Here is a 135,132-nt window from a genome sequence, read left to right on the forward strand (position 1 = left end):
TTTGCATAATTAAATGGTAACTTTTTAAGTGCTTCTAATTTTCCCTTCACTTGCCTGTTGAGTTATACCTCAGGTACATCCGAGACATGAAAGAAAAGGGAGGAACTGGAAAGATTTTTCAGTTTGGGTTTGGGTGGGTTTTTTAGGTGGGAGGAAGGTGTTTGTGGGTGTGCAGGATTTTGGTTTTTTTAATTTTGTGTTTTTATTTTTTTTAGTTCAGTGATGTCAACCCATACTGAGAAAGTGCCATTGCTGACAACTTAGAATTATCTGGAAATAATTTTTTCCCCTGTGGGGCATTGTTCACTTGTGTCTCTTGGGTACATTTGTACAGATTGTTGTCTTTTGTTGCCCGTTCTCATTCTTTATATTTCCCCTTCAGGGAAGAAAACTTTTCTTCAAGGGAAGAGTCTTGTCTTATCAAAACAGAAATGAAAGGGAGTGGACTACTTATTTTAGAAAAAAGCATATAGTCTTAAAAGTAACTTGCTTTGTCTGTTCCTGTTACTCATGTTAGACCTATTTACTTCACCTGCAGGAGTAATTTGATTTCAATCATTTCCATGCTTTGGGCTGAATTGTATCAAAAGACAAAAGCACAGATGTGTCTACTACAGCTTGCACCTCAAGCTTTGTAATAGGCTCACTAAAGCAGTGTTTGGACACATTCAGCATTTTGAAAGTAAATGCTTACCTCTTTGAGGACAAATGAATCAAATAATAATACCTTAGGGAGAATTCAGTCATAAAATAACTGATTAAAACGAAATAAACTCATAAACATTTATTTTAAGGATGAGGATTGATTATTTCTATTCTGATAGATTGTAATGACATAGTTATAATTTTGGCGTTTTTATCCCCAAGTAAAGTAAAACATTCTCCTATTTTTCACTTCCATTAGAAACTTTCTCCCTTAATGTAAAGTACAAAGTTACTTTCTCATCACAATACCTTAAATATAAGATAACCTGATCAAAGAATTGCTCTAAATAATATTTTTGTTACTGAGACACATTTCCCTGACATGTCTTCTTTAGTACTATGTGCATGGAATTTACACTTTAATTACTTGCACTGAAAAAAAAAATCTGTAATATTTTGAATGACTATATGGATAGCTCTCATTTCTTACAGTTCTAGAGACTCTGCAGGCAAATTACTAGCCTTTCCTCTTTCTGCTAGAGGGGAAAAAATAGCCACAGGAAAAAAAGTTTAGTAAAAACGTGGGTAATAGAGTTGGAATGTGAGACAAAAAGTTAACAATTTCAGGAAAAAAAAGATAAAGGATAAAATAGAACGGTACGGTGAGAAGATAAGTTACATCTTCTCTTACTTCTACCTTTAAAATTTCTGATACTTTTAAAAATCTTTGGTTTGTAATTTTATAAAATGTACTCTTTATTAAAATATGAATATTTTACTTTGAGAAAAGAAGCTTCTAATGGATAAGCAAAATTTAAGGAAGAGTTTTAATTTGGCTAGTGTAGAGAGAAGGGAACATGCTGATCTGTTTTTCCTTTCTTTTGAAGAAGTGTTAGGAAGTAATGCTCAAGTAAATTAGAGAAGTATGAAAACATCACATAGGATCTAGTTCCTCTTCCTTGAAACAAACAGCATTAGCCTTATCAGACAAGATTATATATGGAATTTTATAATAAAATGGAGCAGAATCTGCCTGATTCATACTTAAAAGAGGATCTGGGAACTTTATTTTACTTCATCCGTTTCAGGGGCTGCTATATATTAAATATGTAGTTTTTAACCTAAATGTTTCCTGACACTTAGCTTCAGTTATCCATGTTTGCTCACAGGGCCTGTCTTGGAGACAGAAACATTGATCTGCTATCCAGCGTTCAGTGGGAGCCAGATGAAGGTGAAATGCTGCTTCATCCAAGTCTTGCAGATAAACCTCAAGAAGTTAGGTGTGCTCAGATACACAGTTAAACATGATGGAGGCTGATAGTGCCCTGAGAAGTGGGTAATACTGGTCTCTTACCTCAGCTCAAACTAAGAGAACTGAACCCGCAGTCTAACATATGGGTCCTCACTACAAGACTTGGTAGTAGTTTAAGACCACGCTCTGTTGATTGCAGCTGATTCTTCTGTGCTCCAAGAAAGGGAGAGTCATGGTGCTAAAAGAAAAACAGGTAAAAGCTGAGTCTTGTGGCCCTCTGCTCAGGGACATGGCAGAGCTTCCCAGTCCAGGAATATATATGCATTTGCATTAGATCAACATTGAATAAAATCAGAAATAGTCCTGAAAGTAGGGCCTACAATGCCAACGTTTTGTTGAAGCTAAATCTGAAAGAAGCATTTGAATTAGATACAATGGCTTTCATCACTATCACTTTCTTAGCAGCTGTGTTATTTGAAACTTTAAAAAGTAATGTTATACATACATACATATATTATTTATATATGTATACAGTCATAATTTTATAAAAGTGTCGTCTACTGAATCATTACAGCTTCATTCGATAAGACAGTAAAAACTCTGTCTAATCCTTCTATGATTGGTATTCCTGTGACTCATCCAAAATTTTGTGATGAAATGCTCACCAGAATCCCGTGGTTTGCTTATATCGCAGAATTATAGTGCTATGTAACTGTATTATTTATTTTAAGTTTCATTTTGATTGTGAGGTATCAGATTCCATCCCTTCTATGACTGTCTTTTAATAAAACAAATCATCAACCTGCTAAATGTTGCTTGAACTCATTTGCCTGAAATATCAAAAAATTCAATTCTACAATATTACAGAACTTCATGAATTTGCTTTCTTCAAATACTATGTCCTGAAGTTCCTTTAATGCTGTTCCCAGACAGTGACTCATGACTCTTTATTAATTATGAAAGATGTTAACTTAATGACTGCACTAAAAATGTTTTTCTCTTCCCTCCATAGCTTGAAGGAAATATCACTGCCAAGGCACTATCTCTAACATTGATCTTGTACTAGTAGTACATGTAACCTTTTCATGACTGATTCTTTAAACCTGGCCAAATTAGGTTTTTACATGTTAATGCAGATTTCATTTTCAATGGACTGCATCTTTAATTACATGAATAATTGTACGTACTTAAGAATAAATACAAATTTCATGAAAATTAGGACAAAACTCTTTCTGGCTGTAAGGTAATCACAATTTTGCTCTGTTGGAGCAATTTTCTTGCTAATTTGCACATTTTTTTTAATTATTATTCTTTTTTTGCGCTATAATAATCTGAATGATACTACACTGGAAGTAGCCTTTTTCGTCAGCTTGGGTTGGGTTATCCCAGTGTCAGGAGGTGACTTGGAATATTCCAGTGTTAGTTTCAGATACACCCTCCTGGCATCATCAGGGGCATGTCTAAAGAGAAATTTTCTGTTTGTGTAGTGACGGTAAGTGGAGCAGTTCATATTCTTAGTTATGTTGTGCCCTGTGGCAAGCCTGCCAGCAGAGCACTGTGCTTGTAATTTTGTGCAGAGAACCTCCTCCACATTCCAGCTTGAGCATATCTGTTGTTTTCAGACACAAACAGATGTGTTCCTTACCTAAGGGAAGCTCTCAAAAATATGGAAGTAAAACAGAAGAAACTGATGTGAAACCACAACAGTATTAGACCTGTCTGCCTGCATCAGTGATCCCAACTTTAGCTGAAGGCAGAGGTCTGTTTCATTCAGTTTTATTTATTTGCTTGGGTCTTGCCCTGCAACATGTTAGAACAATAAAGGATACATGTTTTAACTTCATTTTTTTTAATTTAAATTAGGATTTTTGTTAAACATGTACATGCTTATTAACTCATTCCTAATTGTTATATGCTGGGTAGTTCATATTTGTTGAACAAGGGCTGGTGAAAGGAGGGTAAACATATATATTCTTTGCTCTGCCAAACCGCCTTGTATTCCACAGGCCAAAGTCTCAAGATTTGTAATCAGAATAAACTACAGACGCAGAGCAGAGCTTTTTCTAGGCTCTGATAGGATTGGCTTGAATGCATTTTTGTTCGGATGCGTTTCTGCTGAATGTTAACAACAACAACAGCAACAAGTATTTATCAACATTTAGTATTACTTCTGTAGCTTTTGCTTCTACCTTGTAGAAGAAGGTAGACCAGATGTCCGTGTAGCTGCTGGGTGTACACCTTCTCCCAGTGTGTGTGTGTGTGTGTGTGTGTGTGTGTGTCTCCCTCTCTCTCCCTTCTCTCTCATCACCCATCTGCACCACAGTTCTAACATAGTTCCTCTGATGAAATCATAAAATAGCAACCACAATCAGAAGAGTATTGAGTGCTGGAGGACAGTAGGACAAGGGTATTGGGAAAGAGTTAAACGCAATGAGAGTAAGAAGGAGGGAAAACGATGGAGTGAGGTGCAGTGCCTCAGCGTAGCACGATGCTTGAGCTAGCTCTAGGTAAGTTGGTAAAGCAACGCGGCATTGGCAGACCTGGCAGCTCTACTGCCCTAAGCCTGATGCTGCCTTTGGTGTCTGCGTTGTTCTGCAGAGCAGATATAACTGACCTGGATTAGAAACCTCCCTGCAAGGTTACATCCATCCCACAGCCATTTGCAGAATTAGCAGCTTGGAAGTAACAAACTTCATTTGAAGGCAAAGCTGCCTCAGGCATAAGAGAACTGCAAATTCTTGCAAAAAAAAATTTCTAAAGTGAAAGTTTTAACAGGCTGCTACTAGTGACTTTCATGTTAATGCTCAGAACTGATTGGTTGAATATTTAGACTTTAACAGGAAATAGTTATGAAGTTCTTTATTTCTAAATTTTCTCAAAAATGTTGGTTTACTTAAGGAAAGGACCCTGTGAGCAGAAAAATTCTCAGAAGGGCAGCTTAAGGCAGCCATTGGCTTGTTGTCTCCAAGGCCTAGTTTTTGAAACCAAAATAATACTCCTATGTATTCTCTGCATGGTAATGACCTTCTTATTCTTATTAATGTCCTCTTTGACTTCTTTTCCTTTCTTACCTGTAGCTAGGCCCTGACCTACCACTGCATGACAGAAGGGGGCTGTACAGAGAAAAATCTTTGGACTCTGATCTCTAGATGGTCTCTGCTTGGTGAAAAATAAAGGGAGGGGAAATCAGGAATTTCTACCATGTGAGGTCTACATCAAGAAGTCATCTCTGGGACACTTCATGTCTACCCATTTCCAGAAAAGCAGCCAGTGTCAACTGTATGAGCTACTGGGCCTGGCCCTGCTTGCCTAAGCACATGCTTTTATTCAGAACTATTGACAAAATATGCTGTCATTTCCCTGATGTAGGCAGTAAGCTACATTAATATAATTCAAAACCAAAATTGAATAATACTATGTTAGTTCTTTCTACTTACGTTTTCCAAATGACCCTGAGGAATATTTGTGTAGTGGCTTATACTATATTGGGTTTTGTCAAGATGACAGTTAACCCTAGTGCAAGGGAGATCCCATACGCAAAACTCTCTCTGCTACTTATGATGTGGAAATATTGGCTAAAGAAAAGGTATTTATAGCAGAATGCTGTGATTTAAACCTTTACTAAAGCCTTCATGCCAACAGCTCAGTTATCTGGCCTGGGCATAAATCACACATATGATATAAGACTGTATAGAATCTCAGAATTTTTGCTGTTTTTTAATCCACAAACATCAAACTGTCATAATAGCTGCTTGTTTTTAGCTTCTCAGTCCGGGCATGAGGAAACTAGAGCCACAAGAAAAAGACACGAAACTAGAACATGGTATGGCAGAAAGTGGTGGAAGGATGCAAAGAAATATATGCTTAAAACATGTGAATTAGCATTATTTATAAATCTTCTAAATTCCAAAAAATGCATTTTTAAAATTTAAATATGGTAAGTTCTCAGTGCCATAAAACCCAAAGAGATATAATGAGACTAAATATGGACTAGAACTACCTGCAAAAAAGATAATTAGTGGTTCAAACCCTTTTACTGAGAGAAGAATTTAATCTGCCTCATTCATAAGTAAAACTGCAAAGTTTAATTTGTTCATAGAGTAGCCAAGATTTCCTATAGAAATTCTCAAGAATTAGTTATCATGATAGACTGCTATCTCTGTTCTTTATTTGTTATTTCCGAATGTGCCTCATATTAGAACCTTGGTTTCCATGCTGCTGAAGTGTGATTCATATCTTGTGGTTAAAAACGCTGGCTTTTATTTCCAAAGTTTCTGCTGTGAGAAAACATCTGCTAAAATGCAGATAGTTTGTGGTGTGTGGATGAAATATGTATTCTTTATAATCTCCAGTAAGAACAGAGTCATCGCAAGACATGTGACAACACTATTCACACAATTGCAGTAGAGTTGGCACATCGCTTACTAATTGTGCGATCACAAACATTTTTTCTTCCATTTAGAAAGAAAGCGCTCACGTGATATTTGCACGTGCTAATGGTTTGCATAATTTCCAGATTGCAGATGGATGCGTTACTCTTGTTGCAAGAGATACTATTTCTATCACTTACAAATATATAATCATTACTATTATTCCATAAAATATAATTATTTCCATTATGTAGAATGAAGCCTTCTTATAATAGCAGGAAACACAGTTCAACTGAAAATCCAGATTTAAGTCTTTAAAAGCAGGATGTTTTCCATATTCAGATGTAGTTTATTTGGCTTTAATAGGAATGATCTAATATGTTACAGTGAGAGTTCTCATTGACAGGACCTACCTATTGCTGTTGGCATCCCCCAAGTATCCAAATAGCATGCATATATCTTCTGACTATCTAGATGAGCAAACCAGGCTTTTGCCTCCTCTAGGCTTCCCTATCCCTTTTCTCAACTGAGGACAGCTCCCTGAAAGAGCGGAAGTAGAAGGTCCCATACGCTCTACAGTACCTACCAAGTCACCACCTTACCCTCCTCAGACCTTCATGGCTTGAGGAATTCTATTAAATAAGAAATGCAACAAACTGGAGCCCCACCTTACATTTCTAACCGCAAAATAGCCCAGCCTTGCTTCACTGTCCTGAGTGAGAAGTACAAGATCACCTGCAGTTTTCCTGGAAGTGCACCCGCGCTGAGTGGAGAGGAGGCAGGAACAGCTGTTCCGGACTCTGTACGTGTGTAAAATTGAATTGTTTCATTTGCTGCTAGTAAAATTAGTATCCCAGTTGAAAACTATCTTTCTGGAGGAGTGGGTGGGTGTTACTGTTTGTACTACTGAGAGGTGGATGCAGCTGGGCTTCCTGGCATCTTTCTGTGGCTGACAGAATGCAATAATTGCATTTTGCTATGCAGACAAAACCTGGAGTTCCACAAAGTTTTGGGTATGAGAATTTTCATGTGCAAAAACTTTTCATTTGTCATCATTTTCAAATCCAAGCTGCCTTAAACAGATGATATGCAGCAACTTCAAGATGTTTGCATTTAACACAAACGTAGCTTAAGCAGGTACTGATATACTGTTTTCTACCAATTTTTAGGGTTCATATAAGAAAGAAGTTAAGAAAGACACATCTTGTGGCGTTTTTGTCATAGTAGATGATACCTTCAGCTCCACAAACAGCTGCTGTTACTTTCTCAGTTAAGGGCTTTGCCAGGCTTTTGGATGAATCAGAACTACCTTCAAAATATTTTTATTTTGCTTCAGTTCTGATTTTTAGTTACCGGAAAAATTTTACCTGACAATTGCTATCACACAAGATACAGGTTACATTTCACTTCTGTTTCCAGTGCACAGATAGTGCGGTAAACCACTGATAAAATTGGTGATGAAATTATTCCTGCAATGATTTTCTTAGATGTCATGTCAGCAGGCAAATGTGGAGGGGCAGGGAAGAATGAGCTATCTTTTCACCCACTAAAAGTGCAACAGATCACTCTGCAGGAGCCTGTAGTCCTGCTTTCTGTGTAACACCTGTTTTACAGAAAAAGATAAGGCTCCAGTTTTTAGCGTTGTCAAGACAGTACCGCTGGAGAATATTACAGTGCGCTCATATGCTGTTAAAAAACCTGTTTGCAGCGGTGCGCCAGAGAGAGTTGTTAATCTTGGCAAAGAATAAAATTAGAAACTCACTACAGAATGTCAGTGTGAATATGATACTTCACAGCGAAAGGTTTCTTCTTTTACACACATATATACACATGTATATGAGGAAACACATTGTTTTTCTCTAAATTATTTGATACTTCCTTTCAATGGCATGAGGATGACACAAATTGATTGCCTGGCTATCACATGGGAGGGTAGAAAGCATAAGGAATTGCTGTAAGGTTACAATTTGTCCCGGTGAAATTTGAGTGCTGCTGCTGTGATGACATGTTTAACTGCAGTGAGGAAAGCACCAGGGACCCAGACTAGTAGCGGAGAGAGGGGAGAGGTTTGCTTTACTGGAGTGCTTACAGCCTGTGAAAATCTGACAAAGTCTTCCAGTACTATACAGCTTTACTGGCTTTAGCTATTGAAGCTGTTTTAGCTACGTAGTTTTTTTTTTTTTTAAATCAAAAGACGTGTAATGAACATTAACTGTGCCTCTTTCATAGTGAAAGTTAAAAGAAAGGGCGAGGGGGGAGCAAAAGGGAGGCAGAGCAAAAATTGGTATTTAGAGGCCATTATCTTCCTGCTACAAACCTTTCATTAGAAAACCAGCTGGCAGGTGCTTAACCATTTCCTAGCCATCTCTAAAAGTAAAATATATCTTCTCTGCAGCCTTGTGTAAAGACAATAACAACATAAGCTATTTACAGGAGATTGTGGTAAATCTGGTCAGTAACAATAACTGCTGTTTAAATCAGTCCTGCTGCAGTGTCTTTGCATTTTCTAAATCTAAACAACACAAAGGCAAATCTCTGTGAAATCCATCTTTGTATTTCAAATGGTCCACTTGAAAGTCTTCATATGATCTAGTCTGAGTGAATTCTTAGAATAAAATACATGGTGTGCTAGCTCCTAGCACAGTTAGAAATTACACTGTTTATAAGTATCTCTCAGTAGTCACGAGGGCTGAAATTCAGCTGCTCTGTGAGGTATCCCAAGCAACTGCACTACATTTGTCAAGAGCAGATGGAGAATGCCTCCCTGTTTGCAACAGACTTCACTCTAGATATTTACCCAGTCATCCAGGCAATATGCATACATAATTTCACACTGATCTGCCTCTCTTTCCTGTTTCTTCAGGCAGCCCCACTCCTTTAACAGAAATGTCACCACTCCTCTTTGAAAAAATATATATATATGTATACGTATATATAAATAAAATCGTTGGATGCACATGCTCTGCCTGTTCCACATGCTATATAAAATAGAATAGAAAAGTATAAAAAGTACAAAAGAAATTTTGCCAAAAATACCGATAAAGTTTTGCAACAGGTAAGACAAAATTTCATTTCTTTCACAAGAAGAAAAAAAAGCAAATGAATGACAGAAGAGAGAAAAAGAGTGGCAGAAAATGTCATTTTATCCATATTTAAATAACTTTTTTATTCACAGTACACATAAATGTAATAAATAGTATGCAAGCTTGTCCACAAGAAAGCTCAGTTTCATTTCTTAATTCTTGAAAATTAAATACAAACTGCATTCTACATTTTAGAGAATATGGGAAAGAAAATATATGCTGACATAGCCTGGCTGGTTCTTTAAAACACTAATCTGACCAAGTAGTCCCACAGCTAAGTAGTTTATATGACAGATGTCTTATGTTCTTCTAGACTGATACTTTGTTTGGCTACTTCCTACCACTGAAAAGCAGAAATGTGTATTTTGTTTGGTAAGCAATATAATGTTCAAAGACTGAATGTGCACCTGAGATAGAGTATTTCATCATTGCTTACAGCTTTCCTCATTGTTTTTATGCCATGTTTTTCTTTATTTTTCTTTAGACTTCTTTCTTTTTTACAATTTGAAATGGAGCTCAGTTTCAGACAGTTTGAAGGATTCTCATACAGGTTCTCTTAATATTAGCCAGCGCTACAGGATCAGTTTTGGTCTGAGATGCTCGAAGAGAGTGAGCATTTCCCTATTCTCTGACATTTTAATAGGCTGAGCTAAACTTTGTAATCATATATGCCTGTTACCTCAGTGGGACTGCTCTTGTATGGAAGCGATCAGATGCTGTTAAGAGGGAACCTCCCTTGGAAAGGGAACTGACAGTCTGATCAATACAAAGTACACAGTGCCTTTACATGCAGCTGTGACCTCAGCCAAAACCCTTTATGGAACTTATGACATTGGTGACATTTTGAGAAGTCATGTTTCCTTGATTGTCTCTCTTATTTATTACACGTATGACTGGCAGCACTCTTCAGTTATTCAATTTTCAAAGACTTGTATTTTTAATCTTGGTAGACACGGGGGAAGTCGCGGAGGAAAATGATTCATTTAGTTGCTTTGTGTGGGTGTGTGAGCCTATGGATTTAACAAGCCGCAAGAGTACAGAAAGATATAGTGGGAGGAGAAATTGCACTGAAGATTTGGTCATCTTCAGAAGCAATGGGTGTACTTTCAGATCTATATTTCTCTATTTCATTGTATCAGTGAGAATGAAAACATGATTTTTCAGTCTTGGCTGGATTTCTGTTATTTTATCTGATTAACAAATATAGTAACATCTTGTCTATCAAGTCGTTGAAGATCTCTGTGGTATAAATGCCAAGAAATAGCAGAAATTTCAGAGTTTTCACTTCTGAGCTGATATGTGTGAATACTCACTCTGCCAAAAATGGCAAATGTACAATCCCTGTCTTAATTAGATAGCTGAACAGATCAGGAGAATAAGCCTTAAAGCACTACTAGCCTATTTTGGTTTGAAATACACCCAGGCAAAGGCACACCGTGCAATGGCAGTGGTTGTGCAAAAGAGGGGCAGGGGGAGAGGGAGTCAGTCACCTTTTTAGAGCCAGCCTTCCCTTTTCTGTGATATGCCCCTTAATGAAGGGCAGATTTAAAGTCTTAGCACCCAGGTAGAGAATGGGAGGAATTAAGTGCAAGTCAAATAGCATTTTCTGACTGGGATAAAACCAACGGCTATGAGATAAGCCTGGGGATGGGGAGCTCTGTGAGCTCTTGCAGGAAGGTGAGTGTGCAGTGGCTGGGGGTGGAGGAGGAGGCGAGTGGGTGCTCAGAGGCTCCTGGCCCATGGAGCAGCACCTGGAGGGGTGAGGCTGTGGGAGCAGGAGACAGCTGGGGAGGCTGAAATATGGGAGCTAGTAGCAGTTGAGCTAATTAGTTTCCTTATTAGTGGAAAGGTGTCAGGAAGGATGGGGTTATAAGCCTGACATTGTCAAGCATGAAGCTAACAGGAGGTCTGAGTAAGCATCCTGGAGTTTCTTTCACCAACAAACCTGACTGCACACCAGGAAGGAATCAGCCTAAGCTGAATTTCTGGGAGAAGGGTACTGGCCGGCTTATGAAGCTATGCTCCAACATGAGAGGACAGTTTCTTAGGAAGGGCTCTCTGCCTTTATCAGTAAAAGCAGACTTCACCATCCTCCATAGCTTATGAAGCAGGGGACTGCCCCAAGAGGAAGCTCTTTCTTCATCAAGTCACAGAGGAGATTCCTCTCTCCTCTGCTTTTTTTTTTTTTTTTTAAACAGAGTTTACAGTGGGTGCCAAAATACCAAAATGAGTTAAAGCTGTGCTGAAGTATAGCAGAGCTGAAGGTTATCAGCACAGCACTGGCTTCAAATCTGCCTTGAAAGACCACTTTTTTCAGTTCAGGATACTAGCTGTATACATTTTAAACTAAAAATAATAATTACCCTGCCCCCTCCCCCCCAAAACCCACTGCAGCACATACTTTTTAAACAGAGCTTTAAAGAGGTAAAATTTAAGAGACGTATGCTGTTCTTTCATGCCAAGCCTGGATAAATGGAGTTATTGAGGCTATTCCTGATCCCTCTCTCTCTTTCAAAGGATGAGGTAAGAAGTCCCTCAATGTAGGGACTGATGTAGGGTTATGGCTTACGCACCTAGATCTAAACTTCTCCTTGATGAAACACGAGGTCCCCAGTAGAGGGAGCCTGCCTGGGTGATGGGCGAGTAAATCAAGGTTGGTACTATGAAGGATGCTGCCTGCAAGAATAGCTCACAAATATTGGTTAAGCATAGTTTCTTCTTTCTCTTAGGCAAGAACAGCCTCTTAACTTTCACCAGGGACCATAGCAGCTTTTGGTGCAAGCTAAATCTGACAATCTGAAAGTATGATCAAGTTTTCTCTCTGAATTCCTTGTCCTGACCCTCACACTATGATCTTCTAAGGAGAAATTTAATATTTCTGTGTGTTTGCTCTGAATGATCAGTAGAAGCTTACAGTTTTAAGGGTGGCTTGGGGGCTGTTCAGCTCATAGGGATGCTGTGGATTACAGACTGGCTGAAGCTGACTGCCCCCCCACAGCTGCTTTTTGTTCCGATTTTTATGTTTCTGGTATTAGTGAAGCCATTGACTCTTAGTCTGGCAATATAAAAATATTGCCTTATCTTTTTGGCCAGCAGGATGGACCTTTGAGAGAAACAACCAGTTAACACCTATTCAGTATACACATGCAAGGGAATGCTAATGTGCCTGCTGATGAATGAACTAGAAGTTTCTATGAGAAGCTGACCAGTTAAAGAAATCAAAGTGATTATGTGCTTAAAATGCAGCTAAAATCTGAGACTAAGCTGAAGAAAAAGCAGGAAGGCAAGATAGAAGAGAACTTGTCCTTACCAAAGGCCAAATGAGCCCTGCAGACTCATTTGGTGGGCCTTAGCTACATATATATTTCCCTGTAATGCGTGGGTGGTGGTGGGGGAACCCAACAACAATGTGGCCACAGGATTTACAAAAGGAAATTGCAGACCTAATCTGGGGCCTCAAGCTAAAGGTTCCCTAACACAGATTTAGGAGCTCAAAATTAATAGCAGGTCAGGCTCTCTAAATTTTCAGTGCCTGCAATTAAGGAAAACATAAGGTCATGTTTTCAATTTACAATTTGTTCCTTGCAGTTTGGCATTGCTGATGATACTTAAGTAATGGTTCTTAGAATAATTTACTCATCATGCTCGGATTTGGCTCAAGGCTTCTTCTGTATTTGTATACATTAAGAGTCGCCCATGTCTAGAGTTTATTAATTAGATCTTTTGAGTCTCTTTTCCTCAGCACTACAGAGATCCTTTTATTTAAAATAATAGTAGGAACATAATAAACAAAGAGAGGAAAATAATCAAACTCAACTGCCTTTAAACTAATCCATATCATGTTATATGGAATGTCCCACAAAAATAAAAAACACTTAGAAAAAGAGTGATTTTTTTATGGTAGTTAAAACCAAATGGGTTCATCTTCTTATTAGAAATCAAATCAAATTGCATCACGTTGCTACCTTAATCCCATTAAATTTCAATAACATTAGTTTATTCACAGCCTCTTTCATCTAACACTAGACAAAGCCCAATAGTACAGGAAGCTTTCAGAATCCCTTCAATACAGTAGATCCTAATTCCATGGTTCTCACTTGCAATGTAAATGGCTCATTTTTAGAACGGTCTGATTAACATTCATATTTGTAGCCAATTAAGACTCTAATTTTTCCTTCTTTTCATATAGTTAATACTGAATTGATAATCTCAGTTGTTGCCTTTACCAAGTGAGATTTTTTTTCATCTTATTTTCACAGTAAGGCTTTGGAAAAAGGTTCTTGGTTCTCTTCAGTCATATTTCTAGTGACTCCTCTTTTGTGTTTTTTTTCTCAGGAGCCTAATATTTTAGCTTTTCCATGTTGTTATCAAAACAGGATCTTTCTCAGTGCCCAGAAGACTTTGTTTTAAATCGCTGGTTTCCAGTTTGTTTCAAATATTTTCCCTATAATTCCTTGCCATAGAGAGTAGCTATTTGCCAGATGTACAAAATATTCTTCAGTTGGCTTCTTTCCTCAAAATTATTAATTTCTATGCCAAATTAATTCCTAATTTTTGGACTGATAGCTGCTGATTGTAGTGTTTCCTCAGGGCAATTGTTACTGGAAATAGTCCCAGATATCAGTGATCAGTGTCACAAAACTTTTGAAAAAGACTTACTATATTCTTTTTCTCATGTACTTTTCCTATAAATTTTTTTTATTCATAAAGGTAATCAACCAAATCTTGGTATAAACAGGTAATTGTGGAAACCAAAACTTGCTGCAGAGCTGAAGTGCTACCATCGTAATCTACTAAAGCTACATCTCAACGGTTGGTTTTAATGTTCTTCTAGCATTGTTTTCGCAGACATGATTTATATATGTATGAGTGTATATATTTATTCTTTGAGAATTAATTTTGCTTGCATAATATGTTAGACTTCTTTTTTTTCTTAGAAGAAAGTAAAAACATATATGAAACTACATCACAGCTGCAAAGTTGCTCCATAGCTGAGGTGCCTTACAGCTGACAGTTTGAGGGCTATACCAAGTTTTATGAACTCCAGAATTGAAACGTATAAAGACAAGACTGCTTAGTGTAAAATGCTACACCCTATCCAGTCTAGAAGACATGTTTCACAGTGAAGGAAGAGATACAGGTGGTTTTATGCCCCATGGATATATATTTGTTACAGCACTGTCTTTAATCATGTGATTACATGTGGTCTTGTTCCATAGCACTCTAATTTATTCCTAGCTCTCAAGAATTACATAAGGAGACAGATTTAAGATTTCTCAGACTACAGTAAATCCTCTAATTTTGATTCCAGTAAGCTAAATTTTACTTTATTATATTTTTGTATGTAATAATGGTATACCAATGGGAGAGTTACAAAAATATCTTTGTATGTTAATAGTGATTATCCACTTTTTTTCAAGATTCCTCTTCTTCTCCATTCTTATTTAGGGCTATCAAAAGCCTTTTTTTCTAACTACAACAGATGTTTTCCTGATCCTTTTCTCAAAAGACGAGCACACACAAGCAACTACTCCCCAGGAGTGCAGTGCTGATCCCTTTAAGGGCTTACTTAAAGTCTCCCATCTGAAGGATTTTATGAGAAAGCACCTGAGCAGAGAAAACGCTTCTGACTTGCAGGGAGCTCCTTTCTCTGGAGAAGTGATAATTGCAGGGCTGTAGAGAGGCCTGACCTCAGTCTGTGTAACACAGATTCGTCTGTCGTCCCTCTCTGTGCCTATGACAGCAACACTACAGAAGCACAACGTAAAGGCCAGAATATCGTATCTGACAGTATTCATGTAGTGAAGAGCACACATGCAAGCCCCATACATGACTTACATGCACACTTGTGTTGCGTAAGTCATTGAACAATCCCTAAAATAAGGATTAAAGCACAGTTTATCAAATACAAACATTGAACACTCCCCTTTTTATATTTAAGTTATTTTAAACTTAAATATAGTTGTTTAAATTATTATTAGTGTATTCAAATGTTGTAAATAGCTATTTACAATAGCTATAGCTATAGTCTAAATAGCTATATTTAGACTATCTCAGATATCTTTATTCTATGATACAACATCTGTCTGATGACAGTACCACGTAATAGCATATGATTGGATTCTCTAATCCAGAATCAGCTGTTTCTGTTTCTAAATACTGTAATCAAATTCAGATCCTTTAGCTGGTGTTGGCTATTCTGTTTACGGGTCTAACTTTTTAGATGTTAATGGCAAGGTTACAAGTGCTCAGTCTTCTCAGCCCTGAGAGATTAACTACATCCAATCTTTCTGGGACATAGATGATGAGGAAGAGAATTTAGCTTCCTCTTTTTTTTTTTTTTTTCCTTACCAAAAGACAGAGAATATCTCTTGTATGATGATTAAAGAAATAATGCTTTTTCGCTTGGCACATTCCCTGACATGATGGACAAGTTAAATGGCACATTAATCAAGACACTTGATTCACTGAAGAACCTCCTGGGAGTCTTCTGAAATCCATCCCTGTTTAGGAGAGTATAGGCCTCAGTGTAACTTTTTCAAAGGTAAATGATCACTCCTGCTGAGTGGAATTGCTCTCCTGATTCAGAGCTTTAGACGGGTCTCCTGTAAAACAAGAAAGGTAATGTTTTAGATTCTTGAAACTATAATAAAGTTATTAAGTATATGGAGGCCAGATGAGTTTTTGTCTGCAAAGAAGAGCCAGAGTTTTGGTTAGGGTCAGTAGACATACAGAGATTTTCATACCTGGATTCGAATATGCACTGGTACTGGGAGTATTTGAATAGTAGGTTTGGATCTGAGTCTTTTATCTTTTCCCTCTTTCTAAATAGTTTTCTGTTTAAGCTGCTGCACAAAAAGGCCTTTTTGAATCAGTTAACACTTTGAAGTTATAGTAGAAATCTTTTTATAGTTAGAAAAAGACTGACTGCAATTTAATATATATCACTCATTTTGTGTCTAAGCATCACTTTTTTCTAGATCTTAGTTTACAGTCCAAAGACTTTCTACACTTTTTATTTTTTACACATGAGCCACAGACATTCATCAAATGTCTTGTGAAACTAGTTGACTGGGATATCCTAATAATTTTTGTTAGCATTGTTATTATGCTGAAGGAAAAAGGGAAATGAACCTGCACTAAGTGGACTTGTCAATGCTGCCAGTGTTTCTGAAGTTTTTCGGTGTGGATTCTGGGGGGGAAAAAAGACAAAAATTCTAAGGATAAAGAAATCTGACTGTCTAGGAAACAATTTAACTCACTCTTCTTCCTCTTTCTTTCTTTCTTTTCTTTTTTGTTTGTTTGTTTGTTTTTCCTTTTACCTTTGATCGGTTTCCCTTATTTCTGTAAAAATAATAAAACGAGCTAGCATATCAAGCTGAATGAAGGAATGACTCAGCTATAAAGAGTCATACCCCTGTATTTTTTTTCACGCTCTATTGCTAAGTAAAACAGAAAAGAGAACTGAAGTCTTACAACTAGCGGCATTTGGTGCCATTTTGACATTACAGTCTTTTTAGATGAAATACAGAAGTGTTATGATTGGAGTGGGATGGCAAAAACTGTCATTTTGAAGCAGAGGTAATTCTCCAGCATGATGGAAGCCTCTGCTTCCCTTTGGTTTAAGCCTTGAGAGCTGGCAGCCTTACCCATTGCATCACCCTTACACCCTCATGTCAGCCTTCAGACTGTACTGTTTCATGCATTCATTCAATATCTTTCCATCTGTCTAATACAAAGAAGTAGCCATCTCTCAGCTAATCTGTTTGGAACAAGCTTTAAGCTCAATATTTCCCCTATATGTTGTTCTTAGTGTCCAGTTACTATGAAAGCTGTAAAGGCAGAGATGACGGGTGTCTCGGTTTGAGGAAGGAAGTGGTCAAACTCAGTTACACGGCCTAGTCAACTCACAAGGTCTTCTCTTGCAAGCTGTGAGGCTCCAAACGCTTCCCCCAAAATGTGTGGGACTATGAGTCAAAGATCTTTTGCAAATGTTAGTTTATCAAGGAGTGTAACCATAAACAGATAAGATCTTTGAAAAATATTAATCCAGTACCATACAAATAGGTAGTTTTGTTTTTCTGCAGAATAATTGACAAACACAAAAACTATACAATTACATCAACATAAAAAATCATAAAATGTTCAGTTCTGTTCACAGCTCTAGTATTTTCTACAAAAAAAACCCCAAACCCTAAAGAAAGCAAATACAGCAGAAGATACACTGAAATACAAAATATACCTTCCTTTCTAATAATCCAAAGTACTACGGCTAGCATAGAAAGCAAATTTTATTATTAGCATTTGAAATAGTCCTAGTGGAGCACGCGCTCTTATAATAGGAGAAGAGACAGGTTTCTCAATTTAAGTAAATTTAATAAAAATTTTTAAGAAAAAAAATCATATTGCAAAGATATTGTGAATGTATCTTAATAGAATGACAGCAGCTGTACTCCAAAAGCACAAATGGATAATTTTAAATGTATGTTAATAATCCAAATATCGATCATTACGATTCTACTAGGATTTTAAAAATATGTTTATATATTTGCAGTCTTTCTATCTTTTAAAAGAAAGGTTGGGTGCTTATTCACAGGAGTTTCGTCAACATATTCAGAAGTTACCATGGATTAAAAAAAAAGATAAACAGACCTACTGATTTCATCTTTTTATCTACTGCATAACAGTTACAGACGTTGTCTTGGGCCTTATATCAAAATTATCTATGAGCTGTCTTCATTTTTTGCTCTGGAAAGCGCTATTACTGTTAGTGCTTATAAGAGTTTCACAGATGGGAAGAGAATAAGAAAATTTTTTTATTTGGAAGTCATTGGTTCGTAATTTTAATTGAAATATTTTTGAAATTGCGCCTGAGTTTTACAGTCCGTGTGTGTAGAGTATAGTACATACTGTGCTATACTGTGGAGTCTTGCAAAGGAAAAAAGTGCATCTGTGCTTTGTAAATATATTTTTAGTGCCTGGAAAGTTCTCCTGGAAAAATAGTCTCATGTTATGCCATTTGCTGACCCTTTTGAAATCTACCTGAAATATTTTATAGACTTTTCTAAATTGGAGAATTTGCACATTATGGTCTGTATAATGACGACTTGCGTACAGGACTATGCACAGTTGTTAAGTTTAGCACTGCTATATAAAGTATTAAGCTCATTATGCCCCAAAAAATTATATTATGCTAAGGCAATTTGATAAGTTGTATCCAAAGGAAGATACAATCGTAATGAGCTAAAAGCTTGAAGTGAACATTGTTAACAGTAACACAACGTAATTAAAAAATATATTTGCTTAAGTAACTGTTTTCATTAACCCTATTTTCCCATTTGTTTGGCCCCTTTGCTGTTCTCATACTGTGTTCATTGACTTCCAGATGATTCAAAGCATGAAATGTGATGAAGCTTTCCAACCTAAACAATTCCCATTGTTTATACACATTATATAATCCCTGATCTTGTGCTCACACTCTCTATCAGAAATTCTGGATTTGTTGGATTTCCTAAAATCTTACATTAAATTATAGGCATCTTAACTTCCATTTTTTGAAGCATCCAAGTCTACATATGAATTATGACCTGAAAAATAAATGACATCCCCTCATTTCAGCCTGGCAGACTTAGATAGCACCAGTCATGAATGGAAGCTCGTTTACATTTAAGGCATTATTTTTACTTGAAGCAAATGGAAAGCCTAAGTGCCTCCTGGTGGTCTGCTAAATGCTGAAGATGAGAAAAATACTGAAGCACTAAGAGAACACGGGGGAAAATCAATAGATTCCCGCAAAAGCAGATTAACAAAAATCAGCACCTTGACTCCTGTAATAGAGGCGGCGATGTCTCATGGGCAGACTTGACAGCACAGCTATTTTCAGCATACTGAAGAAAAAGAAAATAAAGATTTGATAAGCATTTTAATCTCTACTCAATTTAGCCTATTTACTCCATCATAATTTTTAATACCTCCTTAGAGGAATGATCCTATGAACATAAAGGCTCATAAAGGATTGCTGCATGATCAGATTAACCTCTCTTCTTTTCTACTCTGTTGCCTCCAGTGCTTGAAACAGTTCTACTTGATTTTCAAAATGCAGTTTGTGTACTCTTTCAAGGCTACTCTTTCTATTTTATTGTGATGATACTATATTTAATTTGTTACTACTTTGTGTATTATATTAATATTATAATTTATATTAATATTTATTGGACCATTTCTACCCTATAGCCTGATTCTGTGGGCATTATGTAACCGTTCTAAATGTTAGGAGTTTTCTTTCCGTTCATTTTTTAAACTTTTTTGCAGGAGTGCAACTTTATAGTTCATACATAGGGTTATGATGATATTAATAATAATCTCTTTCCTTCTGTACAAACTGAGATCAATGACCACCTGTTAATAATAGGGCTGTTTGCAGTATTTATTTTAAAATCTCAAAGCCAGCTAAATTTCCCCTTAAGCTTAAGGTTGGAAGGATTTATGAATCTTAGCACACACTTATAAAAGTTTTGAAATGTCTGTTAATGTGGCTGACGGGAAAGATGTGGATTTTATACTGGAATTGCTCTTTCAAGTTCCTTCCCATAACCGCTAAGATCCTAAGCTTTCTCACTGCCTCTGTGGATGTTCCAAAGGATTTAAACGTCTGATCCTTGGAGGTTCTATGGAGTGAATTGAGAGGGGAAATAGATTTTCACCCTTTGGGGTGACAATATGCAACTATAGCAAACTTACATGACTTAGAGTTTTGCCTAGTCAGGGTTTGGGCAGTTTGTTTGTTGTTCAGGAACTATTTATTAGTTATATAAGTTAGTATTATTGCTATCCATTTGCTTGCTTGAGGCAAAACCACTTAAGAGTGATAATTCCTTGGAAGCAACACTCTTCTTCCTTTTAAAGAACCCTTCTTCTATTTTGCATTATTATCCACCAAGTCACAACAGCTCTTTAGGAGTAATTTAACACGAATGCATCAATATGTTGCTACTGGATTTGGTTGTTGCTTGTGTTATTATCTGTATTATGTGTTAATTGTCTTGTTTGTATTTGTAATACAGTACCATTTAAGGTATTCACTATTTGTTAAATTTCATGCAGGATGTTCAATTAAATTCTAACTCTCCAAGATCCAACTTCTTAGGATAATTCAAATCTATTTATTAATTATTATACAAAATATGAATTGATGCTTATTTACTTCAGCTTGATAGCTTCAAATAGAATAGGCAATACCTGGAAAGCGTGCTCCGAGCATGGATACAAAATCTGAGCCTATAGTGTGTCGGATTCATTGGGCAAGGTAAGGTACAAATACACAGCAAAAGGCAAGTTTGCACCCATTTTGAGGAGAACTGGATCCAGGTAGATAATTTATGATGCTTGCAAGTTTTACTCATTTTAACTATTTCAAATAATACTTTTGCTTAAAAATTGCAGTGCTTTTTAAGTTTTTGCTCTAACTGTTGAAAAACTTTACCCTGAAGGAATTTTCTTTTGGAAAATAAATTTGGAGAGAAGGTAGTCTTCATTTTGGTGGCAAGTCTGTATGATTGCTATCTCAATTCAACCCAAATTAATTATTTTTCTGATTCTCTTCCATTTCAGGCAGTTTTAGCCAGCCACCATTTCTCAGCCTATCTGTCAATAGAGAAGGGAGGATCTGGAAATTTTAAGGGAAAAAAAAGGATAGTTATTTTTATTGCTCCCAGGACTGACTTTCAAAATAGTAGAAATCTGGAGAACTTTGAAAAGAAACTCTCATGTGAAATACATGTGAATGTGAATGAACAGTGAATGCATTTTAAGAGCAGTTCTTTAAATGACACTATTCTTACATTTGCACTTCAACTTTCAAAATACTTTGTATCACAACAGAATTAAAAATGAAATTGCTTTACTTTGGTATGTACGCTCATTAAGTATTCACAGTTCATGTTTTGGCCAAGCTTACCTTTGCTTCTTTGTACTTCACTGTGTTAGCACATTACAGTGAATATATATGGGCATCATTTTCATTATCCGAGGACTTTTTTTCCCCTCCAGAAATACAAACATTTGAGTCTGCATTGTAATAATAGCTCTCAATTTACATGCTACACCTTTAAGTTTACAAGTCATCCTACCGATATCTTCAAATTTCAGCCTTATTTGTTTACTTAGAGGCATCACAATATGTAAAAGTGCACATAAGTGTTCCCATAAGAACACTATTCAAAAATAAATATATTTATTTTAATTGCATCTAATAGCACTTTCTGTGCATTAACTTTAGATGTTACATTTTCATTCTTGAAGAATATAGTTTAATTTCAGTAAGAAAGCAATTAATGAGGACATTTGTATTCTCCAGAATTTTTTGTTTTCTCTTGTTGCTTGTTTTCCTCATGCCTTCAAAATATTGATAATTGTATGTATTTTCATGAATGTGTCTTTGTGTAGTAAACAGCTACAGAAAAAACACAACTCGTTGTGATGAAAGGGTAATATAAGTACTTTCAGTGATGGCTGCATTTAGCTTTGTATTGCTGCTTGCCTGCCCAAAAGCAAAGACTTAGATAAAAGAAAGCAATAAAGGAAGCGTTAAAGAAAGAAGTGAGAATGAAGCGTAAAATAATGGTATTGGTAAGACAACCTCCTCATACTTCTCCAAAGCTATAAAGAAAAATGCTTGAACATTGGGTGCACTGGGATAACAATGCTTGGGAGGAGCGTAATGTATAAGTTAGCAAGCCTGAGATGAAAGGAAACTGAAAATTTCACGAACCTTTGAAATAAAAGGAATTTTGGCAAAAGAAAGGAGAAGCTATCAAAGAACTGTCACTGATATCAGCTCATAAGCACAAGGTGACTGTTTTTACCTATTCATTAGTGAGATTTACTGGCAAAGGGGAATTTTCAAGGATGTAGGTTGAACCTATGTGTACAGAACTGGTTTTTTAACTTTCTTTTTTCCCTAAATGCAATTTACCTTGCAACAAGTAATATATATTCCTTTACTTTTTATGTCCTCCATCAGGGCAAACATACCATAACAAGTTCCCAGAAGGAAAGCACAGTAAAATTTCAGAGTGAGCCATGCTTAATATTTGCAATGGTTACCTGATTGCTGGTCTGCGTGACTGAACTGCAGAATGCTGACTCAGAAGATACAAAGGCCTGAGGATCCTTACAGGCAATACAAGCAGATGGTAGGACCAAACCAATTACCAAAATTGCTCTTTTTTTCTGAATCCTACCAGCTAGGACTCAGAAAAATATGACAAAGTCGCAAAAGTACTCCTAACTGCTTAGCTTCTGCAAAGCTTACATTCAGTAATATCTCATCTTTGATTGCATTTAGACTGCAGAGCAGGAGTACTCTGCACTTAATCCTGCCTTTTAGCTACCTGGATGCACGGTTCACATTGCTCTCCTTCCTATCAGCACATCCGCTTTTTCTTCTAGTAGAAACTTGAGTGTTGAGAGTGAGGGAAGAGGGAGAGAGAAAGAAGTTGAGTAAAACAACAAGCTCAAAAGGGACTGATTTGTTTCCATCTGTGTGTGTCTGTACATCTGTTAAGCTAAATAGATTGAAGGGATTGGGAAATACTACCAGACTAAACATAAGTGATTTCTGAGCTGTTTATAGATGGAAATGACCTAGCTGCTCAAAAAGTAATGTTTTATTTCATAAAGCAGACAACGAAGAATTGGAATAAGGAGTACTGTTCCAAGCTTATCCTAGAAGTTAGATCACTTACATCAAGTAGTTCTGAAAATATGGAATATGTGTATCTCTAGTGTTTAGATACATATAAATATATTAACATTGTCGAAGAGGCTCAATTAAAGGAGTACAACATATCAAATATTGCTAATATTGGCTGTTCTTCTAGCCTAGTGTTAATAATAATAATTCAATAGCAATGAGTATATTGCTTCCTTTTTTCCTCCCTTGAAACTCTGTGGCATAAACTAGAAGAGCTTGCTCATTTGTAGCAAACTCTGCTGCAAGTCTGAATACAGTTTGATGTTAGAAATTATTTTTTTCTGACTGAATGTCGGCATATAAAAATCTTTCTAGAATGGTTTGTTGCATATATGTCATGGAGCTTTCACTGATTATGGGCAGCAGTTTTAATAAACGCGGCGAGGATCAGAAAAGGTTCTTCCAGCTACCACCCTAAGCAATCTATAGCATCATCATCAAGATTAATGTCATTAATCATGTCTGTGTGAAATTGTTACTATAGCAACTATTCATCTTCTTATTGCTAAATTGTACTTAGATGCTGAAGGAATGAACCCAGGAATATAAGAGCATCAGTAACAATACCAGGAACAGAATGAGGCAGACGCACCTGAAATTCTTGGACTTAATATTATTCTCATCTAATAAAAGCAGTTCAGGTGACCCACAGCCATAATGTTGAGGTAACCATATTTCCAACCATCAGGCACTGGAACATTCTAGGACAAAAGTCATACACTGGCAGTTTTCTTTATTCTGCTCCACCTGTAGTAGAAAAGTTTGAGATGAATTATCAAGGCAAAGAAAACACCGAGCTCAGTTTCTTCTACCTGTGTAGCTACAAAGAGAAGGAAAGTAAGGGGAAAGCATACACAAGGTAACCACCAGGTTCTGCCCTGATTAAGATAACTGGCTCTTTATGTCCATTATAAATGTTGTCATGACTTTATGACAAGCTTTGACCTTAAACAGTGGAGTCCATAAAATACATACTTGCTACTTGTTGAGAGTGTTATGGAAATGACTTAAGTATTTTATACAAAGGTGGAAATACATCTTGAACAAACATTATTTAGCCATAACATTCTGGAATGTGAACTGCTGAAATAGTTGTGGCTGGGGAGAGAGGTTCCTACAGGAAGACTAATATCCCAAAGTCAATTTGTTTCCAGGCGTCCATTTTTAGACGGGCTTCTTTTCCCCCAATTATTGCAGAACGATTTGTGTAGTAAGGGGGCAAAGGCTTCCCTGTGTACGCCTTTCCCTGAGGGCTTCAGAATTATTTTAAATTCACAGGATGCTCCACACAGCCAAAAGGCCAACGAAAGACTCTTAAAGGGAACAAGCTGAATGTTGTTCCCTTTCTTTGTCCATTTTTTGGACTGGTTAATTCTAGAAAGTGGGAGTGAAAGGGCTACATCTACCTCATAAATTAAATAGTGCCTAGATGCAGGCAAGGATTCATCTGCTGTAGCTCAGTCATACATATACTGTTAAATTTCTAGAGTGATCCGGTGGGTTTGGTCTGGAATCACCAGCTGGTACTGTGCCAGGAACTGCAGGCAGTTTCGATGCAACAAACCTGTTTTGGAGAATGAGAGCTGAACAGAACGGTTACAACTAGATTATGCCAACTGGTTTCCTGGCCATGGGTTGTTTCTGTCAATACTTAGTTACTGGTATAGATGCAGAGTAGGTGTGGGCGGACCACTTATACAAGTTGTATTGGATAATGATAGCATTATATCCAAGAAATTTATTAATTTCAGCCTCTTTCTGTCTCTGCCACTGTTAACTACTGCCATGAACAACTCTAAGAAAGGTCTTTTTAATGTTGTTAATGTTATAATGTTTTTGCTATAATGTTGTTAATGTTTTCAATGTTTAGTATTGATCACTAGATTTTACAGTGAATTCCTAAATGAATCGTTAGGAAATAATAGCTTCCACAGTTCTATGGGCTGCTAATAGAATTCTGTGATTTTTCTCTTCTAACTCCTTTTTTCAGATTTTTTTATGTCTTCTTAGTCAAACCAGGAAACAAGTTTCTCCAGGTCCACAGCCGTTGCCAGTTTTCTTCTCAATAATTACCTCTTTCAAATATTGGCTTCTTATTCTTTCCAGATTTTTTTTGTCTACTGTGCTTATTTTCTTTCCTTTTCTCCAATTTTATCTTGCTGTTAAACTCCAGTTGTTTTCTTAGGAATGTACTGTAGGATTCCCACTTTCAGAGGGCAAGACTTTAAGGGTCTGTTACTCTCGACATTGATAAAATTCTAGAAGACTTCTTTGTTATGAAATCTCTCAAGATTGTACACAGAAGCATAATTACCTTTAGCAGAAAATGAACGTACACCTTGCACCAAGTACAATGTTGCGCTTTCTTATTATTTAGCATGCATACTACTATCTGCTAGATTTTTTGATATGATGGAATTAGGAAACTAGATACAACATGGACTGAAATTGATGAATATTTTTAGTAAAAATAGTTGGGATAGTAGGAATACTTAGTAGAAAAAAGAAAAATGAACATCTAAAGGAGTAGTTGCTTTCTATGTAATAAAGTAGTAACTTTCAGTTTTAAGACGTGATTCTTTTAAGGTCGAGGTAGCAACAAGATCAGAAATTATTTCTTCCATCTTTGGAAACATGCTTAAACCAACTCACAGTGATCTTGGAACATTATGCAGACAACAGGCCACCTTAAGCCAAGCCTGAAGGCTCAGAGGAAGGTTCAGATGGACCAGCAAATCACTTGTTTTCTACTTAGCACGGATGAGTCCACCTCACCCAATTTATGTGCTCATTGTTTGGTTTCTTTGCAAATTCCTGTCCATTTCAAAATATGGTAGTCTTTTCCTTGGAAGGATTATCAGCTGCATTTGAAGGACAGAACTTTCTAATTCTTCATCGGTACTAGTACAAATGTAAAAATGTTTAAAGAATATTCTGAATTGAAAAACACTCTAGACACATTGTTCTGCTTTTTTTGTTCATGTCTAGATGGACATGTCTATATTACCATAAGCATTTAAGAGAGAGCTTATGCATGGTTAAGATTGTCAGAATTTTACTTTTCACATAGCGCTTGAGGCTCTATTTTGAAGCTGAAGCTATATAACTAGTGGTGAAAAATAACAGGGAAGTCACAATAATCAGGGAACTAAACATTTTTCTTGCATATAGAGCACATTGATTAGAATGTTTTCAGAACAGGCTTTACTAGCAAGTGTTAAATACTACATGCTACTCTGTGGGCCAGACTGAATCCAGAACTGGAGATAAAGGGACTATAAAGATGATATGTAGCTAGGAACAGTTGTAGATTGCTTAGGAATCCATGTAAACACAGTGTAGTTAGGATACTTAACAGGATAAACGTGAGGAAAAGAAAAGGATAAAGTAAACAATACATCAGCTGGCTTGTGGGCAGTTTTCTGTACATGCACATTCTGCAGTGCTAAGAAGGAAAAACATACCTTGGCTACTATTTGTAGAAGAAAAGATAGCCACTCCTCTACCCCTTTTCCAGTGTTACTGTTTGCTATATGTAATGTGGTGGCTCTCTGGTTTCATGATGGATTTAATTTTCCAGAGACAGGAGTTTCTCTATATTCCTGTCCTAACAGACTCACTGTTCTCTGCCATCATGTTTTCTCTTCTTGACTTCCTCAAGTGTTTCAGTTACAGCTGAAATCACAGAAAATGTTCTGTAGGAATAACAGAAAGCAGCATTCACTCTGGACAGCGAAAGATATTATGGGTCTAAATTACAAAAATGACAAAAATTACAATTGTTCATTAGGAGACACTTTCCAAAAGTAAGCCCTGGAGTAGTTTCCCCACAGAGGCCAAGGAAGCGTTATCACGGAGAGCTTTTAGGGACTGGTAGGGAAATTAGTTGTCAGATACGACACAGGTACAGATCATTATGTTTTTGAGAAATACAGATTCAATGCATGACTAGTTTTCTACCATGTCAGAGAAAATAGTTTGAAAGGAGCTAACACATACCACGTTTTTGTTCTCAGGTAAGCTATTTCCTGAGTAGGTATTAAAATCACTACCTTTTGGCTTTCTTGTTTTTGTTCTCTTTTGTAATTCATTACTCAGTATGTCCATGGAAATCTCTCTGTGATTATATAGAAAGCGTATTGTTTTCAGCCTTGGCCTTTGGTATTCAGACATCTGTGTATTTTTACATTTTTTTTCATATTCTTCTGTACATAAGCCTATTAGATTTGATAGGAAGTTTCACGAAAAAGAGAGAGAATACAATTGTCTTCAATAGCTTGTATGTAACATAGCCGTAGCTTGTGCTACTCTGTGCAATGGAAAGGTTTTATAAGGCTAAACTAAAATTCATGACAACTAACTATATTTATTAAAATTAGCTCAGGTTTATTGGTACAGAAATTAAGCTCTGGCATGGCAACTGTGTTGTCACTTCTAATTTGGATTGTTTTTTTTTCTCATTAGTCTTACTTTGTGTATACCCTTTCCTCTTAATGAGAGCAGAAAGAGAATTTGCAGCCTACCGAGTTAGACATCATAATCATAAGCTTGTTTCAGGCTCTCTCAGACCACAGGTTTTGTTAATATTATAAGCCAATTTAGCAACAAAGCCCTATTAATAAATATAGTCTTTTGAGGCAGAAGTAAAAAGACCAGCTCTTTATATATTTGTTCTGTATATAAGAGCTCTTGGTGCAGCAATGTCTAGATCATCTGCTGCCCATATTTGCTGATTGTTATAGTGATTTACTGTTGCGACCAAAACTGTCCTGCCTCTGCATATGAATAATTGTTGAACGCTATTTGTTTCACTTATGGCCAAAAGCATTAGAAATAAATTCTAAGGCTGTATCTATACTAGTAAAGTAACCAGTGCCAGGGAACTTCCTAGACATTAAAATTCAGTCACCTGTAGTGTTAAATTGTTAGAATGGTCTGTTACACAGTTTTGGGACATTCCTACATAATTCCCAGGCCTGGGTCAGGGGTTAGCACAGATCATTGATCATTTGCAGTTTGTAGTTTGCATGCAACCACCTTAGTTTGGAAACTAAGAAAATACAATAGTATGGATGTGATTCGTTGTGTGCCACTGCGCCTCAGTGGCAGGGAATAATTTTGTGAACATAAGGCAAACATAGTCTTTTTGTATTTGTTGATCCCAACAGCACTTGACTGTCACACACATGAACATTGTACCATGAAATAGTATTGTATCGTATGAACATTGTACCAGAAATAGCATTGTTCTTTTAATGAGTTTGTAGTTATAGACATAACTATTTTGCATACTGGCATAACAAACACAGACTTAGCCTATGCAGCTAGTATTTATTTAGACAATAAAATTAAGGAAATTTCATAGTCACAACACGTTCAGATTCTTTTACAGACCTCTATCTGCTTTAGTATCTGCACAGTTTTTAGAAATGTATTAAATGCCATGATTAATGTCTAAAATGTTGCAGGCTTTTTACTCAACCCTTAGATGAAAACTCTGTAAGGATTTTCTAATGTTGTCGTTAAATACCCTGTGGTACATTGGCAAAAACAACATTGAATGAATATGCAGTGCATTTAAAATGCAAGGAGGTGACATTGATCATGGCTCAGGTATTGTATCAGCCCACAGGAAACCTTTCTTTCCCTCCTGAAGGAACGTACAGTGGCAGATCCATGTTGCCCAGCAGAATTGTTACAGCAGGCCTGATGTTTTAACTTTTGTGCTTTAAGAAGGCCTATTTGTAGTCCAAGACAGAAACTGAAAATGATAGTTTGAAGGTTAAAAAAAATGAAATGGTCATTTGAAAGAATTTTTGAGAGGTGTACTGAGAGGAAAGTAGAAGAGTGAGGAGAGAAGGAAGAAGTGGCAGCCATGCAGGTATCTGACTGCAGGTGTCTTTGTTAAGAGGCTAAGCTCTATCAGGTCTTTCTGAACTGCGCTTTGGAAGGGATGAGCTGTAACCATGGATCGCTACATGGTCCCTAGTACTTGACTGGGAGTGAATATCACAGAATCACAGAATCGTTTAGGTTGGGAGGGACCTCTGGAGACCATCTAGTCCAACCTCCCTGCTCAAGCAGGGTCCTCTAGAGCACATTGTCCAGGATCACATCCAGGCGGGTTTTGAATATCTCCCAGGGAAGGAGACTCCACTACCTCTCTGGGCAACCTGTTCCAATGCTCTGTCACCCTCACAGTGAAGAAGTTTTTTCTCAGGTTCAGATGGAACTTCCTGTGGTTCAGTTTGTGCCCGTTGCCTCTTGTCCTGTCGCTGGGCACCACGGAGAAGAGACTGGCCTCATTCTCTTGACGCTCCCCCTTCAGATACTTATACACGTTGATCAGATCACCTCTCAGTCTTCTCTTCTCCATCCTCTACAGGTCCAGCTCTCTCAGTCTTTCTTCAGAGGAGAGATGCTCCAGTCCCCTCATCATCTTTGTAGCCCTCCGCTGGACTAGGTTTAGTCTAGGTTAGACTAAAATAATAAAGGATGGCTGTTTACTTTTTTGGGAAAAACATGGAATTCATTGGGTATGATAATAATGTAAAGGCTATTTTAGACAGATAGTAGAATTTACTTGTAGTATTTGTGGGAGAAAATTGCTGCTGACTATTTTAGGCAGGCACGTTTGTTTAAGCTGCTTGCTGTATCTGTATAGCTTTTCACAGGTTTTCCTTTTTTTTCGGTAAAAAAGAGTTCCCTTGAAGTGGGAGGCTGTTTCTATCTAAATTTGTCATAGCCTGCTCTCTTGTGTGAGAAAAAAACCTGAGAATAATAAAGCAACGTACTGATTTTTGTACTTAGAATGCAATGATATGGTTTATGAGATCTTTTTTCCTTGATTTACAGATGAACCTTGGTTCTCATTTTATAATTTTTAGAAACTGAGTAGAACCATGATCCTGTATCACAGATGATGGTTGTTCAGTTTTCAAATTTTCTAAAAGTAGAAGAGTCTTGAACACTGTCTCTAAATATGTTTTTCACCTACTTAGGATTTTTCTGGCTCAACAGTTGAGACTTTAAATTTCATGGGATTAGGAGTAGTTCAATGAATTTAAAATAATTAAAATGCCTTTATTAAAAAAAAAAAAAGATTTTCAAGTATTAACCATGTTGTAAGTCTCATAGTCTGTTTACTCAAACCTTAACTATGTTTCATACCTTTGATCCTTTATAACACCCTTCCACTTCTAGAAAAGCTCCCCAGCCTAAACATTAAATGGAAAACTGAGTGTTATTGTAAACGTTGACATATCAGAAGCTCTGAGAGAGGCAAGTGGGAGTTGGGGATTGGGAAAGAGGAGGAGAAGAGAAAAAAGAATGCACTGGTTCTGTCCTATGTTGACAAAAATACAAATAGCAGGAAAAAAAGGTTTCTTGGCAATCTAATTCACATTAAAATCATACACAGTTCAACTAACAAATGTAAATAAGGCTTCTGTACTTCTGTTTACGACTAAGTAGTCATAAAGCAATGTGTGATTAATCATATCAGGGAGCTTCTTTTTCCCAGATATAATTGTTTTCATTTAGTTATAAAAAGATAGTGCAAGATTTTCTTCCATATTCCAGGTTCTCAATGAGCTTAGTTTTCTAGTTATTATGTCTTTTACTATATGTACTCATACTTTGTGACTGTAAATCATATGTAACTATAGAATCATTATATATTTGTGACTGTAGTTGCTCCTGGCACTAATTCACAGGCTTCTCACTGACACTTTTCCAGCTTCCCTAAATGATTAGCTCACTGAATTGAGTATGAAGAGAGTCATCTGAGTTACTATAGATATTCTTTCTTAGCAGGACAAAGGTGCCATGCAAAAGAACACTAAGTCAGTCGTAGTTCAGCATATCCACAAAATTTGAGATGCATAAAACACAATTTTAAATCACAATTGTCTTTCCTTATCTCTGGGGAAGCAGAAAAGAAGTCACAGATAACCAAACCAGACTTCTGTGATCTTTGCATTGCAAACAGCCAGAACAAGTCAGCACACAGAATTAATCTGAGGGAAGTAAAGTTTTGGCCCTGGACAGAAAAAAGAGGATAAAGGATAGAAATGAGTCAGAGATGACCCTAAGATAACAAGCAATGTTTATAATTCTTATAAATTCCTCCCAAATGACAAGATTTTTGTTGGTCTCATGGTGACCCTGTGAAATTCCAGCCTACTCAGGAATTTCTTTCTAGTAAACACCCCCCCTTCCAAACCATTGCCCACCTTTTGAAATCAGTGAAGGTCCAGGAGGCAGAACTGAGGAGGGGACTGTCCAGGGCAGGAGTAACAGGAAGGGGACAAACTGATGCATGGGGCAGGAGAACAGAGCATTCACTCTGGAGTCAGTCGGGAAGGTTTGATTGCTGACAGGTAGGAGCTCTGGAAGTTTCAGAAGATCATAATCACAATGCTTAATAAATCTGGAAAAGTGTATTAATTAATATGGCACCTCATGCATGCTGAGGATAGGGAAAGGATTCACAAGATAGACAAACTCACACATTACAGTCTCGCTAAAAAATCTCATTATTGGATGAATGCTAAAGGAAAAAAAACAAAACTAAACAAAGAAAAACAAGAATAAACATACAAAATGCTAAGGGAAACAATGGTTTCAGAGTAGATGTTAAGGGGACAATGCGAACTTTAGTTTAGCCCTAGTAGACCATCTAGTAGGTTGTGGCCTAGAGGTAAAATACGAAAAGACTACTTAGAACTCTGGTATATACTTGAAAGTATATTCTTTCTATATATTGCAGATGCATAGGAGTTAAATCCTTTTAATTGTCCAAGTGAGATCATCCAAAACGATCTTTTGCAAGACCAAATATGTTGTTAGACCTGACCAAATATTATCTTAGAAAAGAATAATAATAAAAAAATAAAGGAGGCTATAAAGGAGGCTGTAAGACTGCTGAATCACAGTTACACATTTTTTGCCTATTTTATATTGAATATGAGGCAAGAACTCTGCTGCACCCAAATAAATAAATGGAAACAAATGGAAAAGAAAATACTGAAAGAGATTATAGATTAGGCAAAGAGATGGCAAAAGAATAGTAGGAAAAGAAATATTTACGAAAGCTGTGGATAATGTGATATAGAGACTTTTAGGTAAATGTATCTCTCCAGGCCTAAGCTACACACACAGAAATTCTCTGTGCATTCTCTGATTCTCTCTGTTCTGAAGATCTGAAATTTCTCATTTGTTATTAAATAGATGGCTGATCCATAGGAGCGAACTTCCGATAGTAGGCAGTGAAAAGGACTGCAAATGGAAGGAAGATGTGGTTTCTGTCTAGCAGCACAAGTTCTCCTTGTCAGAGAGTAACAACCATACTCCACTGGGATCATGTAGGTTCCCAGTGCCACGGCAGGGAATCGGGAGATGATGTCTATCATGGGAGGCTAAAGCCTCCCGTGTAGCCCCCAGTAAATTTAGACCTGGCAGATGACACAGCAGACAAGAGTGTTGCAGACAGTATCCAAGAAATAAGAAAGGTCAAGAAACAGTTGAGATCTTGAGGTTCAGGGAAGAAGAAGTTACTAGAGACTTTGCTCAACCTGAGTGAGGAAGTGAAAGACTAGGAAGTTTGAGCTGGAGGAAATTGGGTAGATGGAATCAGTTGGAGAGAAGAAAAAGGAAAAATATTTTAAATCCTAAAGCTGAAAAGAGGAGCTGGAAAAGAGAAGGAAATAAAATGTAGTGCACTTCATTGTCCTCCTTCTCTTTCATAATGGTGGCAAGATCTTGTGGAGAGAAGAGAGAATGAAGAGGAAAGGGTTTGAGGAGAGAAAGAAGGTAGTGAGTAGCTGACATCCTCTACAAAGTTGTTTGGCCAGGGATGTGCCAGGAACGTGACTAGAAGACGCTAAACTTGTAAGGCATACAGTTGTTCTGCTATACTTTTCAACAGATTTCAGTAAACTTTATTAGCTGAAGATATATTTTTCAGTGCATGATTTAATCAATGATGTGCATACTAGCAAGCATACTAGCATTTTTAAGGTTTAGTTAAATTAATTTTATTTGAATATTGTGGCTTCAGTGTGTTCTGCATCTGGGATAGCTTCCCAGGCAATTAAACTTGAGCAATTAAGCTGGTAAATAAGCGTGCATTATGCTAATTCAAGCTGTGAGCTTCTGCGGACAAGGTCCATACCGTGGTACGACGCACGGGTTGTTGGCACGGCAGCGTTACTCCGGCAGGGGCTGCTCGGAGAAGCAGCTGCGCTGGGGTGGCAGTGCGAGCGCCCAGAGCAGCGTCGGCGGGGATTGGCTGGGCCGCGCGTTTGCACGGTCACCGCGCTGCTCCTTCCCAGCAGCTACGCTTATGGCAATACCTGGGCCACCGCTAACAACCCCTGTCAGCAAACTGGAGCAGGAATGCTTGCATAACCCCAGTATGAGGGAACATGCAAATACTCCTAGCTGCTGTTTCGAGTCTTACAGCTTCGGTACTGCTGCACAAGCCAGCACCAAGGACACTGCCTCAGCCTCCTTTCAGCCAGGCACAGAAAACTGGGCGAAAAACAAAGCGCAGGGACTTGCGCTGACCCCACAGCCAATAAATTGATTTCTGACCTGCAGGAAGGCTGACGCTGCGGTTCCTTTTCTTTGGTTAGACTCAGTCATCTCCCACTGAAAGTGCCTGGGATTTTGCGGATCTCAATAGCAGCAGAATTGAGCTCTTCCCGGTTCTCAGCGTGGGTCAGCCAGGCTCTTGTCTCGGTAATGATTGTATATAATTTGTGTTTACACAGGGCGACTCCCAGTCTCCCAAGTTTAGTGTTGAGACAAAATTTATTGTAGTTACTCTGGGGGAAGAGCTCTGCTGTTGTGAAAGGAAACAGAGGAAGAAAATGGGAGGGAGAAGCAATAGAGGGTCAGAAATGCATTAGGAATCCTCTTAAATGGTTTTGTGTGTCAGCCGTTTGGCAGCACCTTTTACTTTTTGCGATGTTGCTTCTTGCCTTTAAAATAAGTGTTTAGTTTAACATGTCAGCGTAATAACTCAAGGATTCATCCCTTAATGAGACTCTAACCACATCCTATGCTAATAAACTCCATCATTCCTTTCGGGGCTTGGTTAAGTTGCGACGTTCCCCCAAGTGACTCCCTCTGCCCGTGTCCCCTGTCGTTGTCCGAGGCGGGACCTCGCGTGTTTTCACTTCTCCCCATCCTGCGCACCGCTACCTGGGGCTCCCTCCCCCTCCCCGACCTTTGCTGATAGCGCATTATTTCTGGTTTATTTGTAAGGCAAACCGCGGCCTTGAGGGTTTTTGCAGCCTAGGGGAGGTGGGAAGAAGAGGCTGCAGGTCTTGCCGGGGTGGGGGGGGGTGTGTGTGTGTGACAGACACAGGCCTCATCTTGCAACAGAGGAATTACCATTTTTCTTTCAAAACTGAATGCTCTGACTCTTTTTAGGGTGGGTGGGTGGGTATGTTTATTATTATTGTTATGGGGGTGACTGGTGCTCACATTCCTCACTATCTGCAGGGGCAGTAGCTGTCCCCCTCCACCCCCGGCCACCCCAGCCCTGCGGTTCCCCCCCCAGCCCAGTCCTGCCTGCCGCACAGCAGCCCCCTCTCCCCGTGGCCGCGGCCTCGGGCCCCACCGCCGCTTTCGCGCCCGCCCTCCCTCTCCTGGCGCGACCTTCCCAACATGGCGGCCCGGCCGCCGCCGCCAGGCGCCTCCGCGGCGAGGGGCGGTGGCAGCTGTCAGCCGCGCGGGGCGGGGCGGGGCGGGGCGGGGCCGGCCGCGGGGCGGTGGCGGCGGCGGCGGGAGGAGCGGCCCGGCCCGGCCCGGCCCGGCGCCGCGCACACTGACAGGCGCTCGGCCAGCAGACGGCGGCCGCGCCGGGGTGCAGAGGCCGCTTCGCACCCTCCCGCCGCCGCAGAGGGAGCCGGGCGGGAGAAGGTGTCGTCCTCGGCGGGGAGACGCCGGGCGAGCGGCGCTGGAAAGCCCCGGCCGCCCCCGCACCTGTGCCCTCCGGGGGGCGGCGAGGGGGGTGTAGCCTGCGCCGATCACCTGGGGTCCCCGCCCCGTGGCGCCTCCGCCTCCCGTCCTCGCCCGGCCGGGGAAGGCGCCGCCGCCGCTGCGAGTGGGCTCCGCGCTTCCCTGCGCTGCGGGCGGCAGGGCCGGGGCCCGCGGGCCAGGCAGGGCTGCGGCGCGCCCGGGGCTCGTCCCCGGCCGGCGGCGGCGCCGGGCGCTGGAGCCGCGGCAGGATGAACCCCAATGTCACCTACGCCAGTCGCAAGCGGCGGAAACCTGTGCAGAAAATGTAAGCGGCTCCCGGCGGGGAGGGACCGGGGGCCGAGGGGGGAGGTCGGCTCGCTCGCTCGCTCTCGCTGTGCGGCCCGGGCACCGCCGTGTGCAGCTGCCCGCTCCGGGCTCCTCTCCGCGGCGCGGGCGGCGTGTGCCCGCGGGCCTGTCGGCCCTGCCGTCACCTGAGGGGGCCGTTCCGCCCCCCGCCTCGTCCCGGCGGCCGCTCGCCCGCTCGCTCGCTCACTCGCGGGGGCCGGTGCTGCGGCGCCGGGGATGCCGGGGACGGCGCCGTCGCTCGCGGCTCCCGGTGCGGGCGAAGTCGTGCCTGGGGGCGCCGGCGGGCCTGCTGTCTTACTTATTTATTTATTATTTTTAGTTTTATTATTTTTTTAAAAAGCGAGGCTGGCCGCGCGGAGGGCTCGCGACTAGCAGGCAGATCGCGGCGGTGGAAAGCGGGAGAGATGACTGGAGGGCGGCTGAGTCGGCTGACCTAGATTAGGAGGCACCTGAGGTGCCAGCTCCCCGGCGGCTGGCTGCGCCGGCCCCGCCGGCTGCGGCAGGGAGGGAGGGAGGGAGCGAGCCGCAGCCACCGCCGGGGCCGCGCCGCCGCGTCGCGTTGCGCGCTGTCCCCGCGCGGCCTCCGTCCCGCGCGGGCGGTGCGGGCGGGCCGGGTGCCTGCGAGATGGCTGCCGCGGCGCTGCCGGCGGCGTGCGGGGCCTTTGCGTTGCTCGGACCGTGAGGACGTTACTCGGTGCCGGCTCGCCGCGGGGCGTGTGTGTGTGTGCGCGCCCGCGGAGCCGCCCGGCTGAGCGTGGGTGCCGGCGTCGCTCAGGTGTCTCGCGCGGATGTCAGCGGGGAGCGCGAGAAGGCAGCCCGGAGAGGTGCAGCGTCTTCCCCTTCAGCAGGGCTGTTTTTAGCCTGTCTGGGAGAGTTAAACCAGTTTTAATCCTCCAGTACTACATTAAACGTTTTCATTCGTTCAGCTCCAACGAGTGCAAACGCTGCAGATCCTACTGGTCTGCCCAGGGGGAATGAAAAAATAAATACCTGGCGCTGTGTGTGGTATGGTTTTCTTTTTTCCTTTTTTTCTTTCTTTTTTTTTTTTTTTTAACTCTATGCACCGTTGAGTACCTGTGTAGACTTATTTCACGTTATGCACCTGTTGTAGGTTTGAGTCCTAAGCTGTGTATGCTTCCCTAAAAGACTACACTCATGCGAGTGACTCTCAGGATGGAGATGATTAACTTGCACTTTCAACTGAAAGTCAAGAATCTATAGGTCATAAAAACTGGTTAAGCTAAGCTACAGAACTGTAAGAAAAATAAGCAAACTATGATGCATAGCACCAAAAATCCCTTTGTATTTCTGAAGTGTAGCTTTGTAGAAGTAAAATAACTGCCAAGACTTCAAAAACATTGAAGAATAACAAATATTTAATGAAATTGTCTTGTAAATTATATATTTTTAGACTTATAGCAGACAGCCTTCTTGGAGGGGGGGAATTAGCTTGAATGCTTCTTTCTTTCCAGTTGGAGCTGTTAGAATTTGTGTACATATCCAGCTTTTCTGTTAATTTGCTCAAAAAGTCTAAAAATCCATTCTTTTTCAGTATTTGTGTTAAAAGATGCAGTCATTTTGATTATAGCCATGCCTGCTTTTTGATCACTCACTTCTAAACAGAAATGTAGAGGTGCTTAATTAGATTCACGTTATCGATCCATGTTTTAAGAATGAATTTTGCGTTGCTTTTTTTTGTGAGGAAATAAAAATGTATTGGCAATATCTGCACAGTACTAGTTCTTAAGAGCAAATAGTTCACCCTTTTGCAAACAGAACTGAAAAATTATGTTGCCCTTCTGGTAAGACGGTTTGGTATCTGACTTACTGGTTAGTATTTCTGGTTAGTCCTGGTTAGAGGATGTGAAACTTTCTCTTTTACATTGCTATAATATTCATGTAAGTAATCTTTTTCCGTGTGCCTATTCTTTCTATAAGTTGACTGAGCTTCTCTCATTTCCAAGTTAAACTTGGAAGCCTTTTTTGTTACCAATGGAAACCATTCGGGGACTATTGGGGGACTTAGGACTAGAGGAAGAAACAAATATTTCTTCTTCAAAAAAATAAGAGTATTCATGTTATAATAGTTATCTCACCTCTAAATGGAAGTGGAGGCTGATTGTTACCCTGTCTTATTTGGGTTACTCAGTTATTGTTATGCAAGATTAATTTCTTTCACATGTATCACTTATTTGTTTCTTTTCATCTCACTGTGGCTATGCTTTCTGGTTGCTTGTGCTCTTAGACCAATCTTACAGAGCGTTATTGATGGGTCAGAGGGGTCTGATTTCTCGCAAAACTAATGACGCGTCATACCTTTAGGCCAAAAGAAGGGAGAGAAGCAATAAGCTATTGTAATTGATGGGGGGGGGGGAACGGGGACAATGCAATGTATGCATTGTCTATTAACGAAGATTTTAGATTTTTATGAACAGTTCCAATGTTCTGTCTGTTTCCTTACCCTGTGGTTTGACGCTACAATGACTTTTATCCATTTGAAGTTGATGTTCCTCCCTCAATAAAATTCAGACCTCTTCAAAAAGAAATTTTAAAATGGAAGAGGTGGTATATTGTTGGGACTAGTGTAATATACTTTATAGAAGAGATTATTTCTCTAGATAGTTCTTTTAGTGTTCTATTTGCTGTATATGTAACTTTGAATGGAGAATGATTATTTTCAACCTGTAAACAATAGGTATTGGGTTCATAGAGATGGAAGAAGCTATTCATGTAATGCCATACTGTTAATGGAAAAAGTGAAATGGAAGAAATACTTTTGACTTCAGATATAAAATAACTTATTAAAGTCATAGTAGTAACTCAAAACCAATTTAGGAAACTTCCCTCCTCCTCACTGCTCTCGCACGCTATTTTTATTATGTGCCATATTCAGAACTGAACTTGACAGGGGATCTCGAGCTATTGCCCTGCCAGTGCCAACTGTTGAAATGTGCTTTTTTTGATTCAATAGAGAACTACAGTACCATAATAGTATATGTTGAAATGGAAAAGAGATCATGGGGAAACTTAATAGGAACTGTTCCTACGTTTCATCTTGTTAACTGGGGGGGGGGGGGAAGCGTAGTAAACAATGTAAATTCCAATAATATATAATGTGCTACAGAAATCACTTTCTTAGAACCTTGCAGCCTTTGTTCAAACATTAAATGAAATTATTTAATGTGGAGTCCCCCTAGTGGCCATATTTTTATGGGTGTGTTTTACACAGTGAAACTTTGGGGTTAATAGATGGTGCTTCCTCCCCCCCTCCCCCTTTTTTTGTCTTGAATTCCTTTTCTCAAGTGGTTAGTATATAACTTCAGAATTCCAGTTAATAATATTATAGTAGGAAGGACAAAATGTAAGTGTTATGGAAATAAGGTTATAATGTGTCTACAGTAAACCCTAGGTGAAGAATATTAAATACATGCAGTCCCACCTAATACTACTTATACTCCTGTGCCTATTTTGACCCTAACTAGCTCTAGTTTCTCTTGTTTTTATCTTAGGCAACGTTTGGAAAGGAGCTGTTTTGCACAACTGAGTAAATGTAGTAGACAAGGAATGGGGTGGGGGGGGCTTAAATATTTTGTACTACTTCATACACACAAAGCTTAGCGGCTTGTTTCTTGGAAAAGCAAACTGGATAAGAAATTATGATGTTGCTTACTGTTGGCTTAAATGCACTTATGATATTAAGTTATCTATAGAAAAAGTTTGACTAGTCCATCCTTAGTTAAGTGTACAAATGAAGACAGTGATTTCGAAAAGCAGTGCAAAGATATTTTTAATGATTATTTTTCTTTACTGATAAGCCTCCATTTTGGAGGCTTGCTCTGGCACTTCTTGTTTATTTATTTTGAAAGAATACTTGGTAAGGAGATATTAAAGCTATTTTTAGAGAAAGTCTTATTTGTCATATAACAAATGTATTACATAAAAATTATAACCTGGCCAATCCTATAAATTACATGTTGACTGTGACTTGAAAATCACTGTTTTTTAAGGGGGGCTTTCTGGCCAATGCTTCTTGCAAAGGTACCTTTTTGAAATAAAATCTGCAGCGAATTAAGTTAGCCAAATGTAGATGTTATGCTCAGTAGCTAGGAAAATATTTTTTTCTCCTTCTGAATAGCCTTGTCTACTGATCTTGAACAGTACTGAAATATGTTAAGCTAGATGTGAAGCCTTCGCATTTGGTTAGTGTTCTGGCTGTCACCATCAAATTCTTGGTCATTAATCCATATACCAAGGCAACCTAAGCAAACTAAAGCACCGTTTGCTACTGGAGGACAAACAATTGAGTAGTATCACACATGTAGCAGACCACTGATCAAATTTTGTTAGTAAAAAATACTTTATCCCTTCAGTTGCCTAAATCCTTGCTTGTTTCACTGGCCTCTGAGAGAACCACTGGAAATTCTCTTGCCCCTCCGAGATAGCTCTACCACAAACTTGGATAAAAGGGATCCAAAGTCTGGGTCGTATTTGTCATTCCCAAATAAATCATCACTTGAATTTTTATTAATGGTAAATCCAGGATGAGAAATAGGAGTAAATGCTTAGTGGTTTTTTGGGTGTTTTTTTTTTTTTTTTTTAACTTCTTAAAGGAAATAGGAGACTTCCTCAAATTCTCTATAAACCACTTACACAGTGGAAACTGATGTATTTCACATACCTGAGCTACATTTGAATTAAATAATATACCTAGGAATAACATATGTTTTTGTGTGCAATATTAAAGACTAGATGAAAAATGTGTGCAGCTGAAAAGATTAAATCTTCCTAAGCTATAAAACAGTTCTCATTAACTTTCTAATTTGTTTTTTTAACATAATTCATTGTATCGCTAAGGCTCTTCTTGGACATTGCTTTATTTCCTGAGCTACCTTCACGCTTTGGTCTTGTGAATAAGAGATTTTTTGTTTGTTTTTAGTTTTTGGCGTCTTACTATGAATATTATAAATCTATACTTTATTTTCATTTTCCCAAAGAACCACTTCCAATTTTTTCTTTTTAATTAAAAGTTAGCATATAAATGTTAAAACCTATTTTTGCTTTCTGATAATGATTAAGGCTCAGGTACTTGTTCTTTTTATTTTTTTAGTAATTCAGTGTTCGTAATGTCTGTAAGTGGACGTAATTAAAACGTCTGATAAATAGCCTGTAGTAGACCTGTGAAAACACTCAAATGTTATGATGGTAAATCCTTAAAGTGTTAAAACTACATCTAACAGTGCTTGCTTGTCTTGCAGCTGTTGTATGATAAGGATTGCAGTTCAGTTGTGAGAGATACTATGTGTACAGAGACCTCTGGCCTTTGATTAGAGAATTCATATATCCTGTGAGTAAGGTAAAAGATCAAGAACTGAAAGGTCAGCTTAAAATCAATTCCCTTCTTCAGTTTACTTTTTAAATAAAATGTGTGTATGAATTTAATCATGTAGTTTTCCCTGAAGATAATCTTTTACAGTGGAGCTAGGGCTGTCCTTTGCGTCAAGGGTTCATATGAGGGAGTGGGGAAGTGGTTTAACTCACTAGTTATGCTCACTATGCAATGTTAGTTCTTTCATCGGTAAAGGTTCCATTTATATCGTGGATTTTGGTTGGTGTCAGATGATGAAATTAGGGAAAATGGAAATTTAGTTTGGAGAGAGAGAGAACCTAGTAAGATTTATGCTGCAAATATTAGTAATTTAATATTCAGTAATGTTGTGTTCTACATTTAGAAAAACAGAATGCCTTGGATTAGTTAGAGGTAAGGAAGAAAGGTCATTTGAAAGTAAAGAAAAAATAATTAGATCTAAATTAACAAATTATCACATTAAATGCATAATTGCATATGATTTCAACATAACTTACCAGATTGCTTATAGAAGTTGTAAGTGAAGCAGGGGTCATGAAAATAGAAAATTTTGTTATTTATTGCTGATTTATTTGGCAGAAGTTGGGAACTGTTTGAACGGGTACCTTTGCTGTTTGATTTGGTAGTTGCGATCTATTTGCAAATTGTTACATAATTGCCCATTTTGAAATTGCAATTTATTTTTCTATCTCTATATTTGAGTTTAATATGCAGACCATATTTATGAGGTAACTTTTAATGTTACTGGTAATATTTGGTGATCTTTAATTTACCTGATCAGGTTTGTATTTCAATTGTGTTAGTCATATGGCTTGTATAAATTAATATTCTGCCAGAATAATGAATATGAAGAAAGCTTTACTAAATTAATTGAAGATTAATGTTCATTTGGGACTGTGGTAAGCTACAGGTTTTGAAGTCAGGGCTTGTAACTGAAGCACTCATCTAACCAACTATTTAGTTCATCATACATTGCAGTTGATGATGAACCTACATAATGCTCTCTCTTGAGAGGGAAGAATTTTCACGTTTCTTCTTGATTCATCTGTTTCTCCAACTTTTCTCTTTTTTTAGTATAATACTCTGTTAGAACTGTGTCCTAGACAGCATTTACTCTGCAGTAAGCTTAACTTTATCTGGCTGAGGAGTGAGCAAGAACTTACTAGCAAGAGCTTACTCTGATGTATTGTGTGTGTGCTAACAACACTTTGTATTACAGCGTCTTCAAGTTTCCAGGCTCTGGATAAAGAAGGGAGACCATGCTTTTTTAATGTATAAAAGGAAATTTATAGTGCTAGTGAATAGGTAGTCAGACTTAAGTACAAGTTTTTGACAAGTAGTGCTTGAATAAGCTGTGCCTGTAAAGAAGGATTTTAAACTAACAAGAAGTGTAGTTGAAACAGAAAACAAGCTAAAATGTGCAAGCTAATATGTTCTATTAGTACTTGATTGGAAATTTAAGGTGAAAATACTTTACAGTATGATTCAGTAGTGCTAAAAATAACTTTTGGAGCTCTTAAAATTTCTAATTTTACAATCGATTGAAAGATGAAGCTCAGAAACAGATTAAGTGAAATACTAAGGAAAATAATTGCTCAAAGTACTTACATTCAGTATTTTGCAGAAGGTGTGTCTTACAGAACAAACTGAGCTACAGACCTCTCAATTACAGTATGGAAAAGTGAAAATTGATTTTTTTGTTATCTAGAAAACTGTATGATAAGTGTGTTAATGTATATGATAGCTTGTGCAGATAAGTTGATGAGTTTCAGTGTTGGCTTATTTTGACTAAATATAATTGGAGTGAGTAGGGGTTTAAACCTGTTCATAGACTTTTGTGTATTCGGGAAGACAGGAGCATCAAAGTATCTAGAACTAGACTTAGGGGGGATATGAATGGAAAATAGCAAGTTTACAAAAACTTTATTATCTAATTCATAACAGAAAGCTGCTTTAATTCTCCTTTGTACAGTGCATATAAGTACACTTGTCATGCTGTACTCAAATGAAATACTCTTACCTAAGGTGATTTAGAGGATGGGCTTACTACAGCGTTAGCCAGAAGGATGTTACTCGCTGACGGAGCTGTAACTCTTGTTTTCTTGTGCCATGTTGAATGCCTCATTGTCTAACAGGTTGCTGAAACTTTAGTCATATTAAATGACAATAAACCATTCAAAACATTGATTAAGAATTAAGGACAACTATGAGAAGTTATAACTGAAGTAAAAAAAAAAAGAAGTATAGATATCAAGTAAACTTGTACAAATATTCATAAACATGATTGCATTATCTGTAATATAAATATTTAGAAGATTTCTCCAAGTGACATTTCAGTTAGTGTAGGAAACTTGTTATAAACACTAAACCTCTGAGATTTCAAACATCCATTAAGTGTTCAGATAGCCTACATAGCTCTTATTGCTCCATTTATCAGTGAGTGTGTGTTGGAGTGGGGTTTAAATTATCTTAGATTAACTCCCCCCCCCCCCCACCCTGAGGAACATATAAGTCAATTGGTAAAAACATTTTGCATGTTAAATTTTAAAAGGCTCTTTGTAATGTTAGAGTTAGCAAATATTTACCTTTGTTTTTGGAGGTAACGTACACTTCTTTTGTTTGTTTTTGCCACAGAGTAAAGCCGTCCCCAGCTGAAGGAGTCAAGTCCAACCCATCCAAGAGACACAGGGATCGTTTGAATGCAGAATTAGATCGCTTGGCTAGCCTGCTGCCTTTCCCTCAAGATGTTATCGCCAAACTGGATAAGCTGTCTGTGCTTAGGCTTAGCGTCAGTTACCTGAGAGCCAAAAGCTTCTTTGATGGTAAGAGTTGGGGATTTATTTGTGTTTGGACTGCTTGTAAAATTCTGTTCATAATTTATGTTTATTTCAGCTGTTTAAGCACTTAAAATCATTAAATTTATCTATATTTTAATGGAACATCCAGTTGCATGGTTATGTACAATGTAACTACATAAAGTAAGCTTTCCAGTTTCTTGAAAACCAAATGTATTTGCTTACATTTCACTTAAATCACCAGACTTTCAAGGCTTTATGTTTGGAAGTAATAATGCCCTTAATGAGTCTTCCAGTCCTGTTACATAGCCTTTCAGAAATATTGAAGAAATGATTTCCCCTCCCCCCCTCCGAAAATCACCTTCATAAAACTATTACTGTTCATTACATTGCGTATGACTTTTCCATCACCTGGACATTTTACTTGATGAAGCATCAAAAGTGAATTCATTTTGATGTAAAGTAGTTGCTAGTGCCTTTTCCTATAATTTACTGCAGATGTGGCCTGTAAAGAAGCAGAGGCAAAGTCTTTCCTGTGTTCATGCCCTGCTCAGTGCAGAGCATGAGGGATCAGGAAGACAGCTATGGTTTTCTGATTGTGTGGGCAGATTTTCCTTGATCTCGGCCCTGGCAAGCATAATACAATGAGTGCTAATGAGGCCAAAAACATATGTTCTCTTATACCATCTGAAAGCTGGCAAAGGAGTTTTACCCCTCTCCTTCAATATCTGAATTGTTCTCTAGTGGTGAGATAGGGTGATTGGCTTCATGCCAGTTTCTTCAAAGGCGGAAATTGGTCCTGTTCATTACTGGAATAAAACAGGAAGGTTGTATTCAAGTAAATGGCCTATTTTTTTTTATCAATCAGTGAAGTTTTACAATATTATAACAAAGATGGAATTATATTGATCAGATGCAGATATTAAGGAATCTTATTTAGAGTGACGTTAACATTAAATTATAAGTTTTTTTTCAGCAGAGCTCTTTGGACCTTATAATAACCTGTGTCCTCACCAGCTACCAGTTTAAAGTTTTGGCCTCTTGGTAGTTTCTCAGTACCATGGGTAATAGGACTAACTGCCTAAGATAGCTTCCCTTTTTCCCTGCAGGACTACAAAGCATTTCTCCTCACTTATGGTAACTAGTGGCTTCAATTTGGTAATGCTCGTAAATTTATATCCTACGTTTTGTTGATTGAGGTAGAGGTACAATGTTGAAAATGGGAAGATCATCTTTTATACTATTTCAATGTACTTAATTAACACTGTATGAATCTATTTCAGAGGAAACTTACCCACCGAAGGAGAAATAAGTGTTTTCACGTACATAGCAAACAACAAAAACTGAGTTAGTACAGAGAGTTTCACAATCTGGCCGTACAACGCCTCTTGTAGATCTACCTTTTTGGTGAAATGTTTCGTGTAGTTAAATAATATACCCTATCTACATATAGAATAAATCTGATAAGTGCAGGAATGAGCACTTTGATTGTCACCTTGAGCGCCTAGACTGAGCCAACAGGTCCACGTTATTAACACAGCATGCTGAACTAAAGGGAAACTCTAAATGAATAACAGGATGCAAATGGGGGGGTGTGTAAATTCCTGCGGAAAGTAAAATATAAACGCGTAATCATATGATCTTGTTTGAAAGGAAACCCAAGTTTTTGCTGTAACAATAGATATTTTTTCAAAGAAAACACTTGCATTTTTCCAAGTTTAAATAATCCTGAGTGGATGTCTGTTTTCTGAAGGCGGAAGTCTGTGAAAGAAAGAACTGTTTTGTAAATGACATCGCAAATAGAAGTTATATCAATTTGAATAAATGTACCTCACTTAAATGTCAAAAAAATTTAGTTGCTGTTTTAAAAGCCAAGCATAAAAGGGGTTTTTTGCTTCCCCCCCCCCCCCATCATTAAGATGGTACAGAATTGTCTCCAGTGGTAAAGCAAGATGAGTTATTCTGCAGTCTCAAGATTAAGATGCAATAGAATTCTGCCACCCATACCTTATTTCAGAGTTTAGGAAGTAGGTGTACTCTTTTTCTTTTCTGTGACCTTCAAAAATCTTCCTTTTCTCTGTTGATGATTGATTATATTCTTCTCAGCTGTTGCTTTTGGGTGTTACGGTTGTTATTGTTAAATTAAAGTTATTCAGTGTCTGCTGTTGAATAATTCTTCTGGATCACTGCTCCTTTAGATACATTAGTTCAATGGCACTGTAGCTGCCTGTGTGGTTAGGTTAGTCTCAAGTCAGCATTAGTGTCAGAAGGCTTTCTGTATCCATATGTCAAGTACTGTGGCATACTCTTGTGCATACTAGACTTTTTCTTAACTATAGATCTTTAAGGTCAAAAAATCAGTAGTAGCTTAAAACAATGTCTTTTCAGCCTACTTCATCATGAAGTCAAAGTTTTTGCACAGTGAGTCACACCTGAGAAGTGATTTAAGTTATTACTGGTTTTCAGCTGTGATGTAATACCTGCGTATACCGAAACAGATTAGCAGTCCTCAGAGTCAAGCAGGTTAGCTTAAATCACTGGTGAAGGATTTACTTTGTGCGTGCAAGTTTGTAAGAGACAAGGATACATCAGACAGGTGTCTGCTGAAGGGCAGTAATGGCTTTATAGTTTGTCCTGGTATTATTTCATCCTGTTCTGATGGTAAGTGCCAATGCATGTGTGCATTCAATGGTGAAAATATAAAGAAGTAGAATATGGAGCACTTCCTTGTGTGTGCGTGTGGGTCAGTGTGAGTTCAGCGTCTGGAGCACAACTGGATGATCATTTAGGCATAGCCTGTGTTCACGGTGCATACAAAATGAAAAAGCCCTTTTGCTTTTAGCTTTAGTCCTTACAGAATCAATTTATAAGGATTTAAATACCTTACTACAGTAAGAAACAACATTTACAATGAGTCTTCCTAAGCTTTTGGATAAGTTACAGGGATGAACAGGGATAAAAGTAGAGTTAGTATGACTAATCGTTATTTTTTACATGTTAGGGGCACTGTTAAAATACCTTTTTATAAGGTGTGTTAAAGATTAAGGAAAGGCTTACGGAAGTTGTAGCACTACGCATGTGTATCAATACACTAGGAAATAAATTTAACACATTCGTTATTAATTATGCTTTCATCCCTTTTGCTAAGAATTCCTGTGGTTTCTAGTATGTGTGTTCTTGCCCCCCCCCCCCCCCCCAAAACTTGCTGGAGAGTATTCAGCAATTACAGAAGAAAGTTTCTGTTCAAAATTAGTTTCTTATGTTTTATGCAAATGATTCGGGCAAGCACAACAATAACAACATAAGTTTTTTGAGTTTTTTTTTTTTCCCCCCCAGTAAGTTTGCATTGCCAAATTTTATTTTGTGATATAACTAACACACATTCTTTGGCATAACATGGCTTAAATTTGCAATGCACCTGTTGTCATCACATAAAATATCTTTCATATAATGTATTTTTCTTTTGATGCCCACTGTTCATGCATAGTGCATATTTTGGAGAATGTACTGCATGTGGTTTCTGCTCTGAAGAGTATATCCTAAGATAAAACACACAGATGGGCAAAGTGGGAGACAAAGGATCTGTTCTGTCACAGTGAGAATGGCTGTCGAGCTGACGTAGTCTAGCTGATATAGACAACTCTTTTGCCAAGTGTTCAGTCTGGTTCTGAAACAGAAACCCCCAATTACAAAATAAGTAGATCTGTTGTGTTATTCTTGTTTTAATCAATTACTTTTGTTTCAGACAATTATATTTACCTGACTTGTTTGTCTAATGCAGCTTTCCTCATATATTTTTTTGAAAGTGCAACTTTCCTTTCCTGTTTATCCTCTTTCTCCATTTTTCCTACTGTATACATAGATGCTTCTGACTCCCAAGTTAGGAAAAGCTAAACCTCTCCAGAATAGATCAGTGGAATCTGGCTGCAGTTACAACTTGCAAGTCTTTATGTTGATGCCATATAGGAATGCACTGTTGCCAGCAATTTCTTATGGCTCTGATGAGTATTTTTTGACTCATGACTCCCCTTTGAGCTATTTTTCACCTCTAAGTTTGAGAGATAGTGAGTGTGTAGTGTGTGGGATTTTTATTTTTGTAGGGTGCCACCTGATATTTTTATGCAAAAAAGTTAAATGGGGAATCCGTCACAGCTCTTAGTGGTTCTTCTAGCAATAATATGCTTCTGATAAACAATTATGCAGACTTCTGTTTGATTACCGACATAGGTGCTTATGCCTTTCTGTGCCCAATCGGAGAACATTTCAGTACTCAGTATCTACCATATGAATTCATTTTCACTTTTTGAATGAGCTATTTTGAATCTTAGAGTGTTGTGGGAAAAAATTGAAAAAAAAAAATCAAATTCTCTTTTGTATCATCTCTCACCTTCCCCCCACCCATCCAAAATCATTCCAAAGTATGGGCCTTCAAATTGTATGGTTATTTCAGTATCATACAATAGTGTCTCATACAATTCATGTTATTTCCTAATCCCTGCTTGTTCTTCCATGCTGCTATTCCTCAGTGTTTCTGTTTTGCTCCCTGCTCCACCCTGAGATTCATACTGACCATACTGACCGTTTGCGGTTGGTCTGCTACAGGCTAAATTATATAACAGAACGTAAGTAAGGATTTAGGCTTTGAAGTTCTACATTTTGTTCCTCAAAAATGGTGATCAGAGCCAGGTAGCTGTAACGTTGCCTTAAGTCTCAAAATGTGTATGTTTGCCTTCTGATTCTTTGATCAGAAACACTTCACTCTTGGGAATGCTATGTCACAAGGCATGTAACTTGCTTTTAACCCACAAAACTGAGTAGCCCTATACCTGTATAGATTGATATGTCTTCCATTTAATAAATCTTATACCTACATCTAACATTTAATGGCTTTGCATATCAGAAAGTAATTGCTTAATATGTCAATATATTTGTTGGATAAAAGGAGAAATTAGGTGCAAAAACTGATAGTTTATGTTCAAGATTTCTTTTTCTGGATTGTTACGCTATATTTTCTCAGTAGTAATATTCTTAATCGCTGTTAGGACTCCCTTTGCAGGGAAGAGAAGTAAAAGGTTCTCTCTTCTATTTGTGTTTCTTAATCAAAAGCATACGGAAAGCCAGTGAAGGAACCTCTTACATACCACAAAGCTCTTGTAACATTTCTTAAAAAAACAGTCCCAGCATGAATAGTATTCTGATTTTTTTTTTTTTTTCCTGTAGCAATTGTTAATGCAGATACATATACATAATTTTAAGTGTACTGTTCTAGGCTTTGCTCTGAATACCTATTCCCATGAATAGTCTCATTTGGGTAACGTATATTTTAGGCTCTGATCTTGCAAAGTTAACCATATAAATGCTCCTGGAATTGGCATTGTTATGGTTGGTATGATACTCAACTACCAAAATGGGTAGAAATATAAAAAGACTAACCTCAGGAAATACTTCTTTTCTGACACTATGTATATTCCAAATCTTGTGATCTTTGTTGATGTTTCTATTGCTGTACTGTAGCACCTGAAAATAAGAGGTTGGGCCCTTGTTGTTTTTGTTATACAAACCACAATACCTGGTGATCCCTCCTCCAAGCATAGTTTGAGTTGAGAACTGTAGTTAGAGGTGGCATCAGGCTTGCAGTGTGTCTTCTGTGGACTTTGTAATTCACCCACTTGAATTTGTGCAAATATAGTTTGCTTGGCTACAATCTTAAAATATAATTAATAATATAATAATTATTATAATATTATAATAATTATTAATAATATAATAATAGTAATTTAAAATTTGAGTGTGAATGCTCTTTAACCATGTGTACAAATAATCTGTAAATGCTGAAATGGCCTTTTTTAATGCTGTGTGTGCCTTTATGACTCAGCAGTTTTGCTCCTGTGTGTGCTTGTTGATATCTGCAATGCCCTAGCTTTTCCTGTTTGACTTTATCTGTATTCTGATAAGGAATTAAGACTTGCTTGTATGACTGAGCTCTGTAGATGTTTACAGTTCTAACCACTTATAACATAGTATGTAAACACAAACCTTAGCTCTGGTAAAACAGTTTCTGCTCTGTAAATGCTGTGATAGAGCCATGCTGGTTAAAGAATGATTGTTTTGTGAATCATTTGGGCAATCTAACGAGATAACTAGAATTAGCTTCTAGTTACCAGAGCTGGGTTATGGTGTGATAGGCTAATTCATAACTTGTTTTTAGGAGAATCCAAAAAAGTAAAGTGCTCTTTAGAGTTTCAGATGATATATTGACAACTGTTTCCTGGGGCAAAACTTGTGAGAGTCCTGCATTTCAGTGCAGTAATGGACTGTCAAAGCTGTATGTTTTAACGAGGCATGATGTTAATGATGAAATTTAGTTATTCCAGAAATTTAAACGAAGCAAACTGTAAGAACCAGAACAGAGTTATCTCAAACTGATTTAAGAAAATGGAATTTTGCTGTTCGCAGACATTAAAAGGGATGCACAAATAGGAATTAGTTGCCATCAGTGATGCATGCCAATCTCTGTTTTTAATTGAACAGAGAGAGAACTTTTTTTTTCTGCTAAATAACTGGCTCTTGGAAATTCAACCCGTGTACCTTTTAAATTGGTTACTATCACACATTCATGCGGGCCATCATAATGTACTTCTAACAGACTAAGAGACATACGTATTTGGCCCCTCAAAACAAATTTTAAATGATCGCAAAAACTTACGGAAGCAAGTCTCAGTTTTTTTGGTCAAATAAGCTGACTACCCCATTGGATTCTGTCATCCCCTTTTCAGTGTCACAGTGCGAGTTTCTGTGGGCCAGTACAGGATATTCTGAAGATTTAAACTGTTTAGCTTTTCTTCATACTGAAGTATTCAAGCTTAGTGAATTCATTTTTGCCTTTTAGTGTCTACATTTGACTTACAAACTAAAGGATGATTTCTGTAATGAATATGCCACATATCTTGATTTAAATATATGCTGTGTTTGGAGGAGAAGTTAATGGCAGCTCCCAGTCTACTTGTTGCTCTACCGTTTGTTTCGTTATGTAGTCTTTTCAGACAATGATAAGAGGAAGCATATCTAGGGCAGACGATCCCAGTCTTTTTTCCTTGCTCTTCTCGTGGCTTTTTTATTTTATTTTTTATTTTGTTTTGACACTATCGTGCTCTATATGCTCTTGTATGTAGTATCTTACCTGGGGCCAAGGATTTCATCACGTTAAGATGTTGGAGTACATCTGGTATCATGCTGGTACACACTGATAATTAAGGCTTCTATTAATATTCTTTCTTGACCTATTTAATGGGAAGCCTTGTGGACAGGTGGAGCCTAATATATGTAGTTTTGTGTTTTGTAGCGGAGCCTTAAAAAGGATAGTAGTACAAATATGGTTTCCTGGTCAGTATGCGCCTCAGCATAAATTCTGAATGAGTTATACCCACGGACGAGGAAGAGAAAGAATTGCCCTTATTTGTGCAACCCATCAGAATCTGAAGGCAGAATGCAATGATTATGGCCTTCTGTAGGACGTTCAACGTAGTGGGGTTTAGATTTTGAGCCCTGTAAGAGTTTTCAGGAGTGCATCAGACTGTGTATTTCTGAGGTGTCCACCTTTTCTCTGCTAGCCTTATGCTTTTTCAAGCTCCGTTAGCTGATTGCGGGCCCTCTGCTGGAACACTTGCAATTCCCTTCTGCATTTAAGAGGATCAGCTTCCTTGAATCCCACAGTGTTTCTTATAACATGGATATATTCTTCTGAATTGACTAATGACTTAGTCAAGTGAAGAAATTTTTCCTCAGCTTTTATCTTATGAAAATGCTATTCCCCTTAATCGTGGAATTAAGGGGAAATGATGTCTGACCAAACTGATTGCCTTCTGTGATGGATGCCTGGTTCTGTGGACAGGGGGAGAGCAGTGGGTATAGTTTCCCTTGACTTTAGTCAAGGTGTTCAGTATAGTATCTTGTTATTTTCTTATAACCAAACTGAAGAGTTTTGGTTTAGATACGTGGACTCTGGGGGGAGGGAGGGAGGAATTGGCAGGACCACTGGGCTCAAAGGGTCATGATCAGCAGTCCAGTTGGTGGCCTGTTACTTGTTGTGTCCCCTTAGGGTTTAATCTTGGGGCCAATACTGCAACCTGGACTATGGGGCAAAGTGTTCCCTCAGCAAGTTCATGGATGATACTAAATGCAGGGAAGCGGTTGATATGCTAGAGAGCAGGGTTGCTTTTCAGAGAGACCTTAGCGGGCTGGAGAAACGAGATGAATTTCAGCAAAGGCAAATGCAGAGCCCTGCCTCATGGGAATTGCCCCATGCAACGATATGCATTTAGGACTGACTAGCTAGAAAGTAGCTTTGTGGAAAAGGATCTGGGGTCCTGGTGGACAGCAATTTGAGCATATGTCAGCAATGTTCCCTTTGCAGTGAAGACCAACTGTATCCCGGGCTGCGTTAGCAAGAGTGTAGCCAGCAGGTCCAGTGAAGTGATTCTTTCCCATTGTTTGGCATTTGAGACTACATCAGAGCACTGCATCCGTTTTTGGATTTCCAAGTATAAAACTCATTAAGTGGAGCAATTCCAGTGGATGGCCATCAGTATGATTAGGGAGGTGAAGTGAAAGACACTTGAGGAGAGGCTGAGAGATCTGGGTTTGTTTGGCCTTTAGAAGAGAAGACCAAGTGGAGATTCTTGTTGCTACCTTAAACTAATTACTTAACAGGAGCATACAGAGAAGATGGAATCTTCTCAGAACTGTGCAGCGATAGGACAAGAGGTAGTGGACACAAATTACAACATGGGAAGTTCAAATTGGATATGAGGAAACATAATGTAGGTTGGCCCTGCCTTGAGCAGGGGTTATACCAGATGACCTCCAGAGGTCTCTTCCTAACCTAAACCATTACATTCCTGAGATAACTCGCTCAATCCAGTCCAAGCCCATTTTGATTGTAGGAATTGAGAATTAGCTGTTCCTGCTGCATCCGCCAATTCCTATTTGCTATTTAATCCTCTGCTTCTCTGGTAGCAGATAAGAAGTGGCATATTGTCTAGTGGCTACTGCTGTATCCCCTTCCAGCAAGAAGGCTGTTTTTGCTGCCTCTGGCAGTTCTGGGAAGAGACAGTCTGCTCTGCGGAACGTTCCTCTAGGTCTGTCCTGAGTAGTCCTTTTCACATCTCCCTCCATGTAAGAGAACTGAGGCCTAACCCTATCCCTAAACAGTAGCCTATAAAGAGCAGGAGGAGGCTAGAGATTTCTGCAAAGAACAAGAGAGGACATGTCTTACAGATTGAGGACGTATGCATGGCTTTAACAGGATAGGTCAATGGGTCTTAACACGTTAAGACTGAAACGAGACCCCTATCTCAAGCAGAGAGAAGATGATCTTGGGCAGGAAGGGAAGCAGATCGCCAAAAGTCCAATTAAAGCATTACATAGGAGTTATCAAACATTCAGAAAACTCTTCTGTTAAATTATTCAGCCTGGCCTTTACTGCGGAAAAGTTCCGAGTTTGCATAGAGAAGCAACATCCATCTTTTTGGTGGACTATATTATTTTTTTTTCCCTTCAATTTAAATAAGACGTCTCTATTTGAAATTGCTTAATTGTTACTATCTTTATAAACCAAGGGTTGTACTTGAATGTTCTTGTAAAGAAACCTTCCAAACCCACTCCCATATCATTTTTTGATGCTATTGTGGCAAAACACATCACACACTGTTAGCAGAATAATTACACTGTCCTGTTTCATTCTATGATGTGAAATAAAATTGACACTTTCGTTTTTTCAGTTGAAATTCACCAGCCAAAAGACCTATCAAGTTTCCATTGAGCCATCAACTGAGTGAAGCCAAAGTTAAGGCATTGTTTCCATATCCAATAAAAAGGGGGGGAAAAATGGACTTCAGTTAAACATTAAGTGCCGGGTCTAAGTTTGAGAGAAGAATTCTTTACTGAAACCACTTGAAGCTTTTTAAAAAGCAAGAAAATAACTGTGAACTATAAAGGGAATATGAAAATCACTTTAGGTTCCTAGACTTTGTAGTAAAAGTGACTGTTGATATAAAAACCTGAGAACAGTTATGTCTGGAAGACTTTTTGGGAGGTTTTTATTTTTTGAGGGATGGAGTGTCTATAAATTACCAAGAGTTTAACAGTTTGTTTCAGAACTAGCAATTTAATTTAGAAATGTTTGTGGAGATGTTTATTTAGAAATGTTTAATTTAGAAATATTTGTGGTTTAATTTAGAAATGTGTTTGAACTGCCATTTTCTACTTGAAAGTGCCAAATAAAAAGCATAACAAATAGATGATAACTTTTAAACAAAATAATCTGAATAGCTTTATGCATAAATTCTCTGCGTTGTTCTAAAGTATGGACAAAAAGCTATAGGAAAAAGCCTTCTGTTTTAAAAACTAGAGATGCAATACAAAAACATTATAGGCAGGTGACTCTGAATCTAAGCTCAACTTACCATCAATCTCACTATGTAAGGAAGTAAATCATCTCTTTTTCTTTGACTTTTTTCCTCATCCCAAATAAGTTAGCAAGTCTCTTCTCCATCGTTTCTTCCCTCCCTCCCTCCCTCTCTCTCTCTTTCTCTTTTTTTTTTTTTTTTTTTTGGGTGGCTGAAGCAGTTTCCTCTTGATAGGTCTGATGGTAAGTAAAAACTTGCAGGCATGCACTTCTACCTGACCTTTGTTTCATCTACAGACTGGGGAAGATGTAGCCAGGCAATTTATTGAATGGCAAATACCTCAGAAGAAACGTGGGTGTACCAGGAAATGGTTTGAGTGATTCAGCAGGTGACTCTGTTCTTTGCAACAGTTATGGAACAAGATTTCATTGCCTTTAAATCTTGAAACCACAAGCAGTGTGCAGTTTGGTATGTGGTTGTTAAGCTTCAAAGCTCAAGTGAGAGTTGATGAGTTTGAGCAACTGTATGTTTTGAGATTTACTTTTCTGTTTTAAAGTAAATGGAAAAAGGTGAAGTAAGAACTTAAGCTCCCTTTGTGTGTGTGTGTTTAAAAAAAAAAAAAACAACAACTAAACTACAGTTCTGACATCAGCTGACTCAGTACAATTGGAGAGCCATAAAAGCACTGCACACTAGTTGCTGTTCTACTACTGAATAGAAATGTCATGTAGTAATAGTCATCCTTCAGGGTTGTTTCCACCCACCCACCCCTACCTTATTTGCTCTACTCTTAGTTGAGAAGATTTACTACTCTGGTATTAGAAGTTCAGAAATTCCCAGACAGCATATAGGTACCAATGACCTTCTCAGGCGACAACCCTAATAATTTATTTCTGCTCCTACGTTTGCAGTATGTTAACCTATCTACCTTCTTACTGCTGCCCCAAAATGGGACTGCTTCTTACCTTTCAACTCCCACATAAGTCTTGTTTGGTCTGTCATGTTCCTGTGCCCCTTTGTTCTCACAAACTGGAACCCTAGGTATGTGCTCCAGATGGAAGTACTCTGAGCCAAAAGCACAAACATACTTGTAGGCTTTAATGGGATGTGCTTTTCCTGGGTAGTGGTTGCAACAGCTTCTGATTTTTACCAGGCTCTGGAGCTGTGGCTACTGATGCCTACCACGCACATAAGATAACTTTGAAGTGGCTTGCATACCACAGTCTGGGAACGTCTGCTTTCAGTAGTGCAAGTGTTTGTATGAGCTAAGACTAAGTCTTCCAAATGCAATTTTTGAACTCTCGTTTTTGGAGGTAGACACATGTTGACTTAGTGTGGTGTTTCTGGAGTGATTAATTAGCCCCCTGTGAACTAAGCTTAGTATCACTCAGTCAGAATCACTTAAGAAAAAACCACACAACTCAATTGTTGGTTTTTCCATCTACTTAAGAAAACATAGCAGTGTGTTAAGTACCACTTTGCGGCAACTGAAGATATGTCCCCCTTTTATGGGAGACAACTGGGTAAACATTTAATGTTCAACACTGTTACTCTTTCTTGAAGAGGAAAAAAAAAAAAAAAGGAGGGGGGGCATAAGAATGTGCAAAAAGCCCTTTGGCCTGTGTTCAGCCCTTCTGTATAGCAGGGCAAGAGAACCGTTAGAGTTGCTATGTTGCTTTAAAGCTAGGAAGAGTGTTTCTGTGATGTTATAACTTCAACTATGTTTACAAATGTCACAGTTACTGTTAGTGCTTTTAAAAGGAACATTGACTCTTATATGGTGTCATTTTGTATGAGAAATAATTCATGTACTCTGCAACTTATGTTTTGCTTTAAAGGCACAGCAGGCATTTCTGTGTAAGCTAGCAGGATTGATTAACGTCATCTGCCATGCAAAATAAGGAAGACTAACTTTATAAACTGTCTCTCAATTTATGTTTCGTTTCTGTAGTTTTTCTTTTGAAGTGGAGGAATAGAATATTATGCAAGGTATTGAAAATGCAAATAGTTCTAAAAATGTTGAGGAGGGAACAATTCATTACTTTAGTCATAATTTTTCTTTAGTTGCCAATACAACTTTACTAGTTGGTAGTAGTAAATCTTAGAGACTAACAGCTGTGATTTCAGGAGTGGGATTTAGCCAACAGTTTGTATATCTGTGGGGTTTGAGAGAGAAAGCAGGCAAGAGGAGCTCAGACATTGAGCTGTTGATGTTCATGCTAGTGTTCATTTTTACTGGCTCTATCACTGTAATGCTTTTTCAAGCTTGACAGATATGTTATGTGGTATCTCTCTTTTTTGAGGATAAACCTCTGATCTTATCAGAATTGTATACGTGAGCTCAGTTATGAAAGGTTTAACAGAACTCGTTCACATATTTTCCAATTTCACTTAGGGAAAATGTTTTAAAAGCAGCACTTCAATATTTAACTGACTTCAGGGCTCAAGAAAAAATTAGACGTTTGCTTTTCTTAAACCGTGTCAGAAGATAAGGTTGTTAGGCAGTTTCAGTTTATGTTAAATTATGGCCTTTCTATTGCTGTTTTAATGTTTTGTATTGGTAATATAGAAAGAAACAGTAATCTAGAAACTGTTAAAAGATTGTGGCTGGTTGTCGGGACTTTTGAGTGCTATGTTAAGCAAGGTGGTTTCCTTCTCAGACGCTCAACTTCTGCTCACTTAATTGAAAGCGCTCACAGTAGTGGAAGTACTCAGGCCTAAAAAAAAAAAAAAATTCACACTTATTTCTCTGCACAGACCAAATAAAGGATATATTCTGTTATAAAGGAAAAAGCCTTGATTGTAAAGAGAATTAAAAAAAGGAATGTTTGGAAGAGGGAGGAGCCTGTATGTGCAACTAGATCACCCCCTTCACCAAATGGACCTGAGCTGCCCCCTCATAAAACGTGGTTTAGGGCATGTTCAGAATTAAAAGTTGGGACAAAGTTTCAAGAAGTGATGAATGCAGGAAGAGGATCAATTGTTTTGCTATTGACCTCTTTAGCAGATGTTTGTCCAGTGAAGTAGAGTCTGTGAGCAACTGAACTAGAGCCAAGACTGGATGAAAACTGAGGACACTTTACAAAATCATTAGGATGCTTGGTTAGAGAATGAAATAAGACAGATACCTGGTAAAAGAGAGAAAGCTATGAAATCTGTGTGTATACAAATAAGATGTTTAGAAACATAGAATAATTAATGGAGAAGAATGTTACATTAAGCAGTAAGGAAGCCTGGAAAAAGTTGGAATGTGGAATACTGTAATAACTTTTACAAGCTGTATAGGGAAACTGAATTAAAACCAAGATTTGCATTACTAACACTGTGACAGAAGTGTAGTGAGCCTTACACCTGCCTTTTCTTTGTTTAAAGAGAAGAAAGTATTAGGAGACACTAATGACAGAAGAGGAAGTGCTTGAGCAGGCAAACTTCTATAAGGGTATGACATAGGCTCTTCCTGGTATGCGTGCAAGAATAGTGAAGGAATCTGGTAGTTTTTCCTAAGGGCTGGAATTCCTCTGAATTGCTCAGAACAGAAGAGTCCAACAAAGAACTTGCATAAAATGAGGTAACACAGCTGGGTTTGAGAGGAAGATTAGCATGTGTTTCTGTTCCATACCGTTTACTTCTATTACCATTCTCCAGTTCCAGTAGCAGTGCTGAGGAGTGGCTCATGCTGTGAAGTACAACTGTCTCTGGAACAGCATGGCTCAAGTGAGTCTCTGTTACACCTACATACATAGACAGGTTTTTGGGAGGGCTGTTACATTTTATAGATAGATTAAAAAGACTCTGCCTTTTAGTTGAGGGAGATCCATCTGAGGTGCGAGAGTGGAGACAGGTTATCTCATGTCTGCTGGTTGCAGGTTTTGTGCCTTCTGTGAAATATCTGATACTGCTGACTGTTGACAATTCTGTGGCTAGACACTGCGACTAGCTGGGTGATACACAGCTAAGACCTTCCCTCATTTTTAGCTTATTACTTAATTTTCCTGTTTAAGCTCATAAGTGTCCCAGGAAGGTATATGACCGTGCTGTTTTTTGCCTCTTAACTCTCAATGAGCACATATGCAAAAGGGGATTTATTACTTTATAGTTTTTCAGAAAGCACTCCTCTGACTGAGGGTCGTAAATAAAAATGCAGAGGGAAGGAAAGCTATACCAGATGGAAGGTGACAGATTCAAAGGGTACATTATTAGAAAAACTAACTGCATTTCTCTAGAAACTATCTAATTGTTCAGAAAACATTTCTACTTTAAACATGTGTCAGTGAGAATGGCCTTTGCAGAATCTTCCAGTGCTGTTCAGAATCCTGCAGTTACTTGAAACTTCATGGGATCTTACCTGTGTGAAGCCATTTGGGAAGGGATCGGTGTCTCCCTCCTAATTTTGCGAAGGCCCCCACGCCTACAGTTGCTATCTTTCCTAAAGTGAGTCACATTCCTTTCAGGATGAAAATAAAACATGCGAATCTACATTGTATATAAATATTTTCAGAATACTTGAAAGATACCTTAAGTATGAAGATTCTTAGCTGCATTAGCCAACTTCATACCCACAGCCATATTAAAGTAAACTTTAATTAGAACCATATTAAACTAAATGGAAGGTTCAAGAGAATTTTGGAGGAATTGTCTTAAGCTCTATATTTTTCCACAGCTATGCATGTTACTACTGTACTTCATGACCTGCTTGGGACTGCAAGCTATGGAAGTGAAAATACTATGACCTGCTTGGGACTGCAAGCTATGGAAGTGAAAATACTTAGCTGTATTTCAGAAATTTTTCTAACTCTATTTATTTTTGGAAATTAGCCACAGTTGTGTTTTATCCTTAATAATCAAAGACCTATTTGGTAGAATTCCTTTCTTACAGTTTGGTCTTAGTTTAGCTGCAAGTCAGTGGTACCTATCCAACCATATAAAACTTTCTTAAACAAAACCTGCGAGGGAAATTGATGGTCTAAGCAGTTGCATAGACCTAGGTCCCTGCTTAGGGGTTTTCTTGGTGTAAGAAATATTTTTTTTTAAAAAGAGGGCGAAAGAGCTCAACCTGATTAGTCTCCTTGTCTTGCCTCATAACGTCTCTTAATAGCACTGTCTCCGGCAGCTTTGTAATTCTTGTAGGCGTTCTTCTCGGGCTTCGTGATCTTCTCAGGGCATGAATTCCTTCTATTTTGTATAGAGGTGTCTACTGACTTTATATGTCCTGACTAGGTTCTGTCGTTCCTGTTCCTGCTCTCTTCTAATGGAAGAAGCTAGTAGGGTGTATTATTGGGAACCCTCAAGAATTAGAACTTCAAAATTGAGAGACTTTTAAAATGTGAATTATACCAATAAATGTTTGAAGGTATACTTCAAAACTATAGGTATGTGGATGTTTCTCTGGGAAGACAAGCAACCAAGATTATCATTTTCGATGTTTCCATCACCTTTCAGTGTTACCTTGATACAGGAGGATTACATTTCCCTTAATTAGAAGCTTAATGCTTAACCAAGGGTGTAGACCTTTTGGGAGCATCTGTAATATATCTGGGAGCCTTTTGTTCTATATCTTAATAGCTTTATATTTTGATTTGTTATTTCATCATTGTAATGAATAGTAACCAAAGCACTAAAAACTGTAATGACATTTCATTGAGTGGTACTTTCTATCAGAAATCAAATGAGGAAATTAAGTTCCTTTTTATTGAATATTTCCTATATTTAGATGCATATTAAGGGCACAAACTGACCTCTTTCCTCTCAAGAGACAGATAATAGCCGTAAGAGATTTACACTTAAACTATACTTTCATAATTTCTAGTAATTCAAAAATGAATCTCGAACCCTGCAAAAAAGTTCACGGTAACACTGCTACAGCATCATACCTTTTTCATATACTTCTCTGAAAGTAAACATTGCTATCTCCTCTCAAAAATGTCATAATGGACTGAGTATTTTTTTAGATAAATCTAAGTTAAAGATGAAGTGTCACCCCACTCAAATGTTCTATGGAGAGAAATTACATGGAGCAGATAAATAGAACTGACATACAAATAGTAAAAATAATTTTTGAAAGCTGATTATTTTTGTAGTTTTTACCCTGTAACAACAATAATTATAATCAGACGCAGTCCCCTTATCTGGCTTTTGTTTTGTAAGCAAAATGAATTGTTTATAGGAGAAACTTTTGCTGCATTGCTTGCAGGGTGAAATTACTTGGAGGGAACAGGTTGGATGTCAAGTACTTTGTCACTTGAATTTGTTCTACAAATCTAGCAGCTATATATTTATATATACATACTTGACCTACTATTCCTAAGTGTTTGGAATGGAATAGTAGATTTCCTGGCACTAGGATCTAAAGATGGAAATGCCATTTGGTACATAAAAGCATATGGTTGTAAATTACTACAGTACTTACTAGACTAAACACCCATAGTTCCTTTTGATTCTTAAGAAATATGTTGTTGAACTCTGTATTTATAATTCACCCTTAAATTATACCAGTTAAACACAGTTAAACAGTGTTATGTTTTAGGGGAGGGGCAGGAATCAGCAGTTTTCACAACCTTCCATGCGCAAATAGCAGAAAAACAAATCTGATTCTATATGTACTGCTTTTAAATAACTTTTTTCTTGTTAAAGGTAGAAGTAGGCTAGGAAAGTTCATAGTGTTATTCTATATATATACATACACACACACACACACACACACACACACACACACACACACACATATATACATATATACGTAGATATATATATAAATAAAATGTGTGTGTTTGTACTAGAAACTCAAGCTTTCCTGAAGAAGGAATGTCTGGCAACTTAGTGTCTTTCTAATATGGACTGAAGGAGATCAGTTCTGTCTCGGAGGTTCTGGATATGCTTTGTGCAAAATAGACCATATCTGTCTCACCTGTTCTGATTGTTTTAGCTTTGTACTGATCAACACCTTTCCTCTGCTCACACATTAGTTAAACTGTCATTAGAAATATGCTTTTTAATTCCCATTCACACATGTCCTTTAACAACATACCTGAGGGAGCAGTCAGAAGCCCTGCTTTTCAGCAGGGTGAAATAAACTCTTTTTAGCTGACTGGGTAGTTGATATATATGCTACAAAACTAAAGATCCGTTTTCATTTTTCTGCAGCTGGTAAAGTAACGGACTTTGCATCCTAGAAGGCAAAAAATGGAGTTGTTCATTGAATGCTAATGTTTATAGGGAAAAGGTAGTAGTCATCTTCCACTCTCTTTGATAAATTTAATGTTGGATTCAGGGGTATTTAGTATTTGACTATAGCATTTGTAAATGCCATTTAACTTATGCAGAGGGGGCTTGCAAAATTGGGAGGTTACACTTGGTGTTGCTAAATATGTTCTACATAACTTTATTCAGGGTTCTGGCCTGCTTTAGCAGTTATACTTTGCAGAAATGGTGGAATCTGGGTGGCTGTAGAGGTCTGATACGTTGCAGCATTTTACTACTCAGAATATTCAGTAGGTGATATTGTCCTCATTTTACATGAGCACCTTATTCTATAAACTGTTGCAGTTTAAAGGTAAATATGTACCTGGCTAAAGCTGCCCTGGTTTTCAGGAGCCAGTAACTTTCTTTCCTGATAGTAACTTTCAGGAGCAAGGTGAGGGGGGTATTAGAGAGCTCTCTATCTTCATCAGTCATACCCTTCAGTTCTTTGAGGCACTGCATTCGTTTCCATCTTAGTGCTTATGTTTAGTCTAAGAGTGAGGATCATTCAGTTTTCCTGCTGATTTTCGGTGCAAGTATATGAAACTTACTTATCACTTTCAGAATTTCATCAGGCTGTAATTCTAAGAATATTTCTAAGACTTATTCATGCTTTGTAATATTGTATTCTACAGTAGCATTGGAAATCAAAATTATAAAATATTCCATTCCTTTGAGATACAAGTTTTTCCTATTTTAAGAAAGGTAATGTCATATGAACAGAATAAATGAATTGGAACATATGAAAAGAGTGTTATATTTAAAAAAAAAAAAAAAAAAAAGCAAGCCAAAAAAACCTTAGAGTTGGGCATAAATATAGCATTGCAGCAAATCAATTAAATTATACCCAAAATTTATTTAGACATAAATGTTTTCAGACTCTTAAAATTGTCATTGTTGTTGGAGAAATGGAGAATTTCTACTGTTTCCTTTTATAAATGTACTTCATGTATTAACTGCAAGGATAAAATTTAATCTTTAATTTTTCTTTGGAAATTTTGTTACAGAAATGGTGATATTAGAGTCACTAATGGAAGTACATACAGCTTTTCCAGAAAATTCTCGTGTCACTGTTGTTTCTTTTAATAGCACTGTAATATCAAGGTGATAATATGCAGCTGCAATGTTTGCTGTAGTCAGAGTCATACAGGCACTAATTTCTACAAAATATTTCATAACAGCAGTATATTTGGGAAAAATTATTATCCAAATATGATGTAATTTACAAACACAGTTAAGCAGTCTTGATGAGTTTACAAATCTTACCGAACAAAGGCCCGGGAATGCAGGAAGTAGCATTCCTATTATTAACATTCACTGTCAGAATTCCTGATCCTTACTCAGTGTTGTCTTGTAATCTGTCATCTATGTGTTTCCCTTTCTAACATGTTAAAACTAATCCTAGTTTGTCATTGTGTTTCATCAGAACAAATCTTTAATTTGAGGGATTAATTTTTAGAACACAAGGAAATATCTCAAATTATAAATATGAGGCTAAAACTTAGTTCCCATTAGCTGATTAAACAGAGACTGTAGATAACTAACTTCTTATTTTGGATTATTTTATATAAAAATATATTTTTTCATTAATGACATTTGTCAAAGGAATATATACCTAAGAGTCATTGATAATAATTTACAGGCCTAGTAAAGGAGATGGAGGCAATAAAGTGAAATTGTCAGTAGACTATGTCAAAGTACTCTTGCAGAACTTTTTCTTACTATGTTTTAAATCATTAAAGCTAAATGCATACACTTCTGCAATTGACTTCTTTTTTTCCTGGTTAAAATAGTGGACAGAAAAGGCTAATATAAATCTTTTTGCCTAAGGAGGCATTGTGCAAAGATAAGTCGATACACATTTGGAGGAGGAACTGCAGGGCTCTTGCTTTTCTTCTTGGCTAAATCCCAAATGCTATAAGCATATGGAACAATTTAGCAGAAAATACATAATTATCAAGTAGATCTGTCTTTGCCACCTTGAACATTTTTTTTTTTTTGTGGCAGGGTAAGTAAAACCTCATGTTTAGATTTTATTTCATTTGATCTTCTGCTGTACTGGCAGAAGATTACAAAAAGAAATGACAGATGGCACCATTAGAATATGAGCTGATTTGTGCTTACTCTAATAAGAATCTGGATATACTTGATACAGACGTAGGACAAATTTTTAACTGAAATTTTGAAGCAAAGCAACAAAAATAAATTCTTCTCGGTGAGACGTTGGACAATCTCTTGAATGTAACTGTAAAAAGTTTAATAGCATGCAGGTGTTCACAAATGGATGTGCATTACTGCATATATTATAAATAAAGCTGCCATGAAACTTTGGCTGTATGGTTTTGTTTCTGTTTTTCTCCTCTACATGGAGGCCAAAATTAGTGAATGCTGATTCTTCATTATGATGTCCACCATATAGGTGTTATATCCTTATCTGTTAAGAACGCTTTCTACAGGGTGAGAAATGGGCTCTCAAGATGAATTCAATATGCTCCCATTTAAAATGACTTCTATTTTCTCTTAATTAGCTTCTTTAATCTAAAGTCTTTTCAAAACTGAGTTTTCTGGACTAGTTTATGCATTTCACATGAATTAACCTTTCTATAAAGTAGCTGAATGGCGCTTTTAGCAGGTTCTGGAGCTGAGACTGGTCCTGTCACTCTGCAGTCAATACCCCACCTGGGAGCCTATTTTATTTTCCTTTTAAATTTAGATTTTTTTTTTTTCAATTTTCTTCTGCGTAACAGAAAACTTTCAAAAGAAAAAATAGGTATTGCCTGTACTGAGCTTTATGACTCATTTCCAGTGCAGTGAAGGAAAGGGGTGGTAATCACCTGTAGCAGAGGAGGGAGTGGAACCTGGGTTTAGCATATCCTGATACTGTTAAAAATGGGCTATGCCGTTTTCTGCAGACATACATAAAAATCAGTGTCCACCAGCTGTCAGAAAAACTTGAATTTATGCCGTACAGGGGAGAGTCAGGAGAATACCTAATTTCTGGATCCTGCTTGGGGTCAGTGGTGAGGTGGGTACTGAGCCATTCTTTTCCAGCTGGAGGGAGCTCTGGCTATGTGTGGTGGAGTTTAAGGTGAAATTGAGGAAAATGAAGTACATGTGTTGTTCAGATTGTGAGATTTCAGGGTATTGTTTTGGACGTAGGAATCCAAATGTCATGTGTTCCTTTATATGGATCTGGCCCTCTGAAGTTGAGCTGTGTAGTGCTCTGGCCTATAGCCATATCAATCTCTATTACAGTTGCCCATGTTAAAACACTATTTCCTATTATGTAATTACTTTCTGAAATCTGAGAGCCAGACAATAACTGTATTCAAACTGCCTGCTAAAATGTTAAGAATGTTTTCCATTTCAGTAGTTACAGTTAAGAAATATTGAAGAAAAGCATTTTTATAGCTTGTCCTTTTTTTTCAACTTTTTCCATAGGATTGTTAAGTATACTGAAGGGATTAAGTGTTAATCAAGTTGGACTAGTTTTCTTCTGTTTCTTCCTTCTGATGTTTTTGATGGAGCCGCCTCAAGTGCTGTTGGAGACAGTGTTGGATGGTCCATTCCCACGTCGCGTGGTGGAACATTCCATAAGTTTATCAAGGTCTATTTAAAAGCATATAGATTTAGAAGATCTTCTTTAGAAGATCTAAGATAGAGAGAGAGCATGAAATCAAGTTGGGGCTTAAAAACATAATCGGAACAGGTGCAGAGAAAGCCTAAAGAGCATATTTTACAGGAGATGGCTTTGAGTTTCTTGTGTTTAGCTTGGAAAAGCGAAAGCCTAGGGGATATGATTGCTGTCTATGAACATATCAGGTAGGATAGCCCTGAGAAGGGAAAAGAGCTGTTTAAGTTAACAGGCAGCACTGTCACAGGAAGACACGGGAATAAGCTGAATGTGATGAAATTTGGGCTGGCAATTAGAAGGCTCTTAGTTACAAGAGAAACTTTAATAGAATCCGAAAGAAATGAGGAAGGAAGAAACCTAATTGTTATTAAGATTCAGCTTGATATTTATGAGAGTGATGTGGTTACCAGGAGGTCCCCTTGCTCTCTTAAATTCCTACTGTAGTTACTGACTGAAAATATTGCTTGGTCTCTGCTAAGATTAGCTTTCTGATAGCCCTCCAGCTGCAGTGAACATAGAGTATGCTTCCACCACTGTTTTCTGTCAAGAGGAAATTGTATTTATGTTCAGCCTTTCAGATAACAGTTTCCTTAGGAAAAAAAAGAATATGTGGAATTTCCAAACAGGACTGGAATATGTGTGAAATGAATGTTCTGTGAAACTGGCCATTCTTTCTGTCCATCTAGCGAATTCCCGTATTTTCTGTAAAAGTGGAATAGAGTTATATGGAAATCCTTCCAGATTGTGACGCAAGAGTGATCAGCCACATAGTTATAATGTACTGTGATAATACATTGTGGATACCTTATCAGCTCCTCGGGCAGGTAGCACCAGAATTCTAGAAAGGTCCATTGTGCTGTTAGGTTTTCACAATAAGTTGCATTTCTAAATCATTTCTCAAAAAAAATCCACAAGTCCACACAAGTCAAATACTTCATATCAGGAAGAGGAAAACTAAAACCAGAAACTAAAACTTGTTTAAGAAGTCTAAGATGCTCTCTCTCACCTTTTGTTTTTGCATGGTTGCCTTCAGGGCAATGAAAGCAAGGCAGGAGCTTGCTTTGTTTGTGCAGCGGTGGGTCAGTTAAGTGGTGATGCTTAGGGAATACTGTTTAAGTGAGTGTCTATCTTGATTCCTGAGACAGTTTGTTAGCAATAATTTGATGTTGTGATGCAGAAGAGTATTGCTTATATTTGGCATGAAAGCAAAAAATACTAACACTGCAATTTTGGGCAGTTTTTGGTATACTGAAAAGGTTATGGTTCAGAAGGGTTGTGTCATTTCTTTGTTTAGAATTATTGGGGATAGAGCCTTAACTGGATAGATTTAAATTATAGGTAAAACTTTAGATTGAATTTTGAGTCTTAAGCATAAAATGTTTTAAAATATTTTTAAGGCCCAAAAAAAAGTTCTGCTTATCAGAACTGGTAGTGTGTCTGATAATGCAGTAATCAAACTATCAATTTGCTTTATTTTACGGTAACTGTCTTCATGCACTTCACACTCAATTGACAGTTACATTTCTGAAAGACTAAGTGACTTATTCAGTAACAAGTGCGTGTTAATGCTCAGCGTATAACGTATTTAAGGTACATTTTAATCCTTGATACAAAAAGCATGATTTATATGTGATTTTTCTTTCATCAGCAGGAAAGAAAATGGAAGTGTTTAGAGATTTGCTCTTTGATAAATTGGAACAGCCTTCTGTGGAATGTGGAAAGATGCAGGGAATAGTGAAGAGCAGGCAGAGGAAAGGAGTCAGAGGTTGCGCCTGTTGCCTTCACCTGCTCTCCTGTAGTTGAGCCCGTTTGCTCCAGTTTTTTCTTCACAGGCTCCATTGCCTCTTTCTCCTCCGCTCCCTCTTAGGATCGTAATGAATAGAATATTTTTGTTGTGTCACAGACTAACCATTCCAAACATAGTTTATAAAATTCCTGCTGTAGCTGATTTGATTTTCTGATGCTTGATCAAAAAATATAGGAGGTCCTGTGAGACCTCCTAAGCACACTCTTCAGTTAAATTGCCTGGGTTGTGATTCGGTCTAACCTCTTATTTTTTCCTTTTTCTGCTCTGAATATAGAAAGCTATTGAAGTTCTTATTGGTTTGTTACATGCAGATTATATCTATTCCTAGATCTTCAGTGCATAAACTTTACTATTTAGTGTAACCAACCAAATTTATCAGAAAAGAGGATATTTACATACCGTGTAGCCATAAGCTTTAATCTATGTATTATCTAATATAGTTTTCATATAACACATTAAAATCTCTCTCCAAGGTCCTCGATTATAGAATCTGACCTTTTGAATCGTTACTGTGCTTATCCTTGCAGTACTGCTGAAGGTCGTTATTCCTATTTCATAGATAAGGAAAAGAAGTATACGGGCCCTGTGTGATTTCTACCACATCATGCAGGAAGACTGTGTCAGAACCACAAAACCATCCATCCTCTCAGTTTTTATGCGTATTTCTGATAACTTCCTTATTGTGTTGACATTCCTTCACCCCCTTGCTCTGTCCCCCTGACAGGCACACTTGCCCCATGAATACACTGCAGTGAATTTAATAATCCTGTTTTTACTTTAAAAATATAAGTGTCTGCTGTTCTGTGAAAATATACCTTTGACAACAGATTCTGTACTGCTTTGTTCCTTCCTTCACTTTTTGGGTATGAAGTTATGCTATCTTAAAGCACCATCAGATGCTGAAGTAGTTAGAAAAGGCAGCTGTCAGTTCTGGAGACAGTACCTTTGTGTTGCAGTTAGAACATCATCCTTGAAGGATACGTAGCTATAAAGTCTGCGATACTTCTCCGACCTAGCAGTGGAAATCCAATGTCTTGTCAAATGTCCAGTTTAGGAAGTTGCTGTACATGTAGCCCATCTCCAATGAGCTCATTGGATAAGGTATGCTTCCTGTCCTGGTTATCTGCTGTTACATATTCAGCCTCCCGTAGGGGAGAGGTGTTAAGATTCACTTCTAATAGGCTTTCTGCTGGTTAAAAAAAGAATGCCAGTGGGAGCAGAAGCTTTTTAGTAGAGGCTTTCAGGTGTGTCAGGCATTAGAAAGAATGGGCTTGTGTGTTTCGTTTTTTTTTTTTTTTTCTTGCTCCCGTTTAGTGCTTACCTGTACATACTTAGCAGAACTGTGGATTGTCAGTACAACAAACTACTCAAATGTATCTCCGAGGTGTGTTACAAATATGCTTTATGACTGAACTTGCCGCATTTCAGTGAACATATATGCAGCACATGCATTATTGACTTCTGTTGGTTCATCTTGTATAACTTTCTGTTTAAACAAAACATTTTTAAAACTTGCTGAGATGCATTTGTAATAAACTTTTCTACAGATGTGCCATTTAATAAAATTATTTAAATGACAAAAATGACCAATTCAAATGAAAAATCTTATTGTATAGAAAACACGTATTGGAATACATACCATATTCAAGTATAATATATCAAAACTAGACGAAAGAAAGGGAAATTAAAATATTAATGTAGCAGTATCCCAGGATAAGAATGCTCCTTTAACAAAGGATATTCAGAATAATTTTGAAACTTTTTGAAAGGATTTTCCACTTTCGTTTGTTGTTTATGTGTTAATAGCTTTTACTGAGCGGTAATATTAGTGGGGTTTTTTTATAAATATTTTTTGCAGTAAAGTAGTAAACTCATTTACTCTCTCGCAAATATAAGCTACTATAGCATACTTATGATCCAGAAGTGTAATTTCTGGGAAATTCTGGACTGCCTCTGAGTCTTGGCTGGTGAAATTTGACAGAAATTGAGAGGGAAAAAAAGCGCTACTCCTGCCAAGTTTTTGTCTGTCTTATGATTTATAACTCTGAATGTTAGAAACATATTCCTATCATAGACCTGGAAACCGAGTAGCACTGGTTTGAGCTCACAAACATGCAGATTTTGAAAGGGCAAGCAACAGATTTCCTTATGCCAAAAATAGCTTTTGTGCTGAATTATTTAAGTGTAATATTTAATCTCAGATAAAGAGAAAATAATACCTTTTTTGCAGAGTGGGGGAAATCCCAGGTCATTTTAAAATTAGGTCTTTTTAGGTGAATCTGAAATATAACACTTTTTTTTTTTTTAACAAAAGTACTCTATTAAAAATGTTGTGTATTGTTTTTATTCCTCCTATATATTGATTACAATGAAGAGGATGTTTTTAGACTTATGCAGCAATTCAAATAGTGTTTATTTCTTTTTCACTTCCCTATTTTTTAGTATAACATATGTATGAAGATAAGTCTGAAGTGTAAGTACTGAGAACCCTAGGGAAGTTCTGTAGCTGTAGATTGAACAATTTCAGTACAATATCGACAAAATATTTCGTTTTTTATTTTGCTTTATAAGTTTGTTTTTTGTCTATATTCTCTGACACGTTCAATGACAAAAATAAATAAAACCTTAATATTGGCAGATCTTTATTCTGATTATAACAAAAATATACATAATTCTTTTTCTTTTTAGCAAAAAACCACCGCTTTATTCTCGCAGCAAACCCCAGAAGGTTGCCAAATAGTTTCAATTGAAACCTTTTGTATTCATACTTTTTTTTTTTTTTAAACTCTCTGAATCATCACTTCTAAAGATGACAATTTCGTTTCTTTGTTTTTTCTCTAATTAAAGTGTTTTGGGGTAAATCCTACATTTACTCCTCCTCTAAAGAAAACTTCTTGTTGCCCTGTATCTTCTCACAGCTGGGTAGACTTGTATTTTCTCTGCTATGTCTGATTGTATAGCTGATGGGTATGTGTTTTATTTAGTTTGAATTAAATAAGGACATTACGGATGTCTGAAAATTCAGGAGTGCACATGTGTAGAACTTGCATCATTTTAAGTACTAGTCTGTGTAAGTGAGGAATTCCCATTTGCGCCACTGGCATAAAACCTGAATTTCAAACTAGATGCACAGTTAGAAATTCTTGAATTCTACCAACCTGTACACATCAGTAGACAATCTGTTTCTGTTAAATTTACCATTCTCAAAAGCCAAAAAAGGAAATTCCCAGGGTCTGGCCACTTATGTTTGCTTTCATTCTCTTCTCCCTTTTATATTAACTGAAATAACTTTTACAGCTTTTTTCTGTCTCTGTTGTTAAACTTGTTCTGGTAAAAAGTATTATTCCTGCTCACTTTCTCTTCTTTCTTCACTAATCATTACAAGTAATTCTTCTTTGAAAGTATCCATGGTGATGTCATGAGCTTATCCTCTTGTGATACCTGCCTCTTGACTTTTTCTGCTTCTTCAACCAATAATGATTTCTGGGATGCCAAATCAGAAATATCTGTCTCTGGTGACTCACAGATTTTTTTTTGGTTGTTTATCTTAAATATGGAGACATTTTATAGGTCTTTATATTAGCTGAAAATGCACTTAGGAATCAAAGCATCAGGTCCTCGGAGGTTGAGGGTTGGTTGTTAGCATTTTTTAAATCTTTGATTGGCCTTTTTAATGGAAGTATTAAACCTTGTGCAGCTCCTGCCTATGTTTTATTGATATTTGTCTGCATTCAAAAGTAAAATATGGTCTTTAAAGGTGAGTCTAGAGTCCAGTAAAGTCATAATTTGACATATTCAGTCCTTCACATGCTTAAGGGGAAGAAGGTATTTTTCATTCCCAGTTACTCCCAAATGTACAATTGCACCATGATTTTGCTTACGTTTACAAATTTTGGTTATTCAACTTCCATGGCTAGTTTTTAAGTTACTTTCTGCATGTTCTGCTCTTGACCATGTGAGAATAATGATATATTATTTACATTTTATTAACATATTCATGTTTTGGAGTTTTGATGCTAATGGGAAATACGTGCTATTATAGCATCCATCTCCAGTTTACTGTACTTTACAAGTTGTACTGTAAATTGTGATACAACTTATAAACAAGATTTCCTTTAAATTATTTCCTCCTCAGTCATGTAAGAAATATGACTACTGGTGTGTGCAACAGCTTTTAGACTCCATTATTAATAGATGGCATAATAAATAGAGGCCAAGATATCAGAATTAGAAAATTAATGTGTAACCTTCTTCAATATCTGAAATTTTTTGATATTCAGAGTAAGGATGCTGTGCCAAAAAAAACTCTAATTAGGTGGAAATTGTGAACACATAGAAGCAAGTGAAGTAATTATAAAATCGATTGGTTGCTAGTAATCAGAATTTCTGAAAATATAGTCAGAGAAACCTTCTACTATTTATAGTTCTATTTTTTTGCCACTCAGCTGTTAGTAGAATGTAAGAAAGCAATGTAAAGCTATCTTCATTGAAAATTATTCAGAAGTCATAAATGAAAGACTGCAAAACTTAAGTTTGCAGTATTGTGCATCGTCAGTTTTTCTAGTTTAGATGTGTTATATTGTACTTCTGACCTACACATTAGACGTGCAAAATGTTGTTATTGCATGTTTTATGTATCATACAAAGAGAAAATGCAATGAAAGAATTTTTAGTATTTGTATTAATAACTTAAACATTTTCCCTTCACAGTCTCAGTGATAATAGGTGCAAAATGTTTCAGATTAGCTTAAGTAGTGAATATAGCTAAGACCGCATATATAATCTTAGACATATAGATACGTGGAAATACAATGTTTTCTCACGGTAAAAATGGATATTTTGCTAGTGCAAACAGTTTAATATATGTTAATGATTTAGGCAAGAGTTTAACGTTAAACTCAATTTTCTCGGTCATGCTCTCCTTCCTATTGAAACAAGTCTTGTTTTGGTTGACGAACTTTGTTTTAGAGGTTAGTGTTTATTACTCAAGCAAGTAAGACCATCCCCCTCATGAAAACTGTTGCTGTTTTTGAAGTAATCTAGAACAGACTAGCTGAATTTATAATTCTACTGAAAGGGTTATGAAACAGTCTAAATTGGCTCTGACTGCAAACTTTGACCTGTTTGGCCGAATTGTGGGAACAGTGCCAAAATTTGATATAAAGCAGTTCTGGGAAGCTCTTTAAGATTAAATTCCAGGGCTGCATGACTGATGTGCTAATGATCTACTTGTGATATTGATGTAACACTTGCCAAATACAGTTTTAGGCTGGAGCAGATCATTTACCTAAAAGTAAAATTATCTCAACTCTGATTTAAGTCATTTGATGCATCCCAATGTGATTTTTAAAAGGCCTGGTTAAAAATTGGCAACTTGAGATTCCTTTCCTCACACGTTACTGCAATGAGCCAGTCTGGCTCCTCAAAAAATTCTTGCTATTGCCTTTCCTTTGGGAAGGAAAAGGTAGCAAAGAGGAAAGTTGCAAATTTTGGGAAACTTTTATGATTTTCATGAAGCTTTTCAGCAGTCACTCAATTGGTTTCTATTTGACACTCTTCTAACATGTGGCTGCCTTTTGATAATTTTGAGATGGGAAGTCTGTTTAATCATATGTTTATTCACTGATTTAGTAATAAGAAGAGACATTTGGTGTGCGAACGTTCAGGTTCCGCTTTGTAATACTCTCTCCAGACTCCAAGACTAAGCACCAGCAAATCTGATGTGTTTTCTTCATTTATGTCAGGAAAACTTGTTCATCCATTAAACACAAAAATAATTGCCTTTATTTATCTATGTCTGTTTGTTTATTTAGTTCTTTCTGTACTTTGCAAAAAACATACTTTTTTCAATTTTAATATTTCCTCAATTTGAGGAAAATAGTGAAATAGAGCATGATTTTCCTGAATTTAGTATTACCAGTGTAACCTGGGAGCACTCATCTCTTCTTCTATTACAGCCAACCAAATATTGCTTAAGACAATTGTCATATAAAAATGCCTTTGATCTTCACAAAATTTTGTTTTTACTAGTGTTCTTTTTGAATCACATGTATATATGCTTTTTTATTTTCATAAAAAGGAGAACTGGAACAGTTTTTTGAATGTAATCGTACAGAGACATTCAAAGTTTAAGTGCCTACACAGCATTTTCTCAAAGTAATGGTAAACTAGATAAGCATTTGTGTGATGAATAAGGATTCTGTATGAATACCCATCAGAAAGTTGGCTAAATAGGTGCTAACATACCTTATGCTAAATTCTGTGCTGCTTCAGTTATTTTATTAACTTTGAAAGAACTAGTATCGGTACTGCCATCCTAAATATGTCAGAAGAGTTTATTTGCACTTTCTCTGTGATGATGTTTTCACAAATTGCAGCAGCAGAGAATCAAGAAAGGAATCGCCATTTACAGGATCCCTGCTGACGGTGCTTCAGACTACTGCATGGTTTTTGATTTTTTTTTGCAAACTCAGTAAAATACTGGAGATGGGACTTGAAAGCAGCCAGCCGGTCCTCAAGTGAGGAAATGATGACAAAGGTTCTCTTTGAGAACAGCAGCGACAGCCTGGAAGGAAGAGGATAAGAGTTGTTGCGGGTTGCAGATGGGAAGTGTCTCTAGCAGACAGAAACCCCAGAGATGGAGTGTTTGAAGAAGAAAAACGTTGATCTAGGGCCTCGATTGAGGAATGAAGAGAATCAAGGCAAAACGAGATGATGAATAAACTTTTTATTTTGCTTTAATAATTCTTCTCATATTCTTTATTATGTTCATATTGTTAGAAGTTAAGATTATTCCTTTATATAAAACCCTCTGTTGGTTTATTGTTCCTTCACTAGCTGTAAACAGTGATCAACTGGAAAGCGCTGTTTCCAACTGGATTCTCTGAGTAATCGCAGTTAAGGTTAAACGTGTGTCAGTTCAGGGGCCTCTTTTGAAGAGAGTGAAGAATTAGAGAATTTTCTCCTGTGAAAGATGAAAGCAATAGGTCCAATACTGAGAAAAATGCGTTCAGAAAGACCAGTTAGGACCTTGATGCGTAGTTATTCCTACAGCGCCAGCAGCTTCAAAGCGTACTGGTTTTCTGTGTCAGAACAAGGAGATTTATTTCTGAACATCTCAACAGAGTTAATGAAATGCATCTTTTTGTCATGTATTATTGGTTGATTCAGCCTATTACTTACAACTCATGCAGTTTAGCGTATATCCTCAAGGAGTTTCTCATACTGAATGTTATTCTGTGGAGAGAAAGAAAACTGCTTAATACTTGCTCCTCTTTATGTACTGAAAATCGTTTTTCAGTAAGCAGTTAATTATCTGGTTTAAAAACAAAAGACGGCTTTTTCCGTAGTTAGAACTAAGTTGATAAAATTCTGCTTCAGACCTGAAGAAACCATTGCATATCAGAAAGATTTTTTTCCAGATGTATAAGTCTAATACTTTACCTGTCTGTACAAATCTTCTATTACATGAGTTTAATAATTAGAGATAACAATGCTAACATCAGTGTTTAGCAGCTTATTTAATTTGTCATTTTAGATATAATGTAAAACTGAGTTAGTATCTCTTACGTTTGCTGATACAGGTGCTCACCAATTGCCTTTCACAGCTGTAAAACAAATGTACCAGAAACCATAAATGTTTTTCTGTAGTTAGAAAACTTAACAAAATGAGGTAGTGACCTTTGATATCTCTGGGGTTTAATTTTTACTTCAAATCAGGAAAATCCTGACAATGTAAATAGCTAATGATCATCATTTTATCCTTACTTGAAAAGCTTACGTTTCCAATTTAGCCCTGTTGCTCAAAATGTGTAGCAGAAAATCATTTGATTTTACAGATATAAACATTTGTTTTATTGGCTTAAAGTTATTAGAGGGAAATTCAAAGAAGCAACCTGATTGCATCTCTCACGTCTTCTAGAGCAGAAAATATTTTTGATTATAAAATCTATATAGATTTGCCTTGGGGTGTGCATGTTTTGACATCCTGTGGCTGAAAATCAGAGAAGATAGGCTAAAACATGTATTGTATGTAATTCAGAGATGCAAAGATTTTAAAGCGATAAACTGTTGTGGTTATTTCATCTAACTACATGAGTAACATAGGCCATGTACCCAAGTACGTTACTGATTTGACGCTAGACTCCATTAACTGTAGTAATATTTGGATAAGGTACCCACTCATTTGCTATCATCACTGTTAGCTACCTTACAAATATGTTCAATGAGCTATAGGGATCTTCTTATGCTTTTTTCTGCTGAAAGTGCTTGTAGAAGTCTACGGGACTCCAGAAAACAGTCTTAGTTTAAATAGAGTGAGGTTTTGTTGTTTTTGGTTTTTTGTTTTTCATTATATGGCATGTTTTAATAATTCATATATTTCTGACCCATCTCCCTTGATTCAGTATCTCTCTCGCTCTCCTGGAGATGCAAATTTTTGTGATTATGTAGCCTTACAAAATGTGAGTCAGTGCAGCCAAATTGAAGTTTGCATTCAGGTAGTCTGGGACCCCAAGTGTCATGGACCTGCACTGTCTTCATTTATTACTTTCACAGTAAAACTTCAAGTTGACACAAATACTAGTAGTACTTTTTTATATTTGCCTGAAAAGTATTGATAAAAATGTTAATTATACAGGGCTAGCAGTTACCATAGCGTGATTGTATTAGTAATGTAACCTTCACAAATTACATTTATGACTTCATTAACAAGGCTTCTAGCTAGTTTGAAATGTGTACTTCCTATAAACAAATTTTCAATAATAAAAATTTAGAAGGCAGTATCAATTTAAAAAAAAAAAAAATCAAAGTTCTCTGTTGGCCATTCCATTGTCTTGTCTCCACCGAAGGAAGTTCAACAAGCTTTTTTGAAATGTAGATGAAATTTATCCAGCCCTGTTGATCTAAAATATCCATATTCAGTCACATCTGTTTACCTTTGGACTAAAAACGCTTTCATTATGGAATGTGAATATCTCACTTGTTATTATCTGAAGTATTGAACAGAAATATTTGGTCAACCTTCCTGTTTTTTCTACATTATTATTTAAATGTTTATCAATTCCACCTAGCAAGGGACAAATTCTGTTACTCATATTCCTTTTATTCCCAGTATTCTTGAACTGTTTTGTATAACTCTTGTGGTTGGACATGAATTTCTTCTATGTGCTTTGGCTTTCTCCTTCTTTCTCTCTACCCCCTCCGCCCCCAATTAACCAATTCCTATCTACTAATTTATATTAATTTTTCTAAACTATTCCTCTTAATAAAATTAGCCATCAACAAGTAATTTATTTAAAATACACATCCTTCTGTTTCACGTAGTTACAAGCTGTGCAAATATGAAAGAATTATGGAAATGGGGTTGCTACAGGGTGCAGCTCTTGCAGCATTGCTCTAGAGAGAGGAATTGAGTGGAATGTTATCTGGTTGGCTTCCATTTATGAATCCCTACGGGGAGTGAGGGTGTTAGCTTGCGTCTGCTTGTTTGCTTTCTCTTTTTTCTCATTAAGGCTTTTTAATTCAGGAATGTTTCTTTCTCAATTTAAGATGTTAGAGCTTTTGAAAATTATTGAAATGTCCTCAGTTCCCTACTTGTCATTCAGACTTTTCTGTTTCTTCTAGATGATTTGACTTAATTTTTGTGAAATTTGCTTTTTTTTTTTTTTCCTAATACCAGCTAAACAGGATTTAGTTTTTATTCTCTAAATGAGGTTTAGCCTTTATTCTGTGAGCATCAAATTAATGAAATCAAGTGAAGTGCACGCCTACCTAAGCAACATCTGGACTTTGTTTCTGATCTATACCTCTTGATTAATTGAGAAGAGGCCTGATAAAAACAAACCTTTCTTTTCAGCAGATAGAACAGTTAATTGATAACCTTTCCTCTAATGTAGTCTTTAAAAATGTGTGCGTGTTTTAGAGCTGTTGCTTAGAGATACATCTTCAAAGACTCAGAATGCTATGTCCCTTGTAACGCAATCTCTTCTCCTTGCCTACAGGTGTTTGGGGAGCAAGTCCCTAAACACCTGTTACTGGGTGGCTTGTAGCAGGCATGAGCAGGCATGTGATTTATCTGGCAGAACGAAGTAACTGGGGAGTATCATTTTTTTTCATCCCAGGTTGTCAGCGATCTTTCCATCTGTCTTAGGTGACAACAGCTTGCGCTCATCCGTGCTCCAGTTTCTGCAAAAAGCTTAGGTTCAGATTCAGCAAAACATTTTAAGTTCATGTGTACTTGTATGCAGGCTTTGAAAGCTGTGGGGGATATAGTCATGCTAGTGTGTAGGCTGTGTTTGAGCTGTGTAACGAGGTGTGGATTGGTGGATGAAGAGCAGAGCATTTTTCCTTAGAGACCCTTACGTGATTCCTTGCCCTCATTTATTATTTACCTATTATAAAAGGAAAGAAAATGACTGTAAATAACTGTGTACAGCATTTTTTGGAATGGCAAGCATGATTGTGTATCTTTACTTGCAGCTTCTAATGCTGCATGTGGGCTTTCTTTCTCCATAGGCATGCAATATAAATTAGAAAAAAAGGATAATTTTTCTTCTATTGCTAGTGAGTTTTAGGAATATTTTTTTAAGTAAATGTTGTTGTTATCTTTTACAATAATCCAAATATTTGATTCAAAATGAATTTGCTCTTGCAACTCTGTGGCCTAGTACAGAACTGTTTGACTATTTGGTAGGAAGGAGAGCATTAAGGTTTTAATTTCAAAGCAAAATCTCATAGTAAATAAATTCCTGACTGATTAATCAGTTAATGTCCTTTTAGAACATGCTTTTGCTATGTGGTGCCTTTGAGGGATATTTTAATGAAAACTGTCTGGCTTAAAAGTTACTAGCTGTAATGATAGTTTAAAAAAAAAAAAAACCTGAAAGACGTAATTTACCTTTCAGTTAATATTCCTAGTGTAAAATATCATTTAAGCTAGCTGAAAAGTGACTGAACAGAAAAGTTCTTGAAGATTCCTGACTAAGGTTCTGAGAAGCTGAAAGTTAAGGGGTTAAGCAGCATTGAAAAATCATTTGGATTTATGGTAAAAATCTCATCTTTAGGAGATTAAAAACTATTGGTATTTTACAGCAATGCAGTTACTTTTAGAAATTTCCTGTAGTTTGGGCAGGGAGAGGTTGTAGCTTTAAGGTAAAGATTTAAGGTGCAATTACTCAAGCAATTTTAGGTTGTCTAGACATTGTAGATCCAGACAGAGTAGTTAATTTTGACTTGGAAACTCTTTTAGTACCTGTGGAAAATAGATAAACTCTGAGTTATGGGGAATCTTTGAGCATCTAGTTGTTTTACTTAGCAGAGTCCTGTTTATTAAAACATACAGTACAGAGAAAGGAGATACTGTGTCTTTCAGGTACATAGTAGTAGTTTGGTCTGATTCTTTAACTCTTACTCCTTGAATAACTTTTTCAAATCAGTAAATTTGTGACATGAATAATGGTTATTCATAGTTCTAATGGTTTAGCTGAAACTGGGAAGTTTGCTTACTGATTTAAATAGTTAAAATTTAACTATGGCAGATTAAAGCTCTTTTGTTTAAAATAGCTCTCTCTACTTCGTGTTTTCTTTATTTAGGGTTCCTGTGTGTCTCCTTCCTCTCTCTGAAGGAGGCTTTAGCTTGATAGTAGGCTCATATCCAGGGCACCATAGTTAGATATCTGAAGTAAGGTGGCATAAATAAAGTGCGAGTGTTGTTGTACCTTTCAGCAGCATATGGTGTTGTTATCAGGCTATATGAGTTTGTTTTATGAAAATAAAAATGCTGTTTGTAAAGAAGAGCAATGAACTAAAAGCGTGCCTCATGGGAAAGAGAGAAGGAAAAAAGGAAAGGGGACAAAATACAAGAGTGCTGTTGTGTTAAGTAGGTTTGGATTGATTTCAATAATAATGATTCTGTTGTGAAAATATTACAATTTAGAAGGAAGATAGCTGACAGATTTGGGGGGCATTTTTAAAGGTAGGAAAAAAAGCCTGGCACTGAAACAGAGATCTTTTATTAGATTGACTTTAAAAAGCATTTTAAAATCTTATTTTTACTTCACAAACTAGCACAATTTCACATGAATTGATAGCAAGTCTTTCAAAGATCGCTCAACTTTTTTTTCCCCTTTCTTCTTTTTCTTTTTCTTTTTTTTTTGTAGTTACATTAAAGTCTTCTAGCTCTACAAGACCAGAAAGAAATGGCATTCAGGAAAACTGTAAAACAGTAAAACATGGAGAAGAGATGCAGATCATGGAAGGAGACCTCTTACTGCAGGTATGTTCTGCTGTGGATCTACTATAAGAAGATATAAATAAATAAAAGTAGTAGTGTATTGAGTGTAGTAGTTGCTCAGTGATGACATTGAAAAGGAAGTTTTCCTATTGTCAAATTATTACCTCATTTTCTTTAGGTTAATATTATGCAACTTTTGCACTTTCCCCTGGAGGCACTAGTGACTTTGAAGAGCTGGTATTAGAGTACAGAGAGCTGTTTAAAAACTCTTACTATGAGTCAGTGCTCAGTGTTGTTTTTTCTCATCTCTTTACAGCTATTGTTAATATAGGTAATATAAACAAATAAAATTTTCCTAATAAAGTTCTGATAGGTTAATCATTTATAGCAAATTTAGTGACTAGTTGTCATAATCAGACTAGTTGTCTAAAAAACACTATTTCTCTTTAGAAGACCTTAGTCTTGCTGGGATATCTTGCTTTCTCTGGTTTGAAAAAATCCAGAGTTCAGTTCCAGGACAGATTTTTAAATACCTTCAATAACTTATAGGAAAATAATGGTAAAAATAGGTTCTTTAAATTATATTATCTCTTCTAATATCACAGAGTGTCAAAGCATATGAAATATAATGATTATTATGTCCAGGTAAAACATAAGAAATGGTTAATATAAGCATTGCAATAGTCTAATTTCACAGAACAAGATTTTACTGCATCCTGCAGCTCCATTTGATGTATGTTCATAATCTGTCTTCTAAACAGATTTTTCACACTAACTTATCCTAAGTGTCAGATTATTAGGTCAGTCAAAGTCCATTTTCTTAAGCAGAACAAAAAAAAAGTGACTGTTCAAAAGGCAGAAGTAAAATAGTTCCGAAGAATCCTACAAAACAATTACTGTAAATTAACGCTACTTGAAAATAGTTTCCTGACTAGAAAACTAGGATGCATGTATTTTTCTATCCAAACCTTAATAAAGTAGGACAAAGAACTGCTACAGAGTTATTACAGGTGAACAACTTTCTTTCAAATGGAAAGTGTCTAAAAAGGGATAGTATGTATTTACACTGGAGGCATCTGTTTGTTTGATGTGAAACTGAGTTATTTTTGTAATTTTTAAATGTAAGTTATATGATGAAACTATTGTATCAAAGTGCTTTACAGTATGAAAATGAAACAGATTATACATTTAGTAATGTAAATTCTACTTCCTTGGGAAGTAAATTAACTGAATTTCATAAGTTGATTTGTAAATATTTCATATTAAAAATTAATTCTCGAGAATGAATAAGGTGTAGTCTTTTCTTAGAAATGTAAGAAATGCTATGTGATAAAACTGGAATTTTATGAAATTATTGAATATTCAGTCAGATGTAAAATAGTGGTCACAACCTTTCCTTGTGCCTAAGCTCAAAAGTTGTTTTTGCTATCCAGGTTCCTGTAAACTACAAACGATGATGAACAGTTTCTTTTTATTCTATCTCTGTTGTTTGCAAAGTTGGTGTGAATATGTACTCTATTTTTTACACGTTTCTGTTTGTTCATGATCTGTTTCGTAACAAACAGAAAAATTATGATGTCATTAATCTTCAAAACAGAAACCAATTGCCTTACCAATTCAGTGTATTGTGTGAGGGGGGGGGGATCAAATCTATAGCTTAAAAATAAGCTGCATCTCCCTTAAAATTATTTATTTATGTTAAAGTCTTCCTATAGATACATAGTCTGGTGTAGTCTAAGTTTATGATGTGACATGCAAGTGAAATTTCTGGCCTCTAAACATCTTAATTCTCACCAGTAATGAACAGTTTGTGTATATTGCCTTTCCTCCTGTATTAGGAGTTTTAGGGGGGAGGAAAGGGTTGCATGAGCACAGATAACATCTCCAGTGCTTCAGAATAATAAACTCACCCAGAGATGTCATTATACCTTTCATGATAATTAATTATTTTCAGATCAAATCCTGCCAAAACCTCTGCAGCACAGACCTCTCACTTATGTGACTGAACGAATATAGCTGCTTGGTAGATGCTATCTTATAATAGATTACTTAACGTTTGGAAAAGACTTTCTCCTTAGCAAAGAGCATATAAGAATATCATAAAGTGAAAACAGATATGAGTTATCTGACAACAGCTAATGATTTGTAGTATCCTTATATTCTTATATCAGTTTAGATATATAGGTGAGAAGCATTGCTTATGGGATGGACTTGATTCCAAAGACACTTCAGCCTGAAACTTATCCCAAGTCTTAAAGCTATTGTTAGAAATCTTTTCATGAGAGTTCTTGTATCAGCATAGGTTCCTGTGCTGAAGTGGGCTTTGTTTACATGATAAAAGCTCGGTATGCTAATAGAAGAGACACCAAATATTGCTTGTAGAAGGCATTCTAGATTCTTCAATTGTTGTCATTCTTGGACAAAAGAAATGAAGACAAAATGAAAGAGTTCATAATCCATTGTATAGGACAGGTAAATGAGTCTAAGTGAGTTCTTGAGGTTGGACACCTGCATGTTTTAAGGAACTTCCAGTATTTGGTTGTAATAGCGTTTTGGGCAAACAACTTGCCTTTTACGGAATTGTTGGCTTACAGAAGGTATCCAACTTCTGTAGTAATAGTTGTGTTTGAAAATGAACTGTGCACCAGAGCCACTCCAAAATATCATTGAGCGCCAGGTACAGAGACGGCCTTTGTTATAGAATGACAAGTAAAATCTTTCCATGGCTTTCTATGAAACAGGGCAGAAAAACTAATTTTAACATTTGGGCAAGAATTGGATCACTGTTCACCTTGCAGCGATTTGATATCAACCATTAGAAGTGAAATACGCTGCAAAATACATTAGTGGAGTACACAAACACCTTCCATTGTTCTATTCCCTTGGAATTAGGATAAGGTTTAACAAAACCAAGGATTTTGTGTGACTGCTATGAGACACTGCTCTGAAATCTCAGGTTTGTTTGATTTGGCTGTGCTATTTAATTCCAGATATTTTTTAACTCATACTGTGAGAGTTAGACCTTCTTGTTTCCAGGTACAATGCACTAAACTTGCAGAAGGAAGTTTTAAAGAGCTGACAACTGTGACGAGCGTAGATTAAGAAATGTCTACAGATTAAATAGGAGCACTTCAGAGACCTTTAAAAACTAGTCATTTAGTCAGATATTGAACTTGATTTAATTAAAGCCTAATAAGAAAAAGAACAAGAAATAGTAATATGGATATGGAAATATGGAAAAGCAGCTGTGGTGCTTACCGTGGTTTGAGGCTGTGAGTTAATCTTTATAGAAGAGTGATGCTGTTTCATAATTAAACTATATTATCATAATTTGCATTAAGAAAGAGAATATCCTCATTAATTTTACATGTTCTGATAGTTGCAATAATTTTGTGTCCTAAAAGTGTATGTATTAAAAGTTGTTGTTTTTTTTTTTTTTTTTTTGAGTACACTGGCAAAATTTGACTTGGAATGTAGCTGAGAAAGTTAAGTGGCACAGTCCCTAGAGATAGCCTTTTGTTAAATCTTGACTGAAATCCATAGAAGTAAATCAGCACCTTTCAGATGAGCTGCCAAGTCACAAATGTTCTGTTTGCTATCACAACAATTGCCGTGAACCATATTGATTGGGAGTTCAGATAAATGCCCTTTGCGTGACTTTGAATAAGGAGCCACTTAGTCTGCTTCTTCATGAAGGGGGAAATCTCTTCAAAAACATTGTTTGCTTGCAGCGGTCGGCTTGTGCAGAGGTTTTCTATTTTAAGTAAGCTATAAAATGTTTTTTGGACCATATAGAGGATCTTGATCACTTGATTTCCTGTCACTTAGGCCTGTCTGTGCTATGAATAGAACAGATTTTGGGAATTCGTTTGTGCCATGGCTCAGTTAATTGTATTGAAGGCTTGAGCTATGCAAGCATTGCAAACTGGTTGATAGTTATCTGTAGATAAATCTATAGCTATTTAAACTACTGCCTCTTATCTTCAGTAATCAAGAGTAAATAAAAAGTCATGGGGGGGGGGGCTTTGTCTTCTCCCTGGCTCAGTTTTTGGAATTTTCTTAAAAATATTTTTCATTAGGTGCACGGTTTTCCTCATTGTGTTATGTATATTGTAGAGCATTGCAGTGAAGAATCCTTCTGTTTGGGCTGCTAGATAATGATATGTTTTTGCATGCTTCACATTTTATTGTAAGACTAAGGTATAGGTAGACTTACAGCTGCAATAATTTATCTGGAGTTTTGTCTTTGAAGCTGACAGATTGGTGTGTTTCTTCCCCAGGCATTAAATGGTTTTGTATTAGTTGTTACAGCAGATGCTCTGGTTTTTTACGTCTCTTCTACTATCCAGGACTACTTGGGCTTCCAACAAGTAAGTTTATTTTTTCCCTTCTATTTTTTGCAGAATTTTTGGTTAATTTCTGAAGGAATCAGTGTTCATATTTAGGGTCTGATAGTTTGTGTAATAAGATTCTTAGTTAGATACTTTACACTGGATTACTTTGAAACTATATTACTTTTCTATCAACTTACATAGTTGAGATGGGATCTCAGACTACGCACAACAGGAATATCATTTCCAATGCTGAATTAGGCAAGATAGGAAACTTTCACAGTTAATTAGTCTTTACTGGAACAACTGTTTGAAATTTATACTGTGGTGTTACCCAGTTTATGATGCTGAACAAAACATAATTCAATGGGAAGGTAATTATTTTAATAGAAACCTTTCATACAAAATTAACTCCATGTGCTTTGAAGTTTAAGTATCTGCAGAGTTAGGAGAACTAAAATTAGTAAACTGTGTTTTCCTTTTTTTAAAAGACTAGTACATTGTACAAAGTAGGTATGGCTGACTTTCTTGGTCTTGCAAGCCACGTAACAAAATGGTAAAGACCAGGATCCAGAAGGCATATATTGCATTCCTTAGAGAACCCCCAGAATTAGTTTATGTTAAGACAATAAAAGCTGTTGTGATTCTTAACCTCTGCATTGTGGGTAGGGCAAAGTTGGATAAATAGACAGATCCTAAGATAGCCCAGTGATGTTCACTTTGGCAATCCATGCTGCTTTCTTCTTCCTGCATATAGAATTTCTATTACCCAGTAGTCTCCTTTCCAGGACAGCCCTTTTCTTCGTTATGTGAGGTAGCACTGGTATGCGAGTAACACTTGAACTACTACGCTTTGTGTAGATGGAGGAAATACGTTCTTGCCTAATGACGAATCCATCAACACATAAACTCAATAATTTGTGCTGTGATCTCTGATTTTTAATGTACTGAATTATGAATGACCTCTCAGGACACCCATGGACAGAGCCTCTGCCAGCTACATTGGTACTTACTGCACTTCTGTGGTGAAATATTCCACGTCTCCAGTTAACAATATGTATCTGTGCTGTTGAGTACTGGATGATGACAAATGCAGTTGCTGCTTAAAAATAGGGAGAAACTCTGCTTGATCTGTATTTTTAGTTAGCTGATAAGAGTTTGGATAATATTTTTGTAAAAGAAAACATTCCAAACAAAGCATTACTTTTCTTTAGCTTAACAATTTTTCAGTTGTTGGGAATTGAAGAGAAAGTATTGGGAGACAAATTGGGCATAATATTCATATAGCAATGCTAATAAATCAAGTACATGATATAAAAAGCAAAGTCTTAAAATCCTCAGAATAGCATTTCTGTCAAATTTGTTTGGAAAAAAAGCTAGACTTCTGCTTTTGCCACATCATCTTAATTTCCTTAGGTCTGTGCTTTTTACAAAATATTTTGTGTTTATATATATAGTTGATTTTTTTTTTTTGGGTTCATGCAGAAAACAAGCAGTTTATTTCCTCTCAGTTTAATGAGCCTTTTCTTAAATATTTTTTTTCCCCTAATTTCTTTCATCCACTGATTCTGAATGTTGTAACTTTGTCATAACAGATAACATTCCTAAGCACACAAGTGGTGGTGATACAAGAGCTTAATGAGTACAGGTCTTAATGCATCCTTAAGGAGTAACAAAGCTTTTAAGCAAACAAAACCGACATGCATAGTTTACTTGTCTTAGATTTGGAAGTTCTTTGGTTCAGGATATTTGACCTGTTTTGTATTCCTGGAGCACCTAGAATGGGTCAGGTCCAAGTCCCAGCTGCCAAATGCTTTATTCTAGTATGTGAAATGCAATAAATAAAAACAACACCAAAAAAACCCTCAAGCATAACACTTTTAAGCATATTTAGATAAAAACAGGTAAAGAAAAGCTTACTATTAACTAATTTTTTGTAAGGTAATATTTATATCATCCTTTTGCATGTTTACAGTCATGGGCATGACTGAATATTTGTCTGTGTTGTTAGAAATTGCTTCAGAAAGCGTTTCTGTATGCATGGAAATATTTTTTTTGTCCCTTAAGCAAAAAGGGTTTTGCTATGCCTTTAGAAATAGCATGAACAAGATAACTTCCATGATATTGTCAGATATGTTTTATGTACTTTTCATTTGCCTCCTTTTTTTCTTCTTGTATATAGTCTGATATTATACACCAGAGTGTATTTGAATTGATTCACACAGAAGACAGACCTGAGTTTCAACGTCAGCTACACTGGGCACTAAATCCTGCCCAGTCTGCAGATTCTGGATCAAGCCTACAAGGTGAGAATGTAGCAAGCTTATATGGTTGCCTGACCAATTTTTTTAAAGCAGGTATGTGTAATATCTTAATTTAATTTTTCTTTATGAACAAAGAAATAAGTTTAAGTTTATTTGAATTTTGTGGATAATGTTTAGCCAGCAATGGAAAGCTCTGTTTCTTTTCAATTTAAATAAGCACAGCCATTCATAGCACAGCATCATGAAAATGTTCATTTTACTCTAAATAAAATATGAATTGGAAGAGTTTAATTTGGAGCATGACTGACTGAATTTCTCTCTCGAGTTTAATCAGTAGTACTGTGGTCAATAGCAAAGGTAGTGATCCTGCATGTCTATGTTGCAAACAAGCCTAGTGCAAAGTGGGCAGTGTCTCTTGCTCACATCAGAAATGAGGAAACTTTTTTTTTTTTTGTTCCCTGTATTCACCCTCAGTTTTACCACACTTGCCTTAATCATTATTTGAATGATAGAGTGATTCCTCTGAAGTAATGATCTCTTTCTATCTACCTCTGCTTACTGATCATGATGCCACATTTATTAGCATAGGAAGGTCTGCAAGACAACTGAATAGGACAGCTTTTTAAAAAACTTCTCAGGCTTGCAGATCTGTTCTGTGTCTAAGAATGTATTAAAATATTATCTTAATATAGAACAGTGCATTCCTGACTCTGTGGAAGAGTTGTGTTGCTCCACTTCTGTGGCTGTTATATGTTGTCTGCCATGTAGACCACTAATGTCCTTGGGAGTAAAAGGGGAAGAGTTATAGAAGATGGAATAGATGAACCTTTTAGACCAAACATTATGCTGATTAGCATTTCTGATTGGCACATTATTGACTGATACTTATGTGATCTGCTGTATTGAGAAGCAGTTAGGGAAAAACATATTGCTTGCATATGGAGACAGAGAAAAGGGCATTTGTTGTTGCATACTTATCTGTAATATAGGAAGTGTATGCCTGCCTAATAAAGATGACGCAACTATTGAGATGACTGTAATGCTTTGTTTTGCACAGTAGTTGTTTAAGTATTTAGGTAGAACTCTTACTATAAATTACTTAACTATATTTTTTAATGCAGAAAAAGTCTGTATTATTTTATAATAAATCTATCTCATAAAGCAACATGATTTAAAAACTCTTAGAATTTCCCATTTAATGTTTTATAGCCATGATTTGATAAGAGAAAACATAGCAACAAAGCAAATTTTATTTACTTATTTGGCTCACCTAAAGCTCCCTGTATATCAATTTCTCACTTTAGTGCCTCAGCATTGCCTTACCATCTATGGAACAGCTTACACAATCCTGTTGAAGTTATGCTGCAAGTCAATTAGTTAATATTAGGATAGCAAACAGCTGCTGGCAGTCAGAAACCATGTTTTTGTGGATTGGCTTACTCCAGAGTGAAACAGTGTTCTATAGTGCTTCAAGATTAAACAAGTGCATATGAAGTTGTAAATGCTTGTGTTTGAAAAGTATGATACCAGATTGACTTGGTGTCAGATATTACTGGATGATGGAAGTACAGCAAGTGCTGAGCAGGATTACAAGTAATAGTTGGTTTTGTACCTTGTGTTTCTAGCTTAGTAAAAGCTGCTAAATTATTTCCATGTCACAAGTAGTGTAATGTGTTTGGATGATGAAGATTTTTTAACTGAATTGGGATTTATAGTAAAGGATAATGTTATGATCATAAAGACACCCTCATTTTTGTTAGTTTAATTCATTTTTTTAATACATTCAGCTAGAATTATGTAGATATTGATGATAGGTCTAATATAAATGTACTCAGGATTTATCACAGATTCCAGCCTCAGTTTCAGAACTAATTCTGCTTCAGATGTTCACTTTGGCAATCCATGCTGCTTTCTTCTTCCTGCATATAGAATTTCTATTACCCAATAGTCTCCTTTCCAGGACAGCCCTTTTCTTCGTTATGTGAGGTAGCACTGGTATGCGAGTAACACTTGAACTACTACGCTCAAGGCGGAACTGATCGCTTCTCACTCTGTGCTCTGGTATGCTGTTCTACTGTTGGTCTCCTGAGCTGTTACAGTGCCTGTCCAACCTGTTCCTCCTAGCCCTGTTGTACTCCCAGAGAAGTTAGCAAGATTCTACTACTTTAGTCCCAGATTTTAGCTTTGGAGCATCTAGCTTGGACTGTCTTTTAAAGTGTGCCTGCTCAGCAGCAGTGAAAGGTCTTGAGCTGAAAGGAAATGAAGAGATCTCAATGCACAGAGTTTTCACACGCATCTTTCCGTAGGGTTGATGACCTCTATTGTGAGTTTCCTTGGGAACATAGATTTTTAACTCCTGTGCTATTAGTCGATTATTTTGCACCAGGATTTGTAGAGCCTCTGTGATGCTCTCTCTTTGCGTTCTTAAAATTACTGTGGAGTCAGTTCTCCAAAGTCCTGGCACTAGAAGCTGTCCTCATCATAACCTGCCTGCCTGGGAAACTGCACCAGTATTCCTTTTATAAGTGTAGGAAGCTTGAGGTTAAAGCCCATGCCCTGCCACAAGGGTCAGGCTTCTCTTTCTTTGAGCCCCTTTCCGTCATCTCCCAAGCTGTGTTGCTTCTCCCAACTGTATTGCTTCTTCCAGCAATGTCCTGTACGGTTCTTGGAAACTGCCACACTTTAGTAGGGAAGTTGGCAGGCATTTCAGAGAACTCGGATAGGATATGAGCATTTAAATCCCAGCTCTGTATTTGGAAGGATAATCTAGGATGTCCGAATTGGAATTTTTGAAGGTGGAGTTGGAGCTTTCTGTTTCCCTGATAGCGTTGTTTCACACTGCTTACTACTTTGGAAAGAATCTGAATCATTTCAGCTCCTCTTGGAGAAGCACTACCTCAGAGTATGTGTTGAAAACTCTTACCAGTAATTAGGCAATTCAAAAAAAAAAAAAAATCTATATTAGTAGGAAGTAAGGAAGTATGCTTGCTTTTGTTTGTTGAGAACCACATATATGCTAAGGAAGGGAATGTTTTTTATTTTCTAATATTAAAATCAGATGGCAACCATCCTGGACTGAATTCTCATTTCTGTAGATCAGCTTATAAAGGGTGGCTGTGGCCTATACTCAGTTCTGCGGATGGCTGTAACTTCAGGATGTCTCTCTTGATACGCACTCTTGATCAGCTAGGCCTCTGTTTCTATTTCTCTGTACCTTGAGGTCTGTTCATCAAAAATCAGTCTTGGATAGCAGTTCTTTTGGTGGAGGGAGGTGAAATTTATTATCTGAAAAGCTGGAAAGCTGAACGTTATTGTTGGACTGCAGTGGCCTTTAGGTTACCAGGCCTCTTGGTAAGCTATCAGCAGCCTCATTTGGCACCAGTTCGGGGCCTTAAGTTAACAGGAGATAAATTAAACTGGCTGTTGATCATGACTACTTTTCCTTTGGAATTGATTAGCTGTTGTACAAAGCACCTAGCCATTCTATACATTTGCCCAGCTGTTCAGGAATTATGTTCCAGAGAACATAATGTGGTGTGTAATTAGGTGACATGCTATCTCTGACTTCATCTTCTAAGTCTGGAATATGGAATCTTTCTCAAGACCTATGGTCTTGTTTTGTCCATAAATGACAGTCAGTTCCCTCAGAAAATATGGAATATTTTACTATACTACTTGTGTGGGGTTTCTGGCAGAGTGAACACATGAGCAAATGCATCTAATTTTCTTTTAGTCAAAGCTGTGTGTTTAGCACTTTAAAACAGCATTTCCCACTGCTGTAGTTCTCTTTAATTTTTTTGTATGTATGAATTACTAGGGAAAGACTAGTTTGCGGTTTATACATATGTATTACAAACAAGATCACTTTGCTAAATTTGCTTTGAAAAGACATGGTATGGTATCTATGTATATGTAGCCTCATGTAGAACATATGCATTCTATCAGCAGTTTATTGATTTACTTTGTTTTTACTTTATATTCCAAATGTTTAAGTCTGTTTCCTAAATGCCACTTAGTAGGAAATGCTTGTCCTAAGGCGGCAATAGAGCATCATGTTGTCATCCTAGTTGTCATTCATGTTGTTGGGTAGGTTGTCTTGATTTGGTTGTTTTTTACATAGTACATGTTTCAGGTTCCTGTGGAGAGGCAGCTACAGTGTTTTGTTCATCAGCACAATCCAGGAGAAATATTCTTTATTATTTAGTGGCTTTTTTCTTTTATCATTTATTAGAGAAAGTGCTTACATCTCTTTATTGTGATTCTCTAAAAGTGCTTTCTTTTATTTAGTGCTACAGATGGCTTTTGCCTGGGTGTTTGGAGAGTGACCACTTCATAGTCTGATACCATCTACTGAGCTTTAGAGTACCGAGTTCCTATAGTTGGGTGCCTAATTCCATTTTGAAGATCCGACCCTTGCAGCAATGGGGATGTCCTGTCATCTGTTGAGACCTCTCTGTTTTCTGTGACTGATTCAGAGTTTAGCTTGTTGACTAAAATAATGAATCAAGTCCAAAGTTTAAAAAGAAATGCATGCAGTTTTGGAATCCTATAGCCTGTAAAACAATCCCATCAGAAGAACTGGTACTCAGCATAGTGTTGTAATCAGTAAAGGTTCTGAGGATGTTTCTAGTTTACATTGTTCTTGTTCAGGTCATGGCCTGAGGCTTTGTTTATGGGACGGAAGATGATTTGTTATAGATAGCCTTCACTAGGTGTTCTTCTAAAAATAATCCTTATAAATAATCCTTTCCTGTAGGAGATAATGGCTTTTCACAGCCAGCAACCTATTATAACCCAGACCAACTTCCTCCAGAGAATTCTTCCTTTATGGAAAGGAATTTTGTCTGCAGGTTACGGTGCCTCCTGGATAATTCATCTGGGTTCCTGGTGAGTATAGGATTATGTAAAAACTTCCAGCTATGCCTAAAAGTTGGAAATTTACAGCATCCTTACAATATGTATAGCAACTTACTTTATTTGTTAAGTCTCTGTAGATATCTGAGCTGCTTGAACCAGTATATTTCAGCTAATGACACTAAATGGCAAGTAATAGTTCTATTCCTGGGTTGCCCCAGGAACATATATCATGTTATTATAGTTAGTCTCAAGTTCCCTCATTTCTCATGGCTCAGGTTCCGCTGTGAAATATGAATCTGCTCTTGTGAAGTGCTGTATGATTTATGGATTAACAAGCCCTATTTTCCGTTTGGTATCTTGAAATAAGTTATAGTTAATAATTAACAGAACAAACTTTTCCCTTATTTGGGAAAATCTGCTTGCTCTTTTTAATACGCTTGTTGATTGTCAATTCTGTGGTTTTTAAAAGAAATAACGTGGGTTTATCGTCCTCTACGTGACTGCCTACCAATAGAATTATTTAAAAAAAAAAATCTGTAATTTTATACTTTATGCTAATGATTGGCAAGAGTGCAAGAGAATTAGTAAATGCTCTGTTAATTAGATGTTAGAAGATCCAACTGGCATTTGCTATTAAATGCATTTTTTTCAAAAGAACCTTTGCATTAGTTCTTTTTTCTAGTGAATTTATTAGTAGATCTCTAAGTGAAGTAGACATAACAATAGTAGTCTGAACTTTTTAACTATCATGTGTATCGTGCTACAGAGCTTGAATCTAATGGATCTGAAAGAAAAAGATATAAATTTTAATTCACATCCGAAACATCTGACTCTTAAATATCTCCAATATGTAACAGTTACTTCTTTCCTCATCCTAAGGCCATGAATTTTCAAGGGCGATTAAAGTTTCTCCATGGACAAAACAAGAAAGGGAAGGATGGCACTACTTTGTCTCCTCAACTTGCTCTATTTGCAGTAGCTACTCCTTTGCAGCCACCATCTATCCTTGAGATACGAACCAAAAATTTCATCTTCAGAACTAAACATAAACTGGATTTCACGCCCATCAGCTGTGATGCAAAGTAGGTATAAATTCTTCTGCACAGAACTTTAAATCATTTGCTGATGAGAGAGGTTTCAAATATGTATTTGAAATATAAAGCTGGTTACTATTTCAGTCAATACTAATGATTGTTTAGGATCTGGTAGGATTTTTCTCTTCACCCCTGCTAGTTAATAAACAGAAATGGAATTGTTTTAGTGTACTTCCTTGAAAATTCATATTGCCTTCTGTCTCTAGACCATTAAAAAAACAAAAAGACAAACCCCAGACTATATTATCCTACCGTAACAGAACACTAATGAATTAGGGAAGGAGAAAAGTTTAATGTTTAAATCTGGGTGAAATTCAGTCTTTAGAACTGATACAACGAGTCTTGGATTCTGTTCTATATGCCTGTTATCCCCTTCAGTTCAAACAGATGTAAAATACAATGGAAATGGAATTTATTACAAATTAAACAAATGAAGTCCTCTTTATACTGTGACTTTGACCCATTTCCAAACCATTCTTTTTCTTTATAAAAACTGGAAACACTACCATGTTACTAGATCAACATAATACAACTATGCATCAACATGGCAAGAAGCCTGTTAAGATACTTCCTTATGTAAAAGAAAAGCCTCTGACCTTCCTTCCTCCTTCCCTCCTTCCCTCCCTCCCTCCCTGTTTTTAACTGACAAGGCTTTCAGTTTTCAATGTGAGTTTGGTTTTTTTTTTTTTTTTTTTTTCCGTACCTACTTTACAGAATAATGCGGGGTCAGATTATTCAGTTTCTTGTCTACTGATAAACCAAAATGCTTTTCTTGGGTTATAGAAACCATATCAGTAGAAGTTATGTTCGTTTATGAACAAAATGTTATTGCAGCCTTTTCTCTTTTTAATTTTTCCTTATACCTTACCTGAAACCTTCAATTTTGTCTTATTTTAAACTTTTTCATGTATTGTTCTCCTTCCTTATTTTTTCCATTCTTTTCTGTTTATCTTTGGATACCCATCTCTTTCTTTCACATCTGTTTCAATCTCTTTTCTACTATTTCATTCTTTCTATCATGTATCTCACAGAGATCTCTCAGATTCTGTAGAGTTCTTCTTACTCTCCCTGACCTCTAGTAAAGTACTCTTCTAGTCATATATGACCTTCATAGCTATTGCAAGTAATCGTTTTAGGACGAATGAAATACGTTTCTGCTGGAACTTTGAGGAGCTTAGGTGAGTAGTGGCTGGATGTGAAGTGGCATGATGGCTCATGCTTTTTAAGTTGCAGAATGAGGTCTAAAATATCCAGTACTTATTTAAAGGCACATGTTTGGGTTTTATGCAGCAGAAAGAGAAGTGAATTGCAGCCTAGTTGGCATGACTGAATTTCTGCCTCACGCTTTGAGGGGAGGTGAGACACATCGTAGGCAATCGTCTTATATGCAAACACAGCAGCCCAAAGCACTCGGTAGCAAAAGGGATATAATTCTGCAGTATACCTCTAACTCTAATTTTAAATTACAAAATAAATAACTTAATCAAGAAGGTTTAGATAACTAAAGTTAGGCTGCTACTTAATTGTACTTGCAAGCAGCTACAGGTAAATGCTATAAAATAGGGCCAAGCGAACAGTATCTTTCATTGCAACAAATGGGGGCTGCCTGCTGTAACTGAATAAGTGGGCAATAATACATTCATTAGTTCAAAACATGGAATTAGGAGCCTACCTTAATTCTAGACATACTATTTTTCTAATGATCTAAAAATTTTGCAAACCTATTTCAAGTCACTGAAGCCAACTTGGCGAACTAGTTAAAGTTTCATGATTTGTTCACTATTTTTTTTATTAGACCTCTCATACTTCTGCAGACAACTGATGTTGCAAGAATATGTTGTTGTTTATATCTGAAATGTTTTAGCCATAATTGATTTGTTTGGCATTCATTCTGTAAGTTGGCTCATCAGCAGTGCTACAGTTTCTTATTTTTACCTTTCAGAGGAAAGGTTGTCCTGGGATACACTGAAGCAGAGCTGTGTATGAGAGGAACGGGATACCAGTTTATTCATGCAGCTGATATGCTTTATTGTGCTGAAAATCATGTCCGAAGTAAGTTTCATCCTGTAAGAAAAGCTGAAAAAGCAAAGCATTAGTTATATTCAGGCTGAAAAATATTATGAAGCATAATGAAAATTAATCTCGCCATTAACAAAAAACACCATTGACTTTATGTGACTTTTCCCTCCTTATGAGTTTATACTAGATGCAGAAATATTTAATATTCCTATCTAGACCCTTTTAGTTCAAATATCCCAGGTTCTGTCACATCTTGCTCTTTTCACTTCCTTCTCTGCGCAACCCGACTTCTGCTATTTCAACAGCTTCCTTTTGGCCAGAGGGACTATTTTAAAGATAGCTTTCCCGTTGGGAAATAAATAAAAGCGTTTTCGTTAGAACTCAGTGTAAGATTTTTTTTAACAACAGTTAACCACTAAATTAGCATGCTAGTATCCTATGAATTTTTGTTATTGAGTCTGTTACTGTTGTTTTGTTACTTGTAACATATTTGTCTTTGGAAGTTAGAGAAACGTCTTCAGGATATTTTGGTGGTGTTTCTCATTTATTGACCTCTCTTGAAAAAATGTTCAAGTTCTTCTGTCCCTTTGTATACAATTAAATAAATCTCATTAGTAGCTTAGATTTAACCTATATTAAGCAGATATTCTATTTCAGGGATAGCTCAATCACTTTTGTCCTATATAACAGACCAGCACTAGAAGTGGTGATGGCAGATGGAACTAAAAGTTTCAGTAGCCTATCAGGTTTGGGGTATTTGTTTATTCCAAAACTAACTAACTAAAATGAAAAGAGGAAAAGGTTTCCAGAACAGGATATACTGAAGGTTCACTTTGTTTTAAAACTGTTTTTCTCTATTTTGTGGTGCTAAATTAAAAAAGAAATCTTCTTTTAGTGAAGATTATTCTGTTAGGATTCTTAAACTTTCCTTCTGTATTTTATTTCTTTTTTTTGTCTAGAAATACAGCAGCTTCCGTAGCGTACAACTAAAATGACAGTATGCTTGTGAAGCATTGCCGGTAAAGTGATAGAAAGTGGGAGTGGAAAATGCGTTTTGAAATAACTCTACATTAATCATCAAAATGTGAAAGAACTTGGATTAAGAATTAATGCGTTTTCTAATTGTCTAAACAGTAGTCACCTTTCAGCTGTAAAAGACTTCAGCTTTTGTCATTTGCATGTTTTAATATTTAATAATCTCTGCTACTGCAAAAATAATGGATAAGGCTGTATATAGGATTTGCCATTCGGCAGTGAATCTTACAATTAATTGTAATTTTTGACTTTTATATTTACCAGTAATGAGACATCCTTAAAGTGATCCATCATCCTGTTTTGCGAGGAATAAATTAGAGCTGCACCGAAATGGAATAATTGAGGACATGAAATTGTGAAATTGCTCTATAAATGAGATTACCCTCATGACATGTCAGGTTTTCCTAATTGTGTTCACTCGACACTAAACAGCATGTTTGCCCTTGATTAACTCTAGTGATGAAGACTGGAGAGAGTGGAATGACTGTGTTTAGGCTTCTAACCAAAGAAAATCGGTGGGCCTGGGTTCAAGCAAATGCACGCCTTGTCTACAAAAATGGAAGACCAGATTACATCATTTCCACACAGAGACCTCTTACGTAAGTCATCATTGCACTCAAAAACTGAATTCTATTGGTTGATCTTGTTGATGTTCAGAATGAATTATTTTTAAATAAACCCTCTTTAAATCTTGAACTCTGAAAGAGATTTTCTTTTTCATTTGCTAACAAATGTTGAAAAGAATTTTGCCATTTCAGTACCTGTGTGGCATAATCTTCCCTTGTGTGAAACTCCTGATATTTCAATTCTTATAAAGAATAAGAGTAGTGGTACAATCAAGTTATTCCATCCAACTTATTTTTAAATCAGTACCCTAGTTTGCCAAAATTAAGAAATGCAACTGCAGTTGTGCAGAGAAACAACATATGACATACAGAATTAAGTTCTTTATGGTCGTGAACTGAATTCCAGATAAGGTAGAATTAAGCATTATTATACAAATTAAACATCTTTTGATGAGAAGTTTGTAAAAAGGAGAAAAGTAGATACTTCAGTATTGAAGTATTAATTTACTTACCCTATCAAGAAAAACATAATGCATGGAACAAAGTCCTCTTATGTTCATTTCAGCTCATAATGCACAGAAAATGGTGCATGCTCTCTAGGTTTAATTACAAATGTAATACGTAAGGCTGGTGTTATAGACATAAGCTCCTTATATCATAATCTGCCTCTTGGTTTTACTCAGCCAAGTTGAGCTGGAATAACTAGGAATTTGAAGAATGCCTACAGATAGAACTGTAGGGTTTGGGGTTTTTGCTTTGGTTTTACATTAATTCCAAGGGAGAAAAAATGGTTATGGCTATAATTGTTAATAGTGCTGCAGGATTATGCTAAATTTTTTTATTTATTTTCAGAGAGGAAGAGGGGACAGAACATCTGCAGAAGCGTAACATGAAGTTGCCCTTCATGTTCACTACTGGCGAAGCCGTGCTATATGAGGTAACTTTCCCTGTGTCAAGCCTTATGGATCCTTCTCAGCCGAAGAATAAAAGTACCGCAGGAAAAGCTGCTGCTGCCAAAGCTACGCTGCACAAAGATTCTGTGGATCCAAACTCCCTTCTAGGTGCCATGTTAAGGCAAGATGAGTCTGTGTACCTCTGCCCTCCAGCATCAAATAAACTTTCCTTTGAGCGGAACTTCTTTACAGACAGCAGGGATGAATTGGGCAATGTTATTAGCAGTGACTGGCCAGATAATCTCTTACCTGCTGGAAACCACAACATTCTGAAACAGGAGCTAATGGAGTGTTCCCAAGACAGTAATATGCTACTTCCTGAAGACAGTGCAGCACTCTTTCAAGATAATAAAACCAGTGATTTGTACAGCATCATGAAAAATCTGGGTATTGACTTTGAAGATCTAAAATGTATTCAGCAGGATGAGGAGTTTTTTAAAACTGAGTTGTCCAGTGTGGATGATATTGGAGATATCGATATAACGGATGAAATTCTGACTTATGTTCAGGATTCCTTAAACAGTAAGTCTGACTTCTTATATTCAGGTTGTGAACAGCAACAGTCCCTGGTTCAGAATGCTGGTTGCTTGGTACAGCAAGAATTCAATCAGCATCAACTTCTTCAACACCAGAAACAGCTTGTGGAGCAGCAGCGGCAGCAACAGCAGCAGCTCTGTCAAAAGATGAAGCACATGCAAGTCAATGGGATGCTCACGAACTGGAGCTCTGGCAGCAGTATGCCTTTTAGCTGCTCCCAGCAGCAGTCTGAGCAATGTGTATTTCCTGGCATGCATGCCACTGCTCCAGAGTTCTCTTACAAATCAGAAGTAAATACTGCACCTTATGCATGTAGGCAAGAGTTTATTCCTTACAAACAGCCCACAGCCATGATGCCACAGCTTTCTAATCTTACTCAAATGGATTTCCCTGTAGCAGGTTTTGACAGATCAACCTATTCTGCTTCTTCCAACTTTGAGGATTTTCTCAGTTGTTTGCAGCAAGTCCCTGAAAATCAAGAGTGTGGGATAAACTCCGAGTCAGTTATGCTAAATCCTCAAACATGCTATGCAGGTGCTGTGTCTATGTACCAGTGCACGCAAGAAGCACAGCCCAGCTGCGTAGATCAAATGCAGTATGATCCAATGACAGCAAGTCAACAAGTATTGTTGAACAAGGTATGGTGAAGGGTTGTTGTGTTGTTTGCATTTTGAATCGATGTTTTATTGTTTTAGATGACTTGTGGGGTGTGGAGTTTGTTACAATTGAATCACCATGTTTGAAACTCATGGCTTAGCAGTGAGTGAAGGTTCCTGCTTCGTTTGTTCATGAGATTGAACAAAGTTGCATTTGTCATGTCCGTATGTACATATGTCCACATCCTGGTAGCTTTCAGAATTGTCACCTCTCTTTGGCAGTATTATACTTGAACAACACTGTGAGGCTACTAGTTTACTGAACCAACTAGAAATGTTCCCTGTACAAGATAGGAGCAAAGAATCTTAAACTTGCTTATGTGAATTTTGTAGAGGAATGGAATGAGGTCAGTACTACTGTATGGCAGATTTATTTTCCTGAAATATATTTTAAGTTTCCAGAAAAATCTCTAGTTTTTAAAATGTTACAATAGTCCCTAGCTACTGAGATTCTTAGATGATTTTAGAATTGTTTTAAATATCAGATCATAATATTTCATGCAAGTTATGTTACAAACTATTGCATTTTATAAACGTGACAGTGATGCAGAAACATTTTCATAATACAGCTGTAAACAAAGGTCAGCTTGTTCTTCAAGCTTCTGTTTAATTTATGTCTGCTGAAGACAAAAGAGGAGGATAGAATTATATGCACAGTAGAGAAGTTGAGCCTTTTACACATTGTGCTAAGGAGAATGTGCCACAAAAGCAGTAGAAGATGGAGGAGCATGGTTCTACCACAAACTGCAGTTTTTAAGCACAGTTCTTCATAGGTATAATTAACTTAGAAATAATTCTAAATTAGGAGTTCCCTTACTAATTGAAGATTAAGTGTACTGAAATACTTTAGATTGTAACATTCATTTCTGTTAATGCTGCTCAAGTACAGAGATGCAATTCTTTTTTTTTCCTCCAAGAGTTTATATTCTAGAGTACTGATCCTGCAAATGCTTATGCACATGCATAAGCATTTACAGAATTAAGGTATTAATTGGCATTTAACCTACACAAGACAGGGATGAGGAATGCAAACAGAACACGTGCAGTTTTTTGGTATGTATAATTACAAATGCAAAGCATCTTTTTTTAGAACTGTTTTACTAGTGGAAGAATTGTGCAATTACGAAAATTCTATATAAAACACTTCATGATGACTAGCTTCTGCCCAAGTATCCAAGGACTGAAATAGCATGAAGTTGCTTTGGCAAAGTACAGTGAGGAAGCTTGCACAGCACTTGGCTGTACAGTGCCTGGCTGTGGTCAGTGCTATTAATCTTTCATAGTCCTTGATAATAGGGTTGAAAAGCATTTCCGAGGTCAGCCAAGTTCATCCCTGTAATAGTACAGAATTGTTTTTTGCAAAAAATCTGTACTGGTATAGGTCATCAGTTTTGAACTGCCAGCACGTAAGTTATTGCACCTTCTACTTTTTAATAGTTGATTTAAAATATATTATTTTGTAGATTATTTTGTTGTTATTCTGCCTTAATCATTTTTGTTATGCCCACTTTGTTACCTTTTCCTGATTACCTTTTGTTCTCCTCTACCTATAAAAAGGAGTACTGACTAAAACAACATATCTACATGCAATAAATGAATAAAATAATTTTTTTTATTCTTAGTAGAATGTTGTGCTGCAATAGTAATGTTCCTTTTAACTTGATTGTCAGAAAAAATGGACAAAGGTCACTTGTGAAAAATTATTCTTCCTTAAACCATTTGGAGGCACATTCAGCCCCTTCTGCTGCGGTTTGCCCATGCACTATGGGTCTGGATAGTGTTGCATGAGGGAGAAGCCTCATGCAGAACTGATGTTAAACTTGTCCGTGTTAGCTCTTGTTTACCTGTGAAGAGACCAGCTGAATGTTTGTTCAAAGGCACTTAAAAGAACAACATGTTTCTTGGTGAGATGATGAAGGATTTTCCACCTGCCCTTTTTGTAAAAGAGTAATCGTAGATAGCTGATAGCTATCTTCAAGTCCTTACAGGTCCGAAACCTATTTATGCAAAATGAGGGGAGCATTGAGGGAGGAAGAAACTGCTCGTTCCTAGACCAAATAGCACTGACTTTTGTAGCCCATACTGCTAGATACTGTTCACGTGACTTTTAAAAAAAAGTCTATTGTATCAGACTGTACCCAGTTTTGAATTGTAGTTGCATCTGCCAATTAATATTTATTTAGATTCAGGACAAAGTAAGGCGCCAGTGAAAAACAGTGAAAATTGTGTTATGTTTAAAATTGTTTTAATCTAGAAACCTATTCTAATTTTACCCAGAAATGTCATTACTCCAAGGAAAGGTAACCCTGTGTTTGCATGTGCTTGTAGTACAGAGTTTGTATTTAGTCTTGTATCACAGGAGTTAAGAGAAACTTAAAATATGTGAACCCGAACGAACTAATAAGTCAAAAGTAGTTACTGCATTAGAGTTAAAATCTTGTAAAATGCCTTCTATGCCAAAGCCGAAGTGGTAAACAGTATAGATTTGTTTATTGTAAGTAGGGAGAATGTACCACCGCTTATGGTAATAAAATTATCAAGATTTGATTACTATTAAGGATGTGACTAAATAAATCAAATATTACTGTTCTGAGCCTCCATTCGCTAAGGCAAACCAAAGCAGAGCGTTCTTTGGATTTAGCATCCCAGCATCCGAATCAGTTGGAGGTTAGAGTCTGGTTAGAGGACAGACGTCTGTTACATGAGTCATAATTCCTATTGTTTTATCATCCTTCCAACCCCAGTTGGTTTCCCCATGAAAAGAAGGGGGGATTAGAAAGCCGGAAGGGACCATTGTGGTTATCTTCTTTGACCTTCTGCTTAACTTGTAACTCATCGGTCTTACCTAAACTAATTCCTATTGAACTTGTGCATCTGTGGTAGGACGACAGCCAATGTTGGCTGAAGATATTTTCAATGATGGAGAGGGTAGAAAGGCCTTTGATAAATTGGTGGTTTGTTTTAGATCAGTGTTCCTTGAATGAACAGGAGAAAACCCTTGCCAGTTACTAGAGTCTGTGCAGAAAACTGTGTTATAAATTTTAATGAGTGTGCTCATCTTATTAATGAAGAATACTGAAATAATCTAGTTCTGAAGGAGCGGTTGCCGGAAGTTATCTAGTTTGTGTTGTCCTATCAATCTTTAAAAGTATATGACATCTTTAGATTACAAACATATTCACATGGGGATAGTCTAGTTATTTAAAAACTTGGAATAACTATGCACAGTTACAGTCAAATGTCAAAGATCTGACTAGCAGGAAAAAAAAACCAGTTTCTAGCAGCCAGCATAGTTTGGCAGATGAATGAATGGATATAATATATGTTTTAAGGAAGAATCTTGAATGAGTAAGTGAATATTTCTGAAACAAGCTACTCCCAAAGAGATGATGGGGATGTTTAAAATACTTTATTTTCCTTGCATGATTGAATGGAGTATTTTGGAGATAATGTAAATTTTCCATAGTATGACAGGAAGCATTACATCAATTGATTAAAATAATCCTATGAACAGTTATGTCAAGACTGATGAAAGCCATTCATTGCTTTTACTTGTCTTTGTCAATATGAAGATCATTTGTCAAAAAAGCCCACCGTAAGACAGCTCAGCATGTGGATAGAGTGCAGTACACTTCAGTGTGCAAAGAGGGCTGAACATTCCTTCCTGGAAGAAGAACCATGAAGCCTGGGTTGCGTTGCAGATATTAAAATATGCAAATCGGTGACTTTTAAAATGTAACCGCTGGAAGAGGAATTTAGAAGTACTTAATCAGCCTGTACCTTCTACAAATGTAGAAGGTACTGTACTATGTTTTAGATTCTGACCACATAACGCTCCTTTCATTAACCAGAAGTAGAATTACCATAAAATTCAGCAAGGGTAGGTTTCTGGTGATTCACACCTCACTTTAAATCAAATTAACTTTATACCATTCATCATTTAAAAAAAAAGAAACTTTAAAGCTATTCATTATGTTTTAAGATGATCTCATTCAGTTTGTGTATTTAAGAGATTTTTAATAACTTTTAAACGAATCAGTTGCCCATACTAAGCATTTATATTGTCTTTTTTCCTGCAGTTCCAAAATGGTTTCAGTGGAGGAAATGGAGATGAAGCCTATCCCTCTCAGATAGATATGATCAGTAATACACAGACTGCCACACATCTTCAGCCTCTTCATCATCCGACAGAACCTAGATCCTTCTCAGATTTGGCATCTAGTGGATTTATGTAATTCAGATCCAGAGTTCCATCTGTGATTTTTGTCTGGACATCAAGCTACTCTGAGGAAAAGCTTGATAAGTCCACCTTTGAACATTGAGCTTTAACAGCTAAATTACATATTGAGAATTTGAGGTTGGTTGCACTATATATACTAGTAGGATATGTAATCCAAGACCTAACTTCGTAGGGTAACAGGTGGAATGAAAACTTTTGACTAAAAGTATGCATGTGCTGTTTTCCATCAGACTGACTGTGTCATTGCAGTATGGATTGCATATGTACTACATACTATGTCATGCTACACAACATAAGATAAGGCAAATGGTTTTATTGTTTAGAAAAATAATTGGGCACTTTACAAATAGCATCAATGGCACAAGGAAGATGATTTCACACTTGGATTAATTATTTCCAGACTTTATTTAAAAAAAAATTAAGCTCTGAAATAATGAGAATCAAAAGCACTTAATTTTACTATGTACTAAGCTCTTTAATCACTTATTTTGTATTTAAATCCTTTTGTTTTAAGTCTCCATGTCTAGCACTTTAATAGCAGGCTTAACACAAGGATATGATATGCAACTTCAGGTTTTCTATGAAACAGATCCCTTGCATTCCTCCTTATATTGTCAACCTCAAGTGCCTCACAGTTTAGCCACCTTCTTTCTGAAGGAAGCTTATTTTAGAAAAACTCACCGTTAATGTCATCCATATTATGTGAACTTTTATCTAACATCTACAGTGCTACTGGCTGTATCTTTTTTTCCTAAAGATAATTTGTTAGCGTTTGACTTTATCTGTGGATTTGTTACACTATTATTTGGAGGTTTTTAATGTTCTGAATTTAGTTCAGCTAATGAATTTTGGTTTATTCTGTACTGCTTTTCTGCTTTCTTCAGGTTATACAGGGTATATTAAAAAAGCAGATTTTGCTGAGGGGGAGGAACCGTTCCTCAGGATTAGTTTTAGGTTATCAATGCTGAAAAACATGTGCCTTATCTTGTGTTAAAACACTCATAATGTTCTTTAGAAATAATACAAGGCTGCTCTATGCAAATACTTTCATGTAAAATGGATATTGAAAAGGATTACATTTGAAATAAGGGGAAAAGGAGTCTCAATGACAGTTAGTATTAAGGTTTACTTTTGTACAAAAAAAAAAGAACACTGAGTCACATTTTGATCGGCTGCAGTTTTTAATGGTCATAGTAGGGAAAGGGCCCATTCTTGTTAAATATTATCCCTAGCAAATTGCACTGCAAAGGACAGAGAAATTATTCTTTTTATGTATGTGGATCCACTTTAAAAGCTTTGTGCAAAATATGAAATGAAATGAAAAAAAATAGTTCATTAGATAATTCTCTGTGTAATAAGAGGATTTTTTTTAATTTTTATTTTCAGGAAAATCCCATCTGCAAAACATCAATCTGTTTTGTTTTTTTATCTGAGAGGATTGTTAGAATTGTAGACACCAATGTTTGGTGCAAGATAGTCTACATGAAAAATATAGAAATGTGTATATGTTCAAAATATTTCATACTCTTGTGTGCTGTATAGTACATATATAATAAAATGTCTTTGTAAAATATTTTAAACCAGTTAATTCTAAAGTGTTACATCATTATATGTTAAGAACAATTTTATTACATTTGTTATATATAACATAACATGGTAATGTAGCCAGTTTGTTTAAAACAGAGCAAAAGTAAATCAGCTCCCTCCAGACAGTTGTTAATATTGTTTAATACATAGACAATCACTTAAAATTGGAATTCTTTCTTATTTGAAAAATGCTTTCTGTGAGAAAGAATGCATCTTCTTCCATTCTGTGATACAATATGCTAAGCCAGACTTCTAATTCAGTTAAAACTTTTCAGATGAATGCTTTCAGCAGTTCTTTTAAGTGAAATTACCGTATGTGAAAGGGACATTAAGGAAGCAATTACTATTCAGGAAAGCCCATAAAGAAATTGTGGGTTGTAATACAAGGTTACTTTCTTTAACGTTTCAGATTTTGTTTTTAGTACAAGACATCACTGAAAGATTTAATTAATATCATTTGAATTAATTTGTCATCCTAACACATTTTATTTAAGGTCTTGTTTTAAAGCAATATCTGAAACGTCTTCCATATCTAGTTAGTGTATCATGTATGAATTTTAACTTGAAAATTAGAAAAATGCTTAAAGGTTCAAAGGGATAATGTATGTTTTACATCTCATAAACCAGTATATATCCTTTTTATGAGTTTAGTTAAACCAAATACACGTTGTCCTATCACTAAGTGCCAAGGATGCAGTACTATAACTGTGCTGCCCTACTTACTGTAAACAATTTAGTTGTTTATATGCATAATATCAGCTTATTTTGTGCATTATCTTATCTGTACAACATTGACTGTATTAGTGCACTCTTGATCTGCACCAAATTGTTCCTAAAGTGCACAGATGTTTCTAAATTGGATCTCTATTAGCCCTTCAAGTCTGTTATAAATAAGATATAACCCAGTGTTAATCAGTATTACTGTCCATTTTTGTACAAGTTTTCATAGCTTGTTTTTCTTTCCAGTTCTTTTCTTTAATTTGCTATGCCTGCACATACCATGCAATACATTTATTGTGCTAAGGTATGGTTTTGTAGTGCTCTTGCTGATCTTCAATAAAGTTTGTAAGACATAATATATGGTAATAAAATAATCACTTGAATGTAACTGAAATGTATGTTCTCTAACTGCATAAGTGTTTGATTTCAGCAGTATACAAAGAGATAGATTATCGTACAGTTGCTAATATCTTTTTAGAGCTCATCATCTAATAGTTTACAAAACTGCTGTTGCTTACATTGCTGTGGACTTTGCACTCCTCTGAATGCTAGATGCAAATACAATGTATATAATTTAGAGTGTGAATGTGTATTCATCCATGGAATGAGTATTTTCCTTTTATATTTGCATGAAAATGAAGTTATTAATAAACATTGTAAATAGTAATCTACAAGTAGCAGTTGGATTCAGTAAACAGCCTGCTCCCAAGAAACTTGAGTTTAGAGAGCCCAAATTATTCTCATGTGAGTTTTTTCTACCTCTGTAAGGTCTCTGCTGGCTTTTAGTTTTTTTTTTAAATTACTGTCTAGAATAAGAACCCAACTCCACTTTTAATATTTTATTCTCTCCTTTGACTAAGTCCACAAATTACTTATTCTTTCACCTTCCTGCCCAAATTCACACTCATAAGAATACTTTCCTTCAAGCTGACACTTCTAGTGCTAAATAGGTAATGCTACATCAAAATAGCTTTAGACTTCCAGAATACCATTTGGCTTCTAGAACTAATTATGAAAGTCCACCTATCGTAATCTTTGTGCAATGATTTCCAGCATGGACCATATTTTCCTCTTTGTTTCTGTTGCTCCAGGGAGCACAATTTGCATTGATTGGTCACCAGCAGGTTTGAGCCAGCTCTCCAGATAAACAAATATCCATTCTTCCTCTCAAGGAGGTTCCGGTATATCCGGTGGTGGGCCTAGGTTTTGATATATCCTCTATCATTTAAAGTTGGTCTTCGTAATGAGTAGGACCATTATTGTAAGGTGTGTTTAGCCAAGTGCAAAATACTTAAAGATGCAACCAAAAGATGTAAAATTAAAAATGTGATCAGTCTGTTGAATAATGAGAAGGATTCTTCTTCAATAACCTAACCTTTCTAGTCAAGTTCCAGCAGGCCATTTTTTTATTGTTAAATAAAACTATATGCAATTTAGTTTCCAAACTAACCAGCTTCTGAGGAAGGGAGAGTTTCCTCAACATTAAAATCACTGTGTTCTTTATAACTTATGATGAAGCCAACAGGCCCTTATCTTCTTTTGAATCCAGCCTGCAAATAAAAGTGTAAGCAATATTCCTAAATGACTAACTTCACCCAGTTTTTCACACAAATACAGAGATTGTGCACGCATGACTGGGTGTCTAAGGCCCATACAGAGCAGTCAGTAAGATGAATTTCTTTACAAGAATCAAAAGAGGAAGCCTGAGGAATACTAGTAGTAACTGGAATCCTTCACACTGTACACAAACAAAAATATTTAATATAACAATTCCATATATATCTACAGCAAGGCAAGGAAGATGAGAGAAATCTTTGTTCAGATTTTCCTGTTTTCACTCATTATGAGCCTAAAGACTTCCCTCTTAACATGGAATAGTGAGTATCTTCCCTGGTAGATAGTTAACAGCTCCTCCTGGAGGTTATCACTAAACATCTGGAGGACAAGAAGGTGATCAGGAGTAGTCAGCATGGATTCCCCCAAGGGAAATCATGCTTGACCAATCTGATAGCCTTCTATGACGGAGTGACTGGCTGGTGAGATGAGGGCAGAGCAGTGGATGTTGTCTTTCTGGACTTCAGCAAGGCTTTTGACACTGTCTCCCATCACATCCTCCTAGGTAAGCTCAGGAAGTGTGGGCTAGATGAGTGGACGGTGAGGTGGCTTGAGAACTGGCTGGATGGCCGAGCTCAGAGGGTTGTGGTCAGTGGTGCAGAGTCAAGCTGGAGGCCTGTGGCTAGTGGTGTCCCCCAGGGGTCAGTCCTGGGTCCAGTCTTGTTCAGCTTATTCATCAATGACCTTGAGGAAGGGACAGAGTGCACCCTCAGCAAGTTTGCTGAGGATACGAAACTGGGGGGAGTGGCTGACACACCAGAAGGCTGTGCTGCCATTCCGAGGGACCTGGACAGGCTGGAGAGGTGGGCGGAGAGGAACCTCATGAAGTTCAACAGAGGCAAGTGCAAGGTCCTGCACCTAAGGAGACATGAGCCAGCAGTATGCCCTTGTGGCCAAGAAGGCCAATGGTATCCTGGGGTGCGTTAGGCAGAGTGTTGCCAGCAGGACAAGGGAAGTGATCCTGCCCCTCTACTCAGCCCTGGTGAGGCCTCACCTGGAGTACTGTGTCCAGTTCTGGGCTCCCCAGTACAAGAGAGACATGGCACTACTAGAGACAGTCCAGCGGAGGGCTGCAAAGATGATTAAAGGGCTGGAGCACCTCTCCTATGAAGAAAGGCTGCAAGAGCTGGGCCTGTTCAGCCTGGAGAAGAGAAGACTGAGAGGCGATCTCATAAACGTGTATAAGTATTTGAAGGGGGAGTGTCAAGAGGATGAGGCCAGTCTCTTCTCCGTGGTGCCCAGCAACAGGATGAAAGGCAATGGGCACAAACTGAAAAACAGGTAGTTCCATCTGAACCTGAGAAAAAACTTCTTCACTGTGAGGGTGACAGAGCACTGGCACAGGTTGCCCAGAGAGGTAGTGGAGTCTCCTTCCCTGGAGATATTCAAAACCCGCCTGGATGTGATCCTGGGCAATATGCTCTAGAGGACCCTGCTTGAGCAGGGAGGTTGGACTAGATGATCTCCAGAGGTCCCTCCCAACCTAAATGATTCTGTGATTCTGTGATAGTATGAGCTAGAGAAATTCGGCTTCTTGCTAATAAAAGAAAAGTCTAAATTAGAAATATATCTACTGAATTTACTTTGCGAGACTATTCAGTGAAGGTTAATGAAGCAGAAAGCGAAAGAGTAGCCTCACCTATAATGTACTTGAAAGATGTCTCAGAGTAGTTGTATTTTTTTTCCTGCTTCTAACTCATGTGGTGAGGGCCACAATTTTTTTTTTTTTTTAAGGCCAAAATTTAAATCTTCAAAGTCTCTACTCGGGTGCCAGCTACCTTAATTCTTCTATAGCCACTCAGCTCCTGGCAGCTCTGAGCTACTTGGCTACAAGGCCCTTGAGAAGTTGCATACCAGGTGTTTCCTGCATCTCTGTGAGGCCCGAATCAGCAAGTGGTTTCAGAACATACTGAACAGATTTATCCAACAGAAAGCAGCCAGCAAGACAGTCTTCTCTCAAAATGAACTAACTGACAAGCAAAAGACATAAGTTCAGCTTCCTTCTCTACCTTGTTTGGAGTTAGCATGTGACATCAAGATATCCAAATTGGCTCATAGGATATTCTGAAATGAAGGAATCTCCCCTGTTGAAATTGTTCCACTTTGAACAAATAATTCATTAATAACAGAGAGAGAGAAAGAGATGTACCATGTAGTCCAGTAGCTAGCGAGTTCATCTGGAACAACTGGATTCTTTAGCTGGAGGTGCTGAGTGCCCAGGGCAGTCTGTGGCCCAGCGATTAGGGCGCTCATTCAGCTCTTTACCAACACAGTCATCTTCATCCTCTTGAGGGGAGAAGTCATCAGTTCTGGATGGAGACTTTAATGTAAAAGAAGGACCTGACCTTCATACTTAGTTTTATGTCTAGAGTAGATGAAGGATGTCAGTAGCTAAGATATGCTATAGATTGATCCTATCAAAGAGGTTATTCCATTTGATTTGAACCATCTATAGTATCCATATATTTCTTATAGCACATGGTTTCCAAGTTCTTATCAACATTATAATCTTCAGTGTGCCTGAGACCTGTTTCTACAAAAGCTGCGAATTGCTGTTTCAAGCTGTAAATGGAAATGTAGGGAAAGGGAGAACAATTTAGCAGTAGATCTTGAAAGGCAATTCTAAGAGATTTTAAATTCTAATTTAGTCAGCCCTGGTGAGGCCTCACCTGGAGTGCTGTGTCTGGTTCTGGGCTCCCCAGTACAAGAGAGACATGGCACTACTGGAGACAGTCCAGCAGAGGGCTACAAAGATGCTGAGGGGACTGGAGCATCTCTCCTCTGAAGAAAGACTGCGAGAGCTGGGCCTGTTTAGCCTGGAGAAGAGAAGACTGAGGGGAATCTCATCAATGTGCACAAGTATCTGAAGGGAGGGTGTCAAGAGGATGGGGCCAGACTCTTCTCCGTGGTGCCCAGCAACAGGATGAAAGGCAACGGGCAGAAACTGAAAAACAGGAAGTTCCATCTGAACATAAGGAAAAACTTCCCTCCCGTGAGGGTGACGGAGCCCTGGAACAGGTTGCCCAGAGAGGTAGTGGAGTCTCCTTCCCTGGAGATATTCAAAACCCGCCTGGAGGTGATCCTGAGCAATGTGCTCTAGAGGACCCTGCTTGAGCAGGGGGGTTGGACTAGATGATCTCCAGAGGTCCCTTCTGAGCTCAACCCTTCTGTGATTCTGTGAAGAGCTGGTCAGAGCCTTACAGCAGCACCAATCACTACGAAGTATAGAGCAGTTCTTTGCTTGCAGAAGCTGCTCGCTCTCTAAAGTTATGGACAAAACGGTACGGCGTTGGTGAGAGTGACAGGTGATGTAGCATTGTGTAACACACGCACGTGCATAGAACAGCCTGTGATCATGAAGAGCGATATGCCAAAGAATGTTTTAATCTCTCCGCCATCTAGACCTCGAAAAGCTAGTGAGAGCCTGTGACCCCCCCATTCAATATATAAAAAGTATCCACATTAAACTTCAGACCTGGACTTAGAGTCAGTATGTAAATTTTTATGTACTTAGCTTTATGGCTCAAGTCAACTTGCAGTCTCTCAATAGTTCTTAAAAAAATAAACGAAAGGAAATTCTCAAGCAAAGAAAAGTTTTGCTAACTTAAATTTTAATTAGTAAGCTGGTTCCATTCCTTCCAAGTTTTGCAGACATCTAAAAATAGCATTTCAAATGTTTCTTGCCAGAAATGAGAAACAGATCTTCTGATTCGGCTGTGACTTTAAAATTTGTAGGAATTCAAAGTGGTTTGAAGTCAATATGTCAGTTCCTCTCTAATGATAAAAGTGAAACATGTGGCAGAAGGTGCAGATTTGAGTGGATGCACCCCTGGAACATTTTTCAATGCTTTAATTTATTTTTAAAAATAGAGTATTTATGTCTTAATGGACACATTTGCCTAACTGCTCTAGGGAGCTGCACAAACCTCATATAGAACCTGCTCCAATAAATGCTAACAGAATAAAGACAATTTAAGCCTATCATTTAGATGCTATAAATGCTGTTTGTAGCCTCTGTTGCTTCCTAATTAAGGCAGCTGAAGAGCTTCTGCAGAAAAGGCCAAAATATAGTACGAAACAGATTTTGTCTGTTCAAATCGCCTTGGTGTGTAACTTCCACATGGCAGAAACGGGGAGTTTCGATAGCCTGCGGAGGCTGTGTAGTAGGGATAGTTGCTTCATGGTGGGAGCAATAGTTTGTTTCCCCAGGGAACAAGGTAGCCCTGGTGTTGCACACCCGCTGAAGTTGCTGACCGGAAATGCTAAGGCCAAATATGTCTCAGAAGTGCTGCCAAGGCTTTTCAGGGGGGTCCTTACTGCTCGGTGAGGCTCCCACCACAGAACCTGGAGCTGGCAGTGAGCTCTTAGACCAGACTCATCTGAGACAACCATGGAGAAACTGGTGACTCACCTTTACACAACAGCCTAGTGATTGTAGTGCAACCCGTCTGCCAGGACCACATTCAAATGTAAAGCATCACCACACACAAACCAGCCACAAATACTCCCACCCAGAAGCTCAGAATAACTCATCTGAAGTTCCTGATGCTCAGAACGAGCTGATGTCCCCACTTGCAAACACCTATCACTTAGCTTAACACTTATTTTCTTAGAGGGGTAAAAAAAAATTCCAATAATGTAGGTAAACAGGATGATTTTTAACAGCTAATGCCTAAAGCAAACACAGAACTATTTCAGAGTCTGTTTTCCTCTGAAAAGGCAACTGCTGGGTCAGGCCTTGTCCCCTCTGCAATATCACTTAATTAGCAGCCCTGAATTGGTAAAACCTGCTGGGTAGCAAGCCGCAATTTGAACAGCTGCTAAGTTGTTTGTGTGATCTGCTCTTCCTAGCTTTGCTGCACATTATTGCTAGCTGCTCCTTGCTGTTGCTTGTTCTGCCATCTGTGGCTGTCTCCGCCAGCCGCTTTTTTTGCCACGGTGGCTTGGTGAATGGTTGCTGCCACTGCAATTCAGAGTAAGAGTGCAGGTAATGCTGGAAATTAACATAGACATCTAACATGCAGGTTTATGTATGTTAGCTTAAACAGCTCTTCCTCCTTTGCAGCGTACTTTTTTGTATAATAGTCCTTTATCCACCCTTAGTAGCAAGATTGCTTTTGCTTTAGCCATCCGGCTTACAGCGGAGCTGGACAGAAGGACACCTATTTCAGCTCTGTCCCTTCTCATCCCTCCTCCTCTTCTGTGTACTGGGAAAAAAAATCTGGCATGATGACAGACTCAAGAGGATCGTTCAGCACTCTGAATGCGAGTAGCTTCTGAGTAAAGTCTTCCCTTAAAGCAGCGTTTCTGAGCCTTTTGGTCTGTCTGTCTTCATGCAATCTTGAGCCAGTTCTCCTGCCCTGGAGGAACCAAGCCTCTGCCGGCAATGAGACATAGGCAGCAATTCCCTGGCTAAGATAAACAGATCCAGCCAGGTATTACAGCCCACTCATGTTCCCTCCTTGCTCCCCACTTTAGAGGACTAGAGCTTCCACATGCTGCTTCCACCCACCACCTCTTTGACAACTTTTTTAACTTCCTAGTTGTAACCCAGAATTTGAGAAACACTACCTTCAAAATAGCCTGCAACAAATAACAAAGGACCTCCTTCCATCCCTCATGAGCCAACAGCTGACCTTTCATTCATTCACTATACTGTATTTTTAGTAGTACAATTTCAGATACATTACCTACACTCAACTTTTTAAATCATGCATGAAATGCTTTTTCAGAGCCACATTAACAACTAGCTGCTCAGCTTGCTGAAATTAGAAACCAGATATGTTGTTTTATTTACAATATAAAATCAGACTGTGGTTTTGGTGTAGATTGCTATAATAAAGAGGAAAGGTCCCTTTGGTGTTCTTTAATTTATGACACACTGTAAAATGTCCAGGCACATTTTACGTAGTAGCAGAAGGAGGAAAAATAGTACCTCTTGGCTGGAGATTAAAAAAGTCTCACCCGCTGTTAATGTATTTTGAGATCCTGCACATTTGGGAGCAAATCAGCTACTTATCGGCTCCTGGGATCATGCTCATTTGTAACCACATAGCAGGGTTTCTTTTTTTTTCAGGGTTTAGGGTTTCTTTTTTTTTTTTCTTTTTTTTTGTTAGTCTACCTAAATAAAATCATTTGTATCAGATGAATGTCAGTACAGCGCCATTAAGATCCCATTAAAGAAATCTTTAGGCCAACTTTTTTGGCCTTGTAGGATAAATTGCATCCTGTTCTGATTTTTCTGATTCTTAATGTCTCAAAGCCTGCTTTTTAGGCACACTAGAAACTAAAAGTAGTCAAGCACTGTGAATTGCAAATATATTGTGCTCATTACCCTGATCATGTAAAGTCTTGTCATCATTCTTCTGAGTGTTTCCTGGCAAGCTGCATAAACAAGCTCTGAGCTATGGCTTTCCATAGCTTGTGATCAGACTTTAATCTCTGCTTATCGGTCAGGAACCTTTACAATTGCTATTTCACAGTAAAGCCCTTAGTAGAAGTACATCACTTGATTATTTTTAATCCACTGTATCAGTAAACAGAAATAATACTAGTGAATCACAGAATGTTGCAAAAACCTCTTGCATCATCTCTCTCTGCTCACTGACACAAGGTTCCTCGCTGCTGTAAAAGCTTTATCTGTCTAACTATGGTGGCTGTGGTATATCCTCATTCACTCGAGAGAGCGGTCAGACTGTACAAGTTCTCCCTGGAAAAAAGACTTCTCTTAATTCACTCTGTCGTTTCCTACTCTTCATTTCTTCTTGCTAGTCTCTTTATGTAGTCGTCTGGTGACATTATCTCCCAGACAGCCACACAACAGAATACTCATTGACTTTTATCTTTAGTCGTTTTGTAGCTAAACAGTATGTATTCGGTGACCGATATTTCCATACTATCTGACAGCAAAATCGTTAGTATAAAGAAACAAGCTAAAAGAAACAGGCCAACCCAGTGGAGAGAGCAAGTGACCAGCTACGTTTTTTTTCATGTAAAGACGACAGGTTCTTCAAAAAATACCTCAGCCCTTACAATACAAATCCATTTTTATTGTTGCTTCCAAAATCCTTTCATTTTAGCAAGCTTTTTTTCCGAAACTGAACGCAGTCCATCCCTTCGGTGCTCCACAAAGAGACGTTAGCTGAATCAATTGTTCATAGTATTAGAGACGTACATATGGGAAAATCTCTTGCCTCTTTCTCCATATGAGGAAATTTCTTACGCATGCCAGATTTGTACTGGTTTGGTTTGGCTGAAAATTATGTTGCAAACTCGTATCAGATTTCCCAACTAGTGTCTCTTTCTCCATCACCATCTAGGAAATCTTTTTCTTCATACTTTGCCAATATAAAAGTGTACTCAGAGAAACTTAGCTAAGTGCTAGTTAAGAGGGGTGACATTCTACATTTGCCAAACAATAAAAATAAAAAGTAAAGGGAGGATTGTTCTGCTGGAAGGGGATGCAGTGGGGAATTTTCAGATGAAACTGTGAAAAAAAGACAGACCACAATATTAAGGGAGGTTGGGGGGATTATTAGCAGATCCAGTGATGTCCCCTTGGGGATTATTTAGTGGTGCCATTGCGTAGAGCACTCAGACCTAACCTGGCGAACTATTCGACCTAATGGATTTCTCCCATCTTTAATTCATGACCCTACTTAGTCCATGACTGGAGCCTTTCAATCTATGGGAAAAACATGTGTGCCCAGACCATGGGTGGATGCTTGCCTGTATGCTTTTAAAGAGCTCCTGCTTGCTTGCCAAATTTCTTTTCTTTTCAGTTTTACACACTTTTAAAAGTTATACAAAACCTTTAGAAGTGACTCACCCAAAGGTTTGAAAAGCAATCCAGAAAAATTGGAAAGAGAAGGTGTCTACTCCCTAGCTGACAGCCTTTGTGTTTCATCTCAGCCGGGAGTGGGTGTTTACAGCTGTCATCAGTTGCTCTCAGTGCAGCTGAACATATATCTTCCTTTGTTTGTGATACTGTGTTATCTCATAGAACCTGACAAACTGCAGCATAAGTAATCTGAGATCCTGTACAAAAATCGCATGTAAATCCTATGCTTGCTGCTTCTAAATATTTCGGGCAATGTTACATGGAATCCTTTTGGTCTATGAAGAAAAAAAAGATTACACAGCATAGATTTACCTACTGCCTTTCTGTCCTCCCCTCCACTCCTGCCTGCATCCTCACCCTGACTGTTTTTCCTTACCTGGAGGCCCAGTCAAAATGGATTTAGTTCAGTCTGCAAAATAAGAAAATTAGCTTGTCAAAGAGTGACAGGTGAGTTTAAAAGTGGCCTACCTTACCTAAAATCTATATGCCTCAGGAAAGAGATCGCTCCTGCCTATCCATGTAGAAAAATACAGACCATGTTTGTGAAAAGAACTGTACCCTCCGCATACACCTAAAACAATTCTGGCAGTCTCTGACTCTGAATTTCACCTCTGGGTCTCCTAAGTTCCCTCCTACTCCAGAAGTAATGGTTATAGCCTCTGAAGCTGGAGACATTTGTCATTCATGTCAAATGGAGAAAACCTCTTATGCCCATTTTAAAAAATGGATATGGAATAAACTCGGAAAACACAGACTGATTTTTTTTTTTTTTAACTTCAGTTTTCTAATCTACACTAAACCTTTTTTGGCACTGGAGTAGAGAAGATGGAAAAATATCACAGTAGAACTAGAATAGGGTTTTTTCCCCACATTTCAGTCCTGCCACTTTTCAGCCTGTTAGATAGACATTGGGCCTATACATTTTTCATAAATGATGATATACAGTTTGAAGCAGTAGAAGCAACGGAAAGAATTTTGTATTCCATCTTCTAAGCACCTTTTAAAAATTATCTTTTTGAGAGGTAAGGAAATAAGCTTTTGTTTTCCTCCTTTTTTCCTTTTTTCCTCTCCTTTTTAATAATACAGCTGTTCAGCTTCTCTTCAGTATCTATATGGTTTCAAAAAATGTAATCACTGCGCTTCATGGATAAATTGAAACCTCTGCTCTATTAGCAAACTACTGACACAGTCTTATTGGTATGCAGTTTTTCCTTCTTGCTCAGCGATAATGTCATCATCCATTTTACTCTTAACTCTGAGGAATGAAGAGCGACTATTTGAAATACTTCCCTGTTGCAAAGGGAAAGGATCTGTTACCAGATGTAATGCTAAATTTAGCTTTTTCCTGTATTTTACAAAATATCAAGAGCATGACTAAGTCATAAGATCAAGAGCAGCCATTTCATTACTCAGAGTATACATTGTTAGTGGTTACACAAATAAAACGTGAAATTCCGAGCTCATAAATTCAATCCTCCTACCCACATCAATGAATAACATACTGAAAGATATTCAGGGACCTAAATATGGTATCTAATGCCATTCTAGATGCTTTAGACTATCCAAGACATCTACATAAGCAGTCTCACACCCTTTTGCAGCAGCAGCTGCGAGGCCAGAACAGATAACCTTAGGCATCTCAGATGGCACTAGATGCTTCCACCAGGCACATGAATCACTGCCACATTGCACCATCCTCACATTGTTGAGGAAAACTTAGGAGAAAAAAAAGGTAACAAAGAACTACATCCCATTCCTGTTACGGCATGATCAAGTCACGGAATTGTTTAGCATGTTGTCTGACAGGAAAACAGTTTGAATTCCCTACCATCCCACAGACCTGGAAATTAGGAGAGCAAAACTCTGTTTTGGACTTAGTAACAACATATTTTTCTAGTTATCTCTATGCCATAGTCATTTTCTGCTCATGTTCAGTTAACATTACAGTTCTACTGATAAAACTTTAAAACTCGAATTTACCTAAGTTATTGAATCACCAAAGTAATTGGAATGCAAAAGCAATTTACATTTTTACATGCAAGTGTTAACACTGTGAAGCTCATCTCGCTAGAAAAGAGAATACACCACTTTTGACCAAACACAACCATATGACAGTGCCTACATTCTGATCTTTGGTGCTCAGCCTTCAAAATAAAGCCATTCTGATTATTACCTAATACATTCCCTTAGGTTGCATTCTGCTTGTAAACGCTCTATGAACAAAAGCCCTGTCCTGGGAACCATTCATTCACTGCAGCCTGTGGCATCTTGCCTGTTGCCCTCTCTGTGATGGGGGATAGACAGTCGAACAGAAAGCTTTCCTGTGACGCAGGGTCGGCAGGATGCCAGGACCACTGGGTGTTACAGCTGTTGTTCCACGCTGCCTTAGGAACACGCAAAGCCCCGATACAGTGAGCACAGCACTTCAGCTCTGCTGCAACTGCTGGCGCTTGGCTCCGTTTTCTATGGTAATTTCTTCAGGTCTCTGGCCTGGCGAGAGAGGAAAAAAATTTTCTGAAAGAGGTATTTTTGAAGCAAGGTCTTTTCAGCCTGACTGTGTTCCCTTAAGTGTGTGCTTTGCATGTATCTGCGTATCATCAGCTAGCTGGAGCAACACTGGATATTTTTCATTGATAATGCATCCACTTCTCCCACGGAAGCTCTAGCATAACTGCTCCCTCTTACCTCCTATTTGGGATTCTAAAGAGTCTTTTCATTTGCAGCAGGCAGGGGTAATGGGCTGAAGATGAACTTGCTGACCAGGCCAAAAATTCTGTGGACAGTTCTGCACCTTTTTATACACTGCGTCATCTGCAACTGAAAAACTCAGAGAACTATGTGAAAAGGCTCACCTAAGGCATATGCACAATGTTATCCCTCATATAAGCTGTTGTGAGGGATTAAATCATGCAGTCTATCTATCCAAGGGAGGATTTTCCTGTAAATAAAATTAAAATACGTGCAGAGAGGTTCCAGGAAGCGTATTGAGAACCTGCAACTCCCCCATGAAGTGAACAGAGCTTTGGCACTCTTAGCACTCGCTGAGGTCTGGGTTTATAGGGGGATCACGCAATTTCATATATGCATATAAAATACACATACACAAATGAACAAAAATCGCCGAGAAATCAGCATGCTGGAATAGATGCAGTAAGAATCACAAATAAAAGTACTGTGTTTTACAGAGCCCCAGTCTTCGGAAAACCTTCCTGTCATTTCTTCCAATAAACCTGCTCCTTTTATACATCTCCTGGCCAAATGTGTGTGTTGTCAATAAATGAGGCATTTTATTTTTAAGACATATGCAATTTACCTGAAACTTTAAAGTGACTATGAAAAGCTTTTACTTCAAAGGAGTATATAATAATTATCCCACACCCATCAATAATAACTTCACTCTTTCTCTGAAAAGCAGTGGTACAGCATTTTTCTTTGACTTTATGCCAAATACAGAGGCATTCGTTAAGGCTTTGCCACTTTTTTTTTAAGCATAGTTTAATTTACCTGAAATACCAATATGATACTTTCCAGGAAGGTCCTTTATTTAGGGTGGGTTTTTTTGTACCCACATTTTCCTTGAGGTCCTACACACCGAACTTTGCAGCTCAGTACAGCCACTGATCATGTACACCAGACTCTCAACATAGTAAATATTTTCTGACATCTGGGTCCTGACAGATGCTAGGTAGTGTAGGACCTGCAGATCCCTTCTTTAAGACAGCGATGCATATAGGTACACTGTACAATGGTACAAAGTTCGCATAACATTTACTTTCATCCTCTACTCCATTGAGTAGTCTTTCCCTGTTCTTTTGATTAACGCTGAAAAAGCCTCCACTTCTGCTTAAAGCTATGTTTATCACTCTTTGTCATATTTATTTGGATTCTTCTGTCTGCTAAGAGCCACTGACTTAAGCTGAGGAAGAAATGAATGGATAGGTTATCACATCAGAAAAAGAGTTAGCATAATTTCACAAAAGTCTTCCTTTAAGTACCAAAAAGGGAACTAGAAATGTATGGTTCACTTCCTACGCCTCCTGCAGTGGAAGTGGTGTGCACTGTCCACAAAATTGAATAAAAAAGGACTAGGTACAACAACTCCTGCATCAACTTCATTTTCAGTCCCAGGCTAAAAATAAAATGTAAGGTGGGACAAATTTTGGGTCCTCATACATTTCATTTTTACTAGACATTTCCTATTTTTTATCTCTTCATAAATATGTCAAAATAGATTCAGAGAAATGTAGCTCATTTTGAAGTAGTCCCATAAGTACTCTGGTCCTTTCTGTTCTGACTGAGCCAGGCTGGGTCAGCTAGAGAAGTCACCAGGCAGCAGCAATGGACAGGCATGGGCCAGCGTGCGTGAGGCCGGGACACATGGGGCTGCTCGAGGAATTTCAAAAACGGGTAGAAACCGAATTGCCAAGCACCTTGAGACAGTGGTTATGAAGGCTTTGAGCAGCAAGACTGGGGTCAGGAGTGCTGAGGTGCTTGAGCAAGAGATGATTTTGAGCAGTTGTGGCAAGGGAGCACTGGAAAAAATGGTGGGACTCTGCAGATGGGGTCTGAAGGTTGAGTGCCTTTAAGCAGCAAGGGAAAGAGGCAGGTTCCGGGGCTGGTGAGAGAGTGTCCTCCCGTCCTTACACTTATCCTGTCTGTGCTCAGGTGTGCAGGTATCTCCTCATCACCGCCTCCCCCCATCCTCTTTTCTTCTCTTGGAAAAAGTCAGCATGGACCAGCTGCAATGTATCATTGCTGAAGCCAAAACTGCTTCAGTTTACTGCTAAACTGACTAGTTTTCAAGACCGCATAGGGAGATATCAAGTGTCTTTCCAGTACAATTTGGAACATTAGATCATTTCTCTAATAATCTATTATTAATGCCACTTAGTGAAAACAAGCAGGAAAAAGGGCCTGAAAAGGCACATGAAAGGCATGAAATGGCACCGGCACTAAGAAGCCCACAACAACTGCTGGAGACGGCGCCTTTGGGTCCAAGCAGGGAAGATGAGCGGGGCAACAGAGGAGGCTGCTAGTTTTCCTCCGACTCCCTTTGCAGTAAAATCTGGTGCTGCAAAGGTAGCAGCACGCCTGCCCCCATGCTTACGACTAAATCTTGATGAATATGAGGAACCTGCAGGCCTGGTTGCTCTCTTGTGAAGCACTGAGTCATATAATGGGGTGACCCAAAGCACTGGAGATTACCACAGTGATAAAATGTAACTCCTTTAGTTCCCCACTTAAATACTAGGCCCTTTGCTTAATTAAGGTTAAGTCAAAGGATGGTTTTCATATTCCCCGTATGCAGATCTCAGCATCTCAGACTATTTTACTGAGCGTTTGAAAATTCTTTTGATTTACAGATTCATGGATGAATCAGAATGATCCCTGCCAGCTAGTCTGCGTGGTCATAACTTAGTACTGCCTTGACTCATACTGTTAAAAAAAAGTGCAACAGAAACAACAGCAAACCGGAGGGGTGGGAGTCAGTGCTAGAGTAAGACTCCTAATCTTAGATGTCTACATGGGAGCCTGGGTGTCATACTCCCATTATAGTCAGCAAAGGTCTGGAGAGTGATTCAGACATTAGTGCCTATTTTAGTGTAAACAGAATGGCTCTCGAATACCACTTGAGGAGGCCTTCTGGGTCACTGAACCTAGCCCTTCACTATTAAAGGACTCTGGTCATATCATCCCTTTTATAAAACTGTCAAGCACCACTGAATTTTTCTGATGGCTAGGAAACATTCTCTGATTTCTAGCCTAAACATGATCTTTCAATGGTCATTTATCCTTGCAAGCAGGATATTGTTACACCACTGCCTTGCACTGCATGGAGCTACCATGCATTCTTCATCTGCGCCATGGAAAATTGTGATGTTGACTATGTTTACTTTCACTGCTATACTTCATATTTTGAACTCTCTTTATGCTGGCTAGTGACCACAATAACCAGGTAGGTCACTGTGCTGTAGATGATGTTTGCACAGCAATACAACTTGTCTAACTTTGTCCTCCTCATCATGTCTGTTCTGCCTTTTCTAAAAGTTCCAGGAAATTAGACAAAACCTTGCTCCTCTGTTAAAACACGTTACTTATTTCTTTTGCAAAACATTTGCAAGTTCTGTGCTTTTGGGTTTCTTATTTGGCTGTGGAAGTCCTGTTCTAGTAAGAATCTGACATCTGCATTCTTAAATCCAGCTATTTGTAAAACCTAGCTAGTTTGCTGCCTTCATCTGTTCTTGAAAAAAAAAGTTCTGCTAAATTTTTGCTTAATTTCGTAAGTAATCACATTGTAAGGAAAAAAAGGTACAGGACATGTCCTACAGTATTGATGTTGCAGATCAATATCTCTTCCCAGTATAATACAGTATTTCTAACATATGAACAAAGTGAAAGGTTCCAATTAATTTTTTCAGTGACTGGTGTAGATAACCAATTGTCAAAATGGAGTTCAAAATAAATGGAAGATGACTGCGACAGTTCTGAAACATGAGCTCAAAATCTTTTATATTCTATTCTATTTCACTCTCTTCATGTTTTCATACCTTGAAATATTAAACCAGTTGTTATATTCTTTAAAAAGTTATTTGAAGAATGGTTCACAGTCCATTTACTGTTATTCTGTAGAGATGTGATGAAATCAATGTACTCTGCACTGCAGGTATAATGTAAAGCAGATGGTTTTTCCTCAAGCAATGAGTACACTAAAATCTAAACTATAAGACAATGTATATAGTGCCTCTAGATTAAAGCCCATGCATGTCAGATTTGTAGCTTTGATTTGCTCTGATTTTAGTGCTTAGTAGGATTTATTTCAGTAATTCAGCCCTTGGGCCAAAATGAAGCAGCTTTTATCTAGGATGATCATATATTGGCCGAGCCCTGTAGCTTTTCTTTTAATAAACCTGTAACTTTAACCTACTATTACATGTACATGAAACATTAAAAATAAAGCTTGCACCCAACACTACAGCCAAAGCAGAATCCAATGAAGTGCAGAATAGGGTTCTCTTGCAGAATTAATGCTTCTAATGTGCATCCTTTTCATTTCCCTGATTGTCTTCCAGTCAGCTTTCTTATAATCAATCAATCAGATTCATTCTTGCCCAAGCTTAAATTTATTCACCAGCACCAAAGAAGAGAATCTTCAAGCTCCTCTTTTCAGAGTGAAAAGTCATCATACAATTGCAATTTCAAGCTAGAATTAGACATTGTCATGTGTGGAACGTGACACTCCGATTTTTTCTTCTTTTTTGGCAGCATGTGTAGCAACTTTCAGAAAATGTTTATGTATGTATTTGGCTTAATTTGTTAAACTTCTTGGTTTTTCAAGACTTTGGAGGCTTTGCTTGTATTCTGAAAAAAATAAATCTCCTGAATCTTGACCTATTGTTATTCCTTTCCCAACTTGCCAAAATGCACTGTGGAGCTCTTGAAAACAGGCAAGCAGATCCTCTGGTCCAACAGGTTCTTTTGCTGATGTTCAAGGAAGGCAAAATCTGTCTCTACAGCTCTGGCTTGAGATACTTGCAAGAGACCTCATCAATTTCTTCATACACTCCGCTCTTCTCAGCCTCAGTGCATGCAGTGCAACAGGGATATAGAAACAAGCGGACAAGCTGCAGGTCCGCGCTAAAACATTTAGAACATTTCTAGTTTTACGCAACACATGTGAAATTCCTGCAGGCTCAAACTCCGGCTATGCTTGAGGTGGGGGAATAGGCCTCTCTGCTCTGTGGCAAGCAGTCCTTGCCAGCAGCAAGGACTTCTGGTGATTCTTTGAAAGCATTCTGCCACCTTTGGGAATATGGTCTACTTTTGAATGGTAATATATCTTCAGAATGAAGCTAGAAGTCATTAAATAAGGAGCATTAGGCATACAGTCTGTCCTGCTGTCCAAAAATTTAACTGATTAGTTCCAGGACAATTAGAAGATGATTCTCTCTCACCCAAAATTGCTCTTACATATCTGACTTGACTCAAAGAGGTAAAGAAAGTCTGAACTAACGTATTCCTTTATGACATCAGCTATGCTCTCCAGTTTCACAAATTTAGCTCATTAGCTCAGCTCTTACCTGAGTAGTCCCACGGAAAAATTCTCAGTAGCAGAAACAACACCTAGAAAGGGCTGAGCGTTTCCAGGCAAGAGCATAGTGGGGAAAAAATTGTTCCAGACAGCCAGTCAACTGTGTTGAAAGCTACATTTTACTCAGGGAAGAGTCCTGCACCTGTTTGCTCAGGGCTGTGCACTCCTTTCCACCAATCATTCCTCCCTTCCGCACCACTTCTGTAAAACTATTTAAATCCACCACAGGGTGTGATTTCCACAGCTAGAATATCAACTCCTCAACAAGACAACTTCAAGCATGGTACAACATGGTAAAAGAGAAGTGCTATACTTCATACAAATCAATTAGCTGGGTTTTCCCTCCCCCCTTTTTCTCCTACATGCAAAACAGAGGCCTGCCATTTCCCGAAAGTCTCGTAGCTCTGAGGTTTATATTGACTCATAGCACAATCATTTATACTAATAAGGAAAGAAGGCAAAGCTTTCTCTCCAAATTTAATGCTGACTTTTTTTTCTGACTGGTACAAAGTCAGTAACAGCAGTTTAAGCTGCTCCCTGGGTTTAACTCAGTTATAGAAGAAAAACCAACAGAAATGGTGCAGGGGGTTAAGATAAAGCAGAGAGTCATCCTACACTTTCCAGTTTCATGCTAAGATCATTTGTCAACATGTGACATAGAGCACATTTTCTGCAATCTGTGAAGATGCTCAGCAGGTTTGTAGTAGGTCTTTAGCAGGTCTGAACAGGTCAAAATAAAAATATATATTTGAAACAATTTGTATATTTTTCAAATTAATTTAGCGTTGCTGACTGTAATGCTGTCAGATCTCAGGTTGGATAAATTCAGACATTACCACAGCAAGTTTTCCCAAATCTGTCCTCCAGGGGATTATCTCTAGGGGTGAGATGTAAGTGCACAGTGCCAAATGTGCCTAGGCAGTCAGCAAAGGCTCTGCTGACAGTGAGAGATTTACTGGTTTGTGGAACTGAAACTGCTGGCTCATTTCACTTAGTTAGAAAACAGACTTCAGAAGATCTTTATCAAGGACAATAAAAACTTTTGGTTACTACTGACCTGAGCTGCTTCAAACCAGCTATAGAAAGATGAAAGACGCTGTCTCGCAGTACTTATCTACTGAAACCTTCCAGTCTTCTTTAGCTCTAGATTGAAATATGATCGTTTTTAATCACTGTATTGTTAGAACTTGTTCACCTTGCCACCATTAATGCAATGAGAATGCATCTGCGCAGTTAATTGTTTGATCATTATTACATTTTAAATGGGAGGTATAAAATTACTGCATTGCAGAAACTCCCAATTTTTTATTAAAGAACTGCTTGTTCTCCATGAGATTAACGATGACTCTCCCATATTTTGCCAGCATTTCCCCTTTCAATTGGAACAGTGGTTTTCTGTGATTGACAGGAACCCTATTAACCTCCATCAAACATTTTGCTTCAGTGGGGTGCTAACAAATGGACCGAATGACTGACTTCTGTCTACAGTAATAAATACTATGTCTAAAAACTATTTTAACTAGAAAAGTAAAAAATATCATCTTCCTAATATGTGACTGCCATTTCTTCACAGAAAGAGGATTGCTTTTTTTTTTTTTTAATCTCAGGTTGAATAAAATGTTATGATTCACAGAATCAGAGAATCGTTTAGGTTGGAAGGGACCTCTGCAGATCATCTAGTCCAACCCCCCTGCTCAGGCAGGGTCCTCTAGAGCACATTGTCCAGGATCATCTCCAGGCGGGTTTTGAATATCTCCAGGGAAGGAGACTCCACCACCTCTCTGGGCAACCTGTTCCAATGCTCTGTCACCCTCACAGTGAAGAAGTTTTTTCTCAGGTTTAGGTGGAACTTCCTGTGGTTCAGTTTGTGCCCATTGCCTTTCGTCCTGTCGCTGGGCACCACGGAGAAGAATTTGGCCCCATCCTCTTGACACCCTCCCTTCAGATACTTGTGCACATTGATGAGATCGGCCCTCAGTCTTCTCTTCTTCAAGACTGGATTATATATTCTAGTCTTGTTTGTCTATTGTGCCATGCACAGTTTGTTTTGAAATGATTCAGAAATATGACTCTTTGATGAAATTATCTCTTTAGTGTAAGCATCTTCCTGTGGCTTCATAGTGATAGAGAATAAATGTTTTTCCTACTTTTGGAAATTGCAACAACTGTTTAAATCAGTTGAATACTGCTTTCTACAGCTATAAAGGGATCATTTTAAAAAGGAAAAACAACAATAGAGATAAATAAAAAGTGTAACGTTCAATATGAAAAGAATGAGAGGTCATGGCTTACAGGGGTGATTTTTGAGAACATGATGGTACTGTTACTTATAAGTAGTAGGTTGTGATCCTTTTCTCATTTGTACTGAAATAAATCAGAGATAACAGCTGTGTAATTAAGGGTACTACACAGAGAAAAAAGTTCCAAGTGATGATAACTAAAATTATTTATATATATATAAATATAAAAGAGGTATATTGTCTCTATTATGATTTTGCTGAAAAAAAAACATACAGTTAATTTTCATTTTATCCCACCATGCAGGAAATGTAATGGTTCTGTGGGAGAGTAATGCTTTCATTTGGAAATATGCTGTCGTTTAGTGGTGAATTCATTTATGTTTTTTGTTTAAATTTGCTTTTTGTTATTTTACTGTGTAATTAAACATGTATTAGCATTAAACTACAGCTTAGTTACAGTGGCTTTTATGCTCAGGGAAAACAAGAATAAATAAAAATCAAAATAAAATGAAACCATATGCCAAATATGGAATGCTTTGAACCTTTGCAACAACATAGGAAGTGAAACATGAATTCTTTGCTGGGAAAGCATTTGGGGAAAGTACTAAGTCTGGGAACTGGCTACATTCTACACTATATTTGTTTAGCAGAACAAAAACATAATTACATAAAGTTATGCAATACACTATAGAGCATTACCTGTGATCCCTTGACAAAGAAAAACTTTCAGGTGGGAAGCACCTAACAGAAAAAAATGATCAAAAAATCTGTAGCTCCCACATAAAATCAGCCCTTTCCTCTGGAAACTAGTGCTTCCACCAAAGTTCTAGAGAAAAGCAGTAGTTGCAGCCAGGACTGGGAAATCATGTTGGAATCGTGATTGAAACCTTAGAGAAAATTTGGGAAATATTTGGGATATAATTTGAGGTGAACCAACAATGGTGTGTGGTGCACAGCCTGGGTCAAGAATGGCTGTGAGAAGGGAAATGAGGAGGAAAAGCCAGGTTTGGAGAAAGTCCTTCCAGGGAGGACTGTAGGGATGGGAACAGGCCTGAGAGACAGAAGACGAGGACGGATTTAGGGGCCAGACAAAGGGATGGAGTTAATAAGAGATTAAATAAAGGAATAGAAGCAGATGGAGGCAAGAAGATGCATTTTGACAAGGGAGGGATGATTTAGTACATCAGTTACGTGTCTGAAGTTAATCGGATGAAACCAGGTCTTGGCTTCAAGCTAGGGCACTCAAGGATACTTTGAGTGGTGAATACAAAATTAAGATACTGAATACCACTACACAGCTGCCACATAATTCTGCAGGCACCTAAACACCAGAGATGCTTTCCTCTTTAACTGCAAAGCTTCCCCAGTGGCAGGACTCACATCTCACCACGTTCTCCAAACTAGCCCGTTTCTGACAGGGTCGAGCAGCTGGGTACTTGGCTCACACCATGGCCTCGTTGGGATCCAGAAACTAGGCATGCCTTGCCTAAATCCCCTGAGGGGTATGATCCGAGAGGCATTTACAAAGCACGCTGCATGCACAGGGCTGAGCTTCCCACTGAGTGCACTTGCGACTGCCTCTTCCTTTTAAAACACTGTTACAAGTGGAGGGGCCCCTTTGCAATATTTGCACACTTAAAGCACTGGCCCAGGCTGCAGAAGACCACCTTTATTTCCCTAGTGACTTTCCCTAAGATCTGAACGCTGAGATTACTTATCTTCTGTGCTCAGGCCAGTAGGCAGCCGATAGTGCTCACAACAACTGGTGGGAACTAGCTTGTGCCCAGTCCATAAGAGTGCGTGGGCCCCACCTGGACCAATACCCGGTACAGATCTGGGGGCTGCGCTGGGGTAACATTACCTTGCACCACAGCAGAGCCAGGTGTGCACTAACACCCATGCAACGTGGCTGATCAGGGAGGAGGACGCTGTTGTTAAAGAGGCAGTGAACCGATCCACCTGTACGAACACTCCACGTGAGTGCTGATGCGTGACCAGCCTCTCCAGACCCCTGGCTGCACTGGCTCTGTTGCAAGAGATCTGACTCCCCATGCACACTGCCTCAGAAGCCTGGATGCCATGACTTGGGACGGCATCCTGCAGCCCAGGTACCTAGACGACCCGCATCGCTATGCCTGACTTGACGCACTGAAATCCCCTCTTGGATCTGACCCTCAGTTAATTCTGCTGAGTTAATAGGGGAATCAAGGCAAAATCAGCTTAGTGGGAGCTGCAAGGCAGCCCCTGGAGCGCAGATACAGAGGCAGTGGTAGCTACAGCAACATAAGAGAAGAGACCCCTGGTAAACGTCAGAGCGTAGTTGGGTTGGCAGGGGCAGACGTTGGCAGTGAAGGTAAAGGTGTGGTTATGAGCCCTACCTGCTATTATGCCCCATCCAAACCAATTCCTGTTGCTATTTATTTCTACGGTAAAAGCACCAAATAAAACTGACTGGCACTTAACACACCTTTGATTTATAGCTTCACCCTCTCAGACTCATTTCCTTTTTTATCTCTTCTTTATCGATTTTAGTCCCCTTGCTGGCATTGTATAGATGAGAACACCCTAATACCTATTACACCTACATATCTTTATCATACGTCAATGCATAGCTACAGCAACAGAAAGCAGTAACCAAGAAACAGTGTTATAACAACCAGTGTGTGCACAGTCACTGCAATAGCTGCCTGATTATATTATTAAGTACACTCTTTACTTAATCACATTTAAAAATTGCAGTCTGCTTTCCCCATGTGTCATCGTCTTTAAAACCTCTATCCTTGTTTGTACTTGGACCAGGCTTTCTTCAAGGCTGAACGCCTCCGCCATGCGCACGTCTGCCAGCCCGGCCGCAGGCATAGCCGGAGCCCCGAAGGCGGTGTGCGGAGAGGCCTCCGCCCCAGCACGCCGCGGGGAGCACGCTGCCAGGCACAGCCGGGCAGGCTGCCTGCGTGACGCCAGCAGGCAGCGGGAGGCTGGCTCCAGGACACGGCCGCGCACCCTCAGGGCTGCCCTAGAGACACTACTTTTCCACTACAAAAATGTTTCCCTACTTCCTTTTGACTCGCACCTTGCATTGCACTGCCCCTTTCCTTTGACAAGCACTTTAATAAGTTAGTCATTTGTTTCCTTGTTGTACTTTCACCAGCTTTTCTGTCCTGAGATAAAAGGGAATAAAACAAAGAGCTCCTTTTTTGTCCCTTTTAAAAGCTGTCAGTTACCTCTTGCTCAAGCTACTGTTCCACTGATGGTGATAAATAGCTGAAAAAAAAAAAAGGGATAACAAAGACATTGAGATGGGCTTAAGCGGCAGTTAGCTTTTTTTTTTTTTTTTGATAAAGAATAGGAAACACAGAAACCTGGGAAATAGTTCTCAGACCTGAATGTATGTATCCTAAATTGGGAGTTACCCCTGATACCACACCAGAAGATGAGGAGAAGGTCTGGTCCATGCAGACCAGATGCTATTTGTACCACCACAACATCAATTGGACTGTAAACTGTATTTTCCTCCAATGGCTGGATCTTCAGAATCACAAGACAAGATACATTTTGAGCAAAAATAGCCATGGAGTTCCCGCCATCACCACTCAGCCATGCTGAGTGCAAAATATACAGTGATTTAAGGACACCAGAGGTAATTGGAATACAATTGTAAAAGCTGAAAGTACTGGTGAGAAAAACTTATGTCACTAATCCACACCTCAGTGCTAAACCCAGGTACCCTACTAGCTCTCCAAGCAAAGCAGGATTCTGGTGCAGCTCCAGCTCTGTTGGCTCCAGCACCCATAGATATAGCATACCAAAGCGAATCCTTTCCCAGCTCCAAATAAGCACTGAGCTACAGCACCATCCTGACATCATCACTCTCCGTATATGCAGTGTCCTGTAAAATAACCTAAGCCATGTGCCGTACACGTTATGATCCTTCCTCATTACAAAACCAGGATTTCTCGTTGCTGCTACAATCCTATTAGAATTATCCCCCACTCAACAACGCTGCTTCTTCTCACCTTAAATTCCTTTGCTTTATTCACTTCTTTCTCCATGCAATGCTTCTGTATGTAACTTGGCACCAGACACCACACACAATACAAAATTGTGGAATTTTATTCTCTTTCTTATAGTCAATAAATCTAAGAAAGGGGTATCTTTTTAGGGAAAGGAAAGCCACTTTAAGGAACGCTAAGATATTAAGTAAGGAATTAAAAATTATAATAATAATGCATAAACAGGGGAAGATCCTGGAGTGTATACTACATTACTATTAATTTTATTATGGTACAATACAGAATTCCCCTGATTCATTGTAGTGACTCAAATTAAACGAGCTGAAACTCTGCCTAAAATTTTTAAGGTGTTTTGAAAAGGTACATAAAAGTCTAACTATATAAGGTATCTGTAATCCATTGTAAAAAACACAAAAATCCATTTAAAGTGTATGCCTGTGAGAAACACTATTTATGCTCTGTAGACAGCTTCCAAACCACAATATCTTAGCAGCTTTCATTTTCCAAAACAAAAAGTAATAAACTATATAATGCACTGTTACACTGCCAAGACAGTTTTAGATAAGTACAAACACATCCAAACTGAATAAACTTTTTTATGTATATGATTTAACACAACCAAATTCATTTTTTTTATATCCACAGGGTAGAAGAATTACTAACACAATAGAACATCAGAAGTTGGGTTTATAGCCAAAAAAATAGGCTATTGTACTGCAACTGAGCTAGCTCTGTTTTGACTATTAAGTTTTGTTTTGTGGGTTTTTTTTTTTTCATCTCAAGAAAAATAATAGAGCTAACCAGATGCTCATTTGAGGCATGTCAATGATTTATTACTTGTTTTTAAACAAAATGCAAAGAGAGAGGTGTCAGTTCAATTCGAAACATAATCTGAAGTGAGAGTGTTTATGCTAACAATTTAATTTTTTGTGAAATGTGATTGCCTAAAATATTGGTACTGCCTATTTTTCTTTCAATCAGTAGTGCAGAGTGGAACAGGTCATTACTGCTAGCAGTCTGAATCAAGAGAAAATGCACCAAGGTATTTGGTGCAACAGCTGGGCCTGAGCTGATACCTACAAAGCAACCAGAGTCAATGTGAGCGGCATTTATTCACAGTACTCCCTTTGTGCGTTGGACATAATGATGCTGATATGTCTGAGGTTTTCTGACTATTATCTGTAACTGAGCGGAGATGGACACTCAGCTTGCCCTCATCTGGTCAATGTTGCATTAATCATTTCTTTGTGATCTGGATCATAACTCTGAGTTAATTCTCTCTGATTATTAGTTATGGCTAAAAAAGTTCCCTTTTTACGGGAGAGCATGAGATGAACATTCCCATTAGTTTAACCACAACATTCTAATAAACTTCACAAATTAAAACAATGCAATAAACAATGCATTGCAATGTTTGCCTGCTTCAAATATTATTGGTGTACTATAATGCAGTATGAAGACTCATCTCATACCTCTGTCTCCCATTACCAAACATATTCTTCAAGCCAAGATTTAAATTCCACCAAAGACATCTTTCCCCTTGTTTTAGAAAACCATGTTAGATTAAAATGCAGCCTGACTCTGAAACTTGCCAAGCAGATTTGCTCCTCCTGGCTAACAAGAATTCTTGGTGGCTCTGAAAGAGCTATTTAGCACTTTTTATTCTGTTCACGCATGAGCACGATTAATATTTACCAAGTTCATATACTTGCACCTAGGTGACCTTACAACTCGTACTGGTTATCCCCAAGTGTCCCAGGCAGCAGAGTTGCCGAGAATAGCATTGCAGAGCTGTGAATGGTATCACAAACTGGTGTGCAGAACTCTACTGCAGACGCTGTGTGTAACACAGAAACGCTCCAGCTTGACTTTCCAAAGCTGGCTAACAGTTGTATTAAGAAGCACCTTTTTTCTATACCCAATGTACAGGATTACTGAATGCCATGTTTTCAAGTAAAAGTAGCCTTCTAAGGAGGAATGTGAAGATTTAATAAGGGCATGTCAAATGAAAAGGAAGATTGAAGAGCTTTCTGTGAGGCTCCTCCTCATGTTCAAACTACTGTTTTTCTCATTCCCAGCATCCTTCCCCTACCTATATCTTCTTGAGGTTTTGTTGAGGAAGTTCTTGGTGGATGGAAAGAACATCTGCAATATTTTTTGGTAGCTGAGACTGTTACACCATTACGGGGGTGGCAGAAGATCATGTGTGCACTTGAGTTTGCATCTTCTCAGCTCTCTGTGGGCCCTCTTCTGCTGATATACATAATCTATTAAGGCAGCAGGATGTGAAACAAGGAACATCTCACTGGCACAGGTTGGTGCTTCATGCTGCCAAGCCTGGGATGTGGCTGAAGATCCTAGAAAGATAGTGCTGCATATGGGTCGGGCAATTCTCATTTTTCATGCCTACAGTAGAGGTCTCTGGTCAAAATGTAACTAATATTTAGTATGAGGAGTTTCTGGAAGGAGGTAACTCTTTGTAACAAAACATCTTTTAGTCATAATATAGTATAAATAGGCTTTAGGAGTTTTAGGTGTCTACATTCTACCACAAGCTGAGTCTTCAATTCCCCCGAGTTCTTCAAAAATCCTAGCCTTTGTTCATGCAAGAATTGACATCATCTCTCTGCTTCAAAAATTTTGCAACCAATTGAGCCCTGCAACTCTTGAATTAGCTTTCAGTAATGCAAATAAAGGCACTAGGGAGCCTGACCAAATTTAAATCTGGGCCATGCAATAAATTCACAACTAATATTTAACTGTTTATCAGAAGATAGTTTCTTACTAGCGTAATTTCTTATAAATTAAATCCAGCTATTAGCAGTAGGCATTAATTTCCCATGAAAATTATCTGAGTTTACAAGCCAGAATGTTGGGTTTTTAAAAACAAACTAAGTATGGTTCCAATAAATTTTATGTTCTTTTAAATTATTTGATCTTGCAAGTCATAGAAATAACTGAGCATTTAAAGCTCTTTCTTCAATTACTAAAACATAGGAAAATTCAAAATATATATTTTTTTCTTACTTATAGATTTTTCTTTCTTCTGATTTCATTAAACAAGAAATTGGGTTGATGGGCCCAAAGAAACTTGTACACACTGTGCACCTACATTAATGTGATCTAAATTAATATGTTTTGAGTTTCTAGTGTAGACAAGGAAGTATAAATATTGACATTTGCCAGCTGGACAAGCTGAGACCTGGCTTTTCATTATCTTACAATTGAACTAGCAAGCACATGCTCACAACGTGGAGCTGAACGTGAGATTTCAGAGTGCGCTAACTGATATATTCTGACAACGCAGTTAATTTCGTCCAGGCAAATCCTTAAGTTCCTTGGGAAAATAACTGGGAAAATATCCAAAACTAGTTATCTGTTGCATTTAGAATGGAGTTCTGAATGTGGTGGAAATAAATATTTGTAATCCTATGCCCAGTCACACAATTTTGGTGTGCTGTGGTTATAAATGACGCTATTTCGCACTGTCTACTTATTAAGTGTCAGCTGCTTTATCAGGGTGAAAAGGGGCACCTTTACAGACGTGACAGTTTCACGCATCTTCAGCAGACTGAAGATTAGTTTTCTAATTCTGGAACTGCTGAGGTAAGAGGAACGATATGAACAGAAAGATGGAGAATTGCTGACAAAAGGATGGGGAAGTTAAGAAAAGATCTATTGTGTTTCTACATGCTGCCATATGATGACACTTCAAAGACAAAGGAAAGAACAGTTAGTGATCAGGGCAGGTATCATCTTATCTTTTCTGATCAGGAAGATGGTGAACCTGATCTGCTAAGGGATGTTGACTCCCTGAACTGTGGGAAGAATAGAACAAATTTCTGAAGAACAGAAAAATTACTGATGATTCCACAGATATTCCCAAAGTCTCTTTTTGGTAGTGGAGGACATGCTATATACAAATGGAAACAACCAAATATAAAGATCTTGAAAGCAACACAGATAAATATAGACAAGCTAGTCTTATTCTTAAGCTATCCTCAGGCTCCAGGTAAAAAAAACAGGGAATATTTGTTTCAAGAGGATTCAAATTATAATGAATTCTGCTCAGGCATCAACCTGTATTTTGTCCTTATTGAAAGCAGAATAAAGTCAGAGAGAGGTCACAGTCACTGCTTATTTATTTACTTGTATATTTTTGGAGATAAGAAGGATGTCAGGAAGAGGATTGTGAAAAAAGCAGCAATTAATGATATACACAGAAAAGGAGCAAAGGGGTAGCTAGTTTGCCATTAGGAAGGCTAGAGATTAGATTTAGAGAAAGACTGTAAAGAGAACATGGGCTAGAGACATTTTTTCTTTTCCTGAAATTTGTCGGATTTCCTATTTGAGCTTCACATTTTTCTGTGGGCTCCTGGCAGTGAGTTTTCCATGATTAGCTGGTGAGTTTTGTTCCTCTTCACATCTGGTACTGCTTCCAATTTCCGACTCAGAGTCTCAATGTTTTTAGCTTTGCTGAAGCGTCAGGACTGTATTTCTTTGGCATCCTATACAAATGAGAACTTCAGAGAGCCTGAAGGCTATTGTGGAGTGCTACTGGTGTGTAGCATTAGGTGTGTAGCAAACACCAAGGAGGAGCTTGCTGCACACATCAAAGTACTCAGAAGTGACTTTGCTAACTCCTGATTATTATGGTCATTTGGTATGAAAGGAATAGTTTTTAAGCAAGTATTTAAGGCACAATTTTGCAAAGAATTTAAGTGTATGTTTAACTTTCAGTGCTTAAATCCTACTTGGATCAATAGGATTTAACAGTGTATTTTGGCACATGAGTTCTGCTGTGTGTTGCAAAGATTTTGCAAATTTTATTGGTTCTGCATATAGAGAGGCTAGCATAGGAAAAAGTGTACTCCAGATATGGCGTACGTGGGTGTTCTTAGAAGTTTCTCATATGAAATTTACTTTCACCAAGACATTGAACATACACATAAATGTAATAACGGAAGATCAAACTGATCATTTCTGATTGAAATGAAACTGGTTTCTGATAAATGGTTGGAGCAGGTTCGTGTAGTGTATGAGAAGTGCCGCATATCATGTTTATATATTCCTGCAAACCATTCGTTTTTGGGAGGCCGTGACTCACTGAAAATCTATACAGAGAAGGTTTTTTCTCTGTTCTCAGCATCATTAAATATTTGCCTTCTGTAAACTTCTAGGCACCAGAACAGTTTCAGAAAAGTCTAAGTAGTTAAGGAAAATTACTTTCCCCTTAGGGGCAAATATATGATGAAGGTTCTGTCACCAACTAATAGTGATTCTCCTATGGTGGAAGAGGAACAACTGGAGGGTGTATAGATGATCTAGCCCCTAGTTTAAGCAAATATATTATAGGCAAGCAGTCCTATGCGAGTGAAGCATAGGCTGGCCCTGCCAAAAAGCCGTACCTCAGGCACACCTCAGGCAGACAGGCAGTGAGGGCATACCTCAAGCACAATTCAAGAAGCAGGTCCCTACTTCACATTTAGGAAGTATTTTAGTATGTTTTGCCCTCCCCAAGAGACCGAGCCATCCAACGTCCCCAGCTTCTCCCACTCTCCAACCCCACCAGTCCCTCTTCCTCAAACCCTCTTGGCCAAATACCCGCTCCAGCCTTCTCACCGTCTATACTCCTATGATAGTCTTACTTGCCTATGTCCTACCAAAATCTCCAAGCACCTTTTGTAAGGCCACAGTGTAAGAACAGACTCAAAAGCTGTTACCTTGGACAGGCTGGGGCAGAGGAACTTGCTGGGAGGAGGACTGGATGGGGCAGACTAAATAATCCTGAAGCACCCAAACATATGGGGCCTCATGCAGCCATTTATGCTGCTTATGCTTTAATGCTTTGGGCCAGCTTTGTGTCAGCATTTCATTTTTCTTATAGAACAGATGCTTGTTTTATGTTGTATCTTCCATGGTTTCTCAGTATTGAGCATTTTGCAATTAACTCCATCCATGGCTAATAAAACCTGACAGAATTCAGTGCATGGGAGGCAGATGTAAATGAGCAGCGTTGCACCGACCAGCAGTATCTGGCTGAACCTCAGCAGCAAGCTGTCTGTGAAACTCTGACATAAAAAAAAAAAAAAAAAAAACACACATCTTGTGACCTGGTGTGTGTGTGCTTCAGGGGCCTGTGCTAGAAAAGCAATTATCTTAAATGGGGAAGGAGGGAGCCTGTGATGGAGCAGCTGCTGCAAGTCAGCTCAGCTTCATTTAGCTTTTCTCCCTCCCGCAGCAAATGCTAAATCTACCCTGCTAAAGAGGAGTTCAAACCATGAAGGTATTCTACACAGAAGAGGATTACAGAGCCCTGTGATGAGCCTGGAATGAAATTAAAAATAGCCTGTGAAATGAATGTGCTTTTTTTTAGTCTGCATTAAGAGGTTTCTTGAAGCTTTCAGTTCTTAAAGCAGTGTTTGTAATCTCTCATGGATAGATCCCAAGTTGTCTGCACTAGCTGTGTAACAAATGTAGATGACTGCTCAAAAGGAATGTGGTCGCATTGTCGAGGGTCTTTTTTTGTGGTGCCGGGACCAAGGGAGCGTGTGTGTGCATGTGAGTATGTGTGTAGGAAAAGGGGGGGGCTCAGTCAGTTGATCATATTTCACTAGATTTCTAACTGCCAGCTTTAGGCTAGTGGTTTTGGAATATTACTTGGGTTCATTTCAAGTATTTTCAGCTTTGAAAAGTAAGTTGTTGTAGTTTCTAATTAAAAGGGAGGAAAAAGGCCTCTTTGTCAGTTCATAAATAATGGTCATTGACACTTCAGTTCAAAAAACAGGAAACTCTGGAGCTTTCCTTTCTCCCATCTTAGCTAAAAAACCTGGCAAGAGGCAGTGTCCCCAGCAGGGACCACCTGCGGCCTGGGAGCAGCCAAGTTCTTGGGCTATGATAGAGGAATTTTATACATGACCATGATGTCCACTTCCACTGCAGTCCATCTTGAGGCCAGATGAATCTCAACTTGCAAGATACAGAAGTGGATGGTGCCAGATTTACAGTATAAAACACTTTCTTTCAGCATTACTCAGCTTATGGGATCCCTGGCTGCTTACTTTATCCCTCATATTATCAGAGAAGAAAGTGGATCTTGCCAAGTTTAGCAGTTTTGTGTAAAACATTGTCAAATGACTGAAGATGGTAAATTTCCTGGGAGCTCCCTTGTGCCTGCAAAGTCCCAAACACACTTCTGCTGAAGTAGCTATAAAATATAGCTTCAAGGATAGGAATAAGATATGCTTAAAATTTCTTTCATTTCTTGCCTCATTCATGTCACATGTTCCACAGAGTTGTGAATGGTGCAATCTATCCATTGACGCCATCAAAAAGGATGGATTTTCAAGTACGTCTAAGCACAGACTTCCCTGCATTTTGGCAAACTTCGTTGGTATGGGTACAGTTTTAAGGGAGCCTGTGATATTTTTTCCCCCAAAACTGCGGCAGCAATGTAGACGCAAAGAATTTTAGGCTGTTGAGGGTTGTTAAGTCAGGTGAGGTACTGTAGGCCTGTAGATGTTCTTATCTCCTTTATCCCCTTCTATTGCCTGTAGTCTGCTACAG

At 37.8% G+C, this 135,132-nt stretch overlaps 1 protein-coding gene across 1 annotated transcript; it reads left to right on the forward strand.

Moving 5' to 3' along the window:
* The first annotated feature begins 35,245 nt into the window (after positions 1 to 35,245).
* Positions 35,246 to 104,350, forward strand: AHR (aryl hydrocarbon receptor). The gene is given in 12 exon segments (XM_068935034.1): positions 35,246 to 35,398; positions 43,439 to 43,626; positions 78,841 to 78,956; positions 83,195 to 83,284; positions 85,428 to 85,551; positions 90,266 to 90,396; positions 91,246 to 91,448; positions 93,403 to 93,512; positions 94,972 to 95,113; positions 95,933 to 97,208; positions 101,306 to 101,386; positions 101,388 to 104,350. Coding segments are annotated over 12 exon segments (2,616 nt in total). The 5' UTR covers positions 35,246 to 35,342; the 3' UTR covers positions 101,487 to 104,350.
* The last annotated feature ends 30,782 nt before the right edge of the window (positions 104,351 to 135,132 follow it).

This window comes from Struthio camelus, chromosome 2 (assembly GCF_040807025.1).
Source record: "Struthio camelus isolate bStrCam1 chromosome 2, bStrCam1.hap1, whole genome shotgun sequence".
NCBI lineage: Eukaryota > Metazoa > Chordata > Aves > Struthioniformes > Struthionidae > Struthio > Struthio camelus.